This window comes from Stylophora pistillata, chromosome 5, assembly GCF_964205215.1.
Source record: "Stylophora pistillata chromosome 5, jaStyPist1.2, whole genome shotgun sequence".
NCBI classification, from domain to species: Eukaryota; Metazoa; Cnidaria; class Anthozoa; order Scleractinia; family Pocilloporidae; genus Stylophora; species Stylophora pistillata.
The window spans coordinates 10,609,665-10,753,843 of record NC_142523.1 but is presented as its reverse complement, the minus strand read 5'-3'; the positions used below and the strand labels follow the sequence as shown (position 1 = coordinate 10,753,843).

The following is a 144,179-nucleotide window of genomic DNA, read 5'->3' as shown; positions in this document are numbered from 1 at the left end:
AAAATGGTCGCTGACGGACGATTCTCGATCCTTACAGGCAGCCATCCTTAAGACGTATCTTTTTTGTCAGAATGTTGTCAAAGATTTTTAAGAAACGTCTCAGTAGTTATCAGACTTAGTTCATTCCTGCCAATGAATTTTGTGAATCAGAATTTTTGAGTTATTTTTTAAAAAAAACAAAATACTGTTAGCGTATAGATTGGTGTATTGTGGTGTAGTGTAATCCGATCAGCGCAATTTGGTGTATCTCTAAGCGATCTGATTGACGCATCTTTTTTTGGTGTATCTCAACGCAATGTGATTGGCCCAATTTTGGATGTATCACAAACCAATCAGATTGTAGTATTTTTCGATTTCGCACCAATCAGAGCGTTCTTGCTAATTTGTGGTTTGACAGGTCTTCAAATTTTAGCGAATCAACGCGTGAGTCGGAGAGAGCGGTTCGCGAGTTAAGGAAATGTATCAGTCGTGTTGGGAAAGTGGTGGAGTTGTGATCGTTGTACGACTATGCTTATTCTTCCTTCTGAAGGAGACAGAGTGGAACATGAGAAAAATTTTGAATGAAATATTACTTCTGAAGGTGCTCCTATCAAGATCTGGATATTTCATTGCTACATATGAGTTAATCAGCGATTCCAATTTTGAATTTCACTCAAGGAACGAGGTAAGATGACATCTACAAGAGTTGTAAGATCATCTAGTCAATGTAATGGCTCATGTCCTTAATGAGGGTTTTATCGCTATGATCTGTCTGGATTTGAAAGGTCGTCAGGGAACTTTTTCTACCGATTAGCGAGTTAAAACGTGCATGTTTTGTGTACCGCTTCTTCAATTACGACTCACACACCGTCAGCTAAAGGCTAAACACGAATTTAGCGCTATAGTGTGTTGCTTTGGAAGGGCTAGTTTTGCTGACTCTGGTAAAACTTGCGCAAGACATTTGCGTAAATCATATTTGATTGATATTCTTTCTTTTTTGCCATATGGTCGCTCTTTTAGCGGGGGTTGAAACGACCACCAAGTTACATTAACTTTCTGCGTCGACTGCCATGTTACATATCCGTTTCTTTGCTTCCAAAAGTTCTCCATGAATTATATATTGTTTAAACGATACTTTCCCGTGTTTACTTTTTACTCGCCAGTAGGGATTAGACTTTCTTAGATGAAATGCCATTTTCCAGTAAACAACGTAAATTTTATGACATAAATCTACCTCAATGAAAAATATTTCACAAGGGACAGAATGGTACAGTCGGTTAATTTTCCACGCAACTCTCACGTGCTTAGACGTTTTCTACCAATAAAATTCGCTTTTAGCTAACCTGGACTTTACCCCATTGCGTGTCAATTTCCTGTAAACAACCTGCATTTTATCACGTATTTCGCACGCACAGGGCAAAGTTCAGATAGGCAACAACCAATTAAGCAGCCCATATTATTATCCTTTGAAGAATGATACTTTCTCTTGGTTTAATCTACTTTCACTTGTTCGAAGAACGGAGATTGGAAAATATCTTTGTCCAGAGGCTGTAAGAGATAAATAGAGCTTTACACTGCAAAATTATATGAAAGAATATTTTGAGGCAACCATCTGTTACTGAACAAGAGGCTACACGGAGCTATACTCCCCTCTACTAACTATGACGGAGCCCATATTTGAGCCGGATTTGTGGATCAGCGGATTTAATTGAATTGGTTCGAATTGAGGGCTTTGCTGTTTTAGCAAATTCGCGGTCGAGTGCTTTTCATGGTTTGTCAACATGGAGAGTTATGGAGACTAAGACTAGGTTTACACTAGAGGAAATTGTTCCGGATTCGTAATGAATCCGAAACGTTTTGGTACCGGATTGATTTTGCCGTTTACACGAAAGTGGACGAATCCGAAATAAAAACTCCCCGGTTTAGTCGTGTCTCCGCAGATTTTGATTCCGGAATTTAAAATGGGAACTTTCAATCCGATAACTTTTGAATCCGGAAAGTTTTGTCGTGTAATCGGTTATTTTCTCGAATCTGGATATTATTTCTGCCTGCAATCTTTTGAGTTTGCGGTGAAACCAAAATGGAGGATCCGGTGCTAACATTGCTGGCGGTCTCCGGTTGCCTAATCTTGTTGCAAGTTCAGGCGATAAATTTTATCATGTGTACCGCAGTATTTCTGAGGAAACGCAAGTTATTATTGCAGGGAAGTTTAACGTCAGCCACACTTAATCGCCGACGACGTAGATGGCTTGGCATCTTTCCAACTCAAATTTGTCTCAGTGACATCTGGATGTACTCTAGCCTTTTTTGGGAGGCATATTTTCACTTTGTCGATCGAACGACGAAACAACACTCGGCGTGGTAACCATTCCATTTCGAATGTTCCCGGAGTTGTCATAGTGAGTAAACGGTCAGGAATCCGAATATCCTTTCAGTGTAAACGCCTACGAATCCGAATACTCCAAAATTGATGAATCCGGAAACATTTACGAATCCGGAAACATTTACGAGTCCGGAAACATTTACGAATCCGGAAAACTCTCCTCTAGTGTAAACCTAGTCTAAGACTTCGGAACAAGTTGACGCCATCCATGACAATTTGGAAATACTAAAATCGCCAGAGGAAAAGCGGGATCACTCATTAAAAATTTGCATTTGAACGCGATAACTTAGTTTACAAGGATTTCTCTTAATTTTTGCTTACATCTAATAACAAACCTTTGAAGTTATTTTTGTCTCGGAACGATATATCACAGAAGGCATTTTATAGACCTCAAGTTTTTTGACTGATTGAAATTAAAGGTATGTGGCAGTGACTTCCACAAGTTTTTTGTGGTCAGAAAAGTATAACTGTTTTGTCCGCAATATTGATTTACGGATGGATTCAATCGCCAATGTTTACATAAGATGATTGTATAAATTAATCGAATTTAAAAAATCGGCCAAAACTTTTACTGTTCCCAAGGGTTGTTGTTTTCATCAGTACGTTAACAATAGAAGTGATTCACGGTATTAGGTTTGTACTTTAAATAAATATATTTAAGTTCACTCGAAAGATGAGTACAAACTGTAACAAGCTTATCGTTGATGCGCGGCCAGTGCTTTAAACGTGACTGACACTCGATGCCAAAACTCAACCTCGTTCCCAGGCTATGTTCATCACATTGCTTTACGCTAATTAAAAATTGCGCGCTATTGTCCATTTTCTTGCACAGGAAAAACCAAACGGAATTTCTGATTCTGGCCCTTAATGGTCAGAATAATAACTAGAACTTTGTCTCTGACGAAGGAACGGCAATAAGCACAATTTTTAAGCTACGAGCAGGTCGTTGTTTGGTCTCGTCATGCAATGTCGGAGAGAGAGAGAGAGCGTTGCGTGACAAGTTCAAATTAGGGCTGTGGAGGGGACTGCAGGAAGCGTTGTACCAATGCAGGTTATTTTTGCCAACAGCATCAGTTATATAGTGTCCCATTTCAACGTACGTATCCAAAACATTGACTCCTGCATGCGTAGTATGCCTATGTTTTTCCTGACCAGTCAGTTTGTCGTAGTTTAAAAATAGGTCTGCATTTACTGATATTTATAGGGGGTTTGCGCGTCAAACGTTGTATTGAATTGTACCTGTTAGTACAGAACTGTATTTATAAAATAAACTCACAAAAAAATATAGAACTTGATTCCATTATACTGTCTCTTTTTTTTTTTCTTATTCTTTTTTAATGGTTGTACGAATAAACCGAAAAAATCGTACTTTTTAAAGGGCCTGGTAACAAGTCAAAACATAGGCTCTCTTTTACTTTTTTTTGCGTATGGAGGGTTGCCGAGAGGAAAAGATTTCAGCAGATTTGAACTGAGTTTAGCGTTAAAACAAAAGATATACTTGACTTCTGATGGGAGAAAATCTTTTCCGTGTCGGAAAGATTTTTCACGCCAAAAGACTTCGTATATTTTTCGATGAACACCAAGCACAATTCAAAAGCGCAGACCTTTTTTCCACAGACAATTTTCCCGCCAAAAGACCTGAGTTTTTTTTCGAAATTACACTTTTTGCCCCTCTAAAAGCACAAGATTTTCAATCATGATGAACCCGACACTACGCGGACATCGCTCTTCTTGACGCTCTTTCTTTAAATGTCTAAGCGAGACATTTCATGAACTTTATTTTGATCCATAAATTCCTTGGATCTTATGGCATCATCTTTCAAACCTAAAAGAAAAAGATGATGATTCAATGGCAATGTCATCGAGGAAAACTTTATCGTGGTAATCACCTCGTGTTCTACATAAGATATCTTCTACTCGTTTATACTTTTCACTGCGTTAACTCTTTAACTCGAGCTCCAAAGTTCTTTAATTTTTGTCCATTCTCCCCTCCAGCTAATACACATTTTCTTGTAAATTAGTCACGAGAATTTGGTGTTAGATCAAAGTAAAAACTTCTACCTGATAAGTTTGAGTATTCTCATTACTTGTTTACTGAATAATGTCTGGGATGTTGTATGGAGAAGTTACATGTTAATCACTACAGGGAGTTCAAGGGTAAATTTATTATCGACCATGTCAAATGAAAATCTGAAATCAGGGGAAACCTGATGATACCGCTGAACGCAAGAACGCGTAAACTGAAGCTATGTATAAATGCAAACCATCAAAAAAGTATATATTAAAAGGCACCAAATTTCTGCACATTCTCGTGACTTGGAGTCTAAAAACCAACTCATTTCAACTGAGCAGTTGTGATCTTGACTTGTTATTCTAATAAAGCAGCTGTGTAGAGCACACGATCCGATTCACGCTTTACTCCATGGTAGTACATCAACACTAATATACAACATCACACTACTCAAGAGATTTTATCGTGACACTACCAAAACTTGTTGTCGCCAACATAGAACAAAGGGGGAACTATCGAATATTAACTGCCAATTAACTTCCAATGAAGTGGGGGGGGGGTCATAACAATATTGCAAAGCCTGATTGGAGGATCAGATCAACTTTTTCGTGACACAACTAAAATCCTCTAATCGGTTCCTGATCATAATCCATGTTTACATCACTCTTTTATTTATTAATACTTTGACAGCACTAATTTCAGCTTTAATGTAAGTTGGTCTTATTGAATTTCCGCAGTCTGGATTAAAGTGATCCATGTTCTCCTCAGAGCTGTATTTGATTATTTGCCTCAACTATCGAAAAGATTGTGATTACATGACCCTGCATTCTCTCTCGATATGACTAAAATAAAATCTACTTTTATGTTTCTAAGTAGCACGGCGAAACATTATGTAGGGTGTTTCCGTTGATAGATACCAAACATTTCCGACATGGTTGCTATGGCAATCTAAAGAGAGGTTACTCTCTATCCTTACTTGTGACTAATGACTTCATTTTTGATCGAAGCTTCTCAGATTTCACATGGCTTGGAAAAAAAAATCTTATGGGCATTAGACTCTTAACAAAGAGAAGGAAACTTGTTTTCTTTTTTGACAGACCCTGTCAATGAAAAAGAAAAAGAACATCAAAAGTAACCATAGAATACATGCCTAAAAAATTCATGTTTTAAAAAAAGTGTTTTGTGTGAAATACTAGTATGGTGTTTGAAGGTTGTTTAAGTAAATATGAAAGTCTGCTAAATTTATCTTGCCAGACACGTTTTCACTGAAAGAATATTTTTTGCATTTTATAATGTATTTAGTGTTAATTTTTAGTCTGAACCACACGCCCTAAAACAACTTCCCCATTGTGGAATGGGGATGTAAAATTTATTAGATCTTTTCTAAAATTCTTACTGAGTAAAATAATAGCTGCAGTTTTATCATTACTTCAAGGTTTTTGTTCTTTAAATAATAGTTATCTCTGTACCACGATGAGCATAATCAAGAAAAACTGTTATAAACAGCACACAGTTTAAACTCAACTAATTTCTTCATTTCTGTTCCATATTTCCTCAAAATACCAGAGTTATTTATCAAATGTTTCTCTCACTGAAAATGTTAAACTGGTACTAGTTACAAAACGCATAACAGAGTCTACAAAATTTACTTAGCCCAATCGATAGGCTAACTTATATATAAATAAAAGTTATTTTAAAACAGCTGTTTTTAGTTACTGGACTGAATAGATCGAAAAGAGGGAGTGTAAGGACTGTTAAGGATAGCACAAAACTTCGACGCGTTATCCGTAATAATCCATTAATTTTCGGCCATCACAATTGATAGTATGAACATGTCACGAAAAATCGGTTACAAGACGGTGAAAACTGAGAAAGAAAACAAACAAGAAGACGTATAAACAAAATGAATACCGAAAACAAGCGTCAATCGAAATCCTGCCTTCATTTTGTGCGAACCAAACGATTAAAAGAAGAGTTTACAGCCCGCAAGAGCTCGTCGATAAGAACGCGCGTGAGAAGCTACAGTCCAAAAAACATATGACCAAACTCTAACTCGTGTATATGTACCGAAACGTAACGCAACAAAAAAAACAAGAACAAAGGAAAAACTTCACGGACTAAGTTTAACAAAACAAGGACTACTCTTCTGGTTGCCATGGCAAACAGTTGTCACTAACAGAGATTAAAGGGGGACTATAGAGAATTGATTGCCAATTATGGGGGATGACCTGAATACAACGGAGCCCCAGGGGGGGAGAGGGAATCAGATAAATTGCATGGTGACACAGCCAAAATTCCCCGACCCACCTAGCCAAAGGTGGGTCGGGGAATGCATAAATATTCGTAAATACAAATATCCCTCAAACTTCTCCTCCCCATCCCCCTTCAGGCTATAACTAATGACTGGTCCCTGCGGTTTGACAACTTGCTAAGAGTTAAGAAAACTGGCGTGGTCCATAAATGATATGAAAATTGCAGACAGTCCTATTTACTGTATTTCTGTCCTTTGAATTCTAAATGTAAGTTTTTGATGCTATATTAAAAAGCTAAAACAGTTCCGTTGACAAAACAAGGCCGCTGTAAAAAGAAAAAGAGGAGGAAATTGAACATGGATTCAAAGTGCGAGAATATAGCAAAGTGCGATAGTTAAAGTAAATCAGATCTTACCTCTTAGACGGCAGACCACGCATACAGGGGAGGAAATCCTCCCCTGTACTGTTGTTGTTTGTTTCTTGTTGAAATTAAGAGACAACATTATGTTAGTGTGTACATTGCAAGGCTGTTTGATGTGACACTTATTGCAGACTAAAATGCCCACAATGATTCCCGATTTCCATTGCAGTGAACCGTTCATATAACAACAAATCCCAAAACTCCAGCATTCTGCTTCAAGAGCAACACTGAAAAAGTCTCGATCTTTTAAGATCAAAACTTGCTCAAGAAATAAAAACTTTGCATTCAAAACACACCTCAGGGCCAGATCTTGCTGTTTGGCTGAAAAATGCCTTCTCACTTTATCCGCTAGCCCTTGTTCTTCCTTTTGACGAAAGCTACTGTCGCAAACATAACCTTTGCCTCGTTTATGATCGAAAAGAGTTCTGGGAAATTCCACCACAACTCGAGAAGGCAACACCTCGGTAAAGACTTGTTTCCATATCTCAAAGTGCGCTTGGACGTGAGATGCCTGGGAATGAAATTGAATCACTGGAGTATAATTAGCGCCGAACAACCGACGATTTACGACTCCGAACGTTCCCTGTTCTTGCTGTGCACAAATTTTAACTCTACTTCATGTGTGTTTTGAGTCAAGAGAAAACATCTGGCTTAGTAAAAATTACATCGAGCATAGTTCTGTCGCTTCAAGGGCGGTTTCAGCTGTGGAAACGAGTAGCTGCTCGACGGATTTTCTTTGTTTCCATAGCTCAAACGGCCCTTGTGCCCTTCCAAAGTCGGTTTCCGGTTCCGGTATAGAAAAAATGTTTCGCGCTCTGTGATTCACCAGTTAACAATAATCTGATGTCTTAGTTTCTTTAGTGGAGTATATTTGGGCAATGGCAGGCGATGCAGATGTTGCACCTCATTTATCGGACATTTTCGATGTACGTTTATCCAGCAAGGCCGGCTACATTTACCAATCTTACTAGATCGACGAAATTGTCAAAGAATGGGAGTTGTGTACAAACTCATCGTTCACTCTTTGGTTGGTGGATGACAACTTTGGGAGTATCGGTAAGTCTGACAGTGCAAATAAGCCAAACTCTGTGTTATTCTCCCATCTATTTACTATAAAAGGGCACCAACTAAATCCTCAGTTGGTCTAGTTTTAGAAAGGCACTGAGAGAAGGAAAAGCACAATACATCACCAATCAATCCGTTATATTTAAATTTTCTTTTAGTGAAAAAAAATATATTCTAAGATAACTGAATTGCTAGTTTTTAGATTACAATGAAAGTGCCCACCCCCCTCTCCTCCATGCTCCTCCCCTTTGTATTACTCCCCTTCAAATAAACCCCCCATAAATGAGGCCTGAAATTCCATTAGCACCTGTGGGCTTAACAGACCTTGTATAGTATATATTTCAAGAAACTCTCTAATGTGATCTCTCCAAGACTGGGTTAGAATAATTCACATTATGAGTGATAAGAATACCCAGTGAAAAAATCACTTGTTGGCAGACACTAAATTATAGTTCTGTTTTAGACCCATCAGCTACAACACACAAAGTCATGTGGGAAGACCAAAAATTGAAATTTGATGGCATACCATATTTTGTTTTGGGGCAAAAAAATTTTGACTGTCGAAATGGAGAAGACAGGGAGAAAGCTTGGAAACAAAAGAGAAAAGAAATTAAACTGCAGGTTTTGGTTACTCAGTGCTCATTAATCATGATAAAGTTTCCCACAAATTTTTCAGTTTTTTTGGAGGGGGGGAGGGGGAGGAGGGGGTGATAAACAATACGCATCTTCATTTAAACAGAAATAAAACAAGAAATAATCATTGAGATGTAAACAGTATGTGAATACTTTATTCAAATGTCATTTGTTCTTGTTCTAATTCATTTGTAATTGGTTGTGAGTTGTATTTGTGCAAGGAACACTAAAATCCAAAAAGAAATATTTAAAAATAATTTAAAACACTTATTTTGTGGTACTAAGAGTAAACAAGTTGAAAAAGACAAGAACTGGTGTAAACATATCAATACATCTCCTCAAGTAGAAAATTCAGAGCAGAGTGGAACTCCTCAAAGTGTAGACTTTCTCAAAGTCGTTCGCTTGGTTTTCTGTTCTGGTGTGGTGGGACCCGCACGACCGTCGCGCTCTCACTCGCTATCGCTCGCTCGGCTTGGCTCGCGCTATGCGCCTGAGCAAGTCTACTCAAAGTGCTACTTTGGAAATTGCTTTATTTTATAGAGGGTTTGGTATGTCAAAGTTCTGTTCTATACCTCCTCTATGGTCTGGTTGGAGGATATTTAAACAATAGAGTGTTTTTGTTGAGGAACTATTGCCTGATAGTTGCCCCGCAGAAATTTGATGTTCTTAAAACACAAGTATGTCAGATTTAAGAACATCAAGTTTCCAAGGGGCAACTATCAGACAAATAGTTTTGAGACATAAACACTATTGTCTTTATTGTTTACCGTTGAATTTTTTGCCGCGCGCCAGATCAATCATACCCCCTCACCTACTCCTCCTACTGGTGATGCCTATGGGCAATGTCACCACTGCAATGACTGGTGACACCTTGTGTGTTAACATACCACCCAGGGCTGTAGAATCTAACAAGTCATGGAAATGCGAGACCTGCAATAAAATAAAGCTTTGAAAATGGAAGCTGAACATTCCACTTCTAGTTAAGTCAAGGCTTCCGGTTACTACTGAACTACTCTAATTTGCCTTTCAAAAATTCTTAAGTAGGCTTTCTGAGAGAGTGTTCAGTCAGTAAAGAAATGATAGGCACTAGTGATGCTGTTAGTGACAGAGTCTTTTTTTGCAGCCTGGACTTCAAGATTTCCGATGAGAAATAAACTCACGCAAAAGCTCATGTCTTAGTAATGTTCAGTTCTGCTCTATGTAGCTTGTAGCTCAGCAACAGCTTTTTCAACAAATCTCACTTCGTCATATTCAGAGCCAAAGTTCTTGACATAAATCGTCAATGCGTGATCATAACACTCTTTAGGTTCTTGGATGAGACCACAATAATAGTACACAGCGCCCAGGTTTTTGTAAGTATTTGCTACCTTGACGTGCTCAGCACCGAACATTTTAAGGCGAACAGTCAGCGATCGCTGGTGACAGTCTTTTGCCTGCTTTAGGCCACCCAGCTGCCAGTTGACAGCGCCCAGGTTATTGTAAGACATTGCGACATCAACATGCTCAGGTCCGAGCTTTTTCAGCCAAACATCCAGCACTCGCTCGTGACAGTCTTTTGCCTGCTTTAGATCACCTATCTGCCTGTGGACAAGGCCCAGGTTATTGTAAAACGTTCCTACATCAACCTGCTCGGGTCCAAGCTTTTTCAGCCCAACATCCAGCGCGCGCTCGTGACAGTCTTTGGCTTCCTTTAGGTCACCCATCTGTCGGTGGATAAGGCCCAAGTTATTGTAAGACGTTGCGACATCAATATGCTCATGTCCCAGCTTTTTTAGCCACATATCCAGTGCTCACTCGTGACAGACTTTTGCCTGCTTCAGGTCACCCAGCTGATCGCGGACAAGGCCCAGGTTATTGTAAGACGTTGCAACATCAACATGCTCAGGTCCGAGCTTTTCAGCCCCAAATCCAGCGCTCGCTCGTGACAGTCTTTTGCCTTCTTTAGGTCACCCAGGTGTTCGTGGACAAGGCCCAGGTTATTATAAGACATTGCAACATCAACATGCACAGGTTCGAGCTTTTTCAGCCAAACATCCAGCGCTCGCTCGTGAGAGTATTTTGCCTGCTTGAGGTCACCCATCTGCCAGTGGACAACGCCCAGATTATTGAAAGAGGTTGCGACATCAACATTCACAGGTCCAAGCTTTTTCAGCCAAACATCCAAAGCTCGCTCGTGACAGTCTTTCGCCTGCTTTTGGTCACCCAGCTGCTAGAAGACAAGGCCCAGGTTATTGTAAAACGTTGCGACATCAACATGGTCAGGTCCGTGCTTTTCTAGCCGAACAAACAGTGCTCGCTTGTGAAAGTATTTTGCCTGCTTTAGGTCACCCATCTGCAGGTGGACAAGGCCTAGTTCATTAAAAGACGTTGCGACATCAACATGCTTGGGTCCGAGCTCCTTCAGCCAAACATTTAGGGCTCGTTCGTGAAAGTATTTTGCCTGCTTTAGGTCACCCATCTGCCGGTGGACAAGGCCCAGGTTATTGTAAGACATTGCGACATGAACATGCCCAGGTCCAAGCTTTTTGAGCGTTGCATCCAGCGCTCGCTCATGACAGTCTCTTGCCCACTTGAGGTCACCCAGTTGCTCGTGGAGAAGGGCTAGGTTATCGTAAGACTTTGCGATATCAACATGGTCAGGTCCGAGCCATTTCAGTCGAACAGCCGGAGCTCGTTCGTGAAAGTCCTTTGCCTGTTTTAGGTCACCCAGCTGCTCGTGGACAAGTCCCAGGTTATTGTAAGACTTTGCGACATCAACATGGTCAGGTCCGAGCCTTTTCAGCCCCACATCCAGAGCCCGCTCGTGACAGTCTCTTGCCTGCTTTAGGTCACCCAGGTACCGGTGGACGAGACCCAGGTTATTGTAAGACTTTGCGACATGAACATGCTCGGGTCCAAACTTTTTCAGTTTTACATCCAGCGCTCGCTCGTGATAGTCTTTTGCCCGCTTGAGGTCACCCAGCTGCTCGTGGACAAGTCCCAGGTTATTGTAAGACTTTGCTACATCAACATGCTCAGGTCCGAACCTTCTCAGCCGAATATCCAGCGCTCGCTCGTGACAGTCTTTTGCCTGCTTTAGGTCACCCAGCTGCCTGTGGACAGGGCCCAGGTTATTGTAAGACTTTGCGATATCAACATGCTCAGGTCCGAGCTTTTTTAGCCGAACTTCCAGAGCTCGCTCGTGAAAGTCTTTAGAATAGTTCTGCAGATTCAACATATCAATTTGAGCAACTTGAGATATTCCTTCTTCAGAAAACAAATGTTCGGCATCTGTAATCATTTTTGCCAAATGAGGAACAGTTTTTGTGCCAATGACAAGAGAATCTCGATCTTCGAATTTGGAGAAGGATGAAGCAGCTCTTATTATGCATTTAATTCTTATCCTTTGCAGATCTCTTTGCTACTGAATTGCTAACGTAATGGACGACCCCATTGACTCGAATGTAAACACCGCTCTCCTCTACGTCAAACAACAACAATGGGCATCGATTTATCTTAACCCCAATCGCATCTTCATCTCCATATTCCTTTTCCATTTCGATAATGTAGCGGACGACAATATCTTTTAGTATTGGTTGTGGCGCACAAAGAGAAAGAAAAGTCAACAACTCTGTCAGATGCGCAAAGTCTTCATTACGAAATTTTCTGAGATCATCTACATTTGACCGAACAGCTCGATGGAGACTGCAGATGTAATCGGAATAAAGAATGGCATAAAACTGTATGGTACAATCCTATTCTGCTCTGTCACCATTGACCATGGTTGCCAAGAGATGGGCGTTTCTCTTTCTGACTTGGCTCGTAAAGTCCTTTCCATTTTTCGATTCATCTTTCCATTCTCCCAGGGTTGCCTTGTAGCGATTGTCCCATTCTTGTTTGAAGATTGTTCGAAGGCCTTCAGCTAGTACATCGGTGACAATGTAACAAATCCTGTAGTAGTTCAATTGCTCTGCAGTATATTCCATTGAGGCCGCCGTATTTAATCCGACCCTTTACAAAAGCAGTGTCTCCATTAGTCAAGTCAGTCAGTTGTAACACTTTGTTTATCTTTTTTTTTTTTAGTATTTAGAACTTTTAAGCTTGGTTAAACATTTACTACGATTATAAGCTGAGTGAGAAACCGACGAAGTTTGGGGACTGAGCAGGCGGTGTGCGCACTCCAATTGCATTGCATTGTGGTAGCGTTATTTCCAATATGGCAGTAAAAGCGGCAGAAATCGGCAGATCTTGACTGAACATTCCTAACAGTTAAGCCGTTTCTTTTTTCTTTCACTATAGGTAAATATAATATGATATATTCTGAGTATGTAAAAGCATTTTTCGTATGTATTTGTCGCGTATTCGATCGTTCTGAAGGACAGACGCAAGCACTGCTTTTTAGCATGTAATTTAAGGCCGGTTTTCGAGAAGGTCAAATTCGTTGTACGTCGTAGTTTGAAGCCTTTCAAAGATTTACATGGCCACTTTGATCCTTCATCAACAGCTCTGACCAAACGTGCTCAAATGCGCTCCAACGGTACAAATGTCTTATGCATTTTAAGTGATAGTGTTTGAGACCCTTTTACGTAGCGAGGAGGCCCACTGTTGCGTTTAGTGTGTTGCGTTACATAGCGTTACTACTACAAGGACATTTGTAAATCTACTTTCCTAAGTGAAGGAAAATTAACTAATCGCGAGCGTTGTGTGGTAAGTCTTCTATCTTGATCATTGAATGAAGGACAGTTTAATTAGAGCAATAAAAAGAGTCACTTGATCCGCGAAAACCTCTACCTTGCCTGAGGCGACACGCCGGAAAGCCGAAAGCAAAAGGCAGTCGACCGTTGAAAGGTGTTGATAGGCATGTGCGTCTCCTACCATTCGTTAGCTCTTTTCAATCTTCTACCCTCAAAGTTTAGCTCTTATTAGGATATCTCTTGATGAATTTCCTTCGCGATGTGATAATAAGGGTCAGTTTTGAGGTGTCATTTCCCCATGTGTATGTCCTTGAGGTTTAAATTGGCAAAGCCGGATAAGATTGTGCTACTAAAGGCGATATTTTCTTCTGTGCGCCCGCTATTTTCTTTGTTTTAAAGCATGGTTCTCTCCTGCAGAAATAACTCCGGAGATACGTTTCTCAAAACGCTCATCTAGGTTTCCTTTACTCTTGAAGGGTATTTCGAAACTGTGTACATTTTTAACTAAACATAGCGCGAGAAAAATTCGTTCTTAGGTGGCGTGGGGCTTCTCCTTTTACAAATCCCGTATTTATGCTTGGGTAAAAAGTTCGTGTATTTTATAAACTACACTCCAAAACATTAACCGTCAGCCGTTAAATAACTTAAAATTTAACCGTCAACCGTCAAAAGGGTTTTTTTTTTAACAGTCAACCGTCAACGTTATCTCTCTGTTAAAAGGTCGCCAAAAGAAGTCAAACGACACTTCGCCTCTAACAAAAACAACAAAAACATCAACACGGTTTTAACCTCAAAACTTGATCGCCAAACTTTCGTTGCTTCTCACTCAACTGAAAATGGTAGTATGCATTTGTTAACTGGTAAGTTTGTGCTCACCCTTTATACTTTTTCGCCTCCGACAGAGTATAAAAAAGGGGGAAGTGAAGGGAAGGGGGACTGTAAAAAGTTCACCGCCAGAGCTACATGCGGGGATAAAGTAAATCGTATTGTGATAAAATACGGTCATTTTCACATTCCCACACAGATCAAAGATTTCCTCCCACCCATTATGAATGAGAAGAAAGGTTTGAAAGCACACAATTTATAAGTGAATTTATGAAGCTTTTCTGGCTCTGCATCTAATAAAACAACAAAAAAGATTGAGGCCGCGAAACAACATGCCCCTTGAGCGACCTGGTACTGGCTCGGTCAATCTCAGCGTTCATTTAGACGCAGTATTAGCCAATTGGGGTACTGGCAACTCGTTACCACTAATTCGTGATCATTTTAATTGATTGAGCATTCTTTCACTGACGTCAATCGGATACGATTTACATTTCCTAGAATGTTCAAATTCAAATTTAAAAAATCCAAACAAAACTTTCGAAATATTTTAAGGTAAGAAAGAGCTTGTAAGAACAATTTCAGTCGTCACGTACATTTAACACAGTGGTTTATCGTTCTTTTCTTCCGTTTCTGCACCAGTGATCATACCGAGGCCGTTATCAACAATATCTAATCTGCAAAATTGTCTTGAAAAGCAAAAAAATAATAACCGACACTCGCGAGAAACCTTCCTCTCACAAAAGATAACGTCACATATTAAGGGTCATGTTTAGACGCAAAAATTTTTACGATAATTTTAAATATTGTCATATACCTAGACTTTCACTCAACTAAACGAGCGCTGTTATTGGCTGATTCTTGGTCAACGTGCCCCTGATCAAATACAAATGTATCCCGACCGCGATACAATTGCGCAGTTGTTTCCCGCACGCAGCGTACAACAGCAAATTTTTGCCATATCATTGTTTAAGGGAAATCCTAAAAATATGCAACAAAGCACTTAATGTATCTTCCATTGGAAAACTAGCTAGGTTTGTTTTCCCTCGAGTCCTGATGTTCTCCGTGAAGAAGTCGAGGAAAAAATCAGGACTCTCGGCTAGAGATAACTGTTTCCCTTGGGACCATACATTAAGTGTATAATGTAGACCTGTTTATGCAGGCGCCGATATTAAGTAATGTCCCAAAGCAGTTCTCACATCAGTTCCAGGAAAACTGCTTCCTAAATCCTTGAAAGAATTTTTTTTTTGCTTCAGCTCAAAAGCCTTTCCATCAGAGTCGAAATCGAGACACATGAAATGTTTAGTGAAAAAGAGGCTTGGGGCCAGAATTTTCATTATAGCATAAGAACTATTGAAGAATCTGCTCTTAACCTTGTGCAGATCACTCAATCCTTCACTTCCAAGATCTCATTAGTAATTCTCCTTACTATCTGCCACACAATTCCTACGATGTTAGTTGGGAGAATTTGATATTTGGTATTGGATCAACTAATAGTCCTCTAAATGACTATAACGTGTCTGCTTGATACAGTATTGATATTGTATGGATAAATTCTGTCTTGGTCACTCATGGCAGATAAATAGTAAAAAAGCTCTTTACTCTAGTTGATAAGCAAAGAAACAGAAAAATTTTACCCTTAATATCCACGAAAAGTGAAAACGCAAAATCCAACCAGGTGACCAGCATGTACTACGGGTGAAATAAGAAACAACGAGGTTGAATGCTTGACAATTAATTACTAGAAAGAAATGACCCAGGGTTTTAAATCTCGGGTCAAGATTTCTTTCTTTTACAATCTTAGGAGGTGTAAAAAGCATTGCACACGAGTAGAAGACTGTAGGAAATTGCCGGTAGGTACTTGGTGAAATCCCTCATACATGCATCAATAGAGAAGAACATATGGGAAAACATGGTCATGTGGATACATTAACATACATTAAGGATTACACCTAGTACTTGCCAAATTGCCAGCGAACAACCGCTGACAAGGGGTTGGGCATTGAGCATTTAGTCCTGAGTCCGGTTTTAAACTTTTAACTGTCTTATTGACACTTGTATAAAGCACTGAACACTGCATAACTTTAACAGTGCAAGATAAACCTATATTTTTACCAATGAGATCACTGGAATTACCATTTAGCTTAATGACGTCACAGTATCGATATTGAAGAAAAACGTTAATATCTTACTCGGTATCGTATCGATTCGGAAAATTCGTATCGGCCTATCCTTAGTGCCGTGTATCAAGGCGAAACAACTAAGACGCAAAGAAAGCGCATGGAGTGATATTGTGACACGACTGATGAATTAAGCAAAATTCTAAGAAATTATCCGCAAGTAAAAAGATTAACGAAACACAAGTTGAGAGGTCAAAAAAATTTTTTCCAGGTGGAAGTAATTTCTGAAGACCAACCTTCCTCTAAAAATATCTAGTATGTCGGTATCAGGAACATTCTTGCATGGGTTGGTGTTTAAGGACATGATAAATATATATTTTGGATACTCGCCAAATCTAGCCGTGCACGTGCGCAGTAAGACGAATACTCCTGAAGTCTCGAACACAATTAAGTTTTTCACGCTACTAGAGGGTCCCTTATACTTTTTACGTGAAGCGTAATTGAGCATTTTTTTCTCGTGAATCGTGATTTGACTATTTCTTCATTCGTTAATCGTAATTTAAGGTAATGAGATCTTTTCATGTCCACGTGAACGATTTTGTTACTTAAATATGACCCGAAAATTAAGAGCTGAATAAACATGATTCATGAACTTTTTTTTTTTTTTTTTTATGAATTTCCGGCTATTTTTTATTGCTGTGGAAATGTACGCATTGTTATCGAACGACTGTGGTTAGGTGCTCACAGGAAATGGAATTCATGTCGATCAATAAAAGTCAGAAAACAGACAGCTAATAGTTTTTGAACAACTAAGATGATTATTTGTTAACTAACCTAGCAATTACTCTTTATTGTTAATATCTAGTGGATTCACTCTTTTGTTATTAATGGCGGTGCTTTCTCTTGTCTGACCTTTGTCTGTTAACATCATTCATTTTCAGATGTGTTCCAGTCGGAAATGTGGACGGAATTCTTCTCATCGGTCCCTGAACACTTGATAACCATAGTCTCTTTGGTAAAGAGCACCGTTTTGCAGGGTTCAAACGATGGAAACGATGGTCTTCATCAAATTACGTCTGTTGTTTTCCTGTTAATCCCTTTCAGGTCACAGTTTACTTGCAGTGTCTGATTAATGAGGCTAATTCTCCAGCTCCAATTTTTAACGCTGTTTACAGTATTGAATGGGCACAGCAGATGGCTGGTTTATCAAAAATGTCTACTCACCCTCTGGTTTCTCCGATGGTTAACGCATCTCTGAGAATTTTGGGTAGGCCAAAGGTCGAAAAGGATCCTGTGACCCCTGAGATCGTGAAATCCAAGATAACAGATAAGTTTTTAAGTTTCTGTCTCTTTCTGATCTTAGATCAGTCGCCTATGCTTAATTGGTTACCGGGGTTTTTCCGTTTTAGTGAATTATGTCACATAAAGGCCTGCGAAGTAAAGTTTTTCCCTTGTAGGTTTTTATTTCCTTAGAATCTTCAAAGACAGACCAATTCAGAATTGGGCTGTGGATTATTATCGCAAGGTCAGACCTTCCAACTTGTCCTGTCAAGGCTTTAAAGAACTACATAACAGCTTCACAAATTGAGCTCTTTGAAGATTTACCTGTGTTCAAAGCCAGAGCCCTTGCTACTCCTCGTTCTAAGCAGAAAGTACGGGGCCGGGGGATTAGTAACTCGAGAACCAGAGAACTTATCAAAGAAGCATATTAGAGAACTCAGAGACGTCTCTAAAATTGATAACCATAGCCTTAAGAGCTGGAGGAGCCACCTCTGCAGCTAACGCTGAAGTTCCCGATCGGCTTTTTAAGCGACAGGGTCGTTAGGCCAGCGAAAACGCTAAGGATGGCTATGTTAAAGACAATTTAAATTCTCGTTTATTAGTGACACAATCTTAAGGAATCTAAATAACACGTTTAGTATTTTAAGACTGTGCCCGGCCGCTCGGGAGAGTGCTATCCATTGGGCCGGGATTTTTTCCTCCCCCTCTTTTACTGCAACGAGCTCGGTGGGGTTTTTCATCCAATGGATGCTCGTTGGTTTTCTCCCAGGTTCTGTCTTTTCGTAGACTATCTTTCTAATATTCACCTCTTATAACTGCTGTGTCGGTTTTTATTCATTATATATGCAGCCTCCAATGAGCACTCGATAGCAAACATGCGGTTATGTTTTTCTGTTGATGTCACGCACGGTTACAGTGGTATGAGGGAATTTTGACGAGAGCATCAATATCTAATCTGCGAAATTGTCTTGAAAAACAACAAATAACAGCCGACACTAGTCTCCAGAAATTTTCGCATCTTTACTTTGTTCAGTGTAAGAACGTTTAGTTTTGAAAGTTTAGCTGAATGTGTTACGTTTTCATATATGTTACCACGTTAGCATCGATCGCGATTAAAGGTTGTGACGTGTCAATCAGCCATGTACTGACGACTTGACCTTGTTCGAATGACGTTTTTTACTTTCAGTTCGAGTTATCAGGGTAAATTTGAGACAAAGGAAGGAAAAATTAGTTCGAGGTTAACCGAGCCTTAAGTCCTTGAAGTGGATGACGATTAAAATAGTCAAATCGAAGGGAAATCGGATCATGCTCGAGTTAGCGGGTGATTGGAGTTAACCGGGTTCGAGTAAGCGGGTATTTACTGCATTAAAAAAGCAATGCATAATTTCTCGACTTGGTCGTAAAACCAAAGTTTCATCATTGCAACACGTTCAGCTGAGAGCAGTGAGAATAATTAAATCAACGCGAAACAGTATGAACTTTATTTTTGTCCGATCCTTTTTATGAAAAAGTCAGGTTGGTGATTGAAAACTGATAAAGACAAAGTGTTTAAGAGTTTTAAGAAAGAAATAAATATGTTGGCTTTGTCATTTGAAGTTCGGATCGAACAGACAAGCAGAAAGACTACTGCATTATTTCAAAGTAATGGTACTTCGCCAAACTCGTCCAAGCGTTCCCTTCGATTTCTTGATACGTTATGAGAATTCATGAAACATACCGAGGCCAAGAAGTTTCAACATGTTTTTACTGATAACTCAAGCTCCTAATTTTTACCGAAGAGAAGAAAAGTGGTTCAGTCTTGAAATCATCGATAGAAACGCGAAGGAGAACCAAATATTTCGAAAACAGAGAGGCGTGTTTATATCGTGATATCCTCTACAACGCTTCTATTTCTACAACGTCAAGTAATTAGGAGAAGATGATTCATACAATAGATCATTTTGACTCACATGACTACCAGCTATACAAATTTATTCAAACACAAAAGAAAAATTTGCAGCAATGTACGAGTTTAGGTGGACAGGGATGAAATAGAGACACAAAGCGTGTGATGCTAAGTGCAGAAAAGGAGCTGAAGCGAGAAAAAAAAGAGTTAAAAAGTCCACTAACTCTTGTTTCAAACAAATCCAGATTAGCATCTCATGAAATGGTTTTGCCTGTTTTCGAGAGTAAGCTGTCACCTATCAGGTTTATTCAATATCTCTTGCCTGGCGTGAAATTCAAATCTAATTTAACTGAATCTACATTCTTCCACTGACGTTAAATTAATGATGCGATTAACGTTTCCTACAAGGTTCGAGTTCAAATTGGAAAAAAACATCCAAACTAAACGTCATTTGTATGGGAGTAATTTAATAAGACGGCAACTGGAATTTGAAACATTTAAAGAGAAGAAAAATTTTGTAAGACCAATTTGATTAACTCATAACATGTAACACCGTGGCTCATCGTTTCTTTCTTCGATTTCAGCATCACTGACCATATCAAGGCCATAATCAGCGATGGATACTCTGTGAAAAAATGTTATGAGAACCAACAGATAATAGTCGATCTCGAACTACAAGAAACGTTTTTGAATGCTATCTACCATATTTGATATGTATAAAGGGGTACTTTTGTCGGATCCTTTTTATGTGAAAAGTCAGTTTGTTCTTTGAAAACCTAAATGTTTTGAGAAAGAAATAAATCTATTGGCTTTATCATTTGCAGTTCGGATTGAACAGACAAGTAGAAAGACTACTGCATTATTTCACAGTAACTTCACCAAACTCGTCCAAGCGTTCCCTTTGATTTCTTGATACGTTATGAGAATTCATGAAACATACCGAGGCCAAAAATATTCAACAACTGATGAGTCAAGCTCCTTACTTTTTACCGAACAGAAGAAAACTAGTTCAGTTCGCAAATGATCGACAGAAACACGAAGGGGAATCAAATATTTCGAATGCAGCGAGACGTGTTCGTCTCTTTATGTCCACCACAACACTGAAACACAAAAGAAAAATTTGTAGCAATGTACGAGCGTGGGTGGATAGGAATGAAATAGGGACACAAAGAGTGTGATGCTAAGCGAAGAAAAGAAGCTGGAGCGAGACAAAAAATATTAAAAAGCCCACTAATCCTTATTTCAAACAAATCCAGATTAGCTTCTCATGAAATGGGTTTGCCAGTTTTTGAGGGTATGCTGTAACTCGTCAGGTTTAATCGCCATCTCTAACCTAGCGTGAAATTCAAATCTAATTTAATTGAATCTACATTATTCGACTGACGCTAAATAAATACGTGTAACATTCCCCAGAATGTTCGAATTCAAATTGAAAAAGAAAACATCTGAACTAAACGTCTTTTGTACAAGTTATAGAGTAATTTCAAAAGATCACAACTGAGATTTTTGAAAGCATTTTAAGAGCCTGAAGAAAAAGTTTGTAAGTGCATTTTTCAATTTAAGTGGTTCATTGTTCCTTTCTTCCATTTTCGCATCGCTGATCCTATCAATTCCATATTCAGCGATGGATTATCCGTAAAAAATGTTTTGAGAACCAATAGATAATAGTCGACGTCAAACTACAAGAATCGTTTCTGAATTCGATTTGTCATAAATGATATGTATCCGGCGGTAATTTGATATTTCTTTTTATAAAGTTGCACTTGTGAGATCTTGTTTTCAATTCGACCTAGCATGGCAGGTAACTTACTTCAGTAAAGATGAATAAATTGAATAACTGTGTGATTTCATACTTCTAACAACTGTTCCAGTTACCAATCTACAGTAAAGCTTAGGCAAGTCGAGCTTCCAAAGGAGACGAAAAAAATGGTTCAAGCCAGAGGAGGTCCGAGCTATCATTATTGGTGTTGGAATTTTAATCATCCCGTTGATAATTTATAAAGAATCATGTACATGCCATTCGTGCTCAATTTTCATACAATACGTTTGTTGAATAAGAACATTCAAAGTAGATAGTTCATCTAGGTGTGTCAGGTTCACATTCATATTACCGCGTTCATAAAAATCGCGATTAACAGGATGGGACGTGCCAATCAGCTATGTTTTGACACTTTGACGTTCATCGAACGACGTTATCAGGGTAAATTTGAGCCAAGCATGAGTAAAATTATTCACGCTAACCGATTTCAAATCCAAGGGAAGTCGGATCCTGTTCGAGTTAACGAAAGTGGGGTTCTACCGTATTGAGGAAGAAAAACAGAATCTTCTATTACAACGAAACTTTTTGCAATGAGAGAACAGTCAGCATGTTTAGTTCAAAGCGAAACAGCATGGACTCTAATTTTCTCAGTCTATTTTTTAAGTTTAAGAAAAATCAGTTTTTGCCTTTTAAAATTGACAAAGATCAAAATCTGTGAGTATTGTGAAAGCAGTGAATCTATCCGTTTTAACATTTTCAGTTTGAACAGACAAACATAGAACAATGCAAAGTATTTTCCCAAAATCGTCCGAGCATTCCATCGAATTTCTTATTATTATAAATCGATAAAAGTTACCGCTTTAGAAGTTTAGGGGACTGATGAGACGTGCTTCCAAATTCTCAGTAAACAGAAGAAAAGTAGCAAAAGTTTTGCAATCTTCGGCGGAAACGCAAAGGTGAATCAAATGTTATCTAAACCAGCCATGCGTGTTCATCTCGTGATTGCCATTACAATGCCTCTATTTTTGAAACTTTAAGGTGGCTCGTACTAGTTTCCTCGCGCGGGAAACAGACAACTCTTGCGTCAAGCACGAGAGAAACGTCCGAGAGAAGCGCGAGGACTATCAAGAATTAGCTGTCAATTAACTTCCAATGAGGGGGGGAGGGATCATAAGAATACTGCAGAGCCTGATGGGAGGATCAGATAAATTTTTCGTGATACAGCTAAAATCCTCTAACCCCCCTCCCCCCCCCCCCCCCAGGCAATAAATAACGACCGGTTCCTGATCATAACCCGTGTTTACATCATTCTTTCATTTGTCAATAATTTGAAAAAACTAATTGCAAATCAATTTGGTCCTCTTGAATTTCCGCAGTCAGGCTTAAAGTGATCCATGTTCCCTTAGAACTATATTTGATTATTTGCCTCAACCATTGAAAAAATTGTGATTGCATAACCCTGCATTTGCTCTCGATCTGACTAAAATTAAGGCCAATTTTGCGTTTCTGAGCAGCACAGCGAAGCATAATGGTGGTTGTTTGTATAGGTAGATACCAAACCTTTCGGGAAAGACATGGTTGCCATGGCAATCTAGAGAGAGGCCACACCCTACTAATGACTAAATCAGTTTTTGTTCGAAGCTTCTCAGATTACACAAGGCTTTAAAAAAAATCTCATGGCGACGACCTCTCTCAACAAAGAAAAAACATTTGGAAACATTTGTTAAAGGGGTTTTGACGGACCCGGCTAATAAAAAACGAAAAAGAACAGCAAAAGTAGACGTAGAATGGATGCTTAAAAAGTGTAAAAAAAGTTTTCTGTGTGATATGCTAAGATAGCGTTTGAAGGTTGCTTTTAAGTAAGTGTGAAAGTCTTTGCTGAATTTATCCTGCCACGCACATTTTCACTGAAATATATATTTTTTGCGTTTATATCGTACTGAGTGTTAATTTTCAATCAAAACCACATGTCCCTAAAAAAAACTTCCCCACTGCGGAATGGGGACATAAAAATTATTAGATCTTTTCAAAGGTTCTTTTAGTAAAATAGTAGCCGCAGTTTTCTCTTTACTAAAAGGTTTCTCAACGTTTCCTTTGATAATAGTTATCTCTGTACCACGATGAGCATAATCAAGAAAAACTCCTGTAAACAGCACACAGTTTAAACTCAACTGATTTCTTCATTTTTGGTCCATATTTCCTCAGAATGCCAGAGATATGTATTAAATGTTTCTCTCACCAAAAGAGTTATAAGTGTATGCTCAAACGCATAACAGGGTCTACAAAATTTGCTTCGCCCAATCGAAAAGCTAACTTGTATCTAAAAAAAAGTTATTTTAAAACAGCTGTTTTTAAGTTACTGGAGTGAATAGATAGAAAAGGGGGAGTGGAAGGACCCCTCTTCTGGTTGCCATGGCAAACAGTCATCGCAAGTACAAACTGGGAGTATGGAGAATTTACTGCCCATTAGGGAGGATCGTTTGAATACAACAGGGTCGTTGGGAGGGGGGGGGGAGAGAGGAAACCAGTAAATTGTGACACAACCAAAATCCGCCGACCCACATATCCAGATGATAAATTATGACCGGTCCTTCAATCAAACTAGTAACTATGCATGTCAATCAAGAGTCCTGAGATAGTTTATTAGATAGATAGTTTATTACCAAATAAAATACATTGCAGGCATAGGCTGAATTGCGCGCTTTTCACAATCTTTGATTATATAAGACTATATTAGACAACCAATTACAAAAATGCTAAGACTTAAATAAAATTACTAATATAACAAAAAAGGGAAGGAAACAATGAGAGCAAAGACAAAGATAACTTCTTGAAACTTGAAAAACTTTTGAGTAAGAGAGTAGAAATCTGAAGACCTTTTTCCAAAAGCAAGAAACCAGAAATGCGATAAGTGCAATGTTCACCTGAGAAAAGCTTCCAGAATCTAACTCAAACTTAGTGTAGACTGGCATAATATCTCGTTGAGCATGATGTGAATTTCACAAGACACGGTTTTAACATGATTATAGCACCAGCACTCCACTTAATTTCAGACTTTCCAGTAAACAAAGGAACTTAAGTGAAGGTGTAGTCTGATCGTCCGGGTGAGTGTAGTCCTGAAAAGAACTGTTGTCGGTGGTAGTGACTGACGTTTCGACAACCTGTGCGGAAGTCATCATCAGAGTCAAGTGAATAGTTGTTGTGAGTAGAGTGTTCTTATTTCAGTGCGTGTAAAATGATGGGTCAGTTTTGCCGTGATGTTATTGGCTGTAAGACTCAAGTGGCGTAAGACTGTCGTGATTGGTCTGTTTCGATCCGTAGGTAAAGTTAGGTCGTTCTGTTCGGTCGTTCTGTTCGATTAACGTTGGTTAGTAAATGACGTAGTGTGGTGATGGGTTTGTGGGCGACGCGGATATTGAAGGGTAGTAAGATGCGCGAGATGTTTTCAGACATGCCTTTTATGTACGGTATGGTTGCTGTAGTCGTAGGGGTTGCGGTGTCGTTTGTTTCGGTAGTGGTAGTGGGTCGTTGAGTGTTTCGTCGGATGAAGTCGTTGTTGTAGTTGTTCTTCGTAAAAACACGGTGAAGGTATTTGTTCTCGTCGGATAAGCTGTCTGTCGAGTCGCATACTAGTTGCGCGCGTCGTTTTAGACTTCTGATAGTTGTGGCTTTGGTTACGATACGTTGACGACACATTCACCGCCGTTCGACACAACGAAATTGACGCATTCCACCACCACCTTAACGAACAAAACACTGACATACAGTTTACCAGAGAAGTCGAAGAAAATGGCAAACTTCCTTTTCTAGACTGCCTGGTAAGCCATAACGACAACTCATTTCGGACGACTATTTACAGGAAACCGACACACACCGACAGATTACTAGACGAGTCATCTTAGACGAGTCTTCCGATTCGATCTGGAACAGTGGACAAGAATAGCCACCCAGTGGATGTCCATTGTTAAATCATTATTTATTTATTTATTTATTTATCTTACAACCCTACATCACACACAGCCACAACTATCAGAACTCTAACACGACGTGCACAACTAGTATGCTACTCGACAGACAGCTTATCCGACGAAAACAAATACCTTCACCGCCTTTTTACGAAGAACAACTACAACAACGACTTCATCCGACGAAACACTCACCGACCCACTACTACTACCGAAACAAACGACACCGCAACCCCTACGACTACAGCAGCCATACCGTACATAAAAGGTATGTCTGAAAACATCTCACGCATCTTACTACCCTTCAATATTCGCGTCGCCCACAAACCCATCACCACACTACGTCAGTTACTAACCAACGTTAAAGACAAAGACGAACCGAGGAACAGACAGGGAACGATTTATAAGATCAATTGTTCCGACTGCCAAGCCTCCTACATCGGTGAGACTGTCAGAAACCTCACAACAAGACTGACTAAACACAGACGGGCGACGAGGAAAGGTGATGTCAGCAATCACATTGCTGAACACCATCGACTTACCAACCACAACATTGACTGGGACTCTGCACAATGCCTAACCTACAGCACTGACTATTTTCAACGACTAGCTCTGGAAAGCTGGTTTACTAACTTAGAACAGACTCCCCTAAACAGATGTTAACACTTACCCGCTCCATACAAACGACTCATTCACGCATAAACATCACAAACGACCGAAAAAGAACGACCTAACTTTACCGACAGATCGAAACAGACCAATCACGACCGACTTACGTCACTTGAGTCATCACGGCAAAACCAACCGATCATTTCACACAAACTGGAATAAGAACATTCTACTGACAACAATCATTCACTTGACTCTGATGATGACTTCCGCACAGGTTGTCGAAACGTCAGTCACTACCACCGACAACAGTCCTTCTCAGGACTACACTCTTCCGGACGATCAGACTACACCTTCACATGTTACCCCCGGGTTCAAGCCATTTACTGCAAAGGAACTTGAGCAAAAAAAAAAATTTTAAAAATAATAATGTGCCACTTTTACTAGCACAATCTGTAAGGGTCTATACCCTCAAAGAAAGGGAAAGGAATACTGTTCGTTACGAAGGAGCTATTAGCTAAAGAACGGCTGCGAAGGAGAAGTGGCATTTTCAGGCCAGCGGAGGCAAACACGAGACATGCGCGCAGGAGGATGCTGCGAACCACACGCGACAATCGTCTTTCGAGCTCTAACCGACCTCCCATAGTGCCCCTCGAACAAAAGCAGATTTGCTTTGTAGAGCATTACACAAATTCTCAAACCATTATCTTGGTTGATTGGGCATCGAATATAACAAAGAGCTTTTTTGATGCTTATGGAAACAAGGGCTTTTTAGGTTGGCAAGTAGTGGCGTAGCTAGGATTTCACACATTCGAATTCTGTGCTCCTTACGTAAACTGGCCTACACTCCTGCTTTATTTTGTGTATCAACAAGCTCGTGTTCACACCGCGAAAATGACTGACAAATAGAGTATGATTCTGTGCATTCGCGCGGTTTTTGCCAAACGGAATTATAGGTTTTATCTATTGTTCTAACAACCAATCTTTTCAACCACCAAAACGCAACACCATCGACTGCAGAAGTGCCATTACTTAACTCCTTTAATAATTAGCCTACTTAGTTAAAGATTACAATACGTACAGCACGCCAAAAATTACTATGGTTGTCATGATTTAAACTATGAACAATTTTCAAATTTTAAAGGATTACTTCGATGTCAAAACTAGAAATTAAACTTAATAGGTTCTAGAGGAACCATACTCCGAGAAAAGTCCAACGTTCATTGCAATAAAGTCACAGACGATATTTTCAAATCCTGACAGCCAGTGACAGGGTCTAATTCTATATTACATAGACAAAGTTTAATAACGTCTGCGCATGTCACATAGACGGCTATAAATCCATAGCAACAGTATGTATTTAAAAATTATTCCACTCGCGCTTGTTGGATATGAGATGATAGATAGCCAACGAGGCGCGTAGCGCCGAGTTAGCTATAGTCATCTCATATCCAACAAGCGCGAGTGGAATAATTGTTTTATTAAAAACACCCCCACGATATTAGACAAATCTTCTCTTCTCTTCTTTTTAGCTCCCTTTTGATTTTAAGCCAACGCGTACACTTATCATATTTGTAGATTATGGTATATTGGCTCCTATATCATAATGGCTAAGCCCATAAAGTCTTGAATTGCATTATCCAACGATCCAGTTTTTAATAATAATTGATATGGCGCAATTTTTAAAACAATTGAAAGGATTAATCCTTGATACTTCAAAACCACTTTTTTTAAAGTAAAACATGATAAAACTATCGCTGAGGACCGTCCAGCTGACGTGTCGAGATCAACGTAGCCGAACTTACTCCAAATGCATTTTGACGATCAAACTTCGATGATAGACCGGTTAATATCAGCAAGGATGAAACTATGGTGTGCAAAAGATATTTTGTGCCCGTTTTGAGAGACATCTGAGGTGAAAGTTTGAAGCGTAATGTCTCTACTAGTGTCGTGATCAAGGGGGAAAAACCACAGGGCGTTTCAATTTTTTAAATATTCTGCCATTTTTAGTCTAACGTTGCTATGGTTTCAAGAGTGAGCCTGCAAAAGTTCTTGAGATTTGAATGGGGTTTTTAGCTCTGCCTTTTACAGATCGGTTGCGGCACGTGTCAAACGCAATTGACTGCACTCTGACTGGCTCTTTAACTTGTAATGTTGATCGCTAGAAGTCTGGCTTAAAGGGAAATTGTCTGTTGTTTCTTAAATTTTCTACATTACAATGCACCACAATTAGGTGTTGCTTGACTTAATCTGTATAAGTATGCTGTAAACTGAAGTCTTGATATCTTTGTTTGAACTCTCAATTCCGATTTGATCTTCGCTGATCTACGAGTAACGAGCCTAACGCTTTATAGAATTACGAATTTATGATTATTGAACTTTATGTGTTACCAATATTCAGTTCTGCTGTACGTGACTGAGCAAGTGCATTCTGAACAAATCTCACTTTCTCATCTTCAGGGCTAAAGTTCTTGACATAAATCGCCAACGCAAGATCATAACAATATGCAGCTCTCGAATAACGAATATTCAGCTCTCGCTCGTGACAGTCTGGCCTGCTCTAGGTCACCCAGCTGCCTGTGGACAGTGCTCAGGTTACTGCGAGACGTTGCGACATGAACATGCTCAGGTCCGAGCTTTTTCAGCCGAACATCCAGGGCTCGCTTATGAAAGTCTTTTGCCTGCTTTAGGTCACCCAGCTGCGAGTAAACAAGGCCCAGGTTATTGTAAGAGTTTGAAACAGAAACATGCTCAGGTCCGAGATTTTTCAGCTTAATATCCAGCGCTTGCTCGTGAAAGTCTTTTGCCTGCTTTAGGTCACCCAGCTGATCGTGGACAAGGCCCAGGTTATTATAAGACGTTGCGACATCAACATGCTCAGGTCCGAGCTTTTTCACCCGAACATACAGGGCTCGCTCGTGAAAGTCTTTTGCCTGATTCAGTTCACGCAGCTGCCTGTGGAAAATGCCCAGGTTATTGTAAGACATTGCGACATCAACATGCTCAGGTCCGAGCTTTTTCAGCCGAACATCCAGGGCTCGCTCGTGACAGTCTTTTGCCTGCTTTAGGTCACCCAGCTGCTCGTGGACAAGGCCCAGGTTATTATAAGACGTTGCGACATCAACATGCTCAGGTCCGAGCTTTTTTAGCCGAACATCCAGGGCTCGCTCGTGACAGTCTTTTGCCTGCCTTAGGTCACCCAGCTGCCTGTGGACAACGCCCAGGTTATTATAAAACTTTGCGACATGAACATGCTCAGGTCCGAGCTTTTTCAGCAAAACATCCAGGGCTTGCTCGTGACAGTCTTTTGCCTTCTTTAGGTCACCCAGCTGCTCGTGGACAAGGCCCAGGTTACCATAACAGTCTGCGACATCAACATGCTCAGGTCCGAGCTTTTTCAGCAGGACATACAGCGCTTGCTCGTGATAATCTTTTGCCTGCCTCAGGTCACCCATGAGGCTGTGGACCATACCCAGGGGAATATAAGTATGTATAATTCGTAATTCATCACTTGGGTTTCTCAACTTGTCAATTGCTAAGACTGCTTTAAAGTAGCTTCTCGCCGCTGGATAGTGGGAGTGGTCGAGGCACATATGTCCAAGAGTTGTAAAGACGTTAGAATAGTCCTGGGAAGTCAGGTTATCAATTTGAGATATTCTTTTTTCCAAAGAAAAATCTTCAAAGTCTTTAATCACTTTTACCAAATGAGGAACAATTTTTGTGCCAACGACTAAAGAATCTTGATCCTCGAATTTGGAGAAGGATGAAGCAGCTCTTAGTGTGCATTTAAGTTGCTCATCCTTTGCAGATTTCTTTCTTACTGAATTAACAACGTAATGGACGACTCCATGCACTCGAATGTAAACACCGCTCTCCTCTTCGTCAAACAACAACAGTGGGCATCGACTTATCTTTACTTCAATCGCATCTTTATCTTCCAATTCTTTTTCCATTTTCATGATGTAGTCGACGATAATATCTTTTAGTATTGGGTGTGGTGCACAAAGAGAGAGAAAAATGAACAAGTGATCTAGAACACTGTCGGATTTCATTACCTTTTCCAAGGCCAGTGTTGTCGCTGTGGTCATTGTTTTTGGGTAACTTGGGTTTGTTTCGGCAAGAATGTTCTCAATTGTGCCTCGCTGGCCTTTTTCAAGTTTCTTCAGAAAGTCAGTCCAGCCGAATTTTGAAGCTCTTTTACTTTCTCGAACTTGTTTTACATATATGGCGGCGCTGGCCAAGGCCAATGGCTGATAGTCCAAAGTTCGTGCAATTTCTTTTTCTACCTCGCTATCAGTGACACCAGAAAGGAGCCTTAACAAGGAGCTGGCATCATCAGGCAGCATTCCTTTGCTTACTGGGATGTGCTGAGTGAAGGAGCTTTTTGGAGGAATAGACTTGGTGTCTTGTGTTGTTATCAGCAACTGGCCCTTCGCCCACTGTTGGTTTTCTGGACCTGGCAAATACGTATGTACATGAGACAAACTAGTGACATTATCAACTACCAGCAACCACGACGTGTAAAGCTCAATTTTTGCGCTTATTAGCGTCTTGAGAATCGCAATTTTTTCGTCTGTACTCAGATTTTTGGAATTACGAGTGTCTGTAACTGAGTAATCTGGACATTTACAATGTCGAGCGAAGGAGACATACGATTCCAAAAGTGTTTCTGAACTTTCTGCATTAAGCGTCATGACAAATGAAATCGCAGAGAGAGTTTCTTTGCTCTCGTCGAAAAATCGCTTGGCTGCTAAACGGGCCAGCTGAGATTTTCCACTTCCAGGGTTTCCGGATAAGTACAAGGTGCTTAAGCTGTCTTTGTTGGCATCTTTGAGTTCTATGAGGTGTTGTGTGATTTCATCAACCTCCGATCTGCGAGGGAAGACGTCATGTGTAGGTTTAGGAGGGAGAATACAAAATGGGAAGACTTCGTTTAGCAACTGTTCTTCAAGGGTCTGTACTTTTATTAGAAGTTTTCTTAACTCTTCCGTCGGGAAACTTGTCAGAGTTTGAATTTTATGGATTGGTAGAGTCGGAAGACCGAGTGCATCAAATGCAGTTTTCACCTGTACAATCGCATTTTGAAAATCTTTGCTGGAAAGGTGGCCTCGTACCTTATGTGCAAATAATTCATTGCGAAATACCCTGAGGTCATTCACATTTGATTCTACAGTTGGACTGAGATCGCTGATGCAATCCGAATAAAGAATGGCATAAAACAGCATGGTACAATCCCATTCCGCTCTGTCACCATTGGTCATAGTTTTCAAGAGACGGGCGTTTCTACTTCTGTTTCGTTTGGATTCATTGATCTCAAATTCCTTTCCATTTTTCAGTTCATCTTTCCATTCTCCCAGGGTTCCCTTGTAGCGGTTGTCCCATTCTTTTTTGAAGATTGTTCGAAGGCCTTCAGCTAGTACATCGGTAACAATGTAACAGATCCTGTAGTAATTCAATTGCTCTTCAGTATATTCCATCGGAGCAGCCATTTCAATCAGGCCCTTTACAAAAGCAGTGTCTCCGTTAGTCAAGTCGGTTAGTTGTAACAGTTTTTACTACGATTATAAGTTGAGTGAGACACGGAGAAAGTTTGGGGACGGGGATTTGATCGTTGAGTAGTCACTGGCAGTTTTCTTCGTTTGGTAACTAAATATCAAGACTTCTGCGTCGTCAACCGTCAAATTTGGAAGGCCTTCAAAGGAAGGCAAGCGACACTTCGCCAATGGAAACGGAGCTGGTTTTTCGATTTTAATCTCAAAACTTGGTCGCCAAGGTTTCATCGCTTCTCACTCCACTGAAAATTGTAGTACGTATTTGTTAACTGGTAAGTTTGTGCTCACCATGGAGGTAGAGAAAAAGGGATAATAAATATTTACTTTTAAGAAGGGTTCGGTCTCACGGAGTTTTTCCACAACCCTTGCGAGGACAAGAAGACGCCCTCAGACTGAGAGGAAGCACTGTGGTCACATCTAGTGGCATGGACCACACTTGATATGCTAAACCAGGACTGTGCGTGGTGAAGAACGGAGATTGTTAATGGCTCATATTCCCGGAAGAGCCTGGACCAAACTAACGGATCAATTTCAGTATCTGAGCAATTGCACACCCACCCCTCTCTTAACACAACAACAGTCAAATGACAACGAGTTACGGTTAACGTTGGTCTAAGGGAGGAGTAGCTTAGCAGTTGCTCAGATACTCACATTGATCCAAACAAACGCGAGATTTACAGATGATTTAGACTAAGTTGGAAATATGATTTACATACATCAGAATTTGAATTTACCGTGAAGAAATTTATTTTTTGAGTAGTCTTAGGGAGCAGTCTAACTCATCGCCTGGGAAAGGGAGATGTGAAGGGTTTTTGGGATCACATGTTTTTTGGGGGGTGTAGAGGGGGATCAATCGTCTCCGAAAGAGTATAGAAGGGGGACTACAAAAGACTGACTGCTAGTTAATCGCTAATGAAGCAGGAGAGTTCATAGGAATATTATAGAGCTTTATAGGGAATGAGGTAAATTGTACTTTTATAAAATACCGTGGTCATTTTCACATTGTCACACAGATCAAAGATCTCCTCGGCCATCATGGAGAGAAAAAAGGTCTCGAAACACACAACTTTAAGAATAAAGGCTGATAGTTTCCAAAGAAATTGTTTGGGGCTGCGTCGGTGGGGGTAACGAAATAATTTGAATATATCAACAAAGTTGAAATGGTAAATTGGCCACCGTTACGCTTATAAAAGCTGACGTTTCGAGCATTAGCCCTTCGTCGGAGCGAATTGGGGAATTGTCGGTTGTGTGTGCTTTTAAAGGCAGAAAAAGCAGCTACGTGATTGGTGGGAACATGGCAACGAGAAAAACACGAATAAATTAGTGGAATGAAAAGCGTTCGTTGATACCTGTGGGGTTTAGACTGCCGGTTTGAAAGATGAGCTTTTGTTCAAGAGTTTTCCGGCTTTCCGTGCTACCTAAGTGTAAGGAAAGACCGCAGATTGCCATGCATTGCTTAGAATGGTTAGGTAAATTAAAATGTCTAGCGACTGGTTTCCATGTGTCCTTGTCATTCCTCTCCACGTCGCGAAGGTGTTCACGGAATCGGTCACCTAGTCTTCTGCCTGTTTCGCCGATGTAAATCTTTTTGCAATAAGTGCAAGTTATGCAGTAGATTACATTGGCAGAGGAGCACGTGAAGTGATCGGTGATCTAAATGGATCGTTTGGTTGCCGATATTTTCTTAGTGTTGTGAATGAAAGGACCCGTTTTGCATCGTGCATGAGCGCATTTAAAAGTGCCTGGTTGGTCTTTAGTCTGAAAAGAACTTCTAACCAAAATATTGTCTGTTTTTGTCGCGTTTGAATGAAAAGAGCGGAGGCTGCGAAAAGATAGTGCTTGTCTCTGGATCGTTTTGAAGTAATTGAAACTTTTAAGAAGGATGGATTTAACTGAGTGGTTATGAGGGTGAAACGTGAGAGTGAATGGAATGCGGTGGGAATTTTCCTTTTGTGACGCTTGTAGTGCTGAATGTCGATCAAGAAGTCAGGCGCGGTTGTAACCCGCTTGAACGACAGAATCAGGGTAACCACGTTTATCGAAAAACTGGCACACTGACTCTGATTTGTGGTGGAAATCAGAGCCATCACTACATAAACGGCGAAGTCTTAGAAACTGAGAAAAAGGAATGGAATTCTTAACGTGAGATGGATGCGAAGACGAATACAACAAGTAATTATGCGAGTCTGTAAGTTTGTAATACACACTAGTGCATGAACAGTTGCCTTCAATTGAAGCTTTGATGTCTAAAAAGGATAAAGAATTGTCAGAAATTTCCCAGGTATATTTCAGAGTCGGGTGAAAAGAATTGACTGCGGTTATGAATTGAGTCAGCTCCTCTTTGGTAGAGGAGGTGGCGCCGATACAGTCGTCGATGTAGCGACCGTTGAGTTCAGATTTGGAGCCGTTGTTTTTGCTGAAAAATTGGTGTTCGACAAAACCTACAAAAAGATAGGCATAGCTAGGTCCCATTTTGGTACCCATGGCTACACAATGGGTTTGTTTGAAAAACTTGTCCCCGAATGAAAAACAATTGAGTGTGAGCACTAGTTCGGCTTAGCGTAGTAGTGTTTCAGATTTAGGTTCCTTAACAGTTCGTTGATCAAAAAAATGTTTAAGGGCCAGAAGACCTTTGCCATTAGGAATAACAGTGTAAAGAGACGTAATATCCATGGGGAAAAGAAGTTTGTTTTGGCCAAGGAAATTAAAGTCACCAAAAATTTGAAGAGCGTGTTGGCTGTCTTTAATATACGATGGTAAAGTTTTGACGTTTATTAGCCATAATTTTGTCTAGATAGCTGGAGATAAGTTCGGTAGGGCAACTACAAGCCGAGACAATGGGCCGACCAGGGTTGTTAGGTTTGTGAATTTTAGGTGAAAAGTAAATAGAAGAAGTTCTAGGAGTGGTTATGATGAGATTTTTTTGCTGTGGCCGGCAATTCTTGTTTAGTTATGAGTTGGTTGATCGTATTCTTGACGATGTTTTGATTGCTGGCAGTGAGGTTTTTGTCGACCTTTTGATAAAAAGAGGTGTCAGAAAGTTGCCGCAAAGATTCTTTTTGGTAGAACTCGGTGCGCCAAACAACGACTGAGCCGCCCTTATCGGCCATTTTGATAACTACGTCTTTGCGTTTTCTAAGGCTTTTTAGAGCCGACCACTCTTCAGAGGAGAGATTGGAAAATTTGGTAATACGATTGAAATTAAGTTTGTTGATATTGTGGCGACATTTTTTTTATAAATAAGTCTACTGATGCGAACTGGCCCTCCGGATAAGTCCATTTAGACTTTCGAGTCTGAAGTGTTTCGAAAGTGTCTTTGTTGGAGGTGTTAGAATCATCCTCTTTGTCGTGAAATAGGCTTTTAATTGAACGCGACGAAGGAATTTTTCTATGTCTTGTTTAATTGAGAATTCGTCCGTTGTTTTAGAAATGGGAAGGAAGTTTAAGCCCTTACTAAGGACGGATTTTTCTGAATCGGAAAGTGAGAGGTTTTCTGGAATGGTAACTACAGTTTTGAGGTTTTCTGGTGATGAAGGGTTAGCGATTTGGGGGCCGATAAGTTGGTCAAGTTTTTGGGCCTTAATTTGGTTCAAATGATGGAAAACTTTGGAATTGGTTTCCTTACAGGACTTTAAGAGAATTTGTGAAGCGTTTTTGGCCCTGTATCTTAAAAAAAAATAACAGAGATTTAGGACGCACAATTCAACATGCCACTTGAGCGACTTGGCACTAGCTAGCTAAGCCAATCCCAGCATTCATTTGGACGCAGTCTTAGCAAAGTCGCGTATTACACCTGGTATCTCATTCATTTAACTAAATTGACATTCTTCAAATGACGTCTATCAACTGAATACGATTTACATTTTCTAGAATGTTCGGTTTCAAATAAAAAAATCCGAACAAAACGTCATTTTTGCAAGTTCTAGAGTTTTTCTTTTCGTAAGATCAAAACTCAAATTTAAAACATTTCAAAGGAATAAAAAACTCGTAAGAGCAGTTCAACTCGTCATAGCCTGTGACGAGACAACACAGTGGGTTGGCGGTCTTTTTCTTCGATTTCCGTTTCGGTGACCATACTAAGGCTGCAGTCATCAATATCTTACCTGCGAGATTGTCTTGGAAAAACAATAAGTAATAGCCGGCACTCGTCTACAGAAAACGTTTCTGAATTCCATTTATCATATCTAGAATGTATCGAATAGTAATCTGAAATTCCTTCTATTAAGAAGCCCTTGTGAGATGTTGTTTGCAACTTGTTTACTCGACCCAGCAGAGCGTGTAACTTGCATCCGTAATGATGAATGAAGTAACCGTGCGATTTCATACTTTTTGGTACTTTAACCTACTGTTCCAGTTCCCAATCTACAGGAGAATGTGAAAGTGTTAGGTGTTCAGACGACTGACTCTGGAAAGCTGGTTTACTAACTTAGAACAGACTCCCCTAGACAGGTGTCGACTGCTACCGGCTCCATACAAACGACTCATTCAGGACATTAACATTACAAACGAACCGAACAGAACGACCTAACTTTACTGACCGATCAAAACAGACCAATCACGACCGACTTACGCCACTTGAGTCTTACAGCCAATAACATCACGGCAAAAGTAACTAATAATTTTACACGAACTGCACTAAGAATATTCTACTGACAACAACTATCCACTTGACTCTAATGATGACTTCCGCACATGTTATTGAAACGTCAGTCACTATTACCGACAACAGTCCTTCTCCGGACTACACTCACCTGGACGATCACCTTACACTTTCACATCATGTTACCCCCGAGTTCAAACTATTGACTACAGTACAGGAGAATCCTGGTAACTCGAACTCCCAGGGGAAACGAAAAAGGGTTCGAGTTAGCAGAGGTTCGAGTGATAGGGATTGGAGTTGAATTGCAATGATCCCGATTATATCTCATTGTGAACCCCGTATATACAATTATTGCATAATAACCCGTCATCTTTTAGAACCTTTACTTTGTTCAGTGTAAGAAAGTTTAGCTGAATGTGGTAGGTTTCCATAAATGTTACGACGTTCATATCAATCGCGATTAAGTGTTTGTGAGAAAGAAATAAATCTATTGGCTCATCACTTACAGTTCGGATTTAAAAGACAACCAGAAAGACTACTGCCTTATTTCAAAGTAATGGTACTTCGCCAAACTCGTCCAAGCGTTCCCTTCGATTTCTTGACACGTTATGAGAATTCATGAAATATACCGAGGCCAAGAAGCTTCAACAACTGATGGGTCAAGCTCCTTAGTTACTTTTTATCGAACAGAAGAAACCTGATCATGTTGGTTCGGAAATTAAAACATCGAGAGAAACTCAAAGGAGAACCAGAGATTTCGAAAGCAGCGAGACGTGTTCAACTCGTGGTGTCCACCACTATTTCAATAACATCAAGTGATTAGCAGGAGATGGTCCATACAATAGATCGCTTTCACTCACAAGATTATCAGCTATGCAAATTTATTGAAACACAAAAGAAAACTATGCACTACGTACGAGTGTGGGTGGATAGGGATGAAATAGGGACACAGCGCGTGTCCCTATTTCATAAAGCTGGAACGAGACAAAAGAATTTAAAAAGTTCACTTATTCTCGCTTCGAACAAATCCAGATTAGCTTCTTATGAAATGGTTTTGCCAGCTTTCGAGAGAAAGCTGTCACCTGCCAGGGTTATTCGTCATCTCTAGCCTCGCGTGAAATTCAAGTCTAATTGAACCTACATTCTTCGACTGACATTAAATGAATACGATTAACGTTTTCTAGAATGTTCGAATTCAAATTGAAAAAAAAAGCATAAGAACTAAACGCCATTCGTATAGGTTATAGAGTAATTTAATAAGACGACAACTGAAATTCAAAATATTTAAAAAGAAGAAAAAGTTTGTAAGAGCAATTTCGTTAACTCGTAACATATAACACAGTGGTTCATCGTTCCTTTCTTCGATTTCCGCATCACTGACCCTATCAAGTCCATAATCAGCGATGGATAATCTGAAAATGTTTGGAGAAACAACAGATAATAGTCGGCCTCAATCTATGCTATATGAGTCGTTTTTTTAATGCGATCGACCATATTTGATATGCACAGAGAGGTAACTTGATATTTTTTTATAGAGTTGCACTTTGAGATGTTGTTTTCAATTTGTTTGCTCGACCCAGCAGAGCATGTAACTTCCATCCGAGATGATGTAAAAAACTATTGTGATTTCATATTAAGATTCTAACCCAATGTGAAATATTCTAACCCAAGACTGGGTTAGAATATTTCACATTATGAGTGATAAGAATACCCAGGCAGACACTAAATTATAGTTCTGTTTTAGACCCATCAGCTACAACACAAAAAGTCATGTGGGAAGACCAAAAATTGAAATTTGATGGCATACCATATTTTGTTTTAGGGCAAAAAAATTTTGACTGTCTAAATGGAAAAGACAGGAAGAAAGCTTGGAAACAAAAGAGAAAAGAAATTAAACTGCAGGTTTGGGTTACTCAGTACCCATTAATCATGATAAAATTTCCCACAAATTTTTCAGTTTTTTTTGGAGGGGGGTGGGTGGAGGAGGGGGTGATAAACAATACCCATCTTCATTTAAACAGAAATAAAACAAGAAATAATCATTGAGAAGTAAACAGTATGTGAATACTTTATTCAAATGTCATTTGTTCTTGTTCTAATTCATTTGTCATTGGTTGTGAGTTGTATTTGTGCAAGGAACACTAAAATCCAAAAAGAAATATTTAAAAATAATTTAAAACACTTATTTTGTGGTACTAAGAGTAAACAAGTTGAAAAAGACAAGAACTGGTGTAAACATATCAATACATCTCCTCAAGTAGAAAATTCAGAGCAGAGTGGAACTCCTCAAAGTGTAGACTTTCTCAAAGTCGTTCGCTTGGTTTTCTGTTCTGGTGTGGTAGGAATAGCACGACCGTCGCGCTTTCACTCGCTATTGCTCGCTCTGCTTGGCTCGCGCTTCGCGCTCGCGCTACGCGCTCAAAAGCGCGACTTGTGAACAAGTCTAGTCAAAGTGCTACTTTGGAAATTGCTTTATTCTATAGAGGCTTTGGTATGTCAAAGTTCTGTTCTATACCTCCTTTATGGTCTGATTGGAGGATATTTAAACAATAGAGTGTTTTTGTTGAGGAACTATTGGCTGATAGTTGCCCCGCAGAAATTTGATGTTCTTAAAACACAAATATGCCAGATTTAAGAACATCAAATTTCCAAGGGGCAACTATCAGAGAAATAGTTTTGAGACATAAACACTATTGTCTTTATTGTTTACCGTTGAATTTTCTGCCGCGCGCCAGATCAATCATACCCCCTCCCCTGCTCCTCCTACTGGTGATGCCTATGGGCAATGTCACCACTGCAATGACTGGTGACACCTTGTGTGTTAACATACCACCCAGGGCTGTAGAATCTAACAAGTCATGGAAATGCGAGACCTGCAATAAAATAAAGCTTTGAAAATGGAAGCTGAACATTCCACTTCTATTTAAGTCAAGTCTTCCGGCTACTATAGAACTACTCTAATATGACTTTCAAAAATTCTTAAGTAGGCTTCCTGAGAGAGTGTTCAGTCAGTAAAGAAATGATAGGCACTAGTGATGCTGTTAGTGACAAAGTATTTTGCAGCTTGGACTACAAGATTTCCGATGAGAAATAGACTCACGCAAAAGCTCTTCATGTCTTATTAATGTTCAGTTCTGCTCTATGTAGCTTGTAGCTCAGCAAGTGCTTTTTCAACAAATCTCACTTCGTCATATTCAGAGCCAAAGTTCTTGACATAAATTGTCAATGCGTGATCATAACACTCTTTAGCTTCTTGGATGAGACCACAATAATTGTACACAGCGCCCAGGTTTTTGTAAGTATTTGCTACCTTGACGTGCTCAGCACCGAACATTTTAAGGCGAACAGTCAGCGATCGCTGGTGACAGTCTTTTGCCTGCTTTAGGCCACCCAGCTGCCAGTTGACATCGCCCAGGTTATTGTAAGACATTGCGACATCAACATGCTCAGGTCCGAGCTTTTTCAGCCAAACATCCAGCGCTCGCTCGTGACAGTCTTTTGCCTGCTTTAGATCACCTATCTGCCTGTAGACAAGGCCCAGGTTATTGTAAAACGTTCCGACATCAACCTGCTCGGGTCCGAGCTTTTTCAGCCCAAGATCCAGCGCGCGCTCGTGACAGTCTTTGGCTTCCTTTAGGTCACCCATCTGTCGGTGGATAAGGCCCAAGTTATTGTAAGACGTTGCGACATCAAAATCCTCATGTCCCAACTTTTTCAGCCACGCATCCAGTGCTCACTCGTAACAAACTTTTGCCTGCTTCAGGTCACCCAGCTACTCGTGGACAAGGCCCAGGTTATTGTAAGACGTTGCGACATCAACATGGTCAAGTCCGAGCTTTTCTAGCCGAACAGACAGTGCTCGCTTGTGACAGTATTTTGCCTGCTTTAGGTCACCCATCTGCAGGTGGACAAGGCCAAGGTCATTAAAAGACGTTGCGACATCAACATGCTTGGGTCCGAGCTCCTTCAGCCAAACATTTAGGGCTCGTTTGTGAAAGTATTTTGCCTGCTTTAGGTCACCCATCTGCCGGTGGACAAGGCCCAGGTTATTGTAAGACATTGCGACATGAACATGTCCAGGTCTAAGCTTTTTCAGCGTTGCATCCAGCGCTCGCTCATGACAGTCTTTTGCCCACTTGAGGTCACCCAGTTGCTCGTGGAGAAGGGCTAGGTTATCGTAAGACTTTGCGACATCAACATGCTCAGGTCCGAGCCATTTCAGTCGAACATTCAGAGCTCGCTCGTGAAAGTTCTTTGCCTGTTTTAGGTCACCCAGCTGCTCGTGGACAAGTCCCAGGTTATTGTAAGACTTTGCGACATCAACATGGTCAGGTCCGAGCCTTTTCAGCCCCACATCCAGAGCCCACTCGTGACAGTCTCTTGTCTGCTTTAGGTCACCCAGCTGCCGGTGGACGAGACCCAGGTTATTGTAAGACTTTGCGACATGAACATGCTCGGGTCCAAACTTTTTCAGTTTTACATCCAGCGCTCGCTCGTGATAGTCTTTTGCCCGCTTGAGGTCACCCAGCTGCTCCTGGACAAGTCCCAGGTTATTGTAAGACTTTGCTACATCAACATGCTCAGGTCCAAACCTTCTCAGCCGAATATCCAGCGCTCGCTCGTGACAGTCTTTTGCCTGCTTTAGGTCACCCAGCTGCCTGTGGACAAGGCCCAGGTTATTGTAAGACTTTGCGATATCAACATGCTCAAGTCCGAGCTTTTTTAGCCGAACTTCCAGAGCTCGCTCGTGAAAGTCTTTAGAATAGTTCTGCAGAGTCAACATATGAATTTGAGCAACTTGAGATATTCCTTCTTCAGAAAACAAATGTTCGGCATCTGTAATCATTTTTGCGAAATGAGGAACAATTTTTGTGCCAATGACAAGAGAATCTCGATCTTCGAATTTGGAGAAGGATGAAGCAGTTCTTATTATGCATTTAATTTGCTTATCCTTTGCAGATCTCTTTGCTACTGAATTGCCAACGTAATGGACGACCCCATGTACTCGAATGTAAACACCGCTCTCCCCTTCGTCAAACAACAGCAATGGGGATGGACTTATCTTAACCCCAATCGCATCTTCATCTCCATATTCCTTTTCCATTTCGATAATGTAGCGGACGACAATATCTTTTAGTATTGGTTGTGGCGCACAAAGAGAAAGAAAAGTGAACAAGTGCTCTACAACTCTGTCAGATCTCATTATCTTTTCCAAGGCGAGTGTTATCACTGTGGTCATTGTTTTCGGGTAACTTGGGTTTGTCTCAGCAAGAATATTCTCAATTGTACTTCGCTTCCCTTTTTCAAGTTTCTTCAGAAAGTCAGTTCAGCCGAAGTTTGAAGTTATTTTGCTATCCTGGATTTGTTTTACGTAGATGGCGGCGCTGGCCAAAGCCAGTGGCTGGTAGTCCAGATTTCGTGCAAGTTGTTTTTCTACCTCGTTATCAGTTACACCAGAAAGGAGCCTTAACAAGAAGCTGGCATCATCAGGCAGCATTCCTTTGCTTACTGAGATGTGCTGAATGAAAGAGCTTTTTAAAGGAATAGAGTTGGTGTCTTGTGTTGTTATCAGCAACTGGCTCCTCGCCCATTGTTGGTTTCCTGGACCTGGTAAGTACATATACACATGAGACGAAATAGTGACATTGTCAATTACCAGCAACCACGACGTGTAATGCCCAATTTTTGCGCTTATTAGCGTCTTGAGACTTGCAATTTTTTCGTCTGTGCTCGGATCTTTGGAATTACGAGTGTCTGTAACTGAGTAGTCTGGACAATTACAGTGTCGAGCGAAGGAGACATACGATTCTAAAAGTGTTTCTGAACTCTCTGCATTAAGCGTCATGACAAATGAAATCGCAGACGGTGTTTCTTTGCTCTGGTCGAAAAATCGCTTGGCTGTTAAACGGGCCAGCTGAGATTTTCCACTTCCGGGGTTTCCGGATAAGTACAAGGTGCTTAAGTTGTCGTGGTTGGCATCTTTGAGTTCTATGAGGTGTTGTATGATTCTATCAACCTCTGATCTGCGAGGGAAGACGTCATGTGTAGGTTCAGGAGGGAGAATACAAAATGGGAAGACTTTGGTTTGCAACTGTTCTTCAAGGGTCTGTCGTTGATTCTCTTTTTCTTCAAGTTTTACTTCCTTCTCTATAACCTGTTGTTGAAGGTTGTCAACTTTCTTCAGAACATTTCTTAACTCTTCCGTTGGGAAATTTGTCTGAGTTTGGATTTGATGGATTTGTTGAGTCGGAAGACGGAGTGCATGAAATGTAGTCTTTACCTTTAAAACCGCATTTTGAAAATCTCCACTAGAAACGTGGCCTGTTGGTATATGCGCAAAGTCTTCATTACGAAATTTTCTGAGATCATCTACATTTGACCGAACAGCTGGATGGAGACTGCAGATGCAATCGGAATAAAGAATGGCATAAAACAGCATGGTACAATCCCATTCTGCTCTGTCACCATTGACCATGGTTGCCAAGAGATAGGCGTTTCTCTTTGTGACTTGGCTCGTAAAGTCCTTTCCATTTTCGATTCATCTTTCCATTCTCCCAGGGTTGCCTTGTAGCGATTGTCCCATTCTTGTTTGAAGATTGTTCGAAGGCCTTCAGCTAGTACATCGGTGACAATGTAACAAATCCTGTAGTAGTTCAATTGCTCTGCAGTGTATTCCATTGAGGCATCCGCATTTAATCCGACCCTTTACAAAAGCAGTGTCTCCATTAGTCAAGTCAGTCAGTTGTAACACTTTGTTTATCTTCTTTTTTTTTTTTTTCGAGGATTTAGAACTTTTAAACTCGGTTAAACATTTACTACGATTATAAGCTGAGTGAGAAACCGACGAAGTTTGGGGACTGAGCAGGCGGTGTGCGCACTCCAATTGCATTGCATTGTGGTAGCGTTATATTCAATATGGCAGTAAAAGCGGCAGAAATCGGCAGATTTTGACTGAACATTCCTAACAGTTAGGCCGTTTCTTTTTTCTTTCAATATAGGTAAATATAATATGATATATTCTGAGTATGTAAATGCATTTTTCGTATGTATTTGTCGCGTATTCGATCGTTCGTCGCGTATTCTGATCGTTCTTAATTGACGTTTGAACTGGAAAAGTAAGAAAGATCATTAGAATGAAGCCCAAAAGAACAACAAGCTACCCCACTATGTTGTCATGTTACGATCAGCTTGTTTATCATTTGGCATTACTTACATATCTCTATGTCCTCAGGAGCGAAGTGCTTCTCGCATGTATAAACTCTGTCACCATCAATCTGTTTCTGGAAATCGCTATCAACTTCACGAGTCTTCTTTATCTCATTTAGCCACTCCAGTCTCCACTTCTTGTACTCGTCATTTCTCGGGAAAGGCAGCTTCCAAATCCCGATTCCTTTCGTCCTTCTACACGAGCCACAGCCGAAAACCGCACAGTTATCGCCAGGCATTTCGCAATACACAAACACAAACTACTTCTCTAACTCTTCAACACCTGTGTGACCAATAAATCTTTTCCAATACGCTCTAAATTAACTTTAAGCTTTCACCGTTCGAGAACACGCGCACAGGCAAGCGACGCCATCTTGAAAATGTGTGCACGGTCATTGTCACGTGACCTTTAAAAACGTAAACAACGACATAGTCCTTTGTTCTTCGCCGAGCTTCATAACCTGTCCCCTCAATTAACTATGTTCTGAAGGACAGAGGCAAGCACTGCTTTTTAGCATGTAATTTCAGGCCGGTTTTCGAGAAGGTCAAATTCGTTGTACGTCGTAGTTTGAAGCCTTTCAAAGATTTACATGGCCACTTTGATCCTTCATCAACAGCTCTGACCAAACGTGCTCAAATGCGCTCCAACGGTACAAATGTCTTATGCATTTTAAGTGATAGTGTTTGAGACCCTTTTACGTAGCGAGGAGGCCCACTGTTGCGTTTAGTGTGTTGCGTTACATAGCGTTACTACTACAAGGACATTTGTAAATCTACTTTCCTAAGTGAAGGAAAATTAACTAATCGCGAGCGTTGTGTGGTAAGTCTTCTATCTTGATCATTGTATGAAGGACAGTTTAATTAGAGCAATAAAAAGAGTCACTTGATCCGCGAAAACCTCTACCTTGCCTGAGGCGACACGCCGGAAAGCCGAAAGCAAAAGGCAGTCGACCGTTGAAAGGTGTTGATAGGCATGTGCGTCTCCTACCATTCGTTAGCTCTTTTCAATCTTCTACCCTCAAAGTTTAGCTCTTATTAGGATATCTCTTGATGAATTTCCTTTGCGATGTGATAATAAGGGTCAGTTTTGAGGTGTCATTTCCCCATGTGTATGTCCTTGAGGTTTAAATTGGCAAAGCCGGATAAGATTGTGCTACTAAAGGCGATATTTTCTTCTGTGCGCCCGCTATTTTCTTTGTTTTAAAGCATGGTTCTCTCCTGCAGAAATAACTCCGGAGATACGTTTCTCAAAACGCTCATCTAGGTTTCCTTTACTCTTGAAGGGTATTTCGAAACTGTGTACATTTTTAACTACACATAGCGCGAGAAAAATTCGTTCTTAGGTGGCGTGGGGCTTCTCCTTTTACAAATCCCGTATTTATGCTTGGGTAAAAAGTTCGTGTATTTTATAAACTACACTCCAAAACATTAACCGTCAGCCGTTAAATGACTTAAAATTTAACCGTCAACCGTCAAAAGGGTTTTTTTTTTAACAGTCAACCGTCAACGTTATCTCTCTGTTAAAAGGTCGCCAAAAGAAGTCAAACGACACTTCGCCTCTAACAAAAACAACAAAAACATAAACACGGTTTTAACCTCAAAACTTGATCGCCAAACTTTCGTTGCTTCTCACTCAACTGAAAATGGTAGTATGCATTTGTTAACTGGTAAGTTTGTGCTCACCCTTTATACTTTTTCGCCTCCGACAGAGTATAAAAAAGGGGGAAGTGAAGGGAAGGGGGACTGTAAAAAGTTCACCGCCAGAGCTACATGCGGGGATAAAGTAAATCGTATTGTGATAAAATACGGTCATTTTCACATTCCCACACAGATCAAAGATTTCCTCCCACCCATTATGAATGAGAAGAAAGGTTTGAAAGCACACAATTTATAAGTGAATTTATGAAGCTTTTCTGGCTCTGCATCTAATAAAACAACAAAAAAGATTGAGGCCGCGAAACAACATGCCCCTTGAGCGACCTGGTACTGGCTCGGTCAATCTCAGCGTTCATTTAGACGCAGTATTAGCCAATTGGGGTACTGGCAACTCGTTACCACTAATTCGTGATCATTTTAATTGATTGAGCATTCTTTCACTGACGTCAATCGGATACGATTTACATTTCCTAGAATGTTCAAATTCAAATTTAAAAAATCCAAACAAAACTTTTGAAATATTTTAAGGTAAGAAAGAGCTTGTAAGAACAATTTCAGTCGTCACGTACATTTAACACAGTGGTTTATCGTTCTTTTCTTCCGTTTCTGCACCAGTGATCATACCGAGGCCGTTATCAACAATATCTAATCTGCAAAATTGTCTTGAAAAGCAAAAAAATAATAACCGACACTCGCGAGAAACCTTCCTCTCACAAAAGATAACGTCACATATTAAGGGTCATGTTTAGACGCAAAAATTTTTACGATAATTTTAAATATTGTCATATACCTAGACTTTCACTCAACTAAACGAGCGCTGTTATTGGCTGATTCTTGGTCAACGTGCCCCTGATCAAATATAAATGTATCCCGACCGCGATACAATTGCGCAGTTGTTTCCCGCGCGCCGCGTGCAACAGAAAATTTTTGCCATATCATTGTTTAAGGGAAATCCTAAAAATATGCAACAAAGCACTTAATGTATCTTCCATTGGAAAACTACCTAGTTTTGTTTTCCCTGGAGTCCTGATGTTCTCCGTGAAGAAGTCGAGGAAAAAATCAGGACTCTCGGCTAGAGATAACTGTTTCCCTTGGGACCATACATTAAGTGTATAATGTAGGCCTGTTTATACAGACGCCGATATTAAGTAGTGTCCCAAAGCAGTTCTCACATCAGTTCCAGGAAAACTGCTTCCTAAATCCTTGAAAGAATTTTTTTTTGCTTCAGCACAAAAGCCTTTCCATCAGAGTCGAAATCGAGACACATGAAATGTTTAGTGAAAAAGAGGCTTGGGGCCGGAATTTTCAATATAGCATAAGAACTATTGAAGAATCTGGTCTTGACCTTGAGCAGATCACTCAATCCTTCACTTCCAAGATATCATTAGTAATTCTCCTTACTGTCTGCCACACAATTCCTACGATGTTAGTTGGGAGAATTTGATATTTGGTATTGGATCAACTAATAGTCCTCTAAATGACTATAACGTGTCTGCTTGATACAGTATTGATATTGTATGGAGAAATTCTGTCTTGCTCACTCATGGCAGATAAATAGTTAAAGAGCCCTTTACTCTAGTTGACAAGCAAAGAAACAGAAAAATTTTACCCTTAATATCCACGAAAAGTGAAAACTCAAAATCCAACCAGGTGATCAGCATATACTACAGGTGAAATAAAAAACAACGAGGTTGAACGCTTGACAATTAATTACTAGAAAGAAATGCCCTAGGGTTTTAAGTTTCGGGTCAAGATTTCTTACTTTTACAATCTTAGTAGGTGTAAAAAGCATTGCACACGAGTAGAAGACTGTAGGAAATTGCCGGTAGGTACTTGGTGAAATCCCTCATACATGCATCAATAGAGAAGAACATATGGGAAAACATGGTCATGTGGATACATTAACATACATTAAGGACTACACCTAGTACTTACCAAATTGCCAGCGAACAACCGCTGACAAGGGGTTGGGCATTGAGCATTGAGTCCTGAGTCCGGTTTTAAACTTTTAACTGTCTTATTGACACTTGTATAAAGCACTGAACACTGCATAACTTTAACAGTGCAAGATAAACCTATATTTTTACCAATGAGATCACTGGAATTACCATTTAGCTTAATGACGTCACAGTATCGATATTGAAGAAAAACGTTAAGATCTTACACGGTATCGTATCGATTCGGAAAATTCGTATCGGCCTATCCTTAGTGCCGTGTATCAAGGCGAAACAACTAAGACGCTAAGAAAGCGCATGGAGTGATATTGTGACACGACTGATGAATTAAGCAAAATTCTAAGAAATTATCCGCAAGTAAAAAGATTAACGAAACACAAGTTGAGAGGTCAAAAAAATATTTTCCAGGTGGAAGTAATTTCTGAAGACCAACCTTCCTCTAAAAATATCTAGTATGTCGGTATCAGGAACATTCTTGCATGGGTTGGTGTTTAAGGACATGATAAATATATATTTTGGATACTCGCCAAATCTAGCCGTGCACGTGCGCAGTAAGACAAATACTCCTGAAGTCTCGAACACAATTAAGTTTTTCACGCTACTAGAGGGTCCCTTATACTTTTTACGTGAAGCGTAATTGAGCATTTTTTTTCTCGTGAATCGTGATTTGACTATTTCTTCATTCGTTAATGGTGATTTAAGGTAATGGGATCTTTTCATGTCCACGTGAACGATTTTTTTACTTAAATGTGACCCGCAAATTAAGAGCTGAATAAACATCATTCATGAACCATTTTTTTTTTTTATGAATTTCCGGCTATTTTATTGCTGTGGAAATGTACGCATTGTTATCGAACGACTGTGGTTAGGTGCTGATAGGAGATGGAATTCATGTCGATCAATAAAAGTCAGAAAACAGACAGCTAATAGATTTTGAACAACTAAGATGATTATTTGTTTACTAACCTAGCAATTACTCTTTATTGTTAATATCTAGTGGATTCACTCTTTTGTTATTAAGGGGGTGTTTTCTCTTGTCTGTCCTTTGTCTGTTAACATTATTCATTTTCAGATGTGTTGCAGTTAACAAATGGTAAACCCCACAGCGTACACTATTGAGTTATGGATGCACGCGGGAGGTTGCTCAGCACGAAAGAAGCGTAAGAGTCGCTCGAGGCGATAGCCGAGAGCGACTCTAGCTTCTTGAGTGCTTAGCAAACCTCCCAAGTGCATCCTTAACTCAATAGTGTACGCTGTGGTGTTTACCATTTGTTTTATAACATAACATTAACACATTGTAGCTAAAGAGTTCCCTTTTATTTAACAAATCTTACGTGACCAGAAAAAAGCAAGCGCGCGAGGAAAAATAGTCTTTTTGCATTTCCTCACGTCAGCAGCGTACACCCATGGGCAAATGGGGGACGCTAAATTGACCAATCCGAGCGCGCGCTTTACTTTGGTTATGTTATAATCGGAAAAGTGGACGGAATTCTTCTCAACGGTCCCTGAACACGTGATAACCACAGTCTCTTTGGTAAAGAGCAGCGTTTTGCAGGGTTCAAACAATGGAAACGATGGACTTCATCAAATTACGTCTATTGTTTTCCTGTTAATCCCTTTCAGGTCACAGTTTACTTGCAGTGTCTGATTAATGAGGCTAATTCTCCAGCTCCAATTTTTAACGCTGTTTACAGTATTGATTGGGCACATCAGATGGCTGGTTTATCAAAAATGTCTACTCACCCTCTGGTTTCTTCGATGGTTAACGCATCTCAGAGAACTTTGGGTAGGCCAAAGGTCGAAAAGGATTCTGTGACCCCTAAGATCGTGAAATCCAAGATAACAGATAAGTTTCTAAGTTTCTGTCTCTTTCTGATCTTAGATCAGTCGCCTATGCTTAATTGGTTACCGGGGTTTTTCCGTTTTAGTGAATTATGTCACATAAAGACCTGCGAAGTAAAGTTTTTTCCCTTGTACGTTTTTATTTCCTTAGAATCTTCCTAGACAGACTAATTCAGAATTGGGCCGTGGATTATTATCGCAAGGTCAGACCTTCCAACTTGTCTTGTCAAGGCTTTAAAGAACTACATAACAGCTTCACAAATTGAGCTCTTTGAAGATTTACCTGTGTTCAAAGCCAGAGCCCTTGCTACTCCTCGTTCTAAGCAGAAAGTACGGAGCCGGGGGATTAGTAACTCGAGAGCCAGAGAACTTATTAAAGAAGCATATTAGAGAACTCACAGACGTCTCTAAAATTGATATCCATAGCCTTAAGAGCTGGAGGAACCACCTCTGCAGCTAACGCTGAGGTTCCCGATCGGCTTTTTAAGCGACAGGGTCGTTAGGCCAGCGAAAACGCTAAGGATGGCTAGTGACACAATCTTAAGGAATCTAAATAACACGTTTAGTCTTTTAAGACTGTGCCCGGCCGCTCGGGAGAGTGCTATCCATTGGGCCGGGATTTTTTCCTCCCCCTCTTTTACTGCAGCGAGCGCGGTGGGGTTTTTCATCCAATGGATGCTTGTTGGTTTTCTCCCAGGTTCTGTTTTTTCGTAGACTATCTTTGTTATATTCACCTCTTATAGCTGCTGTGTTGGTTTTTATTCATTATATATGCAGCCTCCAATTAGCACGCGATAGCAAACATGCGGTTATGTTTTTCTGTTGATGTCACGCACGGTTACAATGGTATGAGGGAATTTAGACGAGAGCATCAATATCTTATCTGCGAAATTGTCTTGAAAAACAACAAGTAACAGCCGGCACTAGTCTCCAGAAATTTTCGCATCTTTACTTTGTTCAGTGTAAGAACGTTTAGTTTTGAAAGTTTAGCTGAATGTGTTACGTTTTCATATATGTTACCACGTTAGCATCGATCGCGATTAAAGGTTGGAACGTGTCAATCAGCCATGTACTGACGACTTGACCTTAGTCGAATGACGTTTTTTACTTTCAGTTCGAGTTATCAGGGTAAATTTGAGACAAAGGAAGGAAAAGTTAGTTCGAGGTTAACCGAGCCTTAAGTCCTTGAAGTGGATGACGATTAAAATAGTCAAATCGAAGGGAAATCGGATCATGCTCGAGTTAGCGGGTGATTGGAGTTAACCGGGTTCGAGTAAGCGGGTATTTACTGCATTAAAAAAGTAATGCATAATTTCTCGACATGGTCGAAAAACCAAAGTTTCATCATTGCAACACGTTCAGTTGAGAACAGTGAGAATAGTTAAATCAACGCGAAACAGTATGAACTTTATTTTTGTCCGATCCTTTTTATGAAAAAGTCAGGTTGGTGATTGAAAACTGATAAAGACAAAGTGTTTAAGAGTTTTAAGAAAGAAAGAAATCTGTTGGCTTTGTCATTTGAAGTTCGGATCGAACAGACAAGCAGAAAGACTACTGCATTATTTCAAAGTAATGGTACTTCGCCAAACTCGTCCAAGCGTTCCCTTCGATTTCTTGATACGTTATGAGAATTCATGAAACATACCGAGGCCAAGAAGTTTCAACATGTTTTTACTGATAACTCAAGCTCCTAATTTTTACCGAAGAGAAGAAAAGTGGTTCAGTCTTGAAATCATCGATAGAAACGCGAAGGAGAACCAAATATTTCGAAAACAGAGAGGCGTGTTTATATCGTGATATCCTCTACAACGCTTCTATTTCTACAACGTCAAGTAATTAGGACAAGATGGTTCATACAATAGATCATTTTGACTCACATGACTACCAGCTATACAAATTTATTCAAACACAAAAGAAAAATTTGCAGCAATGTACGAGTTTAGGTGGACAGGGATGAAATAGAGACACAAAGCGTGTGATGCTAAGTGCAGAAAAGGAGCTGAAGCGAGAAAAAAAAGAGTTAAAAAGTCCACTAATTCTTGTTTCAAACAAATCCAGATTAGCATCTCATGAAATGGTTTTGCCTGTTTTCGAGAGTAAGCTGTCACCTATCAGGTTTATTCAATATCTCTTGCCTGGCGTGAAATTCAAATCTAATTTAACTGAATCTACATTCTTCCACTGACGTTAAATTAATGATGCGATTAACGTTTCCTACAAGGTTCGAGTTCAAATTGGAAAAAAACATCCAAACTAAACGTCATTTGTATGGGAGTAATTTAATAAGACGGCAACTGGAATTTGAAACATTTAAAGAGAAGAAAAATTTTGTAAGACCAATTTGATTAACTCATAACATGTAACACCGTGGCTCATCGTTTCTTTCTTCGATTTCAGCATCACTGACCATATCAAGGCCATAATCAGCGATGGATACTCTGTGAAAAAAATGTTATGAGAACCAACAGATAATAGTCGATCTCGAACTACCAGAAACGTTTTTGAATGCTATCTACCATATTTGATATGTATAAAGGGGTACTTTTGTCGGATCCTTTTTATGTGAAAAGTCAGTTTGTTCTTTGAAAACCTAAATGTTTTGAGAAAGAAATAAATCTATTGGCTTTATCATTTGCAGTTCGGATTGAACAGACAAGTAGAAAGACTACTGCATTATTTCACAGTAACTTCACCAAACTCGTCCAAGCGTTCCCTTTGATTTCTTGATACGTTATGAAAATTCATGAAACATACCGAGGCCAGAAATATTCAACAACTGATGAGTCAAGCTCCTTACTTTTTACCGAACAGAAGAAAACTGGTTCAGTTCGCAAATGATCGACAGAAACACGAAGGGGAATCAAATATTTCGAATGCAACGAGACGTGTTCGTCTCTTTATGTCCACCACAACACTTCCACTGAAACACAAAAGAAAACTTTGTAGCAATGTACGAGCGTGGGTGGATAGGAATGAAATAGGGACATAAAGAGTGTGATGCTAAGCGAAGAAAAGAAGCTGGAGCGAGACAAAAAAATATTAAAAAGCCCACTAATCCTTATTTCAAACAAATCCAGATTAGCTTCTCATGAAATGGGTTTGCCAGTTCTTGAGGGTATGCTGTAACTCGTCAGGTTTAATCGCCATCTCTAACCTAGCGTGAAATTCAAATCTAATTTAATTGAATCTACATTATTCGACTGACGCTAAATAAATACGTGTAACATTCCTCAGAATGTTCGAATTCAAATTGAAAAAGAAAACATCTGAACTAAACGTCTTTTGTACAAGTTATAGAGTAATTTCAAAAGATCACATGTGAGATTTTTGAAAACATTTCAAGAGCCTGAAGAAAAAGTTTGTAAGTGCATTTTTCAATTTAAGTGATTCATTGTTCCTTTCTTCCATTTTCGCATCGCTGATCCTATCAATTCCATATTCAGCGATGGATTATCCGTAAAAAATGTTTTGAGAACCAATAGATAATAGTCGACGTCAAACTACAAGAATCGTTTCTGAATTCGATTTGTCATAAATGATATGTATCCGGCGGTAATTTGATATTTCTTTTTATAAAGTTGCACTTGTGAGATCTTGTTTTCAATTCGACCTAGCATGGCAGGTAACTTACTTCAGTAAAGATGAATAAATTGAATAACTGTGTCATTTCATACTTCTAACAACTGTTCCAGTTACCAATCTACAGTAAAGCTTAGGCAAGTCGAGCTTCCAAAGGAGACGAAAAAAATGGTTCAAGCCAGAGGAGGTCCGAGCTATCATTATTGGTGTTGGAATTTCAATCATCCCGTTGATAATTTATAAGGAATCATGTACATGCCATTCGTGCTCAATTTTCATACAATACGTTTGTTGAATAAGAACATTCAAAGTAGATAGTTCATCTAGGTGTGTCAGGTTCACATTCATATTACCACGTTCATAAAAATCGCGATTAACAGGATGGGACGTGCCAATCAGCTATGTTCTGACACTTTGACGTTCATCGAACGACGTTATCAGGGTAAATTTGAGCCAAGCATGAGTAAAATTATTCACGCTAACCGATTTCAAATCCAAGGGAAGTCGGATCCTGTTCGAGTTAACGAAAGTGGGGTTCTACCGTATTGAGGAAGAAAAACAGAATCTTCTATTGCAACTAAACTTTTTGCAATGAGAGAACAGTCAGCATGTTTAGTTCAAAGCGAAACAGCATGGACTCTAATTTTCTCCAGTCTATTTTTTAAGTTTAAGAAAAATCAGTTTTTGCCTTTCAAAATTGACAAAGATCAAAATCTGTGAGTATTGTGAAAGCAGTGAATCTATCCGTTTTAACATTTTCAGTTTGAACAGACAAACATAGAACAATGCAAAGTATTTTCCCAAAATCGTCCGACCATTCCATCGAATTTCTTATTATTATAAATCGATAAAAGTTACCGCTTTAGAAGTTTAGCGGACTGATGAGACGTGCTTCCAAATTCTCAGTAAACAGAAGAAAAGTAGTAAAAGTTTTGCAATCTTCGGCGGAAACGCAAAGGTGAATCAAATGTTATCTAAACCAGCCATGCGTGTTCATCTCGTGATTGCCATTACAATGCCTCTATTTTTGAAAATTTAAGGTGGCTCGTACTAGTTTCCTCGCGCGGGAAACAGACAACCCTTGCGTCAAGCACGAGAGAAACGTCCGAGAGAAGCGCGACGACTATCAAGAATTAGCTGTCAATTAACTTCCAGTGAGGGGGGGAGGGATCATAAGAATACTGCAGAGCCTGATGGGAGGATCAGATAAATTTTTCGTGATACAACTAAAATCCTCTAACCCCCCTCCCCTCCCCCCCCGGCAATAAATAACGACCGGTTCCTGATCATAACCCGTGTTTACATCATTCTTTCATTTGTCAATAATTTGAAGAAACTAATTGCAAATTAATTTGGTCCTCTTGAATTTCCGCAGTCAGGCTTTAAGTGATCCATGTTCCCTTAGAACTATATTTGATTATTTGCCTCAACCATTGAAAAAATTGTGATTGCATAACCCTGCATTTGCTCTCGATATGACTAAAATTAAGGCCAATTTTGCGTTTCTGAGCAGCACCGCGAAGCATAATGGTGGTTGTTTGTATAGGTAGATACCAAACCTTTCGGGAAAGACATGGTTGCCATGGCAATCTAGAGAGAGGCCACACCCTACTAATGACTAAATCAGTTTTTGTTCGAAGCTTCTCAGATTACACAAGGCTTTAAAGAAAATCTCATGGCGACGACCTCTCTCAACAAAGAAAAAACATTTGGAAACATTTGTTAAAGGGGTTTTGACGGACCCGGCTAATAAAAAACGAAAAAGAACAGCAAAAGTAGACGTAGAATGCATGCTTAAAAAGTGTAAAAAAAGTTTTCTGTGTGATATGCTAAGATAGCGTTTGAAGGTTGCTTTTAAGTAAGTGTGAAAGTCTTTGCTGAATTTATCCTGCCACGCACATTTTCACTGAAATATATATTTTTTGCGTTTATATCGTACTGAGTGTTAATTTTCAATCAAAACCATATGTCCCTAAAAAAAACTTCCCCACTGCGGAATGGGGATATAAAAATTGTTAGATCTTTTCAAAGGTTCTTTTAGTAAAATAGTAGCCGCAGTTTTCTCTTTACTACAAGGTTTCTCAACGTTTCCTTTGATAATAGTTATCTCTGTACCACGATGAGCATAATCAAGAAAAACTCCTGTAAACAGCACACAGTTTAAACTTAACTGATTTCTTCATTTTTGGTCCATATTTCCTCAGAATGCCAGAGATATGTATTAAATGTTTCTCTCACCAAAAGAGTTATAAGTGTATGCTCAAACGCATAACAGGGTCTACAAAATTTGCTTAGCCCAATCGAAAAGCTAACTTGTATCTAAAAAAAAGTTATTTTAAAACAGCTGTTTTTAAGTTGCTGGACTGAATAGATAGAAAAGGGGGAGTGGAAGGACCCCTCTTCTGGTTGCCATGGCAAACAGTCATCGCAAGTACCAACTGGGAGTATGGAGAATTGACTGCCCATTAGGGAGGATCGTTTGAATACAACAGGGTCGTTGGGGGGGGGGGGGGGGAGAGGAAACCGGTAAATTGTGACACAACCAAAATCCGCCAACCCACATATCCAGATGATAAATTATGACCGGTCCTTCAATCAAACTAGTAACTATGCATGTCAATCAAGAGTCCTGAGATAGTTTATTAGATAGATAGTTTATTACCAAATAAAATACATTGCAGCCATAGGCTGAATTGCGCGCTTTTCACAATCTTTGATTATATAAGACTATATTAGACAACCAATTACAAAAATGCTAAGACTTAAATAAAATTACTAATATAACAAAAAAGGGAAGGAAACAATGAGTAAAGACAAAGATAACTTCTTGAAACTTGAAAAAATTTTGAGTAAGAGAGTAGAAATCTGAAGACCTTTTTCCAAAAGCAAGAAACCAGAAATGCGATAAGTGCAATGTTCACCTGAGAAAAGCTTCCAGAATCTAACTCAAACTTAGTGTAGACTGGCATAATATCTTGTTGAGCATGATGTGAATTTCACAAGACACGGTTTTAACATGATTATAGCACCAGCACTCCACTTAATTTCAGACTTTCCAGTAAACAAAGGAACTTAAGTGAAGGTGTAGTCTGATCGTCCGGGTGAGTGTAGTCCTGAAAAGAACTGTTGTCGGTGGTAGTGACTGACGTTTCGACAACCTGTGCGGAAGTCATCATCAAAGTCAAGTGAATAGTTGTTGTGAGTAGAGTGTTCTTATTTCAGTGCGTGTAAAATGATGGGTCAGTTTTGCCGTGATGTTATTGGCTGTAAGACTCAAGTGGCGTAAGACTGTCGTGATTGGTCTGTTTCGATCCGTCAGTAAAGTTAGGTCGTTCTGTTTGGTCGTTCTGTTCGGTTAACGTTGTTTAGTAAATGACGTAGTGTGGTGATGGGTTTGTGGGCGACGCGGATATTGAAGGGTAGTAAGATGCGCGAGATGTTTTCAGACATGCCTTTTATGTACGGTATGGTTGCTGTAGTCGAAGGGGTTGCGGTGTCGTTTGTTTCGGTAGTGGTAGTGAGTCGTTGAGTGTTTTGTCGGATGAAGTCGTTGTTGTAGTTGTTCTTCGTAAAAACACGGTGGAGGTATTTGTTCTCGTCGGATAAGCTGTCTGTCGAGTCGCATACTAGTTTCGCGCGTCGTGTTAGACTTCTGATAGTTGTGGCTTTGGTTACGATACGTTGACGACACATTCACCGCCGTTCGACACAACGAAATTGACGCATTCCACCACCACCTTAACGAACAAAACACTGACATACAGTTTACCAGAGAAGTCGAAGAAAATGGCAAACTTCCTTTTCTAGACTGCCTGGTAAGCCACAACGACAACTCATTTCGGACGACTGTTTACAGGAAACCGACACACACCGACAGATTACTAGACGAGTCATCTTAGACGAGTCTTCCAATTTGATCTGGAACAGTGGACAAGAATAGCCACCTAGTGGATGTCCATTGTTAAATCATTATTTATTTATTTATCTTACAACCCTACATCACACACAGCCACAACTATCAGAACTCTAACACGACGCGCACAACTAGTATGCTACTCGACAGACAGCTTATCCGACGAAAACGAATACCTTCACCGCGTTTTTACGAAGAACAACTACAACAACGACTTCATCCGACGAAACACTCACCGACCCACTACTACTACCGAAACAAACGACACAGCAACCCCTACGACTACAGCAGCCATACCGTACATAAAAGGCATGTCTGAAAACATCTCACGCATCTTACTACCCTTCAATATTCGCGTCGCCCACAAACCCATCACCACACTACGTCAGTTACTAACCAACGTTAAAGACAAAGACGAACCGAGGAACAGACAGGGAACGATTTATAAGATCAATTGTTCCGACTGCCAAGCCTCCTACATCGGTGAGACTGTCAGAAACCTCACAACAAGACTGACTAAACACAGACGGGCGACGAGGAAAGGTGATGTCAGCAATCACATTGCTGAACACCATCGACTTACCAACCACAACATTGACTGGGACTCTGCACAATGCCTAACCTACAGCACTGACTATTTTCAACGACTAGCTCAGGAAAGCTGGTTTACTAACTTAGAACAGACTCCCCTAAACAGATGTTAACACTTACCCGCTCCATACAAACGACTCATTCACGCATAAACATCACAAACGACCGAAAAAGAACGACCTAACTTTACCGACAGATCGAAACAGACCAATCACGACCGACTTACGTCACTTGAGTCATCACGGCAAAACCAACCGATCATTTCACACAAACTGGAATAAGAACATTCTACTGACAACAATCATTCACTTGACTCTGATGATGACTTCCGCACAGGTTGTCGAAACGTCAGTCACTACCACCGACAACAGTCCTTCTCAGGACTACACTCAGCCGGAGGATCAGACTACACCTTCACATGTTACCCCCGGGTTCAAGCCATTTACTGCAAAGGAACTTGAGCAAAAAAAAAAATTTAAAAAATAATAATGTGCCACTTTTACTAGCATAGTCTGTAAGGGTCTATACCCTCAAAGAAAGGGAAAGGAATACTGTTCGTTACGAAGGAGCTTTTAGCTAAAGAACGGCTGCGAAGGAGAAGTGGCATTTTCAGGCCAGCGGAGGCAAACACGAGAAATGCGCGCAGGAGGATGCTGCGAACCACACGCGACAATCGTCTTTCGAGCTCTAACCGACCTCCCATAGTGCCAGGATCTGTTCCCCTCGAACAAGAGCAGATTTGCTTTGTAGAGCATTACACAAATTCTCAAACCATTATCTTGATTGATTGGGTATCGAATATACCAAAGAGCTTTTTTGATGCTTATGGAAACAAGGGCTTTTTAGGTTGGCAAGTAGTGGCGTAGCTAGGATTTCACACATTCGAATTCTGTGCTCCTTACGTAAACTGGCCTACACTCCTGCTTTATTTTGTGTATCAACAAGCTCGTGTTCACACCGCGAAAATGACTGACAAATAGAGTATGATTCTGTGCATTCGCGCGGTTTTTGCCAAACGGAATTATAGGTTTTATCTATTGTTCTAACAACCAATCTTTTCAACCACCAAAACGCAACACCATCGACTGCAGAAGTGCCATTACTTAACTCCTTTAATAATTAGCCTACTTAGTTAAAGATTACAATACGTAAAGCACGCCAAAAATTACTATGGTTGTCATGATTTAAACTATGAACAATTTTCAAATTTTAAAGGATTACTTCGATGTCAAAACTAGAAATTAAACTTAATAGGTTCTAGAGGAACCATACTCCGAGAAAAGTCCAACGTTCATTGCAATAAAGTCACAGACGATATTTTCAAATCCTCACAGCCAGTGACAGGGTCTAATTCTATATTACATAGACAAAGTTTAATAACATCTGCGCATGTCACATAGACGGTTATAAATCCATAGCAACAGTATGTATTTAACAATTATTCCACTCGCGCTTGTTGGATATGAGATGATAGATAGCCAACGAGGCGCGTAGCGCCGAGTTAGCTATAGTCATCTCATATCCAACAAGCGCGAGTGGAATAATTGTTTTATTAAAAACACCCCCACGATATTAGACAAATCTTCTCTTCTCTTCTTTTTAGCTCCCTTTTGATTTTAAGCCAACGCGTACACTTATCATATTTGTAGATTATGGTATATTGGCTCCTATATCATAATGGCTAAGCCCATAAAGTCTTGAATTGCATTATCCAACGATCCAGTTTTTAATAATAATTGATATGGCGCAATTTTTTAAACAATTGAAAGGATTAATCCTTGATACTTCAAAACCACTTTTTTTAAAGCAAAATATGATAAAACTATCGCTGAGGACCGTCCAGCTGACGTGTCGAGATCAACGTAGCCGAACTTACTCCAAATGCATTTTGACGATCGAACCCGATGATAGACCGGTTAATATCAGCAAGGATGAAACTATGGTGTGCAAAAGATATTTTGTGCCCGTTCTGACAGACAGCCGAGGTGAAAGTTTGAAGCGTAATTTCTCTACTAGTGTCGTGATCTAGGGGGAAAAACCACAGGGCGTTTCAATTTTTTAAATATTCTGCCATTTTTAGTCTAACGTTGCTATGGTTTGAAGAGTGAGCCTGCAAAAGTTCTTGAGATTTGAATGGGGTTTTTAGCTCTGCCTTTTATAGATCGGTTGCAGCACGTGTCAAACGCAACTGAATGCACTCTGACTGGCTCTTTAACTTGTAATGTTGATCGCTAGAAGTCTTGCGTACAAGGAAATTGTCTGTTGTTTCTTAAATTTTCTACATTACAATGCACCACAATTAGGTGTTGCTGGACTTAATCTGTATAAGTATGCTGTAAACTGAAGTCTTGATATCTTTGTTTGAACTCTCAATTCCGATTTGATCTTCGCTGATCTACGAGTCACGAGCCTAACGCTTTAAATAATTACGAATTTATGATTATTGAACTTTCTGTGTTACCAATATTCAGTTCTGCTGTACGTAGCTAAGCAAGTGCATTCTGAACAAATCTCACTTTCTCATCTTCAGGGCCAAAGTTCTTCACATAAATCGCCAATGCAAAATCATAACACCCTTTTGCTTCTTGGCTGAGACCGAGACAATTGTGCACATCACCTAGGTTTATGTAAGTATCTGTTACCTTGACGTGTTCCGGACCGAATATCTTAAGGCGAATATCCAGCTCTCGCTCGTGACTGTCTTTGGCCTGCTTTGGGTCACCCAGCTGCCTGTGGACAGTGCCCAGGTTATTGTAAGACGTTGCGACATGAACATGCTCAGGTCTGAGCTTTTTCAACCAAACATCCAGCGCTCGCTCGAGACAGTCTCTTGCCTGCTTTAGGTCACCCAGCTGCTCATGGACAAGGCCCAGGTTATTATAAGACGTTGCGACATCAACATGCTCAGGTCGGAGCTTTTTCAGCCGAACAGCCAGCACTCGCTCGTGAAAATCTTTTTCCCGCTTTAGGTCACCCAACCGCTCGCGGACAGTGCCCAGGTTATTTTAAGACGATGCAACATGAACATGCTCAGGTCCGAGCTTTTTCAGCCATATTATAAGACGTTGCGACATCAGCATGCTCAGGTCCGACCTTTTTCAGCCGAACATCCAGGGCTCGCTCGTGAAAGTCTTTTGCCTGCTTTAGGTCACCCAGCTGCTGGTGGACAAGGCCCAGGTTATTATAAGACGTTGCGACATCAACATGCTCAGGTCCGAGCTTTTTCAGCCGAATATCCAAGGCTCGCTCGTGACAGTCTTTTGCCTGCTTTAGGTCACCCAGCTGCCCGTGGACAAGGCCCAGGTTATCATAAGACGTTGCGACATGAACATGCTCAGATCCGAGCTTTTTGAGCCAAACATCCAGGGCTCGTTCGTGAAAGTCTTTTGCCTGCTTTAGGTCACCCAGCTGCTGGTGGACAGTGGCCAGGTTATTATAAGACGTTGCGACATCAACATGCTCAGGTCCGAGCTTTTTCAGCCGAATATCCAAGGCTCGCTCGTGACAGTCTTTTGCCTGCTTTAGGTCACCCAGCTGCCCGTGGACAAGGCCCAGGTTATTATAAGACGTTGCGACATGAACATGCTCAGATCAGAGCTTTTTCAGCCAAACATCCAGGGCTCGCTTGTGAAAGTCTTTTGCCTGCTTTAGGTCACCCAGCTGCTCGTGGACAACGCTCAGGTTATCATAAGACGTTGCGACATCAACATGCTCAGGTCCGAGGTTTTTCAGCCGAACATCCAGGGCTCGCTTGTGAAAGTCTTTTGCCTGCTTTAGGTCACCCAGTTGCTCGTGGACAAGGCCCAGGTTATTATAAGACGTTGCGACATCAACATGCTCAGGTCCGAGCTTTTTCAGCCGAACATCCAGGGCTCGCTCGTGAAAGTCTTTTGCCTGCTTTAGGTCACCTAGCTGCTGGTGGACTAGGCTCAGGTTACTATAAGACGTTCCGACATCAACATGCACAGGTCCGAGCTTTTTCAGCCGAACATCCAGGGCTCGCTCTTGAAAGTCTGTTGCCTGCTTTAGGTCCCACAGCTGCTGGTGGACAACGCCCAGGTTATCATAAGACGTTGCGACTTTAACATGCTCAGGTCCGAGCGTTTTCAGGCGAACATCCAGGGCTCGCTCGTGAAAGTCTTTTGCCTGCCTTAGGTCACCCAGCTTCGTGTAGACAAGGCCCAGGTTGTTATAAGACGTTGCGACATCAACATGCTCAGGTCCGAGCTTTTTCAGCCGAACATCCAGGGCTCGCTTGTGAAAGTCTTTTGCCTGCTTTAGGTCACCGAGCTGCTCGTGGACAAGGCCCAGGTTATTATAAGACGTTGCGACATCAACATGCTCAGGTCCGAGCTTTTTCAGCCGAACATCCAGGGCTCGTTCGTGAAAGTCTTTTGCCTGCTTTAGGTCCCACAGCTGCTGGTGGACAACGCCCAGGTTATTATAAGACGTTGCGACATCAACATGCTCAGGTCCGAGCGTTTTCAGGCGAACATCCAGGGCTCGCTCGTGAAAGTCTTTTGCCTGCTTTAGGTCACCCAGCTGCCCGTGGACAAGGCCCAGGTTATTATAAGACGTTGCGACATGAACATGCTCAGGTCCGAGCTTTTTCAGCCAAACATGCAGCGCTCGCTCGACACAGTCTTTTGCCTGCTTTAGGTCACCCTGCTGCTGGTGGACAGTGGCCAGGTTATTATAAGAAGTTGCGACATCAACATGCTCAGGTCCGACCTTTTTCAGCCGAACATCCAGGGCTCGCTCGTGAAAGTCTTTTGCCTGCTTTAGGTCACCCAGCTTCGTGTGGACAAGGCCCAGGTTGTTATAAGACGTTGCGACATCAACATGCTCAGGTCCGAGCTTTGTCAGCCGAACATCCAGGGCTCGCTTGTGAAAGTCTTTTGCCTGCTTTAGGTCACCCAGCTGCTCGTGGACAAGGCCCAGGTTATCATAAGACGTTGCGACATCAACATGCTCAGGTCCGAGCGTTTTCAGCCGAACATCCAGGGCTCGTTCGTGAAAGTCTTTTGCCTGCTTTAGGTCACCGAGCTGCTCGTGGACAAGGCCCAGGTTATTATAAGACGTTGCGACATCAACGTGCTCAGGTCCGAGCTTTTTCAGCCGAACATCCAGGGCTCGTTCGTGAAAGTCTTTTGCCTGCTTTAGGTCCCACAGCTGCTGGTGGACAACGCCCAGGTTATTATAAGACGTTGCGACATCAACATGCTCAGGTCCGAGCGTTTTAAGGCGAACATCCAGGGCTCGCTCGTGAAAGTCTTTTGCCTGCTTTAGGTCACCCAGCTGCCCGTGGACAAGGCCCAGGTTATTATAAGACGTTGCGACATGAACATGCTCAGGTCCGAGCTTTTTCAGCCAAACATGCAGCGCTCGCTCGAAACAGTCTTTTGCCTGCTTTAGGTCACCCTGCTGCTGGTGGACAGTGGCCAGGTTATTATAAGACGTTGCGACATCAACATGCTCAGGTCCGACCTTTTTCAGCCGAACATCCAGGGCTCGCTCGTGAAAGTCTTTTGCCTGCTTTAGGTCACCCAGCTTCGTGTGGACAAGGCCCAGGTTGTTATAAGACGTTGCGACATCAACATGCTCAGGTCCGAGCTTTGTCAGCCGAACATCCAGGGTTCGCTTGTGAAAGTCTTTTGCCTGCTTTAGGTCACCCAGCTGCTCGTGGACAAGGCCCAGGTTATCATAAGACGTTGCGACATCAACATGCTCAGGTCCGAGCGTTTTCAGCCGAACATCCAGGGCTCGTTCGTGAAAGTCTTTTGCCTGCTTTAGGTCACCCAGCTGCTGGTGGACAAGGCCCAGGTTATTATAAGACGTTGCGACATCAACATGCTCAGGTCCGAGCTTTTTCAGCCGAACATCCAGGGCTCGCTTGTGAAAGTCTTTCGCCTGCTTTAGGTCCCACAGCTGCTGGTGGACAACGCCTAGGTTATCATAAGACGTTGCGACTTTAACATGCTCAGGTCCGAGCGTTTTAAGGCGAACATCCAGGGCTCGCTCGTGAAAGTCTTTTGCCTGCTTTAGGTCACCCAGCTTCGTGTGGACAAGGCCCAGGTTATTATAAGACGTTGCGACATGAACATGCTCAGGTCCGAGCTTTTTCAGCCAAACATGCAGCGCTCGCTCGAAACAGTCTTTTGCCTGCTTTAGGTCACCCTGCTGCTGGTGGACAGTGGCCAGGTTATTATAAGACGTTGCGACATCAACATGCTCAGGTCCGACCTTTTTCAGCCGAACATCCAGGGCTCGCTCGTGAAAGTCTTTTGCCTCCTTTAGGTCACCCAGCTGCCCGTGGACAAGGCCCAGGCTATTATAAGACGTTGCGACATCAACATGCTCAGGTCCGAGCTTTTTCAGCCGAATACCCAAGGCTCGCTCGTGACAGTCTTTCGCCTGCTTTAGGTCACCCAGCTGCACGTGGACAAGGCCCAGGTTATTATAAGACGTTGCGACATGAACATGCTCAGATCCGAGCTTTTTCAGCCAAACATCCAGGGCTCGCTCGTGAAAGTCTTTTGCCTGCTTTAGGTCACCCAGCTGCCCGTGGACAACGCCCAGGTGATTATAAGACGTTGCGACATCAACATGCTCAGGTCCGACCTTTTTCAGCCATACATCCAAGGCTCGCTCGTGACAGTCTTTTGCCTGCTTTAGGTCACCCAGCTGCTCGTGGACAACGCCCAGGTTATTATAAGACGTTGCGACATCAACATGCTCAGATCCGAGCTTTTTCAGCCAAACATCCAGGGCTCGTTCGTGAAAGTCTTTTGCCTGCTTTAGGTCACCCAGCTGCTCGTGGACAACGCCCAGGTTATTATAAGACGTTGCGACATCAACATGCTCAGGTCCGAGCTTTTTCAGCCGAACATCCAGGGCTCGCTCGTGAAAGTCTTTTGCCTGCTTTAGGTCACCCAGCTGCTCGTGGACAACGCCCAGGTTATTATAAGACGTTGCGACATCAACATGCTCAGGTCCGACCTTTTTCAGCCGGACATCCAGGGCTCGCTCGTGAAAGTCTTTTGCCTGCTTTAGGTCACCCAGCTGCTCGTGGACAACGCCCAGGTTATTATAAGACGTTGCGACTTTAACATGCTCAGGTCCGAGCTTTTTCAGCCGAACATCCAGGGCTCGCTTGTGAAAGTCTTTTGCCTGCTTTAGGTCACCCAGCTGCTCGCGGACAAGTCCCAGGTTATTATAAGACGTTGCGACATCAACATGCTCAGGTCCGAGTTTTTTCAGCCGAACATCCAGGGCTCGTTCGTGAAAGTCTTTTGCCTGCTTTAGGTCACCCAGCTGCCCGTGGACAAGGCCCAGGTTATCATAAGACGTTGTGACATCAACATGCTCAGGTCCGAGCTTTTTCAGCCGAACATCCAGGGCTCGTTCGTGAAAGTCTTTTGCCTGCTTTAGGTCACCCAGCTGCCCGTGGACAAGGCCCAGGTTATCATAAGACGTTGCGACATCAACATGCTCAGGTCCGAGCTTTTTCAGCCGAACATCCAGGGCTCGCTTGTGAAAGTCTTTTGCCTGCTTTAGGTCACCCAGCTGCTCGTGGACAACGCCCAGGTTATCATAAGACGTTGCGACTTTAACATGCTCAGGTCCGAGCGTTTTCAGGCGAACATCCAGGGCTCGCTCTTGAAAGTCTTTTGCCTGCTTTAGGTCACCCAGCTTCGTGTGGACAAGGCCCAGGTTATTATAAGACGTTGCGACATCAACATGCTCAGGTTGGAGCTTTTTCAGCCGAATATCCAAGGCTCGCTCGTGACAGTCTTTTGCCTGCTTTAGGTCACCCAGCTGCCCGTGGACAAGGCCCAGGTTATTATAAGACGTTGCGACATGAACATGCTCAGGTCCGAGCTTTTTCAGCCAAACATGCAGCGCTCGCTCGAAACAGTCTTTTGCCTGCTTTAGGTCACTTTGCTGCTGGTGGACAGTGGCCAGGTTATTATAAGACGTTGCGACATCAACATGCTCAGGTCCGACCTTTTTCAGCCGAACATCCAGGGCTCGCTCGTGAAAGTCTTTTGCCTGCTTTAGGTCACCCAGCTGCAGGTGGACAATGCCCAGGGCATCATAAATATCTGTTTTTTGTAATTCATTACTTGGGTTTCTTAACTCGGCGATTGCTAGGACTGCTGTAAAGTAGCTTTTTGCAGCTGGATATTGAGAGTGCTCAAGGCACATATTTCCGAGAGTTGTAAAGACGTTAGAATAGTCCTGCAAAGTCGATCCACCAATTTGAGCGACTTGCGATATTCCTTCTTTAGAAAAGAAGGGGTTGGCGTCTGTAATCACTTTTGCCAAATGAGGGACAATTTTCGTGCCAATGACTAGAGAATCTTGATCCTCAAATCTGGAGAGGGATAAAGCAGCTCCCAGTATGGATTTGATTTTCTCATCCTTTCTACATTTCTTTGTTACTGAATTAGCAACGTAATGGACGACTCCATGCACTCGAATGTACACACCGCTCTCCTCTTCGTCAAACAATAACAATGGGCATCGCTTTATCTTTACGCCAACTGCATCTTTATCTTCATATTCCTTTTCCATTTCCATAAAGTACTCGACAACAATATCTGTTAATATTGGTTGTGGCGCACAAAGAGAGAGAAAAGCGAACAAGTGCTTTATAACTCTGTCGGAACTAATTTCCTTTTCCAAGGCGAGTGTTATTGCTGTGGTCATTGTTTTTGGGTAACTTGGGTTTGTCTCGGCTAGAATGTTCTCAGTTGTGCGTCGCTGTCCTTTTTCAAGTTTTTTTAGATAGTCGGTCCAGCCGAAGTTTGGAGCTATTTTACCTTCCCGAACTTGTCTTACATAGACGGCGGCGCCGGCCAAAGCAAGAGGCAGGTAGTCCAGATACCGTGCAATTTCTTTTTCCATCTTATCATCAGTGACACCAGAAAGGAGCCTTAACAAAGAGCTGGCATCGTCAGGAAGCATCCCTTCACTTACTGATATTTGCTGAATGGAAGAACTTGTCAAAGGAATAGACGCGGTGTCTTGCGTTGTTATCAATAACTGGCCCCTCATCCATTGCTGGTTTGCTAAATCTGTCAAACAAGTATATACCTGGGACAGATTAGTGACATTGTCAACTACTAGTAACCACGAAGTGTAAAGCCCAATTTTTGCGCTTATCAGGGTCTTGAGACTTGCAATTTTCTTTTCTGTGTTCAGATCTTTGGAATTATAAGTGTCTGTAACTGAGTGATCCGGACATTTACAGTTTCGAGCGAAAGAGACATACGATTCCAAAAGTGTCTCTGAATTTTCTGCATTAAGCGTCATAACAAATGAAACCCCAGAGGGAGTTTCTTTGCTTTCGTCGAAAAATTGCTTGGCTACTAGTCGAGCCAGCTGAGATTTTCCACTTCCAGGGTTTCCTGATAAGTACAAGGTGCTGAAGCTCTGATTGTTGGAGCTTTTGAGTGCTTTGAGATGTTGTATGATTTTACCAACATCAGATTCGCGAGGGGAGACGTCATGTGCAGGTTCAGGAGGGAGAATGCAAAATGGGGGAACTTTGGTTTGCAGCTGTTCTTCAAACGTCTGCCGCTGATTCTCTTTTTTTTCAAGTTCCTTGTCTTTTTCTTCAAGTCTTGTTTCTTTTTCAACAAGTTCCTTTTTTTGTTGTTGAATTTTTGTCTCCTTATTTTGAACCTCCTGTTGAAGGTCGTTAACTTTCTTCAGAACATTTCTTAACTCTTCTGTTGGGAAACTTGTATGTTTTTGGACTTCAAGGATTTGTTGAATGGGAAGACCGAGCGACAGAAATGCAGTAGTTACCTTTAAAATCGCAATTTGAAAATCTTTGCTGGAAAGGTGGCCTCGTGGCATGCGCGCAAATTCTTCATTGCGAAAATTTCTGAGAACATCTACATTAGACCGAACAGCTGGATGGAGACTGCAGATGGAATCGGAATAAAGAATGGAATAAAACAGCATGGTACAATCCCATTCCGCTCTGTCACCATTGATCATAGTTTTCAAGAGACGGGCCTTTCTACTTCTGTTTCGTGGGGATTCATGGCTCTCAAAGTCCATTCCATTTTTCGGCTGATCCTTCCATTCTCCCAGAGTTGCCTTGTAGCGATTGTCCCATTCTTGTTTGAAGATTGTTCGAAGGCCTTCAGCTAGTACATCAGTGACAATGTAACAGATCCTGTAGTAATTCAGTTGCTCTGCACTGTATTCCAAAGAGGACACCAATAACTTGCATTGTTCCTCTTCGCGAAATAAAAAAGGATATTTTTGTTACCCAACAGACAAAAATTTACAATAAAAAACATGGAAACTATAACTGTGCTATTACTACTTTTTAATTGTAATTAAGGGGTGAAGCTCTTTGATGAGCACAATCATCGTTCATCCTCACAATTAGTTGACACAAAATGTTTGAAGAGTTCTATTTATGTGCAAAATAACACTCCTGTTTCTACCAGACCCTAAGTCATTGACGAAAACCTCGACCCTCATTAAATCATGTTACCTGATACAGATAAAAGTTTAAGGAATCACGATACAACATCGTTTTGAGCGGAAGGGGGCGAAAAGATTGATTTAACAAAGTTAAAAGAAATAGAATTGAAGTCATAGGGGGTTGAAAAGGTCAATGCGTCAAACATTTGTCTCCAGTTGACCGATTTAAAAGTGAACAAGGTTGAATTCCGAATATTTAGAATAACACTTTTGCCGAGATTGAGAGAGAAATAATTAAAGCTTTTCAAGTTATAAACGAATTGAGCTTTTTAATGTTTGCTCATATGCAATCACTGATTACGAATAGCTTTTAAAATTCCTTTTAGGGTTTTCCAGTTTGTCTCTCAGTTTCATCTTGACCACATGGACAGTTCAACGGCGCTGAAATTATTTATAAGAGCTTCTTGATCTTTTAACGTCCGTAAAATAGGACTGGGTTAATCTTTCCTAAACCGGGTTACTATCGCGAAATTCAAAGAGGCATAATTTTTACAAGTTAAAGAAAAACAATTCTTGTATACCACCATGGTGGGATAAGCGTTCAATGATATGGACCGGAAGTTCCTTTAAACATCAAACAACAATGCGTCAAGTAAGCTTTTCCTGAAGTCTCCTAATTCGATTCAACCTTCTTAATGACCCATGAGCATGACAAGGAGGATGGTGTGTGATTAGCAGCTATGGAGGTAAGACTATCAATTCATGAGAGTCGATCTGGATCTTGTACTATCCACAGACTAAAATGTTTGCTGAAGACGACCCAGTGATGTTCGTATTGCAACCCTTATCCCAGGGCTCCAAAAAGTGAGTATCAAACAAATTCTAAATCACACACAGTCTCCCTTGCACACTTAAACCTTACACTTGCATTTGAAGGAGGAAGTTGTCACTTTGTCTTACCTTTGAAAAAATCGTATTTAAAGTCTACACTTTCTTCGGAAGGTTGTGGAGTGACATCACTTCCTATTGAGGAAATTGTAATGGTTGATGAAGAAAATATGAAGAAAAAGTCATTTGGGTAGGACAAGTACCCTCGAAGGAAAAGAACACCAAGCTACAATGGTTAGGGAAAGTTGCTGGCTTTTCGCTGCTATTTTCAACAAACTGGGAAGCGACTTCTAAAGGTGTTAGAGTCTCCCATCTAACAGAAACAGTAGGGGCTGTAGCAGCAGAATTAGCACAGGCACAACCTCCTAGAAGAGCTCCTTGTCGGAGCGATACAGCTTTGTATTAATGGAATTTGTTAATTCATGCAATTCAGCCTTAGATGACTGCCATATGGATTTAATAAAAGTTCTACTTTACTTTACTTTACTTACTTATCTTTAATATTTGAAAATACTGAAGGGCCGCAGCCTGGATGAAAAATAGTTGAAATTTAAAAACGGTCATTTAATATTTTTGTCAGGAATAAGGTAACTATCTCCTAGTTGAAATCTGTAACAAAGAAAAGTTTTACTTTTGGCCCATGGATGACGTGTAATCATTCCATAAGGTGTAGGAGTCAGTCGGGAAGTTTTAGGGTTAGGGTTTTAGAATTGAAAACTGGAACTCTTTGAGTTAGGAACACTAACGACGAAAATGGACATCGGATTCCTAAACAACGCTGAACGCGATGATGCTCACAGCGACATCGTAAAAGCTTCGATGGTTTAAAGCGACGATATCAATCGACTGTGGACGATTCGTTCAATACATTTTTCCCGATAACGCGGATTGAGGCTGCACAAAGATGGTAATAATGGAAATAGCCACTGATATGGTAAAAACGATGATGCTGCAATGATTCTTTATTTTTTTTCCTTTTTATGAAATTTTCTAACGCTCCAAATAGCTTTCAATTCGCCAAATACACCAATTCCCATTCTCTCTTTTTTATTTAGCTGTCTTTTCTTTGGTTACTCCAGTTTATCCATCAGCCACCCCACAAAAGGCTTTGATTAGAGAGTAGATTTGGACAGGTAGCAGCTCTAGCATCAACCAGACTAGACACCAGGCTGTGTTTTCATTCCCCACTCTGCAGGTCGTTTCAAGCGTCAATCATTTTGAAGATTTTAGTGAACTCAGACCTAAAGTTTTTTCCCCAGACCTGCTTCATTGTTCTAGAAAATTCACGAGAACTGAAACGAGCGTCTGTAGCCGTAAAATGGCGGAAATCAGTGCCACGAGTAGAGGCAAATGAACTTTGCTTGTAAAACGTCCACAAGAAAGCAAGCTCGTATCAATTTGATAAGTTCGTATCGAGGAGATTGAGATGTGGTTCAAAAGGCCATGTTCAACTAGTGTATTTTGTGCACCACTGTTATCGTTATATTCCGAAAAACTCGGTATTTTTTCGCACAACCCGTACGTTAACGGCAAAGAATAGCAAAACGGCAGTAGCTTTTGCTAATATTTTAAAGGCAAAAAATAGAAAAAGAGTATCATCACCCAGAACACAACTAAGTTGTTACTTAAAAAGGGGTATATAGACGATGTTTTCTGTCTGTAGTACAGAACCAAAGACAATAAAAGAATTTTATAGAAAGGCAAACAGCTACATTCTGTACATTGTACCACGATACAATTGGTATTCAGACTCAGAAATTATATTCTTGAAAACAAAAGCGTACGAACGCGAGAGGTTTGAAAGGGAATTCGACCCTTGGCGTCCAAAACGCATCAAAAAGAGAAGAAGACCTACAAAAACTTTAAGTTTTATCGGTGTCATTTATCGAGCGCAAGGAAAGGATCCATAAGAGGAGAAGTGCTACGCCTTCTATGAATAAGATGCTCACACTCCACGTTTAATAAAAACTCAACAGTGTTTCAAACTACGCTTAAATAATGGGGGATATCAAGATGAAACTTAGAAGAAATGTATTCCTGAATTTTATCCCATCGGGAGTGAAAGGTTTTTTAAAAACTTACTTGGGATAAGGCCTAAGATTGATTGTAAACGTTCCGACGGTCACCCAAGTGCCGAGAGGAGCTTTTTATTTGACTTTCCTCCTAAATGATGTGTAGCAGGGCCTCAGCAGACCCGCTGCTCTTTTTTTGCCAAATCCGAAAGCTGTCTTTTAATCCTTCCATGCTTTTAAATCGATCTAGTCAGCCATATTATATTATACAGTGGCTTTCCATCCTGCAGGACGACCTTTTTTCGATGGCTTCATAATCGTGAACGTGGAATGAAACGAAAAAATTACTTAGTAGATAAACGATAAAAACTTAAAGAAACTAGATGAGGTTATGAAAAGCCGTTTCTCGAACAAGATTGCGAAGATTTTTTCGGGTAATATTACACACACGGCAGGCATTCTGGTTGAGCGTGGCCCTCTAAGTCTAAAGTGGGTCCTGTTCGTTTAATTTGGAGCTCACGGCTAGAAAATTTTCAATTACACTTTCCACATGCGGTATAAGTCATAATCAGTTCAGGTTAACCTCGTAATAAGAGGAAAAACTGTTTGTTTTCGAGGATTTAAAAATTAGTTTGGGACTTTTTATTTCCGCGCGGAAAAACCAGCCTGAACTTTGCCAAATTTGCAACGTCCACATTTACATCACGTCCATGAGTCGGTTTTCCTTCACACATTCGAACGTATTTAAGTTCTAAGAAAGTTCTTGAATAAAAATTGAGCTCTGTTGTGAACTGGAAATAGGACAATAAAATCATTTATACCAGTAGGTCACTAGTTCTTTGGCGAAAACGTTGAGGAAGGTCAGCAATCTGATACTAGTATAATTTGGATATATCAACAAAGTTGAAATGGTAAATTGGCCACCGTAACGATTACAAAAGCTGACGTTTCGAGCGTTAGCCCTTCGTCGGAGCGAATGGCGAAGGGCTAACGCTCGAAACGTCAGCTTTTGTATAGATGTAACACACTCAAACGTTTGTCATGCAAGGGTTAACATTGTGCAATCACAATTTTTCAGATGAGATCGTTAGATGGATGGATACGAAAATTATCATACTAAAAACATTCTCCCCCCCCCCCCGAAACCCCGAGAGTTTTAACTGTTGAAGATTAGTCCGCCCCCTGGGTCACAGCTGTGTTTAAATGCCGTACCGAAGTGTCGGATTTGAGTGGATCTCAAATTTACCATGAGTATCAAATTTGCCGTAAAACGGCAAATACAATTAGTCGTTAGGTATATGAATTGAAATAGTTAGTTGTAAAGAATGTAACCGTAAAAAGTTTCCTTTGAACCGTATTAGAAAGAAATTAAGCATTAGACATGATATGGCCCAGATTTTTTATCGCCAGTCGTTATCCTCTAGAGTTATCTTTGTGACCCTCTTCTCCACTTAACAACGCCTAAAATTACAGCGATGCCCGGAACAGATGATTGCGATCGCTGAGAGGAGTGTTAAGAATTGGTGCTCGGGCTAAAATCAGTGATATTTCGGCCTCGACATTGGTATTGCCGATAGACTTTAGGTGTTAAGAAAAGACTTTGCGGCACGAAAATAGCTGAGGTATCAAAAGCATCACCTTTTTCTCGACTTTGTTTTTTATCCGACTGAATTTAGCATATTTCGAGTTAATTTAAGCCATTTGAGAATCATGGGTTGGTTCGTAATCTGATGCCTGCAACTGGTGAAACTGATGTAGATCATCTTTTTTTTTTTTATTCTGGCATTGTCTACACTAGAAGGCAAAAGTTCCATTTACTTACCTGTACCAACTTTGTTTGTGAACACAGAGCCATTTTCTTCTTCGGTTGTTTTTGCTGATTGATCTTGTTCCTCTAATTCCATTGGGAACCGGTTTTCCTCATGATTGTCGTCTGTGGAGATTACACAAAGTAGCCAAATCAAAGAGATCCATTCATAATGTTCTTCCTTACTATTTTGTAGTCATTCGCCGAGCCTCCTTCACTGACGTGAGCCTAAAGAGTGCTCAAAGTTCTTGTAGATACAGAAATGGTCAGTGTTCAATGGTGGACCCTCCGTCCTTTTTTAATTTAAGGTGGCGGCGCACGTGTTGATTTGTTCAGGCGAAAAGTGACGTCGATGTAAAGGCTGAAAAATCTCAAAGCTTCTAACATCCAACCTCAAAATGCTAATCGCGGTTTGACGTTTGCGCTTAACACATACAACGGGGATCTAAATCTCTCTTTTGCTAACTTTTCACCTCCGAGGGACTCGCGCGAGATTTGGGCCTGAAAATATCGTTATCGTTGCCGGAAAGATGAGTTAAAATCATCTCTTTGTGCTGTATTGTATCGCTGTTTTAGTATATACTAATTAACGACTATTCAGCCACTTCAAAATTCACAGACAGTAAATTGGTAAACCGAATGAGATAGAGATAATTAAAAAAAAAACACACACACACAAAATACGGCTGAAGACAAAGATGCTTTTCCATTATTGTAACTTGAGGTTCAACACGCCTTATCGAAAAATCTGGCGATCACGATCAAGTTGGCTTTGGGTCGTGGATGAACTTAATTTTCGTGCCCACGTGATGAGGGAAAACCGAGACTATTACGCCTAATACGGGGTCTGCCTATATTAGTTTCTCTATTGTGCAATAATTAATTCAGTTATATGTAACTAATTTGTACAGCCTAAAAAAATTCCACTTTTTTTTAAAATATGTTCTGCTAAGTCTTTGCGCTGCATAAGTTGACGTTGCAATCCAAAATTCAAAACTTGACACTTTGCGTCGAACTTCTTTTCTCCCTGAAGTCCCATCATTTAAAAACCCCGCATATCTCGAACCGTTTGAGACAGCGTGCACCAAAATGACTTATTGCAGTATAATCCCGAATTTGGCTAAAATAACTAAAATAATAACAGTTAGAAAGGTTTATCTCTTTTACTTACTGGACGGATTTTTGACTGCATCAGCAAGCTCGAGAATATGACTTGATTGTAAGTGTTCTTCATTAACGCTGAAATCTTTAGACAATCTAAGTATAAAAGTCAAATTATGACTTAGTATTACCAACAAGCGAATCAACAGACAAATCTCGGTTGAATTCACTTCCCAGTTAATGCTGAAAATGAAAAGAAATTGTTCATACTGGAAACTCTGCGCAAAATTTTAACTCAAAAAGGCTGGTTTTTTATTCATAGCCGATGCCTGGGCGTTCTTCTCTTGTTGTCTGAGTAACTTATGATGCTTGTATTTTGGGGTTCGTCCACGATTTTCTATCAACTGCGCTTATGAAAAATGATGTTCCCATTATTTTTCTTGTTGCGATTCAATACACCCACATATAAAAAGTATGAATTACAGCGTAAATGACAAACCAGTCGGAAATAAAGTTGCATGAAGTTCAAGTTAACACCAAACAATTCTTGGGGTCAATCAGTTCACCTTCGTGAAGAGGTGAAAAAGTCACGAGTTTTTCTGTTAAGACTATCAACCAACCTGCAGTGACACGAGCTTCGGATCTAATCAACCGGCCATTTCCAATCCAAACTGTCATGTAATTACAGTGGTATGTTTGAAAGTCTCAAATGTAAATGGAACCACCTTTACATTCAAGATCAACAGTTTGAGAAGTTATTCTTCCATTGCCTTAAAAAGTGTCTCTAAAGAATTGTAATCCTAACAGAAATTGGAATCACGCTTCTGTATCAAAAGCGTTAAAATCAAACATCGGAGAAAAGCAATCTCCTCAATTTCCTGAGCTACTACAACTGTACCTAAAGTTGCCGGCAGATATCATTAAATGGTAAAATTCTATGAAGCAAGGCAATTGTCAAGGTCTCAAAGATACATGCAGTTAAATGTGCACTTTGTAATAGTAGTAGGTGCGAAAGGGACTTGCAAATTGAGCCCCTCTTTGCTTTAATGAAAATCACGCTTAGTCTCATTGCCTTCTCTGAGATTTTTGACAGAGAAAGCTTTTATCACCCCATCATATTATCATTGGCTGCATTTTCAATACTTTAGAATAAAAATGGGCATTTATGGAAATACACACGGTACCTTTCACTTATGGACTCAAGGTATTGCGCGGTATCTTCGTGGCCAAAAGCTCTTGCAACATTCTCTGGTAACGGAGTAGTACTCCTGTATGCATTAAAGACCACTCTTCCAGCTGACGAATTGAATACTAATGCAATGAACTGTCGAGCATCAGTTTCCGCTGCTGTATACACCAGCAGCAGTAAGCCTTGAAGTGAATATAAAGGATTCCCTGAATCCATGGACCCTATGAAAGGAATTTTGATTTAAGACTTTTGATGCAAAGTGATGGTAAAACGTTATTCAGACAATTCGCTTCCGATCATTAGACGATTTGCTACCGATCTAACGATGAATATGGATTCCATCCACCTTATGGCTCGTGTGTTGTTGTAGCGAAGACATTTTCGCTCGTCTTGCCCTTAAATAAATTAGTGTCGTTTTGCCGTACTTTTCCAACAGAACCTAAAGAGACTTGCTGGGTTCACAAAAACAGCTGTAAAAGAGCGCTTTCATTACAGGTAACTTAATGGTTAGCACTGGACCAGGTTTCATTGCTGAAATATGTTATGCAATTTATGTAATTGACCACGTGAGCGTAAGCGCTGGCCTCGTCTTTACTTCTTGAATAGCTTCCTTCCTATTTCACCTAATTATAACTTTCTACGTATAACAATGTATCTGGTACCTCTCGTTTGTTTCACATTCATTTACGTGTTATAGCTCAATACGTCGATAGAGAGGCGAAGTGCCTTGGGAGGGAATAGTATTTCATTTGATATGATGAATTCTACTAGGCCATAAATTCGCCCGGAGTTAAAGCCCAGAAACGAACCCCGCAGCCATTCAGTGCAACTCCAAGCGGAAAGAAACTCGGTCCGTAACGAACAATACAGCCCTCGAACTCGGTTATTAAGAGGTGTATTCATAGGGAACCTATTTATGGCCACATGCATCTCGCCAAAGAACCAGCACACACACTATGGATTCCAATAGTCCTCTACGTAAGTCTTCCAAGCGTTTTTGCCAAAAAAATAAGGAACGATGTCAAGCTGTCTCTTTTGCTTACCGGAACAAGGGGATTTCGTCTCTTTTTCTTTGCTATCAGTGGAGTGTCCTTCACAAGCAGTCTTCCATTCTTCAAAAAAGGCGCTACTCTGTTTTCTCTCCGCGACTATTCGCTTGAGTGCCTTCTTATCTTCATCATAATAGTAAATTTTTGTTTGCCCAAGATCACTGGATTTGCCGGTCTTGTCACTTTTTCCACTCACTTCTACAATGACCCAACCTTCTTTATCAGTAGCTGTAAAATTCAGAACGCACGTCTAGACAATTTATACTAATGTGCAAAAAAAGGCTATTGTCGATGTTATGACTATCATTTCATTCAAAGCCAGTTCACAGCATTGAAAGCAAACTAACGAAATGTGGGTTTTCAAAATAGAACCCCGTGTCGATCAAATTTTCGTCTTGTGTAAGTCTCAGATACCAAAGATCTACATAACATCCTCCAGGTCTCATGAAATGGGTGGTCTCAAAATTTTTCAAGTCATTGTAATCTGTGGGCTAGTTTCAGATACACCTTTTTAAGTCAAGAATTCACTTCTCTACGAGCCACATGGGGACCAGCTGTGTCGGTATCAAATCTAAAAAACAGCGATCTCGCACCGCTGATACAATAACGGCGCTAGTTGAGTAACTGGCCTTAAATAAGGAAGGCTCATTTAGATTTAGATGTTCAATAGATGAAGTATATGCCTACGTAATGCTAACATTTCTGAGCTAGCCCTCCAATCTTCTTCATTTTTCATCAAGCTTAAATATCAAGAGCATCTGACACTTGATTAAAATCAAAGCAACTCTACTTACCAGGAATTCCTCTTCCAACAAGAACGTTTGTTTTTTTTTCAAGTTTATACACATCAATAGAGCCCAGACTAGCAAACCCAGCAGTTCCAGAAGTAAAGTCTGAGGGTAGGTCAGGTTTAAAAGTAAACCAGCAAGGTCCTCCACCCTGTTTGGGAAGAACTAAAAAATCACCTTCACATTTCAAGAACATATCTAGTATACCTTGGTGATTACCATTATTACCAAAGCATAACCAATGTTTCTTTGACAATCCCCCCCTCCCCCCCCCCCAAAAAAAATATATATATATAATCATTTGTTCACAACCACTTACCCATCTGATCGCTTTGAAAAACACTTACATACCCCTTCATTCTAAAAACTGCGGGGAACAAATACGTATACTAATTACCATAAAAAGTAGTAGACTAAACAACCAAAATATGATAGACATAACACTCAATGCCATTTAGTTCTCTTGCCTTCCGGCAAGGCCCAAAAGAGCTCAAACTGGAATCTTTCCTCGCCACCTATAAGGGAACATAACCCTTAGTGACAGACAAAGATCCCATATAATATTATTGTGTAGCTTTTACATTTTCCGTAAGCTACACAAAAACAGTCTGCTTAATCTACCTGATGTTATCATAATACATTAAATTTTCTGCATGTAGTCTGGTTTGAATGAGAAGATAATGGTGCAATATATTTAACAAATTAAATTAAAGTAATTCTTTGACAGTTAGTATGGAAACGACGTTACCCTCTGCTCAATGATTCCTTTACTCTGAACTAGTTTTCAAGGATCGTTTTTCTCTGACACATTTAGGTTTATGGAGATTACGGAATGAAAACAGTTTTGTGTAGGTTTATTGGTTTATAATCCCTTTATGCATGTGGATTCGGTACCGTTGGAAACCGGTCACGAAGTAAGTTTGTTTGCTATTTCTGTCACTTGATCTACTGCTCCGTACTACTTACTCGTATAGAGAACCGGGGTGATTTACTATGTGGCTTTTGCTATTATTCATGCTCTGATAGCTATTAGTTTAAATGGAAGCTTTTAGATCGTTCAAGCGCTGTTTTTTGTTTTACGATGTGTAATGTAACGTTTTAATTTCAGAATGAATAAAAGAAAGAATCTAAGTATCATTCATCCTCGGAGACCCAGGGGGCTGTGAGTGGATTTCAAGTTAAGGGCAGAAGAGCCCCTGGGGACATTGTCTTACAAGACTAGTTCCAAACGGTCGAACTCGTTCTGGCATCTGATTGGTGCCAGAAAATCTCTGTGTTTTTCTGCCCAATCAGAGTGAAGTGTCCTTTGGAGTCCTTTCATGTGTTTTAACACGCACATAGCTCTGTTGCTCGCTATGTTTGTTTGGGCCGTGCGACGAAGCTTTGCCCGAGGTGAAAAGTTTCCGTTTCAGCACACAATGTAAGGGAAATCGATCAGATTGTCCGCGAAATTTTACCGGAAAATTATACTGAATACTTTCGCAGGTATCACAAGAGAACGTGTTTAAAAGTTTGCGAGGTTCGTGTAAAACATAATGGTTGCAGGCATTGATATGTCGCTTTAAACGTTAGATGAGATGTAAGCCTAAATCTTTCAAGATTTTTTGTACAATTTGTTGTGACTGAGACTTTTCCAATCCCGTGAAGTTATTTCGTCGCACGGGCCACGCAGGTATGTCAAGCAACTGGCGCCTAAGCTTACTTAGCTTTCTGTGCGCGCCAAATTCTAATCGTTGCTTTGTAGTAAAGTCTTTCGCAATATGGCCAAGGTTGCAGAGAACGTTAAGTACGTGGACGACCTCCAGCAAGTGCTTAAAGAAAGCTTAGCTGTGTTTCCGATTAGCTAATTAAAATCATAACAAAAACTAATCATTTAGAATATCGTGGAAAGGAGATGTGTTTCAAACAGTTAACGAAGGGGTTTGAAAAAAGTTTAATCTTTCAGCTGCTGTGTACAGTGTTCAAATTCTTGAGCTCGAAAGGCCACGGATTCTCTTCTAGTCCCTTGGTCATTGTCATTTCACCTCATTTGTTGATTGTTGGAGACCAAGTTAAATACCTTTGATCATTGGGAAGCGATCCTGCTTTCATTAGGGAAAACAAAACCAAAGACCAAGAAATATTAGATGGAAAGGGCGGGCTTCCTTTATTGTAAATGTCAGCTTAGTACAGGGTTATCTACCCACATCTAATAAACAAAAGTTTCCACTTTTAGCTTTTTTTTTTTTTTCAAGCGAAGATTACATTAAAATTTGGCCGGGCGTGCGCAAAAAGTTGCGTAAGCGCCAGTTGCTCGACATACCTGCGTGGCCCGTGCGACGAAATAGCTTCACGGGTTGGAAAAGTTTCAGTTACAGCAAATTATACAAAAAATCTTCAGAGATTTAGGCTTACATCTCATCTAAAGTTTAAAGCGACATATCAATGCTTGCAATAATTATGTTTTATACGAACCTCGCAAACTTTTAAACACGTTCTCTTGTTATACCTGCGAAAGTATTCAGTATAATTTCCGGTAAGATTTCGCGGACAATCTGATCGATTTCTCTTACATTGTATGCTGAGACTGAAACTTTTCACCTCGGGCAAAGCTTCGTTGCACGGCCCAAACAAACATAGCGAGCTACAGAGCTTGTTGTATATGTACGTGTTAAAACACACGAAAGGACTCCAAAGGACACTTCACTCTGATTGGGTAGAAAAACACAAAGATTTTCTGGCACCAATCAGATGCCAGAACGAGTGCGACCGTTTGGAACTAGTCTTGTGAGACAATGTCCCCAGGGGCTCTTCTGCCCTTAACTTGAAATCGACCCACAGCCCCTGGGTCTCCGAGGATGAGTATCATTTGGCTGATACACACGATCCACGGGACTCCATCGATCTAGTCTTGGTTTCACTCTGACGGAACAGCAGTAAAAATTTATATTACCTTCAAAGGAGTCGTTGATGGTTCAATGCTTATGACATAACAGCCATTCCTCAATAAATTCGGTGACAAATGTCCTTAATAATGGGATAATGAAAAAAGATTGGTCACTGATTTAGTGAAGAATGATCCAAATGATGGTTCCATGACACATGGTGCCTACCACTGTCATACACCTGTTAGGTAAGGTGAGTTAATTTCCCTCCTTTAGCTCACACATGCAGACAGACCAACAGTTTCTCAAAATTTGACCCACATAATTTCCCAACCTTGACATGCAAACCAAAGGCATTCGGCGGTGCATAGCTACAACTATGAAAACCACGGTACAAGCCCCTGGAGGCTCTGGAAGGGGAAAGAAGGGCATCCCCGCTTAAATTTTTCAAGTGAAGGCCTCGAAGAAGATGCCATATCCTGCTGTGGAGATCACCAACAATTGTAGACCTTATTTAGGTGAGGTCTGCATCCCCATACTATGATGCCACAAAGGTAAAACAAAACCCCAAGACACCCAAATAAATTGCAAAGGATTGATCTAAATTGGTAAAACAGGGAGGGAAAACATCTCATCCTCTTTTGCGTAGGAAAACTACCAAAAGAATCCTGCAGAATAATTTGCTACATGGAAGGAAGCAAATGGTTGCTGAACATGGGATGTTTCTCAAACAAAATGCATGTACGATGCTGGAATCTCTTTTAATCTATAGATTTCAGAACTTACCATTACCATCACAACTGTCAGAATTGTTCGAAAAAGAAAGCCATGATTTCAAAGATGACCACCAAGTACTTCCTTCATTACCAGCAGTAGAACCTGTCAATTAGGCACACCAGCATTCTTTTAATGCGTGGCCTAATTTCATTATGTTCTAGGACCGGTTTACAGGACATTCTCTAATAACTAATTTCTTAGTTTTGTTTCAAGCCCACAACCTTTCCCAGATAGAATCAACCTGTTCACCATAATCACATAATTATCAGACATTAAAAGTTAACTAAAATATAATATTGAAGGTTTATGCCCTACTCAAGAACTGTCCTTCTCCCTGGTAGCCTGCACAAAAGTGTAGTTTTCTGCACTTTCCCGTCATACAAAGTGCTATACAATTTGGAAGTAATTGGATGGCAAGATTATGTGGAAAAGCAAAATTGGACGAGGCTGTGGCCCAATTCCAATTTGGATGTCAGATAATAAAGATGCACATGATCTGATTAAAATGGCTTCTTTGCGTTTAGACAGTCTTACCCAGAAAGTGATGATGCGATACTGATAAATTCAATTCCGAAGAATGCAACATATGCTATTAAGTTTGAGGTAACACTTTTTAAAAAATATGTGGAGTTTTCGTTAATGAAATCAAATAAACCTGTTTGATTCTCTCAGCGTTAGAGACTGGCTGCTTACTTCGGTACCAGTAATCAAAACAATTATAACAGTTTAGCCTGGCGCTTGTCTCTTTTTTTTCCTGTAACACGCAAAAAATTTACGCCAGTTCTATAGGCTTAACTCCTGGGCCGGGTTACTCAAACTTGTTTAAGATAACCTAGGGTATGTGTGAAATTTGAATGAGATAAATCATATTATCCCAAAAAGGACTTTGAGAAGAGAAATAAAGAGACTTAAATTAAAATTTAACTCTTGGTTGGCGCTAACCGGTCTTCGAATAACGTTAACTGGGCACTTGGTTGGGACGACCTCTGTGGGTATCCTTCAGGATTTAACACGCTATTTAAAGCGTAACCACCAGAAACTATATATCAATGGGTATGTTATAAATTGTACAGTCTTGCAAGAAATTGTTCTGTTTTAGCTTGAGGTGCGACAATTCGAAACATATGATGTCACTAACGTATCAAATCTAACTGCGCAATGAATCTTCTTTTCAATTCCAATTCCCAGGGAGTTTGTCTTCAGACTATGTGGAGACTTTCGATATTCTTATCAGTTGCTTTGCAATTTTTCTGTAAAGCTTGCTTATTAAAATTTTTCTGATACAGGTTGTGTTGGAGCTAATTGTAAGAGATCAATATTAAAAAACTAAAATCCCTTAAACAGTTTCTTAGGGTACTATTTTAGGAGTCTTTGGACCAAATTTCAAGGCAATCGGTGAAGTTTCAAACCTTATTTATGAATTCAAAGAAGGCACATCTGTGTAAAGACAAAGTAATCTTTTTGCCTCTTTCTTTTTTTCCAACATTTTATGCTTATGTTTGACGACATTTCAAGATATGACAACACAACTGGAAATGCTGACTGCAAGAAACACGTTCATTCCCAGTGACATCTTATAACTGGCTGCACACACTTTGGCGGGCCAAGTCATTCAGTTCAAGAATTCGTTTTAGTAAAAAACTCGCGGGTGTTTCAATATTATTACGATGCTTTTTCTTAGAAAACTTAGTTAAAAAATTTAATACTAAGTTTGACATGATAAAAAGAATAAAAATTGGCTCTTGAAATTCTACTGTATCTTTGACTCATGAGAATTTACGTAGGTATGCTTATACAATATTCTAGGCCAACACATTCCCCCACGGAGGAAACGCGAATTCCCTCACATGAGCCTCAGTGTTAGCAAGCTTATTTCAGCGAACTTGGACCTATGAGTGGGTAAATTCTAGCCCCACGGAAATCTCTCTAAAGAAGTAATGTCCTTCACCTACCTTGGTTGGACTGTAAGGAGTGCTTGCTATCATCTGTCAAATTTCTTTCCAATTTTTGTTGGTCCTTAATCACCATCCCATTTTCTGAAGCAGCTTCACCATTGTTAATTCCAGTTGCGCACTGATAAATTGGCATCTTATTTTCACCTTCAAAAATACGTTTTAGTAAATATCTCGCGAGGGTTTTAACATTTCTCGAAACTTTTTTCTTAGAAACCGCAGTAACAATAACAATACTTATTTTGACATGAAAGAAAGAACAAACAAAAATTGACTCTTGAAGTTCTACTGTATCCTAGACTTATGGGAATTTACGTAGGTATGCTTACACCATATTTTAGGCCATCATATTCCCCCATAGAGAAAACGTGAATTCCCTCACATGAGCCTCTATGTTGTCAAGCTTGGACCTAAGAGTGGATGAATTATAGCCCCACAGAAATCTCTCTACAGAAGTACGCCTACCTTGGTTGCACTGTAAAGATTGCTGAGTATCAAGTGTCAAATGTCTTCCCAATTCTTGTTGTTCCTTAATCACCCTCCCATTTTTTGAAGAAATTCCACCACTGTTAATTTCAGTCGCACACTGATAAATTGGCATCTTTGATTCAACTATTTTGGTATGTTCAATGATCAACACAATCCAGAATAGTCATAAGACTGAGCAATTACATTCGTATTCATGTCATAAAATAATAGCTTTAAAATAATAAGGGAGTCATGAGTAAAGTGATTTGACATGATTGATTTTCTGTTTTCATCTGAGCTTTTACCAAGAACACAGGCTAAAACCTTTTTGGAAAGCCAAATAAGAATCTGGAATGAACTAACTAGTACAAAGTTAGCCAATCAGCCAACTTTTAACTAGTTGAGTAAAAAACTGTCCAATCATCAATCCGTAATGTGGCAACTAATCAAAAACAAACTTATTCAGTACACAGTTATACTAAATGAGTTTGAAAAGTACTGAATGAGTTTGAATTTATACTTAAGAAGTTTGCAGACAGCTAATCAGTTATAAGCGACCTTTAGCAGTCAGCAACGCGGCGGAAGATGTCGCGTGAAAAATGAATTTATTTGTTTAGGGCCTATCCGCACTAACAGACAAAACCAGTACTGTCCCGACAAAATCAAAGGAAAATATTTTGCACTGACTAATTTCTGTCTCCTTTGTTGCACCCGCACTAAAAATGCTTAATTCAGTTAACAGCCAAAAATAACACCGATGCTTAGTTTCACTGTAAATTCATTTAATTTAGCTTTTCCTATCCCTTCACTTTGAGTGGGAACTTCTAGATCTTGTGCCACATCTACTGCTTTATTGTTGGACTGATAAAGTAGCGACTGGAAAATCACTCCGCTGAATTTTTGCCTCGGTTACATCCAGCGCCTGACCTCAATATTTGTCCATGGATTCAAAACTCTAAGTACCAGGATTCATCTTAAAAATGTTACCACTGGTCACACATTTGGTGGCAACAGCTGAAAAATCAATTTCGGCTAAATTTCAAAGTTAGGTGGGTCTCAATGGAAAATAAATCACTGCATACTTAGTTTGGCTGAATATATCCATTGATTTCCGAGAAAATCGATAATAACCGAATTCCGCAAAAATTCCGCTTTTGAAGCTCAAAATTTCAGACGAATCTTGGAGCGTCGCGCCACCAATTGAAAACACTTGGACCAATGAGAACTGAAAAGAACCAAATCTTGAAAAATCATTACATAGGTTGACAGCAATTTGAGCAATTTTTGATTGTTTATTTACACAATCTAATTGAATTTATCCGACCATCTTCTGACCAGATCAAAAATAGGACAAAAATAACGTACTCTTAACTATGTGCTAATCAAAATAACCGGCTGAAAATCTGGCTTTTGGAAGGCGAACTATGATTCTATTCGATCTCCGAAAGATTTTTTGGGGATATGATTCAGTGCGATTAAATCAAAATTTCAAGTTGGATAAAATGCGCTGCCGTCAGTTTATAGAAAATGTACAGATTCACACGCAAACACAATTGTTTCGCATTTTACATCGAAACTAGAGCTTTTTCAACAGAATATCTACAACAACAACAACAACAACTTTATTCACCCTTATTGTTGAGAAGGTCAAATTAACATCAAACAGGAATTAAAATTGAGAGGGTGTTGGCTTTGTAAAATAACTAGAAGGTTAACAAGACTAGGAAGCCAATTACAGAGAATAGATTACAACATTAGGGTCGGAACACACACACACATACATACATGTACACACACACACACAGAGTTAAACTAAAAATAATTATGAATAAACGAAATTTATAAGTCATGGAAAAAAAAAATTATATATATGTATATATTAGAAATGAAATCCTGAACAATTATTATAAAGGAAACAAGCGTAGAGCAACAAATAAATCACTGGAATAGCTAGGAAGAATCTAATTACTCTGGTGAATGCAAAAAACCAGGGTGACATTAATATTGACACAGTAATTTCATTTCTATTTTTTTTTGGAAAATTTACTGAAAGGGATTGACTTTATTTCTTGCCCAAGAGAGTTCCATACCTTTGGTCCTTGAAAGCGCATATTAAAAATTTCAAAGTTTGTCCTTGCTCGAGGCAGGTAATAAGATTGATTTGCTGCACCTCGTGTATTGTAGTTATGGATACTAAGTACTGAGTTAAATAAGCTATCAAATTAGGAAGGAAATAATTTGTTATGAAATTTATGCATAAAAAGCGCAATATGAAATGTAACAAGATCAGAAAGCTTCATAATTGCCAACAACCTAAACAGCGGAGTTGAACGTTCATCAAATGAAGAAAAAGTCATGATTTGCACCGCTTTTTTCTGTAAAATGTATAAAGGCTGAAGAGTAGTTGAATATGTATTACCCCAGATAATTATACCATAAATCAGAAATGGGTGGATTAAAGAGTAGTAGAGACTAGTAAGAATATCAATATTCACATAATGGCGAAGCTTAGACAAGATCCATACACTTCTTTTAATTTTCTTTACAATACACGCAATATAAGGTTTCCAGGATAAATTTGTATCAATTAAAATTCCTAAATATTTGATACAGGAATCCTGTTGCAAATGTTTCCCATTTAAAGTTAAACTGAAGTTGAATGTTACTTTCCATTGGGGAGGATGAAAAGTTACAAAACTAGTCTTTTCTATATTGAGAGATCGAAAGTTTATTTGCGCAAAGCCAGGAATTAAAATTAGAGAGTTCATTATTAATACTTGCCTATGAAGAAGTGAGATTTTTATGTTTGCAAAATAAGTTAGCACTACTAATAAATTACTTACCCTCCATGTTGATGTATCACAGTTGAGGACTGCGTTCTTGAAAATGTTGCATCGATCGCTCTCACGCTAGCGATACAACTTGGAAGGATAGTCAACACCTCCCGATAGTGTTTGTTTAAAGGAACTACACTTTGCCTTCCAAAAGCCAGATTTTCAGTCGATTATTTTGTTTAGCACATAGTTGAATAACCGGTTACTTTTGACCAATTTTAAGATAGTTAGAAGAAGGTTTATTATTGCATCGATTATTGATTATTGCAGCACGGTCTGGGATTGTATGAGTGGCTATTTGAGTGACAAATAACAAAAAATTACATAATCGCGCAGCCAGAGTAATAACTAAATCACCTTTTGATTTCTAGTGATGCTTAAGTGGAAGAAGCTGTATCTTCGTCGTAAAAAACAGAAAGCTTTCATTATGTAGAAAACATTGAATGAAACTGCCCCAGAATATCTTTAATGTCTTTTCACTCAACGCCATGTTAATTATTATATATTAAGAAATCTTGAGGGAAAACTCTCGCTGCCCAAACCAAATACCAATTACTTGAAACGAAGCTTTTGTTACAGCGGGGCTTGTTTGTGGAAGAACTTGCTCCAAGATTTGAAAGGCGTTGTTTCTATTGGGCAGTTTAAACGGGGTATTAAGAAGGTATCTGAGATATCGGATTCCCACACGGCAATCATGTAAAACAGTTGTAAAAGTTTTAGTTTTTACCTTTAGCTTAACTGAGGATTCTCCGTGTATCAATAAAGTTCTACATTACATTACATTACAAGGTCGGATAAATTCAATTAGATTGTGTATACATGCAAACAATCAAGAACCTAAATTTGAATTTTGTTTTTCAAGATTCGGTGCTTTTTATCGGTCCAAGTGTTTTCAATTGGTGGCGCGACCCTCTGTTCGTCTGAAATTTTGAGCTTCTAAAACGGCATTTTGGTGGAATTCAGTTATTATCGATTTTCCCGAAAATAAATCGATATTCAGCGAAACGAAGTATACAGTGGTTTGTTCCACTGTTAGGCCCACCTAACTTGAAAAAGTGAGCCGAATCGATTTTTTGGCTGTTGCCACATTTCGAAACCGTTCGTGTTTTCGCCACATTTCCTCTTAAAGGTTTATGAAACAAGTCAACACCTGGCCATAACAGCAATTTGCAATACAAGCCCGGAAAAATTGAGCACAGGAGTAGCGAGAGTGTTTTGAAATATAGGGCTACAAGCAAAAATATAAACAGAAGCCAGCAAGCCAATTAAGTAGAATCTTTGGCTCTTACGAAGGTCTTTACAACACTAGCAGACAAGATAAGTATGTGATCGTGGCTCACCACTATTTAATACAACGACAACTTCAAACTTACAAGGATTGAGGAGAAAAATGACCTATAGGTTCTAATTCGCCCCAAATAGCAACAGGTATAAACCTACATGAAACATGAATAAAACCCCCTTTAATGGGGCCGATTTGTTCAAAGCCTACAGAAAAAACGGCGTACGTTTTGGTTTGTTTTGACACGCGCGGAAGTAAATATGGCGGTCAGCCGCACTCGTCCCGAATTGTATTTGGTGAAATTACGAACAAACACTTTCACAAGACAGTACATTGTTAAATTCACGATTTAAATGACAAAACTTGTACTCTCACGGGAAAAAAGTCAACAATAACTCTTTAAGAGCCTGTAATGGTATTTTCTTTGTTAGCTTGTATTACTGTCCTCAAGCTCTACTGAGCAAACTTAGCGAAGCGCTTCCAGTGTTGCTATGAGACTTCATATTGGCAGTGATCATTTGACGGCGGCTAAACCAGAGAACGATAGAGCCACCCCCTCCCTTCTGGGTGATTTAGATACTTACAAAAAATATCATTATAAACTCACACTTCATTTACTGGGTGTAATGTAAAGAATTGTACCTTGTGTGGAGTGAAGGCTGACATAGTGTACTTCATGAATGTGTCCCAACACAAGTGTCCTGCTTTTGTCAACAGGACATTGTGGCCGTAAGATAACATCGTGAGTAGCGCCAAGACTGCTGATCACACGAATGCAAGTTTTGTAGCGGTTTGCTGCGGCCCATAGGATAACATGGTCACCCCAAGCGCCATCTTTCTTCATGTACGTTAAGTAATCAGCCCATGATTGATGAACGAAATGAAACAGATTTGTTCCATTCGGCTGTGAGAAGAGTAAAACAGAGAACGAAACTTAGTGTAAAGTTAATGGTACACTAGACCAGGTTGAGTACGTTGGAAGGAGTCATCGAATGAGAAAATAACAAAGAGATACTAAACAACAGTAAGAACGGACAATAACCAATCAGAGCAATGAACACAAGGATCTACGTATGATGCAGGGGTCATCCCAGCGATACGCTTGATCTCCCCCCATCATTGGGAGGGCTTGGTGTTCTTTAGATGTTCAACTTTAGAAGCTAAAAACCTCTCACGAAGAGCTTTCCGCTCCCGGTTAATAGTATTTCGAAGGCGACGGAAGCTGGCTAAATCCCCTGACATAAGAACTTGCTGACGCCTGGCGATTAGAGTCTTAAATTCAGGAGTAATCCACGGAGGGTCATTAAGATGAACCTTAGATTTCACTGCGGGCATGATAGCGTCCAGTCCTGCAGTGATGATGTCACACAGTTGTCTAGAGCGATCATCATTGTTAGGAGCAGAATCCAAAATGGACCAATCAACGGCTGCAAAGAACCGTCCTAGTTCGGCTTTCCTACCAGCACGTGTGTCACGCCTCGAAATTAACTTGCTGCTAGGCCCAGCGCGGGATGGCCTCTTTTTATTGCGGACGACGACCACGTTATGATCTGAAAGACCAAACGGTGGCAGGGTGTAAACAGCGTTCTCGTCATACGTATGTGACAAGTTGGTCAAAACGAGGTCCAGTATCTTATCGCCTCTCGTTGGCTTATCAATAATTTGCTTCAACTTGAACTGCGATGTGAGGCGGCTAAGGCTCAACCGATTAAAATCGCCGCACACGAATATACCACAACCGGGAAAATTATTGTTGAAAATTATCGATCCTGACCAGTTTTGAGCCTTACCGAGATCCTCCACGGCCCTAGCTTTGACGTCCATGCTCCATCACTGGACGCGCGCAACTGATGGCACGGGATCTGCAGTCAGGGTGGTCTTGTTTGACTACCGCAAAGCTTTTGGCTACATTGACCATCAACTGCTCACTCACAAAATTTACAGTCTGGATATCCCTCGGGGTGTAGCACGTTGGGTAGTCGACTTCTTAGTGCATCGCTACCAACGCGTAAAAATTATCTGCTGATTGTTTCACTGAGTGAGGCCCCGTACCAGCTGGTGTACCTCAGGAGACAAAACGGGGGCCATGGCTCTTCTTGCTAATGAGAAACGATCTAAGAATTCCCCAGGTTCAATCTTAGAAGTACGTTGATGACACGACGGTGGCAGAGATCGTCCCACGTAACGCATTAGGTGACGCCCAAACCGCTGTTAAAGTGGTGGAGGATTGGTCCAAAGCACAGAAGATGCAGCTTAACGCTGACAAATGCAAAGTTATGGTCATCGACTACAAAAGGCAGAAACACCATTTCACTCCCCTCTTGGTAGATGGCAAAGAATTAGAGACGGTAGAGTCGGCTAGGATCCTAGGCGTGACTATCTCGTGTAACCTTAAGTGGAACATCCACATTAACGATGTTATAAAAAGAACAAACAAACGATTATACTTTTTAGTCCTCCTGAAGAGAGCCCGCGTTCCAGCGGATGACATTATTAATTTTTATTGTACAACTATACGTCCTGTTCTGGAATACTGCGCACAAATATTCCATCATGCGTTACCTGCGTATCTTAGTGATGACATTGAAAGGGTCCAAAGACGCGCATTATCCATCATTTCACCAGAACTGTCATACCATGACTCTTAAGAAAGGCACGGTTTAGCTTCGCTCTATGACAGACGCATTAAATTATGTACGGATCTGTTTTTGTCTGTCTCAAATCCATCTTACAAATTATATAATTTGCTGCCAGATAAGCATCTTTCAGCTTACAATACTAGACACCGGTGCGTTTTTAACATGCAGTGCTTTCGCACTAATCGTTTTAAATCTTCATTTATCCCGGCTATGTGCGCGTATGCTAACCCTAATTTTTAGCTATTCCACTGCTGTATATTAGTTATAGTTGTTATATTAGTAATTTTATTTAGATCTTAGCATTTTTGTAATTGGTTGTCTTATATAGTCTTATATAATCAAAGATTGTGAAAAGCACACAATTCAGTCTACGGCTGCAATGTATTTTATTTGGTAATAAACTATCTATCTATCAAAAAAAAAAAAAGTATCTATCCTATGCACGATCCTCGCAGTAGAGAGCGCTATTTATGCAATAGCGAGAATCAGACTTGAAAAAAATCAGGCCTGTACGGGATTCGAACCACTGACCTCTGCAATACTAGTGAAGCGCTCTACTAATTGAGCTAACAAGCCAACTGGGAGCAGGCCGTTAAGTTGATTCGTAATAAACCCGTGAAGATAAATCAGATACAATGAATATATGAAGTTCATATATTCATATCAAGGATCTACATTGGATGTAGCAGTCTCGACTCCTAAATTTGCCCTTCTGCAACATCGACTTCCTAGTGTCTACCATATATAGAGTCAAAGTTATCCAATTAGGATTGTCTCGTCTAGGGGAGATTTAAGTGCGAATTCCTTTTAAAAACCTTGGGTTGGCCGCTTTCTCCACAAGACAGAGCCCTCTTATTTTCACAAGGAGGTCTGAATTGATCCGTGACACGGACATCATCTATACTAAAAGACTTGAACAACACAGTGTGTTTTCATGAGTAATCCAGAAATATTAAACAGTTACTCTCCGAAATAAAGGTGAATAGGGGTGGGTATGTAACGAGGCTAAGGGGTAAGGTAATTATCCACCACTTTCACCGACACTGAAGTAGTCAATTATTTACGTATATACGAGAAGACGGTGAATGGTACTTGCTAATCACTTACCGACGAGCGCGTGGTGTAGTTTATACTAAACGCTGATTTCAGGGTATTTATGATCCTTATTATCCCCTGCAGGAGGAGTAGTGATGTGTTGGCCAATTGGCCCACATGTGGAGCTAATCTTTATGGTGCTCCTATGCTTAACATAGAGTGTAAGACATCGACTTACTAGTTTAGGGTTTTCTCTGAGGTACTGGACCAGTATTTGTCTTAATTCGTCATGCTTGATTTTGATTCTCATAGCAATTTCCAGTTGATCTGACAAAGCATAGAACATGCAATTTCCTGATCCTTCATTGTCAACAATTCTGAAGCCATTGTCTGAAGCAATTTTGTTCAACTCAATTCTTAGGTCTTTCTTGTCTGTCTTGTCATTGACTTTGCTTGCATCGAGTTGCATCTGCTGAAGGTGAGCAATTAACTCAACATAACCTAAGTGAACAAACGGATGAATGAACAGAAGATCATAAATACCACCCTACCCGTGATTTAAGGAGGACCAAAACAGAAGATACTATATTATAAATACTTTTTCTCAAAGTTTCTACAAGTTCTTAATTATAATTTTCTTTGAGATATAGAGTGAATTTATAGAAAAGGAAGTAAAAAGGAATCCTCAACAGCCAAAAGAGCCTTCTATTTAAGAAAGAAAACGAAAAACTTTTACATCCTCATTTGAAGTACGTCAGCTTAGTTTTCAAGTAAATTGGGGTAAAAATGGCCAATATTACTTAAAATAAGTGGATAACTCTCCGTAATTCACCCAGATCAGAAATTCAGAGAAACGAAATGTTGTTATACACTATTAGCGTTTGAACACAGCTCCTGTGTCCATTTCAGTGCGTCTCCCTCGTTCTAAACATCATTGAGAGGTAGTCTCTTTAAAAGCGGTGAAATGCATTTCGGTAACTTTCCGCTTACATTTGGTTCGTGGTTCAGTTTGAAGACTTATATCTAAACAAAGATCTCTTGAAGTAATTACAGCCTCCCTTTCAACGAAATGGGTATAAAGAAACCCCGAGATACGCTTTGTAAACAATTACTATCAGGAGGTGTTCACTATTCTTTGGAGTTATATCGCTACTGTGAGAGCAATGCAACAATTTTAGGACTGCAATCCTCTACTGTGAGACAGCAACTTGGAAAGTGAGAGGATATTATATTGAAAAAGCTGCAGTTTGGATGTGAAATGCGAAACAATCGTGTGGATGTGTACATTTTCGACTAACTTACGGCACTGTCAAATCAGCACATTTTATCCAACTTGAAAAGTTAATGAAATGGCACTGAATCATTTCCCCAAAAAATCCTTTGGAGGTTGAAAAGAACTACACTTTGCCTTCCAAAATTCAGTCTTTCAGTCGATAATTTTATCTACCACATAGTTAAATAGTTGATCACTTCTGACCTATTTTTATTCAAGCTAGATGAAGGTCGGATAAATTCAATTAGATTGAGTTTACAAAAACTTTACACGAATAGCTGCCAACATATGTTTTCATGTTGTTTTTCAAGATTTGGTACTTTTCATCGGTCCAAGTGTTTTCACTTCGTGGTGCGACGTTCCGAGATCTGTCTAAAACATTTTGAGCTTCTAAAGAAGCAATTTGTGGAATTCAGTTATCATCGATTTTCTCGAAAATAAATCGATATTCAGCGAAACGAAGTATGCAGCGGTTTTTTCATTGTAAGGCCCATCTGACTTGACTTGAGCCGAATCGATTTTTTTAGCTGTTGCCACGATATTTCGAAAATATTCAATTTTTGGCCACATTTGCTCTTAAGTTGCTTGAAGTGGTAAAATCCCCGAGTTTCGCAACGAAAGACAATTACTGCTTTTGTTAAACTAAACTCAGTTCAATTACCACACTGGCAATGATCGACAAGTTGGTCACGGTTTTGTTTATTTAATCGATTTTGACACGGTTGTACCCGGGACAAGTTTTGTCGGCAGTGCGTTTGAAAATTTGTCCGCTTCGGCCAAAATTTCTCAAGTCGCGACAAACCAAATGCGATTCTTCGTCCTCCCCCACCATAATAGCAGTTCACAAGGAGCCAACTCGACGTCCGCCGACAACCTGGAGACGGAGTTTTTTCCCCTTAAAACTATGCCTTTCTCTGTTTTCCCTGACGAAATGAAGAATATCTAGTCCGAAATCAAAGCCTTTCGTGAAAAACTTGTTGAACCTCATCGGTTCAAAGAAATCGAAAAGGAAAGGAATGGTAATCAGGAAATTCACACCCTACAACAAAAGAATCAGCTCAGAGAGCAAAACAACATGCTTAAAAATATCTCCGAGGAGAGAGATTCTGACAGAACCGCTCTTCAAATCATGACGAAAGAAATAAATGCTCCCTAAGAGAGTGATCTTCCTTCACAACCTGGCTCTACTGACCCTGACGCTGAACAAGGCGGTTGGACAACTCAACAAAACACGCGGCATAACAGAAGACACTCGAGGAGCACCAAGTTGTCATCAAATTCAGAGGATTCACATTCCGGTGCTAAAAACAACAACAAGCATGTAGGAAAACCAGTAACCGTTATTGCAGGTGATTCGATAATCTAACATATTTGTGGCTGGAGCATTTCTAGAAGCAAAAAGGTGATCGTCAAGTCAGTCTTTTCCAGGAGCAAACATTGAAGATATGGAAGATTTTTTTAAACCTCTTCTAAGAAAGAAACCTGATGATGTTGTCCTTCATATCGGAACAAACGACCTAAATACCCAGGAACCTAGACTTACCACGGAAAGTATTGTCAGCTTGGCTCTTCAAATTGAAGGTGACGCACCAGAAACTAATTTGGCAATATCGGGATTGATCACGATAGCAGATGATAAAGACGGAAAAGTCTCAAGTGTGAACAAAATCCTCAAGAAATTCTGCCGACAGAATCACTGGAATTTTATCGAACATAACAGCATTAATCAAACTCACTTAAATCGGGGCGGATTACATCTGTCTAAGTCGGGATCTGTTCTTCTAGCACAGAATTTTTGTAAACATATACATTAGGTTTTTGCCGTTTGGGAGCCCGTTCAGATTCCTGATTCTCCGAAATCTACAGTTAATAATGATAATAATAATAATAAAACCTTTATTTAGACGCGATTATGTTTAAAGCTGAACAGCTTGTGGGGTCGTGTGTAAATCCAAATAAACTCTGAATTAGATAAATTCAAATGATGATGGTTTTTGAGTAGAGGGGAAAACGGGAGTACCCGGAGAAAAACCTCTCGGAGCAGAGTAGAGAACCAACAAACTCAATCCACTTATGACGCCGGGTCCGGGAATCGAACCCGAGGCACATTGGTGGGAGGTGAACGCTCTCTCCAGATTCCCTGGATTTCGGTCAAGCTTCACAAAACACCTACGGAAAGTCAGTTTTTGGACGTGGTTTGGTCATGGCATGTTTAAATATAAATAATTTAGTGTCTCACATGTATGATTTACGTATCTTTATGAGTCAGTCCAAGGGAGTTGATATTTTAGCCATAAATGAAACGAAACTCGACTCAACCATCAAGACAATGAAGTGCATTTACCTGGTTATGACGTGGTTCGCAAGGACCGTGAAAATAACGGCAGACATGGTGGTGGTGTCTGTATTTACGTTCGAAGTAACATCAAATTTCAAATCTGTGGCGACCTAAGTTCGAGTGATATTGAATGCCTTATCATTGAGGTCTCGAGACCCTGATCAAAACTGTTCCTGGTGTATACTTGGTACAGACCCCCAAAGTTATCTCCTGACCTCTTCACGGTCTTTGAGAGGGTTGTTGATAAGATTGATGCTGAGAATTTGGAATTATATCTGCTGGGTGACCTAAATTGTGATTTATTTCCAGATAGTGTTACTGAGTAACTCTTCCCACCTATTGAACATTATGGATATCTATGGTCTGACTCATATGATCACTGTAACTACTCGAGTAACGCAATACTCGCGTACCTTCATCGATTTATGCTCAACCAATTCTCCAGATAAAATATCTAATTCAGGTGTTGTTGACATTGGTATCAGCGACCACTGTGCCATTTTCCTGACACGCAAAATTTCACATTTCCGCTCTTTTGTTCATAACACAGCTGAAGTGAGACAGCTCAAGAATTTTAACGAAGACGAATTTTTATATGATCTTCGTACGATTGAATGGAACTCCGTTCCCATGCTCAATAACCCAAATGAAATGTGGAACGCTCGGAATCACCTTCTGATGGGTGTTATTGATAAGCACGCACCATTGAAAACAAAAAGAATTAGAAATAATAGATCTCCATGGATTACAAGTGAGTTGCTACGTGAAATTTACAAAAGAGATTTTCTAAAACAGAAAGGTACATCAACAAATGACCCCTGATTTTGAAAGAATTCAAAGACGCAAGAAACAAGGTAAATAACTCAATTAAAAGAGCCAAACGCAAATATTTTTCGGAGAAGCTGGACGCAAGTAAATGCGATCCATGTAAAACATGGCGGTTAATCAATGAACTTCAATGTACGTCACCAATGCAAATCTACTAAAGTCTCTCAGATTCAATCAGGGCATCAAGTCTTTACTTCACCTGAAGACATGGCAGAGGCGTTTAACAACCATTTTACTAGTATTGGTCAGACTCTAGCCTGTAAAATTCCAACTGTAGACATTGATCCACTTGACAATGTGAAATATGATTTATTAACTAGTTGCCAGTCTGGGTTTCGCCCCCTACATAGTACGCTCATTGCCCTGTTGGAGACGAGCAACAGTTGGTGTGTCAATGTTGACAAAAGTCTACTCAATGGTGTAATTTTCATTGATTTAAAGAAAGCCTTTGACACTATAGATCACGAAATCATTTTGCAAAAACGTGCGAAATATGGGAGGGGGGGGATCAAGATGCACTGAAACGGTTGAAGTCTTACCTAACAAATCGTCTACAACGATGCAATGTAAACAATCACCTTTCCAGTGCAAGCTCTCTAAATTGTGGAGTTCCACAGGGATGAATAAATGGTCCTTTACTTTTCTTGATCTATATAAATGACTTACCAAATTGCTTGAGCCTAGGCTCTCCTAGAATGTACGCTGATGACACGAATGTCACCTTTGCTGCATCTGACATGCATGGTCTTGAGACCCAAATCAATACTGAACTGAGAAGCATTAATCTCTGGCTCAGAGCAAACAAGTTAAGCCTCAATGTGGCAAAAACTGAGTTCATCGTCATTAGCTCGCGTCAAAAATAAATTGCAGTATTTAAATGACAAGACAATAAATGTTAATGTAGAGGGCGTCAAAATAAACCGAGCAGCTCATAGCAAAGCTCTCGGACTGAACATAAATGAAAACCTATCCTGGAAGGAGCACATACACGCATCTCAAAAAAAGTCTCTTCCAGTATTGGTGCACTGAAGCGAATTAGACCTTTTGTTTCAATGCACACCGCTATTAAAATATACAAAGGTCTTATCGAACCACATTTTGATTACTGCAGTGTTGTTTGGGACGGCTTGTCCCAACAGCTGAGTGAGAAATTACAAAAAATTCAAAATCACGAGGACAGAGTTATTGCTAAATCAAGTTATAATACGAACTCTAGTTATCTCCTCAACTCTTTCGACTGGGATAACTTATCAGTAAGAAGGACGAAGCAAACGGCAAATTTAATGTATAAATGCGCTAATAAGCTCGTCCCAAATCATCTTTGTAACATGTTCACTCCGAGAACCTTATACTTTGATCTTCGTGGCGTAAGCCAAAGGTTGCACTTGCCGAAACCAGGAACTGACCTCCTGAAGCGTAGCTTCAGCTATAACGGAGCTTCTCTTTGGAACGATCTTCCTGAGGATATTCGCGCTACAAAGTCTCTTAGCATCTTCAAGAGAAGAATTGATAAATGGCTCTCTGTATTGGGCTCACACACGGCAAATATGTAAACCAGTCAATAGAAAATTTTACTTAAGAGGAATTTCTTCTTTGTTTGCTATTGTCATACTGATATTTTTACCGTGTTTTTAATAAAGATTTCATTCATTCATTCATTCAACCATCCGCACTTCGAAACTTAGTCGAAATAAACAATTTTTGTCCCTAGTGCGATCGGCCGTTAGAAAACTTCACGAATGGCTGAATGTGTTCACGGTTTTATGCGACGCTTCACTTTAATTTCAGCACAACATATGCGAGCCGCCTTGGATTCCAAATGGAAAGTTAGATAATTTGCCGTTGGGCTTTTTTTCCCACAGAACACGTAAATCAAAAGTTGTTTGTTTTGCAGAGGACAGTTGAGAAATATGCAGAGTTTTCAAAGGCACGTGCTGAGCTATGTTCTGCTAGTTAGATCTTTTGTTTTGCCACGTCCTCTTCACCGTTTCCGTCTCGGTTTGCGTTAAAGTGCCTAATTTGACATTTTCAAACAACATTTCTCTCTCTTAAAACGTAGTTCCTTTGCTATATATAAAAAAAACAACAACAACAACAACAAAACTGGTTCTTGTGTTGAACAAGTTACTGGTTGGATATAGGCGCAATTTCTTAGCTCAAAATGTTATAATTTCTAGATATCTGCTAGTTGCTTATTTATTTTTTTTTTTTAGCATATGCTCCGCAGGGAATGAAAAGGGATAAGTAAAGTACTAGTTGCTTCTACAACCCCTTTTGGAAAATTTCAGAGCAATGAGATGGATTCAAACACCAAAGTTAGCAGACAACGTGTATACATTTTTTTAATTGATCATCGCAAAGCGACATATTCAGACGTAAAAAAAGAAACGAGGTGACCTTCTCAAACGACAAATATCAATTTCTAGCTGCGTTGGATAAAACAGATTAAAGTTTTACAGAACACGTTTCGCCGATAGAGATTAATTTTGAATTGAATACCTACACCAGTTCCCGGTCTCAATTTATGAAGGAACGAAAACTCCGGAATCCATGTAGATACGGTATTAAAAAATCGACTTAAACTCAGCCGTAATAGATTTATATTTCATGTTAACACAAACAATCAACTAAGCCAATACAAAAATCTTTAAGCAGAGACACTACTCTCCCTAATAAACTTTACATGGCCGCATCGCATAAACACCTAGTTTTGAACATGAGCCTGATTTCTTCCCATAGAAAACCTCTTGGTAGAGAAGGAACTAATGAGTTTCGTCAAAGCGAAAAAATATTATATATATATTTAGTATAATTTCAGAGCTGAGCAAAGAGTTTCCAGCAATCTGATTGGTCGAGCGGTTCCTTGTATGACGCTATATAAACCGCTCCACGCAGTTTATATAAAATGTTAAAATAAAATGTTAATTTATGTTACTAAAATGTTATGATTTTAGAAATTTCTGTGTTGTTCAACTCTGAAATTATACTAAAACAATTATTCGCCTCAGGTTTGGTGAATATTGTCGAATAATCCCCTCGACTTCGTCTCCGGGATTATTCGACGATATTCACCTCGCCTTCGGCAAATTGTTAAATATTGCGACATGCGTTACGAATGAAAATTTGAATGTTAACGAAGTCAGGTACCTTTTTACTTTTAACATTTGAGCTCAAACCACCGATCCTTATCAATACGGTACTTTGATCTGTAATTGTGAACGAACGAAAACGCAGATATCCATGTTGTTTGCATTATAGCATTGACTTTAGTTCTGCTGTAAAAGGCGGAAATAAATTAAATCAAACTCCTTGTAATGTTATTCTCAGAGGAGGCATGTATTCAGTCATTATGTTCAAATCAATTACTATTGCTTTTGAAACCGGAAATTCTCTGACATACGGTTTGAAAAGGCAAGTAAAAAAAATCTGAATTAATTACAAGACCCGATTAAAGTTATCGGGGTACTTGCACGAGCAATAATATCAACTAAATTGAGTTACAATTCTCAGACTTTGGTTTAGAAAGAATCCGGTCTTGTATATGATATATATAACTGATAAATTAAATCATTTCCGGTTATGTTCCATTTTTCTATGTATTTATAGAAATTTCAGTCTTCTACACTAGTTAGTCGTAGCCAGTTGAGACAATCGATAGACGGCAGGTTTTGAATAGAGGGAGTTGCGAGAACCATTCTAATATGTATCAGCGCTTGAACTAATCGAGAAGCTAGCAAACGTACAATTAAAATTATGTCGCAGTAAGATATTTGTAGCTTGACCAAGTTGTTGCTTTCGGGGGTGGAAATCCTGTTGCTGTGATGTTTGGTGTCAAATTGTGTGCCAAATTTAAACTGCATGTTCACCCGACGCGTGCAATAGTAATGTCGGTTTACGATACAGGATCAATGAGTCACGCTTCCTGCTTTACTATGTTTGCTTTGTGATTATAATCAATGCTTTCTTCAGTAAGTGGACTGTTCGATTTTGCAGGAAGGACAAATCTCGTTGGGTTAATTTTACAGCTGAATAAAGTTCAGTGTTAATTTGAAAATAACATGGACATCTCGGTTTTCATTAATTCACAAATTTATACGAATAAAATTGAAAATGATCGTGATCTGTCAAAGGTCATCTGTCAACCAGGTTTCTTGTTTGCCTTCACTTAATCTCACAGGAATGAAACTCAGAGTCCATGAAATGCGTATTGGATTGTATGTTTTGAATAGAGTCAGTCGCGTTGAAAGTCCTCAACTGATTCATATTAGAAGCGTGATCACATAAGCATTCAAATTTCTGTTTGTATTTTATATCCTAGCATCATAGTTTTCGCTTTGACGAAACTCACTAATTTTCTCTCTGCCGAGAGGTTTTCGGTGGGAAGATATAAAGTTTACGCTTAATTAAAGCTATGTGTTCGCCCGAAGCGTTCGAAGAAGGTTCGTTTTTTCGCTTGAGGATCTTGATCCCTATCGACGAAGTGTCATCTGTAAACGTCTTGCTATATATCATACATCTGGAAATTGATACTCACCGTTTGCGAAGATCATGTCGGTACCATGATTATTAACTATGGGGTTCACTAAGGTACTCGTTGATGGAAGTCGGTTTTATTTCGAACTTACGGCGCACTATCAACGGAGCGGTAAGTGTTGATAATTCATTGTAACCTTCGCTTTTTGGATATAAGACTAACTGTTGAGCGGCCTTAAACGAAAATTGTGTCGTTTCATTTTTCGTACCTAAATCTGTCACTCTGCGATGACTGATTAAAAAAGAAATATATGCGATGTCCTCAAACTTTGGTTTATGGATCCATCTCATTGCTCTGAAGTTTGCCCATAAGGGATTGTAGATATTAAGAAATTATAACCTTTTGAGCGTCCATATAGATATATTGTTTTTGTCATTGTGACCGTATCCAATTTTTACGCCACAAAGGAAATTGCGCCGAAATGCTAATACCTGTAAAACACAAGTACTTTTTTGTTTGTTTTGATAACAAAGCAATCACGCTTGAGAAAGAGAAATTGTTTGACAATGTAAGAACAAGGAACTTCAACAAAAACCACGGCAGTAATATGAAATAAAGATATATTGCGGCTGAATTTAAGTCAATCTTATGATGCAATCTCCATGGACTCCGGCGCTTTCATTCCGTCATACTGATTGAGACCGTAAGCGATCATGACTAAGGCCCCGTCCACACGAAGACGATTGTAAGCGCAAACGCTAGTAAACGCATATTTTTATCGCCGTCCACACGAAAACGATCATCGTTTACGTAGCGTTTTCACCCGTCCACACGAAAACGCTCGTAAACGCATTAAACGATGTCATACATCGAACGCGCATCTTTGCTTCAGCGCCTTGTTATCAAGTGTTAGCGCCCATGTTGTAAAGTCACCACGTGCGTTTGTTGTGATCGAGAGAGGAGAAAAATGTCGACCTGGTCTGGTCCAGAATCTTCTCTCTTTGCTCTCACGTCTGTATCTAAGTCGTTTTACTCGAGTAAAACTGCTTGTAGTTGTGGATAACAATCTTGAGAGGTTTAGTCTTCTTCTTTTGTAGTTTTCCTGTATATCAATTATTACATGATTCAATTGAATGCTCGCAATTATGCTTGAAAGAAGCGCAAGCACGACACAGCTCAACACTCGTGTGTACGCCATGTTGGAAACGCACTCGATAAAAGAGACTGGCGATGACATCTGACGTCAGCGTTTTCAAAGCGTTTACGAAAATATACGTTTACGCCCGTCCACACGACGACGCATAAACGGCGTTTTCAAATTTATCCACTTTGGAGAGCGGTTTCGAATTTATGCGTTTACGGTGAGCGTTTTCATCGTCTTCGTGTGGACGGAAGGCCTGAACGCATGAAAAAGATTGCGGTTACTAGCGTTTGCGTTTACAATCGTCTTCGTGTGGACGGGGCCTTAAACACCACACGAGTACATACGTCCACTAATGTTTATGTTTTCGAGCACATGTAAAACCCCCCGCCATTTTTATTTTGTTTAATCAGTATGCATTCGTTTAGTCACTTCAGTCCCGACAACGTTCAATCTCAGCCTACCCTTGGACGATGGAAAGACAGACACGTCCGGTTGTTAACCGAAAGCTATCTCAAATTTCAAGGCCTAATTGGACAGGGAAACAACAGGAAGGAAGGTGTGTTAAGCAAAATAGCTGACGAGTTCAATAAGCACGTTGATATAAAAGTAATAGGGGAGCAGTGCTTAAGAAAGTGGAAAAAACTGGAAACAAAACAAAAAGAAATAGAAGACAACAACAGGCAAACGGGCAGAGCGCATAAATCTTGGAACTTTCACAAGGAAATGGAGTAGTGCATTGGCGATAAAGCAAGTGTCAGACCAACTTTTACATTCAACTCAGGCTCCAGTGCGTCTTCGAGTGCTCGTTCACATTCACCTCAAGCAATTGATGACAGCTCAGACGCTGAAAATTATTCAGTGGATTCCGAGGACGTCAAAGGTAAAGCAGCTGTTGACCCAGAATCGAAGCAAAGACGGCAAACGAAAAGAAAAAGAAAGTCACTTTCATAAGCTTCCGAGATGCTGGGATTTTTGAGGGAGTATGGAGAGAAGCGCGAAAAGGTAGAGGAAGAAAAACTTAACCTTATGAAGACAATGCAACAAGAAAAAAAAATTTTTTTTGGTCAATTTCTAAGTTTTCTTAAAGATAAAAAGTGGCTAGAAATGTAAAGGAACATGTTTAAATTTCACCAATATAAGCTTAATATTTGTAGCCAAAAAAAATGGTCCTTTTACAAAGGGTTGATATATTCAGTAGCCTGGGGTTTTACTGTACCTTAATAATGGATATCCCCCATCCCCCTGTAAGTAAGTATCACCAAGGAATTTGTCGCCACTCGTGTTCCACAACATAGAATTACGAAGCACTCGAGAGTCATGAACAGACCCTGGCCATCCCACAAAAACATCGGTAAACAGCATATTGTTATCACACACCAACTCGAAGAAAATAGTAGAAAATTTAGTGTTAGCAAGCTGTAAGCGAGCTTAATGACATTGACTTTACTGATGTGTGTATGTGTGAAAATCCAGAATATGCTCATAACTTATTTTATGGTAAACTAATGGAAAGATGTGATAAATGCCTACCTAATAGATGAGTGGCAAATAAATTGAGTTGAGTGACATAATGTTTTGGTGTTCTCTTTTTTGATTGTACCTGAACATTCAGTGAGTGGAATTTCTCGCGGTTAATATACGCTTTCCGGTCGCTCTCAGGTGCCCTGATCCTAATATGGGTCCCATCTATTATCCCAATTACTCCAGGAAATCTTCCTTCATCTTCAAAAGATTAACTGATCTCAAGTAATTTATTTCCCGTGATGTGAATTCGAACAGAAAACAAACAGTCAATACTTAGGCCTGCGAACTAGCAAGAAAGTGGGTAATCGTTCTGAGAGACATTATGATACTCAACCGTAGGTCAATTGATATATTCATGGTAAAGGTCCACAACTGCCATAACAACTCTTCGGAATACCCTGTTGTAGATGCTCCTTGTAACAACTAAACGATCGGCTATGGCCCTTGCTAGTTCTTGGTTAGCCATGCCCCACAAAAAAGTTAAAATTTGCTTCTGAGGTGGAATCACCGGTTTTCCAGAAGGATCACCTAATGGAATACGCCCTCTTCGGATGATTTCTCTGGAGAGGACCTCGACTGTTTCTTTAGTCATTGTGCTGTCTAAACTCATCTGCCAAATAACGGGGAATTGTTTGCTCAAAATAACCCATTATTTCAGTTAAATTTCGGCGCATAAAACAACTCGCGGCACTAAACACAACAATGTCATCATCATCTTCCACAAGATCAGTTTAGTCGAAATCGTCATCTATAGACCTCAACACAATATCAGCCTTTATTCATCTATAGACTTCAACATAAGCATTGGTGATCCCAGATCCGCCATTTTAAAAGAGAGCGCGAAATTTTTTTTTGCGAGGGGAATGACGGTGACGTGACGGTTCGAACGAGACCGTTCGAACCGTCACGATCCATTCACCCCCAAGAAATATTTGAACCTCGGCCCGGAAATTTTGGTTGAATGGATCGCGCCGGATATTTGCCGTTTGCGAAGGTCACCTCGTTTCTTTTTTCTTGCGTGAATCTGTCGCTCTGCGAGGACTGATTAAAAAAGATATCACTGCTAACTTTGGTGTTTGAATTCACCTCATTACTCTAACGTTTACCATCAAGGGGTTGTATTTTTATAAGCAACTAATAGATATTTGGAAATTATAACCATTTGAGCGTTCAAAGGAAATTGCGCCAAAATGCTAATAACTTGCACAACGTACAACACAAGTACTTTTTCTTTAGTTTTGATAACAAAGCAATTACACATAAGAAAGAGAAATTTTGTTTGAAAACAATTAAATGGTTAACGTAAACCACGACGGTAAAGGCGACGGGGACGTGGCAAAACAAAAGATCTAATGGACAGAACATAGCTCAGCACGTGCCTTTGAGCACTTTTTACATTTCTCAGCCGTCCTCTACAAAGCGATCAACTTTGGATTTGCGTGGTCTATGGACAAAAAGCCCAACGGCAAATAATTAAAGTTTCCACAAGGAATCCAAGGCGGCTCACATACGTTGTGCTGAAGTTAAAGTGAAGCGTCGCATGAAACCGTAAATATGCAGCTTTCACGAAATTCTAACTAGATAAATATAATTCATTTTTAATCGAAATCTTCCGACGCTATGCCGACTGCGAAAGGCCCTTAAAGTCCCGTTTAAACGGTTCCAACAATCGACCAGCAATCGTTGGAATTGTGCGGCGGCCTTTTTAAAGGCTTTACAAATGTCTTATAAAGGCCTTACTAAGACCTTACAAAGGAAAAGTTGAATTGATGTTGAACGAAAATTTAAACAGACCTAAACGTGATTTAACACGCCTTCAAAAGCTTTAATTCAACATTTCTGACGCTTTCACACTATTGGACGCATACACCGAAAATAAGGTTTAACAAATTGTTGAATGCAAACTTCTTAAGTATAAATTCAAATTCATTCAGTATAACTGTCTACTGAATCATTAAGTTTGTTTTTGATGAGCTGTCATATTACGGATTGATGACTGGACAGTTTTAACTTGTTGAGTATGGTAAGCATACTCAACTAGTTAAAAGCTAGCTGATTGGCTAATTTTGTACTAGTTAGTTCATTCCAGATTCTCTTTTAGCGTTCCAAAAAGGTTTTAGCCTGTGTTCAAGGCAAACAGTTACTAAGGTCAAGTTACTTGGAGCATTCTTCCAAATAACTCAATTTGATCTGTCAACACTCGCATCCGCTGCATTATCAACGTCATAAAATCAAACGTACTGACGAGAAATTCTATAAAAATGCTTGTTTCAAGAAGAAAAGGGGCTTTCCTGCCCATTGCCGGGCGATAAGATGTATTTATTTTACCTCACGGACTGTTCACCCTAAGAAGAAGGACCCACTCGTTTCCTGTTCTCTGCCTTGATTGTTAAAACTGGAAAGTATCGCTTTGTCGTAAACGTGTCAATCGCACGATCTGCTCAACGCGGGAAGTGGAATATTACGCCGCCACAAGAGTCACGTAATAAAACCCAGACGATAGACGGTAGACGGTAGACGATAGACGGTAGACGGTAGACGATAGAAGATAGACTATGGGCGATAGGTGGTAGGCGATAGACGATAGACGAAAGGCGATATACGGTAGATAATACGTTAATATACGATAGATTTTGTGACGGAACTCAAAATGTTCACGCAATCGCTTTTTGTCCCATAAATCCTTCTTTTGCGCGGCGTTATGAGCGAAATTCCAAAACTGTCACGCAATCTCGTGAATGTCGCATAAATCTTTCTCTTTTCACTTGACCGCTTATGTTTACTGTCAGAAAATTGGCTGTCTTCGGGAAAAATGCTACGCATGCTTTCTGGTTCTTGAGAAAATCCATTTAGAAATTGGACTATGGAAAACATTTCGGTTATTGTCACGTTCCGAGACGTCGTGTGATATATGTTTTTTAACTCCTAACAATAGAGGTAACTCACGTAAAAACAAACCTTGGGCTTTTGGCCCCCGAAGAAATTTACAGTTTTCGCACCTCAAGTGTGGGTCTACGTATATCAATGAAACGCAACATCGAACCTTGCCTGCGTGTAGACGTCTTCTACTTCTTTTGTTGCACGCAGAAAAGGGACGTCTGCAAAACGCCGTCAATAATCCCGTAATCGTGTTCTAGCGTCCCGCTGACAGGGTATTCGATTTCGCATAAATTATGAAATGATATCCGCTGACCAAAGTTCAACAGTATGAAAAAAAATGGCGGACTTTCAGGCTGTTGTGAAGCGTGTTTGTGAAGTGTTTAACGCCTCTTCACATGGAGAGGATATATATGTCATCTTGACCTTGGTTACCAACTGTAACCATGCCTTATCACAGGTTATTACAACCTTTACCATGATAAAATTTCTTTTGTCTTGTGCAGCATTTGCCGAGGCATCAGTTGGCGTTTATACACGGAGAATGTTTACCTAGGCAAGTAAACTCTGGTATCTCGGTAAAACGTTCAAGGCTAAACACAGCATCAGTTTTGAAAGGTATGTTAAATCCTCTTCACGTCATATTTATTGAATAGAAATAATTCCAAAATACACACCTTGAGTAGATGTGTCCTGATCCACTAAGTGATTTAGAGCTTCTTGTTGCCTTGCATCACTGCTGTTTCTTGATGTAAATGTACCACCACCTGCCAGTGCAAAATCCAGGCCTAACCGAGTAAGTCCTTTTTATAAACACCAATGAAATACCAGGTGAGCTTCCGCGCGAAAACGTGATATCTTTATGCGTTTTAACGTACGACCCACCCGGTCGCGCTCGCATAATTCCATAGAAAGTCTGATATGGTGAAAGCTGACGTGTGTAAGGCCAGACGGGTTGACGTGAGCAGGTCGGGGAAAAAACCGGCCAGCCCTCCTACTCAATAAGTACTTAATATTACATGGCCGATTGGAGATGCGAACTTTCTCTGCATCTCCAAGCGGCAATATAAGAACCATTTCTTTCACTGTAAAAAAGGAAATTACCCTCACTGATTAAAAACTCCACACTGCTCTTCAAATTTCTTAAAAAGGAAGTCACCGTGAACAGCATATCAAAAGTGCTCATTAATGTGCTTCATGCAACATAAATCTCTACTTTTGTGATTCTACCTTGTTCAGAACAATTGATCTGTCGTTCTCCTATTAATGCATGTTCCCCTGGTGGCTGTTGCTCTCCTCCTTCTGCTGGTTGCCATGGTCGTTGCTGGTTTTCTCCCCCTCCAAGTCTTTCATCTGGTTTTTAGTACACAAAATGAGTAAATTGAGATCCCCGTGGCCGTGGGAAATATCAAAGGAGTTGGCCACTCAAGAAAAATTACCAAAAATGTTTACCAGCCAGAAAGAAAATGAAGAATCACATTTGGAAGTGAATACGGTACAATTATTTTGGTTTGATTGAATCACAATCATATAAGGAACTGAATGCAAATGAAAGACCGATGCTGTCATTATTTTTACTGTATCCTTACACATGTTTTCCTATTACTCAGCCGACACTGTTATCAAACCAGAGCCACGGTTGAATGAGAAAGGTGTGGTGCTCTTTGGAGAAAGTGGTGTCCTGGATCCTGGGGTTGTTACTAGGAAATTAGACTACCATCTGAAATTCAGGTGAAGCATCTCAAAGATAGCGAGCCACAGTTGCGAGTGTGTAACCTCAGAGGCGCTGGTCATAATATATCGAGCGTTTGCAAAAATCTAAACGACAATTGTTGCTTCTTCATCTCGTAAATTTTGCCGGCAGCCGGCACTCAGTGAGAACCTTGTGTTGGAAAAGAACTTTAGTCCAACAATGACTCTACCCTCCCATGAGTACCAAGTTGGATAATCAACTGTGAGATAGGCCAACATGTCCATTCATATTCAAAATGTCCACCAAGCCCAATTCACTGGGGTAGACAGGTGAATTCCAATCTGAAAGTACTCCCAAAACACTAAAACTAAAAAAATACCTACATGGACACATGAAAACAACAATAAAGTTTGGCCTCTTCGTGGTAACGTTCAAGACCTTGACAAACAAATACACATACGTTTAGCTAATCGAAAGTTACCAACCTGCAAATTTTCGTGTCCTATCAATCTGTGAAAACAGAACAAAAGAAATCTGCCCGTTTTCCTTCATAGTAAGAGCACCAACAGCAACTGCCTCGTCTTTGAATGTAAAGGAAATTGGAGCTCCAAGGCCTTTTCGATAAATGTCGAAAAAGCTAGCGCTTTTTATCTTGGAATTGTGGTCAGCAACATATGTTTCTTCTTCTGCAATCCCCATCACCTGGTATGGTCTTATGGCAAATGAATCTGCGGATGGCTCAACGACGTGGCAGTATAATTCAAAATTTCGTAAGTCTTCCTTTACTTCACTGCGTATGGTGAATGGACGGTACATCAGTAGACCGGAGCTATGTTTTCGAATGATGCCAAATTTGTTTGGATCAACAGGCACAATTGCGAGGCCTGATTTGAAGATCACTTCGTCGCATACTATGCTAACTAGTTTCTTCGGTTCTTTGTCTTTGCCTTTTGATTTCTTGAAATGCAAGTAGTAATCACTTAAATCATCAGATGTAATAACCTTGTCGCTTGTGATCAAATGAATGTTTTTATCACACTTGAGAAAGAAGCCCTTTACAAGGCTTCCGGTACCAACAAACTTGCCGCCTTGCCCATGGATGCGTTTCCATATCCCACAAGTGCCAAAGATGCACTTACCTTCCCTTCTTTCGATGTCTCTTGTTAGTGTATGGGAAATCGCAACAGAGGAGGCTTCACTTGGAAGTGACATTTCTTTCTCATCAGACCGTCAAGGTCCCATGTTGGAAAATTGAGGAAATGATCGAGAATATGCAGAACTCATGATATGCCTGTAGCCAATAGAATATTCAAGTGGATTGAACTCAAGATGCTGATAACCAATCGGAAGAAAGCAAAACTTGCCTTCTATGCAGTCAGGCTGGAAATGCAAATGAACGGAACAATAATTTAGTTTTATGATTTCAATGCAAATTACTAAGATCAAATCCAATAAACAAGAAATCAAAAACTGTTTCCCTTTAAAGCAATTTTTGGCAAAGAAAATCAACAATTAACAAAAAAGTCTTATTTACTTGAGATGCAGTAACCATTGCACGACTAAACAGACATGCCTCGAACATCAGATCACTTTAAAATCTCAGGAAAGGATTTAATCACAGCAGGTACTCTAACTAGAACACCTCAGGAAAGTTTCCTACAAGAGCTGATAAACGTCTGGCAGAAGATCTGAATCCATGTGCTTCCGTTTTGGAAAGTCTACCAGCTACAGAGAGAAGTCTGGAAGAAATACGACTCCACCAACAAGAGTATAAAAAATGCAGAAAACTTCAAGAAGTTTGTATCGATGGTTAGCCCGATAGATTCGAACTGCAGGGAGCGCTTAAAGCTCATTGGCCAGAAAGAGGAGGCATTACCGTCCAAAGAGGCAATAAAATTTTGGAGCAGCTGATCTCATTACCCGTGCAGCCTTTAAATTTAAATTTAAGTGACTGCTTTAGGTCTGTCTCATTAAAATTCCGTAACCACATCTTCGTTTATTCGCTCTAAAATTACATTAAATCTACAGCTTTTTTGGCTCTACATCTCAAAAAGCAACGTCAAAGATCAAAGCCGTGCGATTCAACAGGTCCCTTGAGCGTCCTGGTACTGGTTCGGCCAATCCCAGCATTCCTTTGGACACAGTAATAGCACAATCGCGTATTACACCTGGTAACTCATTCGTGTAATCGAATCAACATTCTTCAAATGACGTCAATTGTATACGATTTACATCTTCTATAATGTTCGGATTCAAATCCGAACAAAACGTCACTTTTACAAGTTATAGACTCTTTTTTTCATATGATCAAAATTAAAATTGAAAGCATTTCAGGGAAAAATAAAGCTTGTAAGAGCAGTTCAACTCGTCATATATAACACAGCGGGTTAGCAGTCTATCGTTCGATTTTTTGCTTAAATTAACCACAAATAATAGCCGGCAATAGTCTACAGAAATCGTCTCTGAATTCCATCGATCTTGTCTAGTATACATCGAGTAGTACTTCTGTAAAGTAGCCCTTGTGAGATGTTGCTTGTAATTTGTTCACTTGATCCAGTAGAGCATATAACTTCCCTCAGTAATGATGAATAAATTAACTGTGTGACTTTATACATCTAACCACTGTTCCAGTTACCAATCTAGAGAAGAATCCCGGTAACTCGAACTCCCAAAGGAAACGAAAAAGGTGTCGAGTTAGCGAAGGTTTGAGCTATAAGTATTAAAGTTGAATTGCTATGACCCCGATTATTACTAGTAACGAGTCATGTACTTTCAATTCTTGCATAATCACCAGTCACTTTTGGAACCTTAACTTTATTCAGTGTAACAAGGTTAGGTTTAGTTTACAAATTTTAGGTCAATGTGTTGGGTTTTCATAAATGTTACCAAGTTCACCTCCATCGGAATCAAAGGTTGGTACGTGTTAATCAGCTATGTTCTGACACTTAGACGTTTATCGAACGACGTTACTAGGGTAAATTTTAGCCAAGGGAAGGTACAATTAGTTCGAGTCAACCGAGCTCTAGTTCCTTGAGAGTGATGAAAATAGCGTCAAATCGAAGGAAAATCTGATCTTGCTCGAGTTAGCGGGAGATTGGAATAAACTGACCAGGTTCGATTAAGTTGGGTTCTATTGTATTAGGAAAGCAATGCACAATTTCTCAACTGGGTCGAAAAACCGAATCTTCCATTGTATTAACACGGTCAGTTGAGAGCGGTGAGCATAATTATAGTCCGAAGCGAAAGAGTATGATGCTTAATTCGTTCCGATATTTTTTTGTGAAAAAGTCAGTTTTGTCCTTTAAAAATGATAAAGAACAAAATGGTCAAGAGTTTAAGAAAGAATCAAATGTATTGGCTTTATCATTTGCAGTTTGGATCGAACAGACGAGCAGAAAGACTACTGCATTATAGCAAAGTAATGGTACGTTGCCAAAATTGTTCAAGCGTTCCTTTCGATTTCTTGACACGTTATGAGAATTATGAAACATATCGAGGCCAAGAAGTTTCAAAAACTGATGAGTCAAGTTCCTAAATTTTTACAGAGCAGAAGAAAAGTGGTTCAGTTCCGAAATCATCGATAGAAACGCGAATGACAACGAAATATGTCAGTAGCAGCGAGGCGTCTTCATCTTGTGATGTCCACCACAATGTCAAGTAATTAGCAGAAGATGGTTCATACAATAGATTGCTTTCAATCACGTGATTCCCAGTCATGCAAATTTATTGAAACACAAAAGAAAATTTTGCAGCAATATACGAGTGTGGGTGGATAGGGATGAAATAGAGACACAACGCGTGTGATCCTAAGTGCAGATAAGAGCGAGACAAAAAAGGTTAAAAAGCCCACTAATTCTTGTTTCAAACAAATCAAGATTAGCTTGTCATGAAAAGGATTTGCCAATTTTTGAGAGTAAGCTGTGATGTGTCAGGTTTATTCGCCATCTCTAGCCTGGCGTGAAATTTAATTTTAACCTAATTGAATCTACATTCTTTGACTGACGTTAAATGAATATGATTAATGTTTCTTAGAATGTTCGAATTGAAATTGAAAGAAAAAATATCTGAACTAAACGTCACTTGTAGAAGTTACAGAGTAATTTCAAAAGATCACAATTGAAATTTAAAACATTTTAAGAGAATAAAAAGTTTGTAAGAGCAATTCAATGAACTCGTCACATATAACACAATGGTTTATCGTTCCTTTATTCGATTTCCGCATCATTGACCCTATCGAGGCCGTAATCAGCGATGGATAATCTGTGAAAAATGTCTTGAGAACCAACAGATAATAGCCGGCCTCAAACTACAAGAATTGTTTTCAAATTCAATTTATCATATTGGATGGGTATCAGGCGGTAATTTGATATTCCTTTCTACAAAGTTACACTTGTTAGATCTTGTTTCCAATTTATTTGCTCGACCCGACATAGCATGTAACTTAAATTCGAAATGATGTTAAAAAACAACCGTAACTTTATTGAAGCCTAGTTCCCACTAGCGACATAACGATCGTAATCATAATCATAAGCACGAACATAAACATAAACTTCTTATGTTCTAGTGGGAACGGTTTTCAACTGCACTCGCAAGCTTTTCCTTCAATCTGGCCGCCATCTTGAAATGAACTGACCCGAAAGTACTAGACCTAAACTGTAATTGGCTAAAACACAATGATCCCGTTGCGTCATTGTTTCTCAGTATGTGGTTATGATTTTCGCGTTCCCACAACAAAGAAAAGCAACATAGTCATAGTCAGAGACATAATCATTATCATAAGAAAATGGTCGATCATTTTCTTATGATTATGATTATGTTGATCATAAGGGCGCCTATGATTATGTTTCTGGACGTTCCCACTAAGACATAAGCGACGTAACAGCGTTATGTTCGTGCTTATGAATATGATTATGATCATTATGTCGCTAGTAGAGCCTTGATGTAGACTGTTTGTAATTTGAAAGAATCTTTGCAAAAACGTTAATGCTGCTGTTCAATGATTTCCATGTTTTAATTCTAAAGCATCTTTCAGAAGGAAAAACTCTTAAGAGCGTCTCTTAAATTGAGGTTATCACCTACAAGCTTTAATCGAGTCTGTATTCGTACCATTTGGTTTTGTTGCTATACGCATAAAACGCCAGCGCGGGCAAGATCATTTGTGTCGACAAGAATATTTTAAACAGAGCTTGAAAGCGAGAAATAATTAATGGGTCGTTAATGGACGGCACCCATGTACAGTAATTATCGACTTGACTGGGATTTAATACCAAGGTGTTCGGAGTTGACTCATCTGCCATATTCAACGCTTTTTGGTGGTTATTAGGGATTCTAGCCAAATCGTGGCGCTGTTGTTTACATGAAGATCAGTTTTTAAAGTGAATGATCCGATCCTGTCAGAACCGAACTTCGAAATCGAAATACAGTGCGTAATACTACTGTCACGTACACTTATCACTTTTTCAGCAATCTGTGTTCAGCAGAAGGCGTAGATTGTAATCTTGTTGGCGTTGTGCTAAGCATTTTATAAAGCCCCGTTTTTTCCGACCGTAAGATGGCGGCAACTTTCGGTCGGGATAATGGTAGACTTTCAGATAGCTACCTACACAGACAACTGGCTAGATATTTTATGAATCCAAGTGAGTTAAGCAACAGAAACTTTTCATCAGTCCGTTAAACTACAAACAATGGCGTTTGGAACGAGAAATCGACGCATCTATCTACTCAAAAGCGAAAGTGCTGACTGTATGCTTTGATCATTCGTTTCAATAGATATTTGGAATCTAAAATAGAAAACTTTTAACTCACCATTTCAACTCAAGACTTTCAGGGACTATTGGATTCGATGCAAGGACATTGAGTTCATCTAAAAAGTCAGAGGAGGCGCAGTGCATTATCATCTCGTGATTTTATCAAATGTCTTTTTTCGGGGCGTTACGTCATAGACCTTAAGGATCGGACAAATCTTTGACGCGAACGTGACATCATAACCGAAAAAAAAACTGGGAACCAGAACCTCGTCGGTCACGTCACTTGTAAACGTGACTAAAATGAGTACGCGGACGTTTCCTCGAATTCCCCATTTTCCCGATAAAGCGTCTCGGTTGTTTTCCTTACGATTGTTAAGGCTGCTACTCGAGAAAAGCTACAGCTAGTACGTGATGTTCATTACAGTGCCTCTATTATTAAAACTTTAAGTAATTATCAGGAGATGGTTAATACAATAGACTCACGCTATAAAAGCCAACCAAATTTACCGGAACACAAGAGAAATTTATATCAGAAAAGAGTTCAAATCCCAGAGCGCCGTCCTGGTTCACTAAGTGGGAGTTAGGGGTAGGACATTTCCTCTGCCCGCTTAGCTATACGGGTATCTAGCTATGCGAGGGTGCGTTAATCTTGTACCCAGATACTATGGTGAATATGTAATGTAAAAGGTCTGTGTACGATATAGTATCTCAATCGTCGTACCCAGACCATTCATGGCTAAGAGGTTACAGTCACACAGTGGGATCTGGGTACCAAATTAAGATGGGGATAGCATGTGGCCACCGTTGCAGCGAAACAAAGACAGATTTGAAAATGCCCAATAATTCAATAGACAGTTTACCTTCTCATGAAAGTGACTTATTGCGTAGTCAGGAAATTATAGAAATCTACTCGTTTAATGAAATGAATTTTATAAAGTTACATTTGTTTAATGCTATTCTTCGAGAAAACTCAGAAGAGGAGTTTGTTATGTCCAAGAGATTATAAACCTGAATACTCTCTTGTTAAATATGCCTTAAACTGAATCACCATCTTTGGAAGAAAGACCGAAAGTTGGAAAGCTGTTCATTTGTTGCTTTATGAACTTCAAATCTTCCAATTACTTTTCTAACTATTTAACCACTGAAATTATTTTATGATGAGAACGCCCAGCAAACACTCACACGCGGGAGAACTATGCTAATTTTTGCCCTCGCACCCTTTTGTTCCACCACTGTGGCAAATTTTGCATCGAAATATCTTAAGAATATAAGAAAAAAAAAAAGAAAAGAAAAGAAAACTCTTGGAAATAAATCCCCGAATCGATAAACGACACAGTATGGTAACATTATTGTCCGAAGAGAAATATTTTTGCCTTTTTTTTTTGCTTTCTTTTTTGAAGAGGAGGGTGAATGCTTTTTAAGGAATGGTCATTATTTGTCGCCTACAAGAATGGGGGGGGGGGGAAGGGGGGTGGAAGGATGTTGCTTGTATCACAGTAAAACTTACCTAAGGCCTTGCTAGGGTTCTATGATATTCTTATGGTTCCAATTTTCTGATTTTCTGAACCTCCCTCCCATCCTCTAAATCCTCTATATCTCAAAACCCTAACCCTAACCTCTATATCTCAAAACCAGGATTACGGCTAGCCATGCTGGCTCGTTTGACTTGGAATCACAAAGTTGATTACAAACGCGCCAAGATCTCGGTAAAACCGAGCCAGCCCGGCTTATGTAACCAGGCCCTCTGTTAGTGTGTTAGTAATTAAAATGTGTCGATTTGTCGTAGTCTGCTAAAACCAGAACAAAAGCACCAATGATTTTCGTTATTTTTCTTACCTATTCAAGACGTCCTTTACATTACGAGGGCATAGTAAACGGCCACGCAATAGGTCAAACATGTTTTTGCGCGCGAAATATCTTTGTGAAACAAAATCAGACAAATTTTTTATTTTTGTAAATGGGCTGAGTTTACCTCATGCTAGGTGAATAAAATATATCAGATGTTCAAAAAGGCTCATAAAATTGGATTAAACCAACACAGTTATATCAAACTCATTTGCAATTAAACTCACTTGCAATTGACATATGCTCTGTGAGAAGAGAGTGTTTTATATCCTTGTGTACATATAAAACAAAGTTACTAAGACAATGTCAGAAGTGCAAGTAGATTAATGAACTATTTATACCAACCTTTGATGAAAATTGTATTGAGAACTTGAATGTTAATATTTAGTCGAAAGTTGAAGTAGCTTTTCTGCGAGCTTATTCTATGCGCTGGTGTTCTCTGCATTTGATGTTCTGAAAATGTGTTTTAAAATTGTCTTCGCTTTGAAATAGGTATTCAGTACCTATGGAATATACAGAACACTTCTTGTCCGCTGGCGGATCCGAGTTTAATATCTCTTCCGAGTGAGAAGAGGGAACAATTAAGAGATATTGTGTGATATGCTGGTGAAGGTCTCTTTAGTAAAAGTGAAAGTCTCTGCCTAATTTATCCTAACATACAATTTTTTGATGAAATATCGATTTTTTTTGCATTCTACGATATATGTAGCGTTAATCTTCGATCAGAACCATATATCCCTGAAACAACTTTCCCATTGCGGACTAAGGATATAAAATTATTACATCTTTTCAAAGGTTCTTTTATTAAAATCATAGCTGCAGTTTTATCATTGCTACAAGGTTTTGTTCCTTTAATAATAGTAATCTCTGTACCACGATGAGCAGAATCAAGAAAAACTCATGTAAAACTCAGTTATGCCTTTTGCTCGCTTGCCAATAACCAAGTGTTGTACACTGTGCATTGCTAGGGATGAGCACGGTTTGCTGGGAGAATTAAACGGACAACCTTTATTTGCCGTAATTTAGCCACTCAGTTGAGTGGCCGTTTATTTTTAATACCAAATCGAATTACAGTGAAACCGGAAATAAAAACCTAATCCCAGCAAAAGTGAGGACAAACACCCATCGAAAGAGGACTCAACGCACTTCTGAGAATGCTCGAAAACAATGGGCGGGTTAATAGGGTGGGGAATGTTTGCCCTGCACCGAAGCTTAACTAAAAGAGGCCCGAAATCAAATATTCGGATGCTTAAGTATCTGCTATTATAAGTCCCGGATGTAACCCATCCGGGATAATGATAAGTCGCGGCGCAGGATGCATAAATCAATTTATTCCCTTTGGTAATAAATGTCATTTAAAGTAAATAGGAAAGAAACAAACGAAAAAATCACGAGTATAAAAACCAGCAAACAAAACTTAAAGAACAAATCGAAAAGCAAAAAGGCCAATCCACAAGATAATTCCCGCAAGATGTTTAAGCTGCACAGTAACCTGGACACGCTATAAAGTCATAAACTAACCTGAATTAAAGCATTTTTCTCTATGAACTTGATTTCATAGACTTGTTCATGATCAATAACGTACCATGCCTCTCTACCAGTTAGCTTTGTTTTCCCTCGAGTCCTGATGTTTCCCGAAAAGAGGTCGAGGAAAAAATCAGGACTCTTGGGGAAACAAAATTAACTGTTTTCCTCGGGACCATTCATTAAGTGTATAATCAGTAGGCCTGTTTATACAGGCGCTGATATTAAGTAGTGTTCCAAAGCAGTTCTCTCGACAGTTCCAGGAAAACTGTTTCCTAAATCCTTAAAATAATTGCTTTTGCTTCAGCACAAAAGCCTTTCCATCAGAGTTGAAATCAGTCGTTCCAGATTCCTTAAAACTTTAGTGGAAAAGAGGCTTGGGGCGAATTTTCAATGAGCATATGAACTATTGGAGCCGAGGTATAAGGTTCGTTGATGAAAAGTTCGGCGCTCTTAACCATGTAGAGATCACTTAATCCTTTTATTCCCAAGATCTCACTAGCAATTCTCTTTACTCTCTGCTGCACAATTCTTACTATGTCAGTTGGGAGAATTTGATATTGGATCAACTAATAGTCCTCTAAATGACTATAACGTGTCTGCTTGATAGTGTATTGGTGTGGTAGGGAGAAATTCTGTCTTGATCACTCATGGGAGTTATATAATTAAGAAGCCCTTTACTCTAACTGACAAGGACAGAAACATAAAAATTTTACCTTAAATATCCACGAAAAGTGAGACCGCAAAATACAACCAGGTGATCAGCATATACCACAGGTGAAATAAAAAACCAGCGAGGTTGTACGCTTGACAAGAAATTCCTAGAAAGAAATGACCTAGGGTTTTAGATTTCGGGTCAAGATTTCTTACTTTTACAATGTTATGAGGAATAAACAACAGTGCACACGAGTGACGGACTGTAGGAAATTGCCAGCGACCAACCGCTGACAAGGGGTCGGGCATTGAGCATGAAGCATTGAGTCCTGAATCTGGTTAAACTTTTAATTGTCTTATTGACACTTCTCTAAAGCACTGAACACTACGTAGTTTAACAGTGCAAGATAGCCCTATATTTTTACCAATGAAATTACTGGAACTACCATTTGACTTAATGACGTCACAATATCGATATCGAAGAAAAACGTCCAATACCTTACACGGTAACGTATCGATTCGGAAAATCCGTATCGGCCTATCCTAAGTGCCGTGTAGTGAGGCGAAACAACTAAGACGCAAAGGAAGCCAGTGAAGTGATATGGTAGCTCGAACGATAAATTAAACATTTTAAAAACTATTTGCAACTTACAAATAACGCAACACACGTTGAGAGGTCAAAAAAATATTCTCTAGGTGGAAGTAATTTCCGAAGACCAACCGACCTGTAAAAATAACTAGTATGCTATCATAAAGAACATTCTTGCTTAGGTTCAATGATATTGTCAAGAAAGCGCTAAAGAATTTATTTAGGGATATGTAAATAATTATTTTATTCTCTCAGGATCAATGTAGTGGGTGATATTTGTATCTGTTACAAAACTCGTATTCTTCACTTGTGTAATGTGTTGTGTAATTAACCTTTATTGTATATATCAAATTGTTTTCTTCATTCTTTTCTGGCACCTTGCGTCCACATGTATTTAAGAATTCGGGTGGTTACGGTGTGTGTTTTAGCTTAGTAATTACTGGAAACTCATTACGACTGTTTCATTTAATGCATCAGCATTCTTCAATTGACGTCAATCCAATACGATTCATATCTCCTAGAATGTTCAAATTCAAATTTGAAAAAAATCCAAACAAAAGTTTAAAATATTCTAAGGTAAGAAAAAGCTTTTAAGAGAAATTGAAGTCGTCACATAAAACACAATGGTTCATCGTTCGTTTCTTCCGTTTCCGCATCAGTGATTATAGCGACGCCGTTATCATCAATATCTAATTTGCGAAATTGTCTTGAAAAACAGCAAACAATAACCGATACTGGCGAGAAACCTTTCTCTCACAAAAAGATAACGTCACATATTAAGGTCATGTTTAGACGCCAAATATATACCTAGACTTTCACTCAACAAAACGAGCACTGTGATTGGTTGATTCTTGGTCAAAGTGCCTCTGACCAAACACAAATGTTTCCCGACCGAGATACAAATGCACAGTTGTTGCTCGCGCGCCGAATACAACAGTATGTTTTTGTCATATGATTTTATAAGGGAAAGTCTAAATATGTAACAAAGCACTTAATGTATCGTCTCTTGGAAAACTAGTTAGTTTTGTTTTCCCTCGAGTCTTGATGTTTCCCGAGATGAAGTCGAGGGAAACATCAGGACTCTCGGGGAAACAAAGCTACCTGTTTCCCTCGGGACAATACATTAAGTGTATAATGTAGGCCTGTTTATACTGGCGCCGATATTAAGTAGTGTCCCAAAGCAGTTCTCTCAACGATACCAGGAAAACTGCTTTCTAAATCCTTAAAAGAATTGCTTTTGCCTCAGCACAAAAGCCTTTCCATTAGAGTCCAAATCACTCGTTCGAGAGTCTTGAAAAATTTAGTGAAAAAGAGGCCTGAGGCGAATTTTCAGTACAGCATAAGAACTATTGAAAAAGCTGTTCTTAACCGTGTAGATATCAGTTAATCCTTTCATTCCGAATATCTCATTAGCAGGGAGAATTTGTCATTGAATCAACTAATAGTCCCCTAAATGACCGTAAGGTGTCTGCCTGATAGCGTATTGATATTGTAGGGAAGAATTCTGTCTTTGTCACTCATGGGAGTTAAATGGTTAAAAAGCCCTTTACTCTAATTGACAAGCACAGAAACAGAAAAATCTTACCTGAAATATCCACTAAAAGTGAAACCTCGAAATCCAACCAGGTGATTAGCATATAACACAGCCGAAATAAAAAACCAGAGAGATTGAACGCTTGAAAAGAAATTCCTAGAAAGAAATGACCCAGGGTTTTAAATCTCGAGTCACGATTTCTTACTTTAAAAATGTTAGGAGTTGTAAATATTGCACACGAGTAACAGATTGTAGTCAATTGCCAGCGGTCGGGAATTGCAAGGGGTTGGGCATTAAGCATTGAGTATCGAGTCGTTCATCCGGTTTTAAACTTTTAACTGTCTTATTAACACTTGTATAAAGCACTGAACGCTGCATAACTTTAACAGTGCAAGATAACTCTATATTTTTACCAATCAAACCACCGGAATGACCATTTGACTCAATGATGTCACAGTATTGATATCGGAAAAAAACGTCAATTTTTTACTCGGTATCGTATCGATTCGGAAAATCCGTATCGGCCCATCCTTAGCGCCATGTATAGAAACAAAACGACGAAGACACAAAGCAAGCTCATGGAGTGATATTGTGGTACGACTGACAAATTAAGCAACATTTTAAAATTATCTACAAGTAACAATTAACGCAACAGTTGAGAGGCCAAGAAAATATTTTCTAGGTGGAAGTGATTTCGAATACCAACCTTCTTATAAAAATAGCTAGTATGCAGAAATAGGGAACATTCTTGCTTGGGTTGGTATTTAAGGACGTGATAATTTAAGAATATTTAAGATTGCTTATGGAGGAAAGACACAGAGAACGCAGCAAATAAATCAGCAAAATTAATTAACTTAGGGATCATTAAACCATAAAATTCGTAGATGTGTTGGCCATAGTGTTCTTCCGCGTTGCGCTTTCGTTTTCAAAGAGAGGCGCAGTCGGCTGTTAAGGCTTGCGACTATCAACACACAAATTCCTTCAGACAATTCTTAAATCTTTAACTCAAATGTTGAAGTTTTCTCACGCGTCATTCGTGTCCCTGAACTCAAGGAAAGAGTGTTTCATTACCACAAGTCTCACATGAAGACTTCATTCTTTTAAAGCATAGAAAACCTGCCGGGCTACTGAGTTTTTAAACCGTCACTTAACAAGCCACGATTCTTTTTAGGGAGCAGAGCACTTTTATCTCGTGATTAAGTAGCGTAACGTCAATTGTAACAAATAACAGATTGCACCGGTAGCAAGTACTAGTCGAGTCCCTTCGTGCGTGCAAACATCAGCTTAGGACCAATCAAAACACCCTCTACTCTAGCTGTTAAACATAGAAACAATTGACTAACCTCTCCACCAAAATAAAAACTACAAAATCCAACCAGATGATCAGCACATACGATGGATGAAATGAAAAACCATCGAGGTTGAACACTAGACAAGAAATTCCTAGAAAGAAATGACACCGGGTTTATATTTCGGGTCAAGATTTCCTATTTCTACAGTGTTATGAAGTGATAATGAGTTTTTCCGCTTTTTTTGAAAAATTAGCGCAAAAATATGCTCTCGTCGGTATGAACTATGATACTAACGTCGAAAAACGGAATCTTCCATTGTAACCGACAGTCAGTTGAGAACAGTGAGCATAATAAGTCCAACGCAAAACAGTATGAACTTAACTTTTGTCCAATACTTTTTTTTCCAAAAAGTCAGTATGGTCAGCTGGTAAAGAACAATATGCTTAAGAGTTTTAAGAAAACAACAAATCTGTTGGCTTTAGCATTTGCAGTTCGGATCGAACAGACGAGCAGGAAGACTACCACATTATTATTGGTAAGCTGTCAAAATTGTTCGAACGTTTCCTTCGATGAATTTCTTAACACTTTATGAGAATTCATGAAATATACCGAGGCCAAGAAGTTTCAAAAGCTTATGAGGCAAGCTCCTAATCTGTACTGAAGAGAAGAAAAGTGGTTCAGTTCTGAAATCATCGACGGAAACGCGAAGGAGAACCAAATATTTCGAAAGCAGCGAGACGTGTTCATCTCGTGATGTCCTCTACGATGCTTCTATTTCCACAACGTCAAGTAATTAGGAGAAGATGGTTCATACAATAGATCGCTTTAACTCACATGATTACCAGCTATACAAATTTATTGAAACACAAAAGAGAAATTTGCAGCAATGTACGAGCGCAGGTGGATAGGGATAAAATAGGGACACAGCGCGTGTGATGGTAAGTACAAAAAGGGAGCTGGAGCGAGACAAAACAATTTAAAAATCCCACTAATTCTTGTTTCAAACAAACCCAGATTCGCCTCTCATGAAATGGGTTTGCCAGTTTACGAGAGTAAGCTGTAACATTTCAGGTTTCTTTGTCATCACTAGAATGTTCGATTTTGAATCGAAAAAGAAAAAAAAGATTTGAACTAAACGTCATTTGCACAAGTTCACGGATAATCTTTATATGTACTCGCATTCATACTTACTCTAAGCAAAAAAGTTATAAAATTGAAAGAAATTATCAGAAATAAAATTGGAGTACTAGCAGCTTGGAATAACGATAGGGGCTAGCGGAGACAGGCAGCTAGTTAACATCAGCATTAAATAAAAATTAAAATACAGGTCAGCAAGAAGATTGAAGCACAAATGCACACACACACACACACACACACACACACACACACAAGAAAAAAGAAAAAAGAAACGGAGTTTATAAGATATGAAGGAAGTCTAAAATAGTTAGAGTTATTTATGAATACTAAACACTAATATATAAGAAGAGCAGAATGTCTATGGCAAATAGTAACAGCTATATAATTATAAACCACAACATAAAGAAGCACTTAAAAGGTTAAAGAAATTAACAGGAGACTAGATTACAGTAAATCGGAAAACAATACACTGCTAATAAGTACATAAGTTGCTAATAAGTACATATTAAGTAGCTAATAGTCTTTAACTAGATCGCATTTTACTGATTCCTTGAAGTTTGAGATTGATAAGGTTTTCAAATTTTTTCTTATCGAGTTCCATACTTTGGGGCTCTTAAACCTTAAATTAAATATTCCATAATTTGTTCTTACTTTAGGTATAGCCGGTAGGACAAATTCGAGGCACTTCTAGTTTTGTAGTTATGTTTTTTATTTACTTGAGTGAAAAATGTATCAAACACAGATGGTAGGCGTCTATTGTAAAATTTATACATAAAGGCTGCAGTATTAACGAAGACAAGGTTAGGCAGTTTAACAATATTTAAGCGCTTAAATATTGGACTAGAATTGATGCTCATGGAAATTAGAAAGTTATCACTCTCATTGCTCTCTTTTGTAAGATAAACAACGGCTGGGTAGTCGAGGAATATTAGTGTTACCCCACGAGATTAAACCATGGATTAAAAAGGGATGTATTAATTAAAGCATAATATAGTTTAACCAAATTGTCTAAATTCACATAATAACGAGGTTTAGAAAGAATCCCAATATTTCGCTTGATCTTAAAGCAATATAGCTTAGTTGACTTTTCCATGATAAATGAGAATCAATTACAATACCTAGATATTTTATTGAAGACTCTTGGTTTATGTTCATTCCATTTAAAGACGGAGGTTGACATGAAAGGGTAACTTTGTTTGTGAAGGGTGAAAGATGATAAAATTTGACTTGTCAATATTAAGTGAAAGTTTGTTAGCACTTAACCAAGTATAAATATTTACTAGTTCATTATTTACTTTGGATTCAAGGATCTTAAGATAGTTATGTTTATAAAATAGATTGGTATCATCTGCAAATACAAGAAAATCTAGAATTTCAGAGCAGTTACTAAAATCATTGATATAGATAAGAAATAGCGAGGGGCGCAGAACTGAACCTTGAGGAACACCACAAGAGACAGATTGGAGTTCAGACTTAGTTTGCCCCAAGGAAACATATTGATATCTGTTGGCAAGATGAGAGATGAACCAGTCTTTTGTCACTCCACAAATGCCATATAGTAGTCTAGTTTTTCAATCAAGATATTATGATTTATAGTATCAAAGGCTTTTACTGAAATCCAAGAATATACCACAAGAAAATTCCTGGCAGTCAATTGCATGACAAATCAGTGATACTTATATAATAGCATGATCAGTTGAGTGATTTGCACAGAAGCCAAACTGCTCGCAATAAATTAATTTATTCTTGTCCAAGAAATCTAATATTCTCTTGTGCAATTGCTTTACTAGCAGTTTATTGAATATTGAGAGAGTAGAAATGGGATGATAATTATTTAAACTTGCTTGCTCACCGTTTCTGAAAACAGGGGTAACTTTAGCTATTTTAAATAGATCTGGGACAATTCCAGTGGAATATGAGACATTAAATATAATTTCTAGAGGTGTAGATATAACTTGTTTGGTAATTTTTAAAATGGCAACTGGTATGCTGTAAGGTCCTGTAAACTTATATTGACATTTAGCCTAGTAATTTCACTTTCAATTTTAACTGTTGGTGTGGGAAACAGAAAGAAACTGTCATTGGGTGGAACTGCAAGATACTGAAGAGGCGATTTGTTTACAGTAGGAATCTTCTTTGTCAGATTACGTCCAATATTAGCAAAAAAAAAACTGTTAAAGGCATCTGTCAATTAGACTTTGAAGCATTAATTTCAACATCTTCAACAAGTAATTTAGTGGGACTAGAGCCAGATCTGGATTTAAGATTAATAAGTTGTCTTATCCCCTTCCAGACTTCCTTAGAATCAGTCATATTAGTATAGAAATAGTAATTATAATAATATTTTTTAGATACTTTTCATAGGTGATTAAGTTTATTTCTCAGTATAGAGTTTGAATTTAGTGTGATAATAAGCAGACTTATAGATAGTTGAAATGTATTTTTTAAAAAGTTTGTTTTTTATATTGATTGAGACCCTTTAAAAGCGTCTAAGGCAGGGGTTATCCATGGCTTTGATTTCATTCTCAATTCACGTTTAGAGAGTTGTATAAGAGGGATATGAACATCAACTTTATCAGAGATGCTGGTGTAGAAATAATTAAATATATTATTAGGATCGGGATTAGCACTGGCATGCAGCACACCTTCTCAATCAACTGAATGGATGTCTTGAATTATAGCAGATTTATCAAAATTAGAATAATCTCTTTTGTAGGTCTTAACCTTGTTAGGCAAAGAGGTTAGTTTTTTGATAATAAGGAAACTAGGTAAATGATCAGTAAGATCATAAATAATATTCCCACTTAAGGCAAGGTGTTTCCAAGAATTAAAGAAAATGTTGTCAATTAAAGTTTGGAGTGGTCAATGATTCGAGTAGGTTGTGAAATATGTGGTTGATATTTAAAGGACGCCAAAGTATTTAAGAAATTATCTGTATCGGGGGGAGAATCTAGTTTAAGCAGGTCAAGATTAAAGTCTCCTAAGATGATGCAGAATTTATTTTCCCTCTCAATCTTTTTAGTAGCTAGTAGAGTTAAGAAAATCCATAAAGTTTTGCATGTTACCATGAGGATGCCGGTAAATCACACCACATTAGCATGTTACATGGAGATTCATTTCGCATTTCTACCCAAAGTGTCTCAAAATCATTAGTTGAAAATGTAAGATCAGGTCTGGTTGTGAATAATTGATCCTCCTAATAAAATAAGCCAACTCCTCCAGCATTTCAAAGACTGGGTAACTGAAAGCAAAATGAATCTCCTGGTATTTCAATATTGGATAAAAAACTTTGGTCAACTTTAAGCTTATAATCTCTGTGAGACCCACAATTGAAAAAGGCAAATATAAATCAGAAAGCATATGTTGTAAATTGTCAAGTTATAGAGTAATTTACTAAGATGACAATTGAATTTTCTGAAAATGCTTAAAGAGAAGAAAAGTTTGTAAGAGCAATTTAACTCGTCACATATGACACAGTGGTTCAATGTTCCTTTCTTCGATTTCTGCATCACTGACCCTATCAAGGCCATAATCAGCGATGGATAATCTGTGAAGAATGTTTTGAGAACCAACAGATATAATAGTCGGCCTCAAACTACGTGAATCATTCTTGGATCCGATTTATCATATTTGATAATTATGTCTCAGGGGGTAATTTGATATTTCTTTTTATAAATTTGCACTGGTGAGATCTTGTCTACAATTTCTTTGCTCGAATCAGCATAGCATGTAACTTACATCAGTAATGATGAATCAATTAAATAACCGCGTCATTTCATACACATATGTCTACCTACTGTTCCAGTTACCAATCTGCAGTAGAGCTGTGGTAATTCGAGCTCCCAAAAGAAACGAAAAACGGTTCAAGCTAGAGGAGGTCCGAGTTATCTTTACTCGTGTTGAAATTTCAATCATTCTTTTCATAATTTATGAAGAGTCATGAATTCGAAAATACGATTCGATCGTGCTCAATTTTCGTACATTAAGTTTGTTGAATAGGAACGTTCAAACTAGATAGTTCATCAAGGTGTGTCCCGTTCACATACAAGTTGCTACTTTCATGAAAATCGCGATTACTGGATGGGACGTGTCAATCAGCTATGATCTGACACTTTGACGTTTATCGAGCGACGTTATCAGGGTAAATTTGAGCCAAGGAAAAGTAAAATTTGTTGCGTTAACCGACTTCAAATCCAAGAGAAGTCGGATCCTGTTCGAGTTAACAATAGTGGGGTTCTACCGTGTTGAGGAAGCAATACATAGTTTTTCGACTGAATCGAAAAATGGAATATTCTATATATTTGCAACGCAGTCAGTTGCAACGAGAGAACAGTTAGCATATTTGATTAAAAGCGAAACAACTCGAATTCTACTTTTCTCCAGTCTACTTTTAAGAAAAAATCAGCTTTTGCCCTTTAAATTGACAAAGAACGAGATATGGGATTTTTTGAAAGGATGAATTTGTCAGTTTTAATATTCGAAGCTTGAACAGACAAACATAAAGGACCACTTTTAACAATGGAAAGTATTTTTCCAAAATCGTCCTAGCGTTCTTTCGTGTTTTTTTTTTGAGACCTTATAAAAATTAATGGAACTTACCGCTTTAGAAGTTTAGGACCCTGATGAATCGAGCTTCCAAATTCTCAGTAAACAGAAGAAAAGTTGTCAAGTTCCGCAATCTTCGGCAGAAACGCGAAGATTAACCTAACGTTATCCAAATCAGCGAGGCGTGTTCATCTCGTGATGTCCATTATAATGCCTCTATTTTTAAAACATTACGCAATTATCAGATAATAGATCGCTTTCACTCACGTGATTGCCAACTATTCCAAATTATTGGAACAAAAGAGAAATTTAGATCAGAAAGAGTTCAAATCCCAAAGTGGGGACTCGGTCCACCAAGTGGGATTTAGTGGTAGGACATTTCAGTTCTGCAGGTATCGTAAGTGAGTCTGTTTGGGTAGTGTTGATCTTGTACCCAGGTCCTTCCTTGTAACTGTAACATGAAATGTGTTGGGAACGATACTATCTTAATGCTCGTAACAGACCTTTCATGGCTGAGCAGTTGCAGTCACACGGTAGGATCTAAATAATATATGGACACTGCCGGAGCAAGAAAAAGACAGATCTAATAATGTTAAAAAATCGAGCCAAGGTGGTGGCTCCTGTAGTTGTGTATTAGTTGTAGTCTGCTAAACCAGAACAAAAGCACCTGTCCAATAATTTCAATTAACTTCTTGCCTATTTAAGATGTCCTTTACATTACAAAGGCTTTGTAAATGATCACTCAAGCATGTTGTAGCGCGCGAAATATCTGGGTGAATCAAAATTAGAGAAGAGTTTTTCCTTTTTCTAAATGGGCTAAGTTTACCTAAGGCTAGGTGAATAAAATGTATCTTATCTTCAAAAAGGCTTATAAAGCTGGATTAAACAGACGCAGAAGAACACATGAGCAACAAAACTGGTTGGACAAATTGATCGATAATAAAAATAGCGGACTTTGCACGCTGAACTGTACATATAACAGAAAATAGTGGATTGGTTACAGTCTACTAAACCAGAACAGAAGCCCAATTGATTCAACTTCTATACCTTTAAAAATGCGCATTGTTCTTACACGGCTAACACAACTATAAATCGATACTAAACGCACTTATCAATAAAAATGGCGGGTTGTGCACAGAATAAATGATTGTTGATTAGTTGTTATCTGCAAAACTATAACATAAGCAGGACCATAATCAAATACTTTACTTTTCATGCAAACGTTTTTGTCAAAAAATTTCTAAAAGTCCAACAAAAAAGGCCTGCTCAGTCTTCACCTCGACTTTGGTAAGAAAATACCCCGCGTTTGATCTTGTAGTGGTACAGTTATTCTATACAAAAGATGAACGGCTTCGTCTTTGCCTTGGTTCTTCTTGTTAGCGTTTCTTCGGCCGCCAGAGTGCCATTTCTGCATGCAACTGAAGGTATGAATATCTGATTTCAAGGTAGAAAATAGGTAGATCTCAGATCAATTCGTCACCCAGAGTGCATTGTCGGCCGAGTTGGCGCCTTGTGGTCGTTAGACTTATAGTCTGAAAAAAGTGAAGCAGTCCTAAATATTTAGGCATGGTCTGAGGGTTTTCAACAAATATTCTCGGATAATCTTAAAATCCCAAAAAAGAGCAAGTGAATCTTGCATTTTCACTCATCTTTGTTTTTATTCGGACCGATATTTTGCTTAACATATGCTAAGAATTTTTTGGAGCGCGACAAAATTGGTTGGGCGTAGGGTAGGAATTACTACTACAATCCGTTCTCTTAGCTTAAATTTTGAAGGAGAAGTTTAATGTTTTGGAAATAATGCTAACAATTATCAAAGAGTTTAACTCTTACATTTTTTATTGTTGTTGTTAGTTGAGACGTTTCGCACGCGTGCGCGCGCCCGCAGATCGCCGGGACTTGTGCGCCTTTTTTTCTGTACAGGATTAGGCACACAAAAAAATTTCCTAATCGTGTATTACACTCTTCATCTCTTCATAAATTGCGCAGTTACCAGACCTGCATAAATGTTTTGAGATGGAAATCATCACCCTTTTATGCCACTTTTGACTTCTCGTTTTTCAAGATGAAATAAGAAGCTTTCTGAAGCAAACGGAAAGGGATATCTCAGGTAAATCATTGCGTTGATGTGAATTGAGCCTATTTTCGTCAATTGAGTATTTTAAGTAGAGGAAAACTCGGAGAAGCAGGAAAACCTCCTTTCAAGGAAACTTGTGTTCCAAAAGATATACGTATGGATGGTCATTATTAAACGCCTAAGAGGGGTCGGAGAATTTTAGTTGTTTACCCGATTCCCCTTTAAGGCTATGTATATGTATTATTCTTCTGATCCCCTCATGGGCAGATGACTGGCAGTCAATTTTCTATATCCCTCCACCTTGTACACTCCCCTTGTGATCTTCCCCAAAATCCTCCACCCTTGCCCTTCAGGAGATGAGTTAGGACAACCTCCAAAGTAAGTTTAAGCAAGGCGTCGAAGGAGAAGAATGAACTCTGAATTTTAAAAAGACTGCGCATTAACGATCGGAGCCCCCATTTTTAATCGATAGTAACCCTAACTAGTTTCGCTTTGTAAACCCAGCCAGTTTAGAATAAAATAAAAAATTAAAAATTATCCGTATTCTTGAGCTACCAAGATATTACGCGCTAAGAAATCCTAACTAAATTGTCGAGCGAAAAAAGGGATGTCGGGCTACTATTTTTCGGGTTAAGCCGACTGCGATTAATCGACAACTGTTTTTTATGTGTGCACACGGGACTGACTATCAAAACCCCCTTTTTAAATGATTATTTAGTGCCTCTAACCAGTTTTGCTTTCAGTAATAACTTTGTGTCGATTTACGCCAGGTGCAGTTGCCTGTTCGAAGATCTGATATGAATTTAGTATGAAGAAAAAAAGTTTTCAAATTTCAGAACGAAATGAATTTATTTAAAAAATCTAATGGCCATAACTTATTTACTGTCTTGAATGAATGGTTGCGTTCAACTACACACTACCTACTCTGACCTGCCCCCAATTCTTGTCTAAAACCAACCCACAATAAAACTACCGTATCCGTCATGAAGTCTCCACAAATTTAACAACTTCAAAAAACAGTCGCTCGTTCGTGTCTTCTTCATTTCACAGGCGGTATTTTGACGTTTTATGCAGTAACTTTCAAAGACCAGAAACCTGATATGATTGGGCGCGAAATTAATTATTCTGAAACCATGGCGCGCGGCTGAGTGAAAAATATTCATATAGTTTTAACTGGCAAGCTTATACATAGATTTTTTTTTTCAAAGCATCTCAGCGGACCAGAATATCAAACTCTTTAATTGTAACTGGTAAATCACGCGCTTTAACTAGTCCAGCCCTTTGGAATACTAGCAATACGGATCACGATTCGGTATTAAATTCTGTAACCTTTCGTGGTAAAGCGGAACGAAGAAAACTGGCTTTTGAAATATGAATAAGTTATTCATGGGCTTTTTTGGAGATTTAGGGTCTCGCTCCAGCCATTTGTTTGCATTCAGCGTCACCTACTTTGTGTCCATATTTTATCCCTCCCTACCCACCCTCGTTAACGAGCCTGTAAAGCTGAGGGGGTAGAGGAAATGTCACTACCCCTCACAGGAAGGAAACTAATGTGGATCGTGAGTAGTGTTCTCATTACGTCCTAGGGGTTATAATGGTTACCAAAACCACAAAATGCTTTTAAAAATCTTCTCCACCATAATTATCTATCACTTTTTACTTCAAACTTTCAAATTCTGAATAAAGACACAATCAGGGGACGGATTGTCTTACTTGAAGCATACACTTAGTGATCAGTCTGGATTCTAGTCTCCCTCGCAGCCGTTTTTTTTTCGGATGTCAAGCAACGCTCCCCCAAAAGAACGGCTGCTGACAACCGAACTACATTCCTTTCTCCGAATTGGCCAATCACAGCTCGGGTTCCATTTTCAGGAACCTTTTCGCGCCAGACTCACCTTTTGAGACTCGTCCAATCAGATATCGTTTTCTATCGCGATCCTCATGTGGAACACACAAGACAAATGGCGGTGCTTGAAGGAGCTTTTCGCAAAGCGTCATCAAAGTTCAAAATTTTCGAGCTTAATGCTCACCAGAAGCTTGCAATTAGAAAAGTTTTAGTCGAGAAAGAAGATGTTTTTGTTAAGTTGCTTACAGGATCCGGGAAATCGTTAATATATCAAGCACTCCCGCTCGTGTTTGACCATGTTACCGATGAAAGTGGTCATATTATCGTTATTAAACAACAACAAACATATGAAACATATGTGTGAACTGCGGTTATGAGACGTATATGAGCACGATCCTTCGCAGTAAAGCACTATTTGAGCAATAGTGAAAATCAGACCTGAAAAAAAAAAAAAAAAAATTTCAGGCCTGTACGGGATTCGAACCACTGACCTCTGCGATACTAGTGCAGCGCTCTACCAATTGAGCTAACAAGCCAACTGGGAGCAGGCCATCAAATTAATTCGACATAAACCCGTAGATGATGAATCAAACAACAACAAACATATGAAACATATGTGTGAACTGCGGTTATGAGACGTATATGAGCACGATCCTTCGCAGTAAAGCACTATTTGAGCAATAGTGAAAATCAGACCTGAAAAAAATTTCAGGCCTGTACGAAATCGTTATTGTTGTTGCGTTGTACCAACGTGCGGAAACACTCGATAATTCGGCCGATTTCCTGTACCGGTGATAAGAAGCCACGAACATAACTAATCGGGTTCACTCCAGCTAGCAGCGGACTGGCAAATGAAGAAGTACAAGTAGTATAGGAGACGTTGGCCGACCTAAATTGCAGTGTTCTCAGAGCCTTCGCCCGGTTTGTTGACGGCAAGCACGCGCTTTTTTCCTCCTGATCTCCATCTGTAGGTCGAAGCAAGCGTTTAGCCCTTGGCCTCGATTGAAATGCGTCTTGTATTTCATTTTGATTATTGATATAATTTACTGTTTCTTATATATTCTGACTTTTATAATCTGTAGTAACCTCTTGAAGTAGTACGAATAAAGAGTTTCAGTTCAGCTTTTAGCTTCTTCTACTTTCTCAGTTGCTCGCTGGAACTTTAACAACCGCTCAAACAATCTAGCGTTCGTGTCGTTGGCGTAGCAGTTGACGTCTCTGTTAAGGAGGCTCGAAAGGGTTTTCAACAATTAACAGCAAGCGCCAATCAATAAAAGATATCAGGACTGTCAAACTTATCATCAGGATAATAACTCGACATATGCATAACACTATGTTAGGGCAATCTTTTAAGGGGTTCGTCAGGCATTATCTGTCGCCATGGCAACAGTACAGTAGTGCTAAAAGACCCTCTAAAACTCAGTTTTTGAAAGATATCTCAAAAACCAAGTCGGTGACCTGGTTTTTTTTTTTTAAAGTTCTTAAACGTCATCAAATTCTCTACCTGTATACGTGATATAAATTAAAAACTACCCTATAGAACTTGAATTATTTAGGAAAACGCTGTTTTAAAATGTAAAAAAATTTCGACTAGATAAATTTTTTTTAATTTTCTTCAGGAATGCGTAATGATGTAAATAATCTGTATACAAAAAATCAGGGTAGGTCACCGCACTAATTTTCGAGATATTAGTTCATCAACTTAGCAAGGTTTATTTCAGGTTTTTGCAATTCTAGCTTACACTTTTATATCCGGTCACGCGTTTTTAACTATACCGCTGACTCACGGGCTCATCTTCGCGAGGACGAGTTCGTGTCCGCGCGATTAATCGATGGATGCCCTCAGAGCGGAAAAAATTGTTCATCCTGAAGATGGATTCACATTGTTTTGTAATTTTACACCTTCCTGAAAAAATAAGTAATCATTTGAGACTCAGACTGCTTACTGTTACGAGAGTTGGAAATGAACTCCGGAGAGAGTTCTCTAGCGGAATTCGATATATGATGACAAGTTGATTTTGCAGATGACGCCAATGCCAGTACTCCATTGAGGCCGGTAATGTTGAGTTTCTCGTACACAGATTGTAGTGTAACATGAGACAAACCAGCATCTGCCAGCTTCTGGACCATGTCTGACGAAAGATGAAACTTTCCATCGAACGTCTGGATGGTATCTTGTCGTTGTTCCGAGAAGATGGCTTGATCGAAGGCCTCATTCAGCGATTCACATGCATTTACCATGATTGACCGATATAATTATTGTTCATGTGCAATTTGAAGTGGAGGAGTTAAAATAATTTGTAGTGAAAAGAACTTGCTTTAACGTCTTCCAGCTTGTCATGAGCGTCAAACTCAGTGGAAATTAGGGTTTCGTATACGTCAGTAATTTGTTAGTCGTCGCAGATTTCGCGAATTTCTATAATTTTCGAGGTACTAGAGGTATGAACAAGACTTGGCTTCATTTTTCTTTTTTTTTCTCTTTGCCACTGCCATAACCGTGAACTTTCATTATTCCATTTTAAATTGGAAAACAAAACAAATTTTGCAATCCTTTTGAATAAATGCGAGTTTTCCTTTTCGTAGTTGTAATTTACAGTGTATCGAGGGAAATATCAACAATCTTTCTCACAAGTTTAAGATGAATATTTTATTTTAATTTTACCGTCTGTTGTTGAATTAGAATTAATTTAAAGTCTCATATACATTTTTAAGATCCCTTGTTTACTGAAAATTATGTTTATTTTTATAGCAACATTTACACTTCTCCATTTCTGTTCATAAAACTGTCAATGTTTATAATCCTGGATCCAACAATGACTTCATTTTCCTTTTCATCTTCCAGAGAGTTGTTTAGGAAAGTTCTCGGTCATTTCATTTTATTAGGAGTCAAATACAATGCGAAACAAATCGTAGCACTCAGAGGTATCCACTTAAATTTCTCGCGCAACAAAGTAAGACCTGCCGAATGCACTCGACACGACTTTATTGATGGGGTGTCGACTTCACCATCCTCCCTTAGCTTGTTAAATAAAATTTTTTTGACAACTTTCGGCAGGAACCCTGCCATCCGAACATTTTCCTACCCGCTTTCAAGAAGTAAACTTTCCATTTTTGTTTCTCAAATAACCACTTCCGCTGGAAACAATAGAGCTAGAGGTACCGGCAGTTTTGAAACGCTCATGGCGGCCATGTTTGTTTACAACTCGCCCGCGGATCTGATCGCGCGCGCCATCGCTTATTTCTCTCGCGAGTAATAAGCTTGCGTGTATCTTGGAATCCATTCTCCCCGCGGTCAAAAAAACCCTTTCGAGCCTCCTTAAGTGTAGATTCTATAATTTCAGCGAGATTATGAGAAGTTTTCCCAAAAATATATACTCTATCTTTACCAGGGCATAACGATGAACATGTGAAACATTTTGAGCTCTCATTGACAAATTTCTTCAGTATTTCTCCCGACATGATAGCTAGATCATCTGCCACATCCACATTTTCGCGTGAAACCGTTCGTCATTCAGCTTTTCTGGTAAAAACTATGTGATTGGTCTGTTTAATAGACCGCGAACAAACCGCAAGGACAATGAGAAAGGAATGTAGTTCGGATGTCAGCAGCCGTTCTTTTTGGGGAGCGTTGCGTGACATCCAAAAAAACGGCTGCGAGGGATACTATCTGGATTCCGAAGCATCTAAATTTCATTACCAGCTCAAAACGTAGTATGCTGATCGGCGTGGCTCGCGTGTTTCGATCCGGCGAGGAATGTGAGTGCGAGTGAGGTCCGCGTAAAGGCAAAACATCACTTTCATTTCCATTCCTCATTCCCCATTTCCCATTCTCGTTCCTGATTTTACCGGCGAGAATTTTTATCCGAGCTTGTCCGATCTTGCCCGATTGATCTCCGACATTCCTGTCGTAGCTGTCTGTTTATCAAAATCGCCCTTTGCAGTTCTCCAAGAACACTGCAAGAATCTTGAACTGTTATTAGAGGCTTTTGCATGCTGAAGTCAGAGTAGAAAAATGCTATATTTGCAGAAAGTCGAAGGGAAATCCTATGATTCATCTCTGCAACCGAAAAAAATTTTGCTAAAACCGACTGTCACTCGTCTCGGACGCGCAGTAGTGAACACTCAGATGTTGTTATGGACAGTGCAATGTGTCCTTTATTGATTAGTCGTGTTCACGCTGAAATTAATTTCAAAGATGAAAGGTTCAGGATTACCTTATTATAGGAATATAACGAAGCATGTTAATAACGCGAAGAAAATTTACGCGTCATAAAATTAACGCGAATTTTCCAAAAGTTATGTTTACATACATTTAATTAACGCGAATTTCCGTGCGGTATGTTGCATAATTAAGACGTGAATTTAATATTTTTCGCACTCATTCCGTTAGAAAACAACAACGGCCAACAACAAAATTTGCTCTCTATTTCCGGTAAAAAACATAAGAAATGAAATGAGATGACAAAAATGTGATAGACATTTTGCGCAAGAAAGTTGAAGAAGTGAGTTATCCCCTCAGAGAAGACGATCGCTACACTGATGAATCTAAGGACATTTTGAACTTAATATTAAAGGATGATGCGTCAACCGACTCTGACGGTGACGTAGAGGAATTGTGGCTTTGCTTATAATAAAGGTGTCTTTAAATAACGATGCTTTTGATTAACGTCATTTTAATTAACAATGAGGTAATTTAACATACATAAAATTAACACAGTGTTTTGGTGACTATCATGATCATTAATATATTTTTCAGGTTTTGGAAGGTGATCAAAAGGTTGATCCACTGGAAGAAGTTAAAATGGACAAAGGTACATTGAACTCCAAGAGGTGAATTAAACACAACTTCATGATGTATGATGCAACTCTCCTCAGAAGGCATTCTGTATAATGAAGGAATATGTGGAAAAAAGCCCTTAGTGTCATTTATGGTAAAAAAAGGTAGATTAAGTCTGTACTGGAGCCAAGTGGCCCACCCAGTGGGAGATTATCCTGGTTTCCTTAGCATGACGCAACTAGGAGTATCACTACTCCCCCCTAGATGGGATGCTAGTCCAGTGCAAAGTTATCCCCCAGCATTTCATCACACTTCCCTGTTAACTCTTCAGTACTCAGTCATTCTCCTCTCAGTTCTGATAGAAAGCTATATTCTTCATTAAAATTGATACCTCACTGTTTCTCAAATTGAACACAGGGAGAAATGGCTATGGCATTTTATTACATGACTCGGGCAGTCAGAGGGCCAATAAATAAAATCAGCCAATCAAAATGCTCAATTGCCGGTCAATATTCTCTCAGTATTGGACCGGGCACTGTCCTGAATGGTCCCGAATGATACTGCACTTGTGTCCCTCTGAACTTCAGTTGTATAATAAATCTCTTATTAACCAAGCTTGCTTGGGACCGTACTGGAAGAATATCGGCCCTCTGTCTTTTTTGTACGGACCTCACTGCGCTCGGTCGGTACTGTCAAGACCTTGGGCCAATATTCTCCCAGTATGGCCCTCGCGCTTGATTATAAAATATATATATTAGTAGTTGTTTAAGCCAGGGCTCATGTTAAATTCTCCCCTCAGTTCTGATAGAATGCTATATTCTCCATCCAAATTGCCAAGTATTCCTCTAAAATAACACACAGGGAGAATTGTTTATGGCATTAACAGGGCTCATGTTAAATTTCCCTTTTAACTGGTAGATGACAGCAGATCAAAGAAGTGCCTCAAAGCTTTAAATGAGTTACTTTGCTGTATCTGTCGTGAACTCATGGTATTGGCACACACTTTGCCTTGCTCACACACTTTCTGTTTTGGTTGTATCAGGGACTGGCTTTGGTAAGACATGTTAAAGAACATTTTTGGTTTCAGTTCAAAATTCATCTCAACCCTTTATCCCCAAGAGAGACTAACATCTATTTTCTCCATACAATATCATCCCTGTATCACACATAAATGTCAGGAGAATTAGGAAAATGATCACAAACAAAAGATATAAGCTCTTCAATGTTGAACAAATTCTCCTTATCAGCACCTTAGGTAATGTATTGAGAACAGTATCTATGGAGAATATGCACTGATGTTAGGGTTAAGGTAAATCCATTTACAGTAGTCATGTCAAATTATTTTACAATACATTATTTTATCACTCACTGCATGGTAAGAGTAGAAATTTTTTATTCACAAGTATAAAAATAATCATAGGCTAAACAGAGTCATTCATAAAAACTTAATTGTTTACTTGTTTTCCATGAGGAAAAGAACCAAGGCACAGTTTTTGTGTTCTCTTCAGTTGCAAAGGCATGATGTGTGAACTGCCCAGTTCAGTGCTTTAATTGAGGTGCTAACCAATCACATTTTAGAATTTTGTTTAGGGACCATAAAGTGTTGAAGTTATTTTTCCTGTTTCTTGTTAGTCATTCAAAAGACTGTCCAAACTGTAGAGCAAAGGCTCAACTCAAGTCTGCTGTACCAGTGAAGGTGAGGTAACAGTTAAAGAGGTGTAGATTAGACCCCTAAGGTTATTTTTGATGGAACACCAACTTCTCTCTCTTTTTATTTTTTTGTCAGGTAATACATGACAATTTGGAAGGAGAACCTTATAGTCTATCATAAGTCAGTCAGGCCTTTTTTTCTCTCAACAGTTTTGCTTGCCGAACCAGTGAAAGTCTAAAACACATCCCCATTTAAAAATGTACTTCACCATTTTAAAATGTACTTGACATTTTAGGAATCTTAGTTCCTGAATGAACCAATCATATCTCAAATACATTTTTAATGAGATCTTTGGGAAATAAGTTACTGTATCAACCAATCAGATTTGGGTTTGTAATATGAACCTTACTCTTCAGGAACTAAGTTCCTCAAATAACCAATGACATGAAAGAATATACGCCATGTCATTGCTAAATTAAGATTTGTCTGTTTTATTTAAGTCAACACCAGATAAAACAGATAACAATAGATGGGACATTCTGCTAAAGTGCAGTAATGACTTGTTTCACATCAAACTGGATGCTATCTTTAGTAAAATATATATTCTTCTTTGAGGCTTTACTATTTTTATTTAGCCCCCGACATGTACAAGCTTTTTGTAAAGCTTTGTAACACTTGTAATTTTACAGTAAAAATTAGTTCCATTCATTGTCTTTCACGTACCATAGAAATGTTTTGAATACACTGTGGTTAACACAGCGATGGAAACGCGCCTGATTGCATAAAATTCTACAGAAATCGTTGACAGAAAATGCCACCAACTGTTTTGCCGCGCTTTTTATCTGCGCCGAAAGCCGAGTATTAAGAAAGCGATCAAATGAACATTATCTTTTGTAATGACTGTCAAGTCATCTTCGGTTAACGTGCAAATGATCGTGACCCCGTGATAAAATTTCTCAACCTCATTATGTAAACGACACGTTCTCACAAAGCGAGAAGATTTTACGAGCTTTCATGTCACGAATGTGATAATGGCACTACAATAGCCACGATACCGTAACGCTTACTAGAAAGTAAGCAAGGACTTGACCTGTGGCCGCACGAGAAACGTTATCACCTTACTTTTCCGCCCTATTTTGGGATAGACAACGATTGCGTTACATGATTTTTGCAAAGGATGTAAGCCGAATTGAAGCAAATCATGTTACCGAAACACAGCTAATTACTACTATATTTACGAGGTGAATTAATCATCAAAAATTAGAATAATTCGTTTAACATCTTCCGTAAACAAATGCTAGCAGTTAAGTAAACTTGAACCTTTGCTACACAATTTGTAAATAATTATTCTGTTACATGTTATGATAATCCAATGAAATTAACTTACCGGGCTTGAACGTCGTTCGGATCGCGAAATTGTCATTCTCCATTCAGTTTCCATGCCAAGCGATTCAAAGTTTCTAATTTTTAGAAGAAATTGCATTTTTTAAAATCGAGGTTTCGCCTCCATCTCGGATAGGATGTCCACTCATTTCGCGCCATAAGGTAATTTTTGGCGGGGAATAGATCGATACCTGGTGTTTGTCGCTGTGTTTTCTGAAATGCATTCCCGACAGATTTAGCCGTGTTTTGAGACAGTTAGAATACATTCAGCATTCAAGAAAGCCACAAAATGAAATTGATTTTGACATACAAGAATGAGGCTCGTTCACTAGAGTCCGATCTTGCGAAAGTTATCAATGGAACGCAGTTAATTTCACGGGAAGTCATGTTGTGACCTCAGCAGCATTGTTTTCCAATCTCAAGTCAAATAACCGCTTGCTGATTGGCCAAAACAGTAACTAATTTCATGACCGCGCGAGTCACCAACTACCACGTAGAATACTTATAAGCCAGACACAATCAAGATTATTTAACATATTATAACAGGAGTCTATTAAGCAGCAGCTTTTGTTACACAACACGATGTTTGTGTTAAATCATGCCCGCACTGCCTTCTTTCAAGTAATTTTTTAAACTTCCGTTCTTTTGTCGATCAAATCAGTCGGCACTTCTTCCCGTTTATGGAACCGGCTTCATCTTGATGAGATTTTCCGAGTTGTCGAAGGGGTCATAGTCCTCTTTAACCTGTACTCAATGAAATAATTCGCATTTAGCTCGTACTTGAGACTGTCACCTCCTTCTAGGTGTCAAAATAATACAACACTCAGTTGTTCTTTTTAGCAATGTTTTTCACATCTGTATACAGTCGTCGATACGATGCGCATTACGCTCAGCAAAATGTCCACATTTGCGAGATATCTTAACGACTGTCTAAAAAAATCCTCTCTACTCTTAATTTTATTATAATCCACCTTTGCTTCCGAGTTGCTGATCGTCCTCAGGCCTCAAACAGCTCGAAGCTTACAGCGTTTGAGTTGGTGAATTATTAACCACTACATTATGTCAGATTACATTCGTTTATCCCCTTTCGAATATGTGGTCGTTAAATAGTTCGTATTCAGTTGCTCGAAATGCTACCTTTTTTTAACTTGTGTCTTGACTTACGTCCAAGGATTCAGTCTAATTCTTTATTTCATCAGTAGGTAATGTTGCTTCTGAGTTGGCGATCGTCTTAAAATAGTTCGAAGCGTGCAGGCTTCGAGTTAGTAAATCATTACATCATCACTAATGTCACACTACATTCAGTTGTCCTTTTTCGAATCTGGTGTTGTGAAAATTCATCGAAATTTCACCTCCTTTAAGATTTCGTAACAAAACGTATAAACACATATGGTGCACGATCCTCGCAGTAGATAGCGCTATTTAAGCAATAGCGAAAATCAGACCTGAAAAAAATCAGGCCTGTACGAGATTGGAACCGCTGACCTCTGCGATACTAGTGCAGCGCTCTGCCTTTTATAGATCGCAACTGACTGCACTCTGACTGGCTCTTTAACTTGTAATGTTGATCGCTAGAAGTCTGGCTTACAGGGAAATTGTCTGTTGTTTCTTAAATTTTCTACATTACAATGCACCACAATTAGGTGTTGCTTGACTTAATCTGTATAAGTATGCTGTAAACTGAAGTCTTTATATCTTTGTTTGAACTCTCAATTCCGATTTGATCTTCGCTGATCTACGAGTAACGAGCCTAACGCTTTATAGAATTACGAATTTATGATTATTGAACTTTATGTGTTACCAATATTCAGTTCTGCTGTACGTGGCTGAGCAAGTGCATTCTGAACAAATCTCACTTTCTCATCTTCAGGGCTAAAGTTCTTGACATAAATCGCCAACGCAAGATCATAACAATATGCAGCTCTCGAATAACGAATATTCAGCTCTCGCTCGTGACAGTCTGGCCTGCTCTAGGTCACCCAGCTGCCTGTGGACAGTGCTCAGGTTATTGCGAGACGTTGCGACATGAACATGCTCAGGTCCGAGCTTTTTCAGCCGAACATCCAGGGCTCGCTTATGAAAGTCTTTTGCCTGCTTTAGGTCACCCAGCCGCCTGTGGACAAGGCCCAAGTTATTGTAAGACGTTGCGACATCAACATGCTCAGGTCCGAGATTTTTCAGCCGAACATCCAGGGCTCGCTCGTGAAAGTCTTTTACCTGCTTTAGGTCACCCAGCCCCTCGTGGACAAGGCCCAGGTTAGTATAAGACTTTGCGACATCAACATGCTCAGCTCCGAGCGTTTTCAGCCGAACATCCAGGGCTCGCTCGAGACAGTCTTTTGCCTGCTTTAGGTCACCCAGCTGCTTGTGGACAAGGCCCAGGTTATTATAAGACTTTGCGACATCAACATGCTCAGGTCCGAGCTTTTTCAGCCGAACATCCAGGGCTCGCTCGTGAAAGTCTTTTGCCTGCTTTAGGTCACCCAGCTGCGAGTAAACAAGGCCCAGGTTATTGTAAGAGTTTGAAACAGAAACATGCTCAGGTCCGAGCTTTTTCAGCTTAATATCCAGCGCTTGCTCGTGAAAGTCTTTTGCCTGCTTTAGGTCACCCAGCTGCTCGTGGACAAGGCCCAGGTTATTATAAGACGTTGCGACATCAACATGCTCAGGTCCGAGCTTTTTCAGCTGAACATCCAGGGCTCGCTCGTGAAAGTCTATTGCCTGATTCAGTTCACCCAGCTGCCTGTGGACAATACCCAGGTTATTATAAGGCGTTGCAACATCAACATGCTCAGGTCCGAGCTTTTTCAGCCAAACATCCAGGGCTCGCTCGTGAAAGTCTTTTGCCTGCTTTAGGTCACCTAGCTGCTCGTGGACAATGCCCAGGTCATTATAAATACGTGTTTTTTGTAATTCATTACTTAGATTTCTGAACTCGATGATTGCTAGGACTGCTGAAAAGTAGCTTCTCGCCGCTGGATATTGGGAGTGCTTGCTGCACATCTTTCCGAGAGTTGTAAAGACTTTAGAATAGTCCTGGGAAGTCAGGTTATCAATTTGAGCCATTTGAGATATTCTTTCTTCTAAAGAAAAATCTTCAAAGTCTTTAATCACTTTTACCAAATGAGGAACAATTTTTGTGCCAACGACTAAAGAATCTTGATCCTCGAATTTGGAGAAGGATGAAGCAGCTCTTAGTACGCATTTAATTTGCTTATCCTTTGCAGATTTCTTTGTTACTGAATTAACAACGTAATGGACGACTCCATGCACTCGAATGTAAACACCGCTCTCCTCTTCGTCAAACAACAACAATGGGCATCGACTTATCTTTACACCAATCGCATCTTTATCTTTCAATTCATTTTCCATTTCCATGATGTAGTCGACCACAATATCTCTTAGTATTGGGCGTGGTGCACAAAGAGAGAGAAAAATGAACAAGTGATCTAGAACTCTGTCGGATTTCTTTACCTTTTCCAAGAGCAGTGTTGTCGCTGTGGTCATTGTTTTTGGGTAACTTGGGTTTGTTTCGGCAAGAATGTCTTCAATTGTACCTCGCTGGCCTTTTTCAAGTTTCTTCAGAAAGTCAGTCCAGCCGAATTTTGAAGCTATTTTACTTTCTCGAACTTGTTTTACATATATGGCGGCGCTGGCCAAGGCCAGTGGCTGGTAGTCCAAAGTTCGTGCAATTTCTTTTTCTACCTCGTTATCAGTGACACCAGAAAGGAGCCTTAACAAGGAGCTGGCATCATCAGGTAGCATTCCTTTGCTTACTGAGATGTGCTGAGTGAAGGAGCATTTTAGAGGAATAGACTTGGTGTCTTGTGTTGTTATCAGCGACTGGCCCCTCGCCCACTGTTGGTTTTCTGGACCTGGTAAATACGTATGTACATGAGACAAACTAGTGACATTATCAACTACCAGCAACCACGATGTGTAAAGCTCAATTTTTGCGCTTATTAGCGTCTTGAGACTCGCAATTTTTTCGTCTGTACTCAGATCTTTGGAATTACGAGTGTCTGTAACTGAGTAATCTGGACATTTACAGTGTCGAGCGAAGGAGACATACGATTCCAAAAGTGTTTCTGAACTTTCAGCGTTAAGCGTCATGACAAATGAAATCGCAGAGGGAGTTTCTTTGCTCTCGTCGAAAAATCGCTTGGCTGCTAAACGGGCCAGCTGAGATTTTCCACTTCCAGGGTTTCCGGATAAGTACAAGGTGCTTAAGCTGTCTTTGTTGGCATCTTTGAGTTCTGTAAGATGTTGTGTGATTTTATCAACCTCTGATCTACGAGGGAAGACGTCATGTGTAGGTCCAGGAGGGAGAATACAAAATGGTAAGACTTTGGTTTGCAACTGTTCTTCAAGTGTCTGTCGTTGATTCTCTTTTTCTTCGAGTTGTGTTTCTTTTTCAACGAGTTCTTCGTATTTTTCTTGAAGTTTTGTTTCCTTCTCTATGACGTCTTGTTGAAGTTTGTCAACTTTCTTTAGAACATTTCTCAACTCTTCCGTTGGGAAACTTGTCTGAGTTTGGATTTCATGGATTTTTAAAGTCGCAAGCCCGAGTGCGTGAAATGCAGTATTGACCTTTAAAATCGCATTTTGAAAATCTCTGTTGGAGAGTTGGCCTCGTGGCATGTGCGCAAATTCTTCATTGCGAAATATCCTGAGGTCATCCACATTTGATTTTACAGTTGGACGGAGACCACGGATGCAATTGGAATGAAGAATGGCATAAAACAGCATGGTACAATCCCATTCCGCTGTGTCACCATTGGTCATAGTTGTCAAGAGACGGGCGTTTCTACTTCTGTTTTGTGGGGACTCACCGTTCCAAAAGTCCATTCCATTTTTCGGTTCATCTTTCCATTCTCCCAGGGTTCCCTTGTAGTGATTGTCCCATTCTTGTTTGAAGATTGTTCGAAGGCCTTCAGTTAGCACATCGGTGACAATGTAACAGATCCTGTAGTAATTCAGCTGCTCCTCAGTATATTCCATTGGAGCGGCCATATTCAACCAGACCTTATACAAAGGCAGTGTCTCCATTAGTCAAGTCATTCATTTGTAAAACTTAATTAATCTTGTTTGCAATTGAGTACTTAGAAATTTTCAACTTTGTCTAACATTTACTACGATTAATAGTTGAGTTAGATGCGGGAAAGGTTTGGGGACGTGGGTTTGACCGTAAAGTTACCACGTCAGAATTTTATTCGTTTGATAACTAGTCAAGAGTTGAGCGTCGATAACGGCCAAACTTAGAAGGCCGCCAAAGAAAGAAATCAAGCGACACCTCGTCTCCGGAAATGGAGCTGGTTTCCCATGAAAACAACATGATTTTAACCTCAAAAGTTTGTCACCAAACTTTTATCGCTTCTCACTCAACTGAAAATTGTAGTATGTATTTGTTAACTGATAAGTTTGTGTTCACTATGGAATTAGGAAAAAAGGAATAAGAAATATATACTTTATTGACGGGTTCAGTTTCATGACGTTTTTCCACGATCTTTAAAAGGGCAAGTCTTGAAATGGAATCCTTAAGGGAAAAAAGACAAGAAGACGCCCAAAAAACGCCTCACAGCAAGATGTTCTGGCTGAGAGGAAACACTGGGACCACATCTGGTGGCATGGACCACCCTTGTAGGCTAACTCAGGATTATACGAGTTGGAGCAGGGAGATTGTCAATGGCCTATGCTCGAGGAGGAGCCTGGACACAAACTATTTGTTTAAAGAGAGTATCTGATCAACTGCGCAGCTACCCCTACTTTAACCCAACAACAGTCGACTGATGAGAAGTTAAGGTTAATGTTGGGTTAGGGGAGGGGTAGGTGCGCAGTTGTTCAGGTACTGACATTGATCCAAACCAACGCGAGATTTAGAGATGAATTAGACTAAATTGAAGATATCGGCGACATACTATGACTTTGAGAAACATATAACTGTGTATGAATAGTTACAAAATTTAGTGTTTTAGTGGTCCTGGGGACCATTCTCACTCATCGTCTAAGGGAGGGGAGGGTGGATAATCTTGGAGGATTGCGTGGTTTTTAGGGAGGAACAATCCTCTTCGATGGAGTATAAAGCGAAAACTGTAGAAAATTTATTGCCAATTCATCGCTAATAAAAGTGAGGATCATTGCCAGGCTTAGAGAAACTGTACGCCCACCCTTTCTAACAACAGTCAACTCTGAACAAGTAAGAGTGACTGTAAGGTTCATTGGGGGGAGAGGGGTAACCTCGAAGTTGCTCACATTGATCCAAACAGATGCGAGAGTTAAGGCCCGTTTAAACGGTTTTAACATTTCACTAACATTCGTTCTAGAAATGAACGGATGTTGAGCAAATGTTGAACGCAAAAACAAATTTGTGCCGAGGCCTTTCAGAGGCCCTTAAAAGTTCTTCAAGTGGTTTTATAAAGGAAAAGTTGAGTCGAGGTTGAATTAAAGTTTGAACTGATTTAAACTTGATTCAACACGCTTTTAACAATGTTTTAACACTTTTTACGTTTTCAACAATGTTGGACAACCTGTTCAAATGCACCGAACATTTGGTTCAACAAGGTGTTAAGTGCATGTCGAAGCAGATTTTGAAACTCTGCATTTAAAGGGCCTTTACTGATGAATTAGACCAAAATTGGAACTATCGGTCACATACTTATACTTTAAGAAACACCTAATTGTGAATTTATAGTCACAAAATTTAGTTTTTGAGGGGGGTCCGACAGAGTATAACGGGATGGCTATATAAAACTGACTTCCAGTTACTCGCTGATGAGGGGAGTGGGGATCATAAGAATATTGTAAAGCTTTATGGGGGGATAAGGTAAATTATATTGTGATACAATACGGTCATTTTCACATTCCCACACAGATCAACGATTTCCTCGGCCCATCACGGAAAGAAGAAAGGTTTGAAAACACACAACTTAAGGAAAATTAAGGAAGCTTTTCTGGCTCTGCATTTTATAAAACAAAGATCGAGGCCGCGCGAGACAACATGCCGCTTGAACGACCTGGTACTGGCTCGGCCGATCCCAGCATTCATTTGGACGCAGTATTAGCCAAGTCGAGTAATTAGTGGCAACGCATTACCATTAATTAATTTAATGGAATCGACATTCTTCAAATGACGTCAGTTGAATACGATTTACATTTCCTAGAATGTTCAAATTAAAATTAAAAAAAAAATTGCGAACAAAACTTTTAAAATATTTTAAGGCAAGAAAAAGCTTTTAAGAGCAATTTAAGTCGTCACATATAACACTGTGGTTCATCGATCTTTTCTTCCTTTCCGCGCATCAGTGATCATACCGAGGCCGTTCTCATCAATATCTTATCTGCAAAATTGTCTTAAAAAAACAACAAATAACAGCCGGCACTAGTCTGCAGAAATCGTTTCTGAATTTTATTTATCACATCCAGTAACTATCGAGTACTAATTTGAAATTTCTTCTATAAAGTAGCCCTTGTGAGATGTTGTCTGTAATTTGTTTACTTGACCCAGCAGAGCATGTAACTTGCATCCGTAATGATGAATAAAG

At 39.6% G+C, this 144,179-nt stretch overlaps 3 protein-coding genes and 1 pseudogene across 5 annotated transcripts; 1 reads left to right on the top strand and 3 right to left on the bottom strand.

The window, feature by feature from the left end:
• Nucleotides 1-59,742: 59,742 nt before the first annotated feature.
• Nucleotides 59,743-60,343, bottom strand: LOC148730223 (uncharacterized; the record flags this gene model as incomplete). Its single annotated transcript, XM_088761768.1, has 1 exon — nt 59,743-60,343. A coding segment is annotated over one exon (561 nt), but the record flags the coding sequence as incomplete, so codon positions are not given.
• Nucleotides 60,338-115,976, bottom strand: LOC111345905 (uncharacterized). Of its 3 annotated transcripts, XM_088759572.1 has the most exons (17): nt 115,870-115,976; nt 106,523-107,417; nt 105,575-105,697; nt 105,022-105,111; nt 90,125-90,387; nt 86,855-87,116; nt 82,094-82,240; nt 81,629-81,775; nt 79,686-79,778; nt 78,968-79,041; nt 76,042-76,186; nt 75,242-75,475; nt 74,194-74,419; nt 73,080-73,165; nt 71,924-72,034; nt 68,162-68,224; nt 60,338-67,008 (listed from the first exon to the last, which is right to left on the bottom strand). In XM_088759572.1, exons 2-17 carry the CDS (start codon nt 107,247-107,249, stop codon nt 60,344-60,346), a joined length of 9,456 nt encoding a protein of 3,151 aa, XP_088615698.1. In that variant the 5' UTR covers nt 107,250-107,417; nt 115,870-115,976; the 3' UTR covers nt 60,338-60,343. The 3 variants fall into 3 exon arrangements, with proteins under 3 accessions (XP_088615698.1, XP_088615700.1, XP_088615699.1); XM_088759574.1 differs by lacking the exon at nt 82,094-82,240; XM_088759573.1 differs by lacking the exon at nt 105,022-105,111.
• Nucleotides 100,355-101,255, top strand: LOC148730222 (uncharacterized; annotated as a pseudogene).
• Nucleotides 115,977-137,577: 21,601 nt separating the features above from the next.
• On the bottom strand, nt 137,578-141,661 carry LOC148730221 (uncharacterized). The gene has a single exon (XM_088759575.1). The coding sequence runs from the start codon at nt 141,649-141,651 to the stop codon at nt 138,544-138,546; it is 3,108 nt and encodes a 1,035-aa protein (XP_088615701.1). The 5' UTR covers nt 141,652-141,661; the 3' UTR covers nt 137,578-138,543.
• Nucleotides 141,662-144,179: the final 2,518 nt, after the last annotated feature.

What these genes read in the sequence shown, in the direction of transcription:
- LOC111345905 (XM_088759572.1), bottom strand. Translation starts at nt 107,249, where the DNA reads ATGTCACTTCCAAGTGAAGCCTCCTCTGTTGCGATTTCCCATACACTA. An exon ending in TCAGGACACATCTACTCAAG is followed by an intron (nt 90,388 to 105,021) that starts GTGTGTATTTTG and finishes TTGTTCACTTAG; the next exon opens with GTTATGTTGAGTTAATTGCT. An exon ending in TGACAGTTGTGATGGTAATG is followed by an intron (nt 79,042 to 79,685) that starts GTAAGTTCTGAA and finishes CCCATTATTAAG; the next exon opens with GACATTTGTCACCGAATTTA.
- LOC148730221 (XM_088759575.1), bottom strand. Translation starts at nt 141,651, where the DNA reads ATGGCCGCTCCAATGGAATATACTGAGGAGCAGCTGAATTACTACAGG.